General features: G+C 38.0%; 1 protein-coding gene across 1 annotated transcript; it reads right to left on the bottom strand.

Moving 5' to 3' along the window:
* Positions 1-59,866: 59,866 nt before the first annotated feature.
* FGF10 (fibroblast growth factor 10) lies at positions 59,867-126,910 on the bottom strand. The gene is made up of 3 exons (XM_005241960.3): positions 126,292-126,910; positions 66,097-66,200; positions 59,867-62,122 (listed from the first exon to the last, which is right to left on the bottom strand). Exons 1-3 carry the CDS (start codon positions 126,623-126,625, stop codon positions 61,925-61,927), a joined length of 636 nt encoding a protein of 211 aa, XP_005242017.1. The 5' UTR covers positions 126,626-126,910; the 3' UTR covers positions 59,867-61,924.
* Between the last annotated feature and the right edge of the window lie 17,269 nt (positions 126,911-144,179).

Genomic DNA, 144,179 nt, shown 5'->3' with positions numbered 1-144,179 from the left:
AAAATAAGTGACTCCAAGAGAAAATTTGGGAAAAAAACCCCTTATGGATGGCTCAGGATGCTTAAAACTGCAGATTCATTGTACTAGAAAACTGGTAATTTATGCAAAAATCAGTGTGAAACAATGAAATATCGTATGAATTTCCTTTACCAAGTAGAGCCACACCTGGGCATTGCATTAAGGACCAAAGACTTTAGATGAAAGGTTTGGAAAATAATTTGTTTTTTATAATGCAGCATAGAAACTTCTGGCAAGCCATTTCTGGATAATGACAATAAGATCATTGTGAATGCTTTTTCCTGGAATATACTTCTAAAAATCTAATTAAAAGGTTTTGCTGTTTCCACCTTTAGATCTGTATTTAGATATGTATTAGATGTATGAAAGAGGTAACCAGTCATCACATCCCTTATTTCTAATGCCTTTTACATATGACCCTTCACTCCATAAATGCCTGTAAGTTGAGCTTCAGTGTACAAGGTGTGAAGCCTGCTTTCTTTGTTTAAAGTTTCACAGAATTGTTTATTTTCTTTTTCCATTCTTGCTGTCATTATTAGCACACTTTTTGAGGTCAGTGGACTCCAGGATACAGAAAGGAGAAATCTCTGGGTGATTCCTAAAGATGCTGACCACCTGTTTTATCACAAATATAAAAAAGAAATGCAGGGATTCTTCATGTTTCAGATAATAAGAAGTCATTGATTTTATGCCATTTGCTAAAGCACTGAATAGTTTCCATAATTTCCCACACAGTTATGGTCAGCCAGTCAATGTGAGAGAAGAGTAATATATTAAAGGGAAAAAAAAAGAATAATCACTAAAGGAACCATGAAGAAAAGTGCAAATCAAAGTGCAGAACAGGGAACAAACACCCCAAAACAACAGGAGAAAAATAATAAAAAAAACAATCCAAAGAAGAAGAAGGAAATAATAAGAAGGGGGGTGGTGGGGGGTGGTGTGTGGGGTGGTGTTACAGAAGTAGTATGTGGAGAGAGAGGAACATTATTTACAGAATATGGAAATACACGCTAGGCAGACATACAACTTTGGCTTAACAGCAAGAGAGCCTGAGGCCTGACTCGGTGTTGGATTCATATACCTCCCATATTGCTCAAAACTCAGAGCCTGAATTTACTAGCTCAATCTGCATTTAATATTTAGGTTATCGAGACTGCAACAATGAATCCTCTTATTCTCAAACCAGACGCAGGGCTGTGGCACAGCTCTGTTCCCACTTAGCAAGGCGGTGCAGTCATGGACCTAGTTTCAGTCCACACTGGGATGAGATCAAGTCGCTAAGTTTGGAATGATATCTTAGCTCATCTGTTCCTCAGTTCTGCATCATTTATATCCAGGGTTTTAGTTTGTGTTCTGTCATCTTTTTTTCTGTCCATTGCCCCTTTGATTATTGCTATTAAGTCTGGGGACTGGGCTGGGTTGGGTTGTATCCATACTCACTTCCATTACTGGCAAATCTTTAATCATTTCTCTCCAAAAACAGATGGAAATATTTGTTTATTACAGTCTTATGACAGGAATCTTACAGAAAATAAATTAATTTTACTTTAGAGTGCCAGTAGGAAGGAGAGTAGACATCAATAAATGAAAAACCTTCATGCTACTCCCAAATAATGGTGTATTAAAACTCCAGAGGGGAGTGGACTGCTTGTTATAGTGGTTTTTTTCCACCTTGAAAAAAAAATACATCTTTTTCCGTGGTTTCCAGTCATAACTGCACTTTCCCCAACTCTTATGGTTGATTTTCTCATTGATGCACACCAAAAAGAGGATCTTGGATTGAAAGAGGCTTCAAAACTTACTTTAAAGCCTATTTGCAAATTATTGGACTGATCATCAGCCACAGAAAAAATGCATCTCCAGCTAATCCTTATTGGTTATTCTATAGTGTAGAAGGGGCTGAGATTAAAGCTGTTGGTTATAAAACAGTGCACTTACTGAAGAAAACAATTTTGTTCAAATTTAGTAGAAGTACTAACTTAGTTCTTCTCTGTAATGTACAATTTTTTCTTTAGGATGCTGGAGCAGTTCTGAGTAGCAGACCTAAGGTAGTATCCCTGTAGATACAACTGAGCTGGAGAGAAATATGTAGTAGAAAGATTCCTCTGAGATTTATATGTGGGTTGTTGTTAAACTGGATTTGTTATTTACAGGGTAAGCTACCAGTTACTCTGTTTTCTGTTAACACACAGGGCTGTTTTCCGAGCAAAGAAATCTTTATTTGCATTTGTCATTAGTCTCTGAAATAAAACAATTCCAGTTAGTTACTACTGTTGCTGCTGGCAAGAAAACTACTTTTACAAGCCATACAAGTAAGTATAATAGTAATGTCTTCCTGAGGTTTGCTGCTCAATACACCTTTACCTTATTTAACACTGGGGCAATGCCAATTGGGACCACCCATTCTTGGAAATATAAAGGACCAGCACAGATTGGAAAAATGTTGACTGTTGAATCATCATGTGGAATATGCTGTTCCAGTTCCTCAGGGCAACACTTACAGCAACCCACACGGGATGTTGGGTTGCAGAGAGAAGCCTTGAGCCTGTCTGTGGCCCTGATTCAGGACAACATTTTTATTCAGAAATGGTCCTTAAGTGTATTCTAATAGTTAGCATGTGTTTTAAAGCCTTTTGACTTCAGTGGCTTTTAGACACACTCATAAGGTCTTGTGGGCTAAGCCAGTAGACACCATCATTCCCTGAAGAATTTTATGAAGTTTATGCAACCCTCTGCCAGCCTTTCCCAGCTGCTTATTTTCAGTTACTTTGTCTTACTGCACTTCTGCAGTGACATAAAAGCTACTACTGTGTGTTCAATTACACAGATATAAAAGTGTTACAATTGATTTATACCCTGTAGGAGGGCAAATAAGCTTACTGAAATGAAAGGATCCCTATTAGTGGGATATCAATACAGCTTTTGCTTAAAATAATCCCATTCATCTGAAAAGCTATCTCAGGACAAAATGTGTATGTAGACCAACAAGGCCTTGGTTTCAAGCAGAAATTATGAGGTCACTTAATTGGATTCATAGACTTTTCACTCCTGCTGGGAACTTAATAGAAAGCACCCTTCTTTGGTTTAGCTTTCTGGTATTTTTAATAGGTTCCAGCTCTAGAATAATTAGCAACTCTCATATTACTTAATATGTTATCAGGATATGAAGCTACTGACAATTCTGACAATCTATATCAGTGAATCTAGCATTTGGGTATTTAAATTTGGTCTGTTAGATATAAATATGGGTAAAACAAAATATTGGTCAGTAAGAAATCAGTGGATTAATGTGCCAGTGCCCCATTTAATAACTAAGGCTATTTGGAGGGAAAGAATTGTTTACATAAAGTAATCCAAAGAAGATAAGAATGATGCTCATTCCTGTGCAGAAAAGCAATCACTGTCTCACAAAGTCACATAGGATCTGTCTAAAAAAAGTTGCATTAACTTTTGGAAGATGTTTCATAGTATGCAGGCTCTTTTCATAGCACTGTTTATAAACAGACTTTAGTGGGGTTCTGATTTTGCTTGTGGATATAAATTTCTTCTATGAGATGACTATGTCGGTGCTGGCTTTAAGATTTGTAAAATTTTAAATCTGGGACTTCTGTAAATATTTCTTGGTCTAGCTAAATGAGGGTTATATACAAAATCACCAGCACATTAATCCATTCTAATAAACCCTCTCAGACTTTAGCAATAAATGGGAAGTCTACTGAAACACCAATGCAGCACTTTTCCAGAGAAAGTCAATGAGATGAAGGACTCATCATGTCTGGAAAAGCCCTGGACATTTACATGAGTTTTAAGAACTTCAGAATTGCACCTGCTTAAGCTAAAACATTTTGAAATAACTCAGTGTCATGTTTTGATGCATAAACCATTGTCAAAGTTCAGGATTCAAGATGAAATCTAGTATTACATATGATTATCCGACACCTGCCTATACTGACATTCTTATACCTTTCTTTGGTATTTACATCTGGTATTTACAACCATTACAGATAAAGTATTGACCTCTAAGTCTTGACTAGCAGAACAACTGAATGGCAGATGTTGGGATTGCTTTGAAAGCGTTTATAATGGTTATATTTTCAAAAGTATTTCCCATGCTAAGAAGTATGAATATATGTGAATGTACAGGTAGAGTGTGTTACTGGGCTATTCTGTTGTGTTGAGTTTTGAGATTGTTTTAACACCCTTTATTAGGGGTGTTTATTATGGATGTTGGTTCTTTGTATTTGACTAAGTGACATAATGCCATAAAGATTAACATTTGGCATGAAATCATGCCATAAAGCTTGGTTTTGATTATGAGGGAAAAATATATATTCTACAAGTTAGTAGGGTTACCTTTTTCTTTTTCTTCTTGGAGTAACTGTACAATTTTATGTATCTGTGACTGAAATAATGTATCCTCGACTTCTTTATGAAAAAACATTAAAGTAGTGAAAATACAGTAAAAAAAATACAGAAAAAAACCCAGTGACCCAAGCCACTAAATCATATTGAATTCCACACTGTAACTTTTAAAAATGGAGTCACTTAAACACACAATCTTTTCCTGAAGGGGAGATATTTCCCCACATGTGCTAACACTGCTAGGAACACTCCAAGACAAAAGGAACCCTATGTTCTTGCTAATATTTTTAATGTTTCTCTGACTACAGAGACTGTAGCATGGGACAGAAATATCATGTAGCTAGAGAGCTCCAGGTAGCGGTGAAGAGGTACTAATGCTGTGGCTGGATTGAAAACTTGGGGAACAGACTGCAGTTCACATGATTTTCTAAGTCAGTTTATGTTGGTGACAAAGACTCAAGAACAGATACTCTTTGTGTATTACATCTAAAGGGCACATTGCAGATTTTGCTTAACTCTCTTTGTATTAGTTCTGCAAATCTTATTTTGTCCATGCATAAAAGGGTCCTTTGCCCAAGACTTAAACCCAGCAGGAGACAATGAGGTATTTTATTATTCTCTCAGCACCTTAATTCTCTCCCTATATTTCCAAGGGAACAAATCATGGAACAAACATGTGCAAATAACACAAGATCCACATAAAAGGGCACCAAGCATCCTGTTTGTGAATAGTTGTCATGTAGTTGCAGCCAGCTGCCAGCATGTAATGATGATGTATGCTTTGGCTACCATTTGCTTGGCTTACTTGACTTTGGCTCTTAATCCTGCCTAGATGGAATGATTGGGCTGCTTTCAAAAAACATGGCACTCAAAATGGAGGAGTTCTTAATGCTTTTCCTAATCTGTCCATCAGCTGAAGAGCTCTGATCAATTTGGTTCTAACACTGGTCAACAAAACTCACAGACAGCATAGATGGGCAGTCAGAGGCAGCTCCAAGATATGTGTTTGGGATGAAGGAGCAGCAGCCACACCAGGTAGTCATGCTGAATTCTCTGTTGTGGATACAGCAACTTTGATTAAGGGGGAATTTGACAAAGATTCTTTATTTTGCCTAAAAGTGTAATAGAAAGTACAGAGAAGAAAAAATTCTGATGAAGAGGATGTGCCATTGGTAATCATCTAGGCTGAGAACCAGTGAAATTCTGTTTGCATGAGGCCTCTGCTTAAATGGCCAAAAATAGTTACATGCAATTACCAAGTTTTCAGCTGAATAATTTGGCAGGGTTATGAAACATGTGCAGAGGCTTTCCATCACCTCATGTGGTCTTTGTGCTTGTGAAGGGTGAGAAATGCTTAAACGGAAACAATCCTGATGTATGGGTTCTCTGCTGGACCAGCATTTTTAACTTAGTTTCCAATGGTCAATTACTTTTGTGTTGGGAAGTTTTGCTAATTAATTCCTAGCCAACATGGCTTCTCAGTATACAAAAGCAAGCAAACAAAACAAAAAAACCAAAAACCTTCCTAAAGGGAGTGTTACAAATTAAAAAAAAAACACCCAACAACCAAACACAACACAAACCAACAACCCTTTACAAAGTCTTATAAAGTCCAAGTGTTGTTTCTGTAATTAAAAGGCCTTGGGAAACACACGTTCCATCTATGCAGCAGAGCAACATGGTATGTCTGTTACTGAACTCTCTGTGACCCATACATAAAGTACCTAGAGTACTGTACCAGGCAATCTGACCTAAAAATAACATCTACAGCATGTATAATACATTTTAACTGTGATCTGAATATGTATGGAGTAAAAGGACCTGTGGTCCTTATTATTTTATTTTATTTTTTGTAGCATGGAGAATATAAGAATTCCTCAGAGTTAAAAATTACGATTTTAAAGGCTTCAAGATGTCTCACTAGATTTTTTTTTCTTGGACATAAGCCAAACAACATAAGTGGTTCTGGTTTTTAAATGTATGTAATTTCCACTTCCTTAGGCTTTTTTAAGTCCCCTCTTTCCCATCATTTTAAAATAAAAAGTGCAAAATCTTCCTCTCCCTTCTGTTGCAAAAGTAATTATAAAAACCCCAGTTCCAAATTCCCCAGCTCAGCTTCCTATTAAATTTAAATGGACAGTTATAAAAAAATCAATATAACATCATTATTTTCAGACAGAATACTGGGCTGAATGTAGCAGATTTGTAGAATTTCATCTGCACATGTGTGTCTTTGGTGTATAATTTTAATGAGTAGAAGTCTCCACTGTATAGCTAATTAAGATGTTCTTTCAATTCTCTTTCCATAAACCATTGACTGACCACCTAATGGGGAGCCTCTAAGTCACCATTTCTTAGGCTAGGACTCCAAGTCTCATTCTGTTAAGCAAAATATGTGAAGAGCCAGTTCAGTTTCCTGTTTAGGAAGAAATTCCATTTTAAAATTCATTCACATAAAATTTTATGAATAGGAGTTACTGAGAGACTGAGGTATTACTGAAAAACTACTGTAAGATTCCTTTTTTCCATATTGGAAGACCCCAAGTAGGATATCTAATTAAGCCCCCAATGAAAAAACATTTAAGATTTTCTCATCTTAGAATACGCAAGAACTGTTATGATTTCGGGAGGATTTTTTCCCACTTGCAAGAAAAATTATTTCTTCAAGGAGCTGAGGAAACGTGTCATTTGCAGTGATTTTTAAGTCAGCTACCTTCATTAGCATCTACTTAACTACAGGGTGTTTTTAAGAAAAAACTAGAACAAAATACTCAAGCGCTGCTGTACTTTGGAAATGGCTTATATGAAGCCGCTTAGATTTGTCACTCAAGATTCTCTTCTGGGTGCCGCCTTGCAATGTGCAAGAAAGTGATACACTGTGAGAAGTCAAGGCAGATACCACATGTAATATTTACTTATTAGACTAATACAGTATAGTCATAATTCTTTATATTGCAACAACTAACTGGGGAAAGAATAAGATAAGCTTATAGTTAAATACCTGAAAATATACAACCCATAAGAAGGGTTAAATAAAACCAGCAAGCAATAAGAGAGTGAAAACCAAACATCTAAAGTTAATCAAAATTAGAGGAGTGGCATTATAGAATCATAGATACGTCTGATTTACTATTTTTTAATAATAATTCATAAAAATTTGACTGAAAATAGGTTTTGGTACTGTTCTTGGTTGTTGTAATTCCAAAGACTACTATGAAAAACTTAAAATGCTGAGTTACAGCTCTCATACCCTTTTCCAGCTGAAAACCGGAACAATCATTATTTCACTTTTTCTTTTTAAAGAATTCTTTCTCTTCCCCTAAGAATTCTTTAAAAATGTAAGAGAAAATATTTGGTCTCAGTTTTGTATAAGTTCAATTGGAAAGTTATAGAATTATTTTAATATAATATCACTGTTTTCTGATCAATTTCTAGACTAACTGTATCAGATAACATAATTTGAAAATTTAAAACACAGACTCTTTTCTTGGAAATAACATTAAAAAAATCAGATAAATCAAGTATTTTACTTGTTCTTTAAAAATGGTGAAACTGTTGAGCAATACTCTGTATAACCTCTTTATAATATTCAACTTTTTTAAGATTTGGAAGTAAAGACAGGAGGAATAGAAGGTAATACAGAAGAAAATGTTTGGTTGAAATTAGAGGCATAACCTGTGATGACTTCAGTAGTGCTGAAGCTAATATATAAATCACTGTTTGGTTTCTAGACAAATGAAGAGAAAAATATCTTTCCAGATAATACAATATAAATTACTCTTTTTAGCAAGCCAAAAATTTACAGGTGTATTTTCAATTAAAAAAATAATCAAATGCCCATGCATCATTAATTCATGTAATAAAAAATGCATAAACTGAAATGTCACCTACTTTAAACTAATTTTTTTTTTTTTTTTCATGGATGATGGAGATCAACCGAACTACCCAAGAAAATCACTATATAATCCATGGTTACATTTCTTCTTTTTTGTTTGATAACACATATTTCAAGACTTTTCTTTCCTAGAACTCTACATTCCAGAACTTTTTTATTTTTATTTCTCCTTGCATTTTTAGTTGTTTCTTTGATTTCTGAACAAAGAGCTATTTAAATTTCCTGATGGTTTGGTGGTAGGATGTTCCAGGGTTTTGTAAAGCTAGTTTGTTTTTTTTGGGACATAACAAGCCCTTTCAGGCTTGCAAGCATGAACAGCTTGAATGGCCAAAAGGCAATTAATTACCTCAAGATGAGAAGGCCTTTTTCACTAGCATTTGAAAATTTAGCAAATAAAGTAATTAACTTTCATCTTGCTGTCAATCCACTTGAACCTAGGAACTAATTTAGGGTCTTAAACTAAATAATTGTTCTTGTTGATTGCTTCTGACTAGACATACACGAGCACTAAATATGTCCTGGGAGTAATTACCCTTATGATGACTAGTTTCAGACTTTGCATTCAGTAGGTTCTTACTCTTGTTGCAGTATTGGGGAAATTAGGGTCTACTAAACACTGGCACTGATCAAAGTAAGCAAGTGTGATAGAGTGTGGCAGGATGATCTCAAGGTATTGGAGCTCATGTGACTTTCTGTAAGTTCCCCAAGTGCCTCTCCCTTGTTTTGGGTGAAACACCAAATGCACCTCTGTGCATACTGGCACAGAGGATTAGTAGTAAACACCTGTATGGGAGATACTTGACAGCAGATCTAAAAATAAGTGAACGTATATAAAGAACTGGCTTTTACAAAAAGGCATTTTAAGGTTGCCCTACCAATCCTTATTCACCTGAATTACAGGGTGAAGTTAATAGAAGATAACTATATTTTAATGTGAAAAAAATTGTTCCAAAATTGCCTAAGTTGAGAAATGAGACTGCTCAAAGCTGATAATTTTTTAGACTAAAATAAAAATTCATTATTACATTGCTGAGGTCAGTGAGGTTCTTCTTCACCTCATTTCCATGTGCTACACTTGCTGTAATATGCCTTAAATAGGGGCCTGGTTCTGCAAGCTGGAGGAAATTCTGCTGTAAAGTATGGATTGCCAACTAGTATGTGGTGGTGTGTGGGGAATAAAGGGCCCTTGTTTTCCTACTGAGCTTTGCCTCTGATCTGTTAAACATCCTTGGGTAATGTCCTTTAGGCCTGCAAACCAGTATTTCTCTTCCCACACTTGGCTAATATGCTTAGCTCCTTCTTAGGTGTTTAAACTGCTAATAAGGCAACGGAGTGTATGAGGCATGGGGATTCACCATGCCTGACATAGTTTAAGTGCAAATGTATCGAGCCTTGCAACAGCAGGAACAATATTAGAGAACATAATGAGCACTGTTTATTACATTTGATAGAATATGTAACAAAATGAACAATAGTTCTCTTCAGTCAAGCAGGAGTACTTACACATATGAGTTTGAAGGATTATCATTCAAGTCTGATTACAAAATACAAAACAAACATGCTGACAGAATCCCCTGTCCACTTTGCCTATGCAGTAAGTTACTTGAAAGGTTTTCAACAATTATTTGTGTTAGAGATGGCTTTTGAAACGCATTGTTCTCCTTTTAGTGTTTAAATGCTTCAGATATCCCTTGGACAAGTGCAGATAATTAAAGCAAAGATTTCCCAGAGTCTCATGAAAGCACACTTGTCAGGCAATCTTTACTATTATTTTAATCTCCATTGTTTCACAGATTGTTTATGTTAATCTTCTCCTGTCCTTTTTACTGTTCCAGGCAATTTTGTGGCAGAATTGAAAGTGGAGGAGACTGAGACAGACAGCATGAGGCATGACAGCCGCTTGAGCTCTCCTAGCCTGTGCATGGTTTTATGTGCTTCTAATTATCAATGTGTGGGAGTTTTGTCAAAAAAGCTGGGCGTGTGGTTCCTTTTGTTCTACTGTGTCTGTTGTGGTTTATATTCTAAATGGGACACAAATGTGATTTATAGTGCGTGGCATGATGCAGTTAGGGAAAATTGGTCTTTTCCAGGCAACACAAACATGAGCAGGAGAAAGAGTGCACGTGAACAGCATGTTCCTCTCAGTGGAGAAGAAAAACTCCACTAAAGCTCGCAGAGATGGAGGAGAGTAAACAACATGTGAGAAGTCCTCCTCAAAAGAACAAGAAAAATGCCAATGGCTTACTTCCACTGCATCTAAAAATACATACCCTTGAAAAGCAGAGCTGTGAGACATTAAAGATAACAGTCTTTCAGCAGAATCTTGTTGAACTGTGAAAAACACCATGACAGCATGGAAACGTGCTGTACACTCTCCAGCAAAACATACACCACAGGTTACCTTCCAGTGAGCCCAACACTGGGCAGCACAGCTCAAAGCAGTGCTGCAGGAAGATTCACATGGGGTTCTGTCCTGCACCCTAGTAATGTGGAAAAATTGTTTCCAGGCTTGCAGTCACCCCATAAGACAGGAGGATGCAGTACTGTGACAGGTATGAAAATGTCATGGATAAGTTCTGTGATCTGAGAAAGGTAAAGCACCAGAGAAATATGCCCAGTCCTTTTCAAAAAACCCCACAGAAATTCTTATGATTTATTCCTTCTCATGACAGGTTACTAACGAAGTACACTTCACACTTAGTTTTATGAAAATAAAGTATGCAGAGAAATATCTGAGCACTTGTTCTTTATACAACTGCAGTTTCCTAATATATACTCTCAGAACAACTGAAGAAACATGAAAGGAAAACTAATGGAACACACTGGTTTTCCTTCCTCTAATTAAATGGTAGATTGCTTTGCACTAGGGCACAGTGCCTAAAGCGCAAGCTTTTAGTGCAGAGGTGATCATCCCAATGAATGTTTTGGAAAGGGCCAGCCTGCTTCTACTTCTAAGGATGCTGTAATGCATAGTGACTTTAAACTCCCGCAAAAAGACATAACTTAATCTGATTATTTTACTACTGGTACAAAGAGTAATAGACAACGTATGAACCTGAAATGAAACGCAGAGATGATTTGTGAAAAGAATGAATACATGGATATGTAATCAAAGACAAAAGTAGGAAGTAAAGTTTTAATTAAAAGCAGTTCTTCTGAAGGTAGCACTTTGTAGCAAATGCTTGAACTCTACAAAGCTCAGCCAGTGGGTGGCAAGTTGTTTACCGAGACATTTTTTTCTCTCTTTAATGAAGTCTGATCTTGCATTGGATTAAAAAAATCTTCAGGGTGTTTGGATTCTCACTGGACTGCCTGTTTGGGAATGACAGGACTGAATCTATGGATAACTCCCAGCCCTGGTAACACTACAGATCCCGGTTCCTAAATTCTTTAGCTCAGAGCAAAGGAAAAAGAGAATAAAGAGAAATGTGGTTCCCAATGAAAATGGATTTTTGAGTTTGGCAGTAAAAAAATAAACAAGCAATGCTAGAAGTATAAATTTTCTGCAATCTGCATCATATTTGCATATGGGAAAAGGCAGGAGAATAGTTTGGTGGTTAGAACAGAGAGGGAAGTGAAAACCTATGTGAGGGAATGTAGAAATTTTTCAAGGCACTTCAGTGTATGTTTGTGACCCTAAACACAGACCTGCTCTTTAGCACCAGAAGTATCTGCAAAGACCTCCTAGAATTTTGCTCAGATCTTTGTTTCAGCTGTCCTCTACTTCATTCCACAAACACACAACAAAATGCTGTGCTATGACAAGAAAACTAAAACCACTTCTGCCTCAGGGGATGCATGCTTTATTTTACTGGATTATATTGTTTCGTTCCTGACTTTTCATCCACTAAAACTGTTCACAAAACACTTGATTTCTGTACATTAATGCAAAACACACTCTACTGGAAGTTTCATGTGTTCTTACATTCCCCATTTCAGGTATTTACCATTTACAGCTGTGGAAATTCTGTATTTTGGCACCTTTCAGTTCTGAGGTCTAATGATATTTAGATTTTAAACTGACGGATTTGAATGAACAGGCCCGTTATACATATGAATTTTTAGGGCAACTTGGTCTTAAAAACTTACAGTCTCCTTTTTTTAAGGTGGTAGCCAATGTACATAGAACATAGAGCTTCTAAGTTGAAAACTTAAAAACCTATAATGGCAGAAGGAATACTGTACTAATTTAGCTTTCCTTTTAAAATCCACTAACTTTACTAAATTTTTTAAATCTGAAAGGAAGTAGGAAGATCCTCTGAAATATGCAATGGCTTGTGGCATCTGTGGCCTTGTCTTAATCTTCTAGTCATTGCAGAATTTGATTTTCAAATCAGCACAGGTATCTGCAGTTGTCCAGTATTTAAGTCAGTCATTTTGTGGCATAATAAATTCACCTAAATCTGCAGATGCTCTGTTTACTTTCTTGAACATTTAAAGTAGGAATGAACATAATTTGCTTTTCAGAGGTGCTATAGAATCCAGTAAATCTACTTGTAGTTGCACTGAGAGTGAGCTTAGCCCATGTATTTTTATGCTTTTTCTGGATTATATAGGTGGAGTATTTTAGAGTGAATCTAAGGGTAATATTCCTAGCAATCTGGTTTATTGTAGTAGTAGTATTGCCTTGTCTCCATTAATTCCTTCCTTCTCTCTTCCTTGATGAAATTGCATTCAAGCAGAACTCTAAGGTAGCTCATGTCACATTTCCTTGAAAGTGAGCAAACACCAATGGAGCCTTATAAACTCCAAAGCTGTGTTTTAAACTAAAACCATGCAAGCAAACTTTTAAAAAACACAGCTGTGCTGGGGGAGATGGGATCATGCTTCCTCACAGGTGCTACAGCTGTATGGTGTGTTGAAGAGGGAAGGGTGGCTTGTGTCCCCTGTTCAGAAGTCTGCAGCAGCTTCCCAGACAGCAGCTGCCACCCAGCTTTCCCCACGCCCCTGGGAAAGATCCTTCTCTCCTAAATGCACCAGCTCCTGGTTCCCCCCCGGCCTCCCCAGAGCACAGCCCTCCCTGCTCTTCCCGGGCACCTGCAGGTGTTGCCTGGCCAGGTTGCCTGGTGGCTCTGACAGGCCTCCTGTTTCTGGAAGGTTCCAAAGGGCCTGGAGCCTCTGCTGTCAGGGCATGGCCACCAGGACATTTTCTGCTTCTCTTGTCAGCTGTGCACTGGGCTACACACTGCTGCTGAAATGTGACCCTGTCCCCACAGCCTGGCTCCAGAGCTCCTGCACCTTGTTGTCCTTCACCTAATATTTCTGGCTTGTTCCATCTGCCAGGCAGCACCCTCGCCTTGCATTTCACTGCATTCCTGTTGGAAACCATGGCTGTCCAGTGCCTCTGTCTTTGGCTAAGCCTCTATCCATCCTTGAACCTTTTGGAGACTCAGACAAGGGAGAGCCTCATGGAGCCAATGGCTGAGCCCAGGCTGCTGCTGCAGACTGTGCCATATTTTGCTGCCCCAACAACACTGAATTCAGGTTTGCAGTGGCAGCCCCATGGCTCCTCAGGAAAGATGGTTTCAGGGAGATCTGAGAAAGTGCCACCAAGAGAATTTTGGTCTCTCCCATTGATACCAGAAGAATTTTACCAGTGTGCTTAACTGTAAATGTTGCAGCTAATATATCCATGACATTGCCAAGCTGTACAGTGCTGTGTTATATAGTTTAACTACTAGTAGAATGCTGCATTGTATAGTTTAGCTACTAAGTAGATAAGAACTGGTCCGAAACCAAGACATGAGCCAAGTGTTGAAACAGGGCCAGAGGAAGAGAAGGTCATGAAAAGGACAATAATAAGAAGAGGAAGATGATGAAGAAGAGCATGAAGAAAGGATTAAGATGTCCCAAACAACTGCCAGAGGACCCCTGACCCATTAGATCATATGTGTAATAAGCATGTAGATATAAGTAGTTCTTGGAATTGCAATGAATATGCTAATAGTTTCTCAGAAATGTCATTAACATGTATAGATCAGCTATATAAAGATAAACAGAGAACAAAATTGGTATGCATGTTGGGCGGAACTTATCCCCCATGCATCCAGCACCAAAACCAAAGAATACCTGCTTTCTAACAAGCGTTCTTTCTTACTCTCCAAACTGGGTATTAGAGAGGTTTGTCTCCATTTTTTTGGTATCACCTTCACCCTCACTGCTTCTCTGACCTCTCACATGCTTTGATTCCCCTGGGGTCCATGGCATGTTCTGGAAGGCAAGCCAGCTCCTTGGCACAGCATGGAAGACAATCAGGAGCTGTGTCCTGCTACTGTGAGGAGCGCTCACCCTGTTGTAACATGGTGTAGGACTCCCATCCACAGAGTGGCTGGTGCAGGAAGGTTAATGCTGTATACCTCAGAGGGAAAAGAGACTTTCTGCCTTTATGGGTGCCTGTGCAGCCTGGAAACAGAGCCTCGCTGCCTCCATCGTTCTTGGAGCTGTTCATTTTGATGTTCAAGGTGCCTTGCCAACAAAAGAGTGGAAGGTCCTTAGAGTCTTCAAAGGTAATGAAAGTTTATTTTATTGAGTCATGATGACATTGTATGAAACTTTGATTGTTAACTCCCTATTACAGGGCTGAAATATCTTTCTCAAGCAGATGAAATGGATGGCTGATCCAGATCAGGGTCTGCAGGAAAGTGCTTATTAGAGCTGAATCTGAGGGATGGGCTAGGACTTGCAGGCTCTGAGGTTTCAGGCTGGGAAGGAAAAGCCCATCTGCCTGATCTCTTGCACTTCACAAGCCTTTCAAATTCACCTACTTATGCCTGTATGGTGCCCAACAATTTGTGGCTGAGCTAAAACAGAACCTGTGTTTCATTTGCTTTGCTGATATGTATTAATAAGCACGGCACAAAAGTTTAAACTGAATTCAGTGTGTGAAACTGCTGTCTAATGTGTTGTGGTAATTCAGATTGGAGACACACTAGCTACTGCTGGTTGTACTATTTTCCTTTGATATCAATCTTTTTCTCTTCTTGTTTTTTTGCAAACCCCCCCCCCCCCCCTTTTTTTTTTTTTTTTTTTTTTGGCACACAGGGAGCATTTGTTCTGTCCTTGGTCAGCCATCTGCTGCCTATCTATTATCACCTTTTGGGAAAGTGCCTGATTAGTGCCTGATTTCCATCAGGCCAGAGTCTGTTTAGTTTGAGGTCTCTGCAGGCTGAATTCCTGGAGCTTGAACTAGCTCAGGAGTTTTGATTGCGGCAGACCGAGGAGTGATTTTGAGAACAGTACCGCAACATGGAAGTCAACATAATTACATAGAAATAGGAGATATCACACACCTAAATCTGTCTCTGAGACATGTAGCCTCTTCTTGAGTAAATATATGGTGTTTTTTAATGGATAGATAAAATACAGATGAAAACTGAAAACTGATACACAAGGGAAAGAAAATCAGCAACACAACAAGCTCAGAATGATTGTGCAACAAATACGAAGCTAACATGACCCTTCTTGGAAACACTCATCATGCTTTGATCCACTGTTATGTTTATCTTTAAAATATATTGTTTATGTAGCAGATTATGCAGTTGGCTTCTGTGGTCACTGTCATATGGTGAAAAGTCCAGTTTGCTGTGAACAGAAACACTAGGAAAAACCTTGTAAGTCAGCCAGTATAAAGCAGAGTCAAACTATTGCACACTTTCCCTGGAATAAATGACTAGTTACAGGTCAACACGTGCTTGAGGATTCCTGGCAGTTAGAGAAGGTCAACATCTGTTAAAGAAAAAAAAAGGTTCAAAATCAAATTAATTAGGTTAATCACCTTTTCCCTCAGAGCACTGATGCTTACATTTAAGATTGCAAAAGACTGCACGGTGGGGAGAAACTTGCACTTGCACAAAGTGAAAAAGTAGCATGAAACCCAGGTTTTTAGAGCCCTAGTTTAAATAAAATCAAGCGTAAACCACATAAATATCTAATAGGCTTTTAAGTATTAGTGGGATTTAGGCAGTTGTGGGGTGAATTAATTTGTCCAGTTTGGGTATCTAACAGATAGACATTCCAAGGCTTCTGTCAGATTCAGAGTCAATGAGGCACCACGGCTTTTTCCAGGGAAGGTGATTTTTGGACACCACCTCTCAGGAAGATATGAATTGCACTTGAGTGCAACTCAAGCTTACATCTCTGTTAATACACATCATTATGGATATTTTATTACTCTTCAATGGCTGGAGAAAGAGCCTAAATGTTGACCCCCTATGACTTTAGAAGTTAATAATTAGACATCTAAATAGAGATGACTCTGACACCTGGTAAAAACGCAGAGATGTACTTCTCTACATACTATGTGTCTAGAGACCCTAGATAAAAGAGGAGCAATTTTCAATGAGTATTGTTCTTTGTAGGACTATAAAATCTTTTAGAGAGATGAATTTTTCTTTTCTAAATGTTTATTGATTTCACCTGGCTTTCAGTTGCAGCGGCTGGTTTCAGATAAAGTGAACCTCATTGGTCCCTTTCCTCAGAAATTAGAATCAATATATGTTTTACAGAGACATTTTTGTTTTTGATAGGTACAGTAAGTAACCACAATCATAACAGCACTGTACCCTCCTGGCTGCTGCACTTTTAAAGACTGATTTCTGCTTTGTGTGTAGGTAAACTTCTCATGGAAATTAATTCAATGGAGGTCCTCAAAACCTTTGAGGATATAGATAGTATTGACTGTCCAACCACATTCATGATTTGAAGGTTGCTTTTACAAATATAGATAAGCTAAGTAATGTTTTTGGGAAAACTAAGCAACATTGAAAGAGACCTGATGAGGATTCCGCAATGCATCTGCCTTATACTGGTGTAACAACATCTCCAAATAAGAATTTCCTCTTGGGAAATTAAACACCTGTTTAGGACAGAAACCACACTATACAATTAATTAGTCTCCTCAGAATTCCCATATTGATTTGTGAATTCTGTTCAGAATTTCAGATTCTCAGTTCAGCACCTTCCTGACCAAGCTATTTTTCCTGGTTGCTAATGTTGATGTTTTTTTCCTAAGTGGTGGAGGATGGCTTAATTTGTGACCAGCCTCCAAAGCACCCCTCTGACTGTTTGAAAGACACTCTGTCCATTAGTATATTGCCTGAGGAAGGGCAGAAAAGGGTGAGAAGAGTAAGAATCACCAACAAGCTAGCATATGGCAGAGAAGAATATGTTACTACTAAGAAAGCTGTCTATGAAAGTCAGTGATTCCTGACCAGTGACCTGGCTGTCTATGGGTAATATCCATGCTCTCTGAAAATGAATGAAGTTTTGAGCGGAAACTCCCAGTGTTCCTACTCAGTTCATTGCTCAAATATTATTAATGAGATGTTCATCACTTAGTATGAGTGAAGGGGTATTTTATAGCTCTTCTAGCTTTTGGTTTGAATCTCCCCTTGAACACATGATGTCATTTCCACTATTCTGTTAAAAATTTTGGGATAGAGTTGTTGTGTCATCTGGTGAAAGGTACTGACTGTATTGTTTGAACTGTATTAGATTTCTGTTTTCGAAAGGGCTGAAAGATTTGTTTGAGGGATAATTAGTGTCCCCTTTTGGTGATTCATAATCACAAACTGCATTTTCACTATCATTTGTAGATCCATTAATATGGTCTTTAGGTGAATTCCTGTCCATGCTGACTGTGTGTTCTTTGTGCCAGCTCTTATGTGTGCTAGAGTGGCATAACCCATTTAACTACTTGGGTATCATGATGTTGTCCAGGAGCTTCTTGTGAATGTTGCATTTTTTTCCTAGTAGTATTTTTGTGTTCTTCTCTCCACCAGTGCCTCTGTCATGTCCACTTTAATTTGACTTGCTTACTTATGATTTTTTCAGCTAGCCTACTGGACAACAAACAACAAGGACTTTAGTTACGGGTATGAAGCAGCAAGCATTTACAAACCTACAAAATCCCTCAGAGGCCAGTTGTGCTCTATTGTCTCAAATTAGTTCTTTCCAACTAACAGGCTCTGTGAAAAGAAACCCTGAAGCTGTAGAAGTTCCAACAGCTATTTTCCTGCCCTGGGTTTAACGATGAATATTATATGTAACCCTGTGACTCACTGTCCAGCCCTCCACAAACTCTGGTCCATGCAGTCGTAATTTCTGTGTCCTGACATCTGTATCCTGGTGCCCACAACCCCCTGCTCTCATGAAATAAACTTACATCGATTCCAGTGCTATCAGGGAGATTTCACAGTATCAAAAGCAAGATTTTTTCCAATAAAAGTATTACGAGTTTGTTGAAACTTTTTTTTCTTCTATGTATGAATATAGACAAAGACCTATTTTGAGGCATTGTAACTGACAATACCACTAGGAACATAATCAATATCCAAAGTAATAAAAACAACTTGAGAATGGAGCTCTTTTGTGGTGTCTTTGGTATTTGAGTCACAACGTCTGAACTCATGCAGGGTAATAGATATGTGTTTTCAGCTGTGTGTGGAGAGAAGCCTAAAAATGACTAGAAGATGATACATCCTCATATATCATATTAATTACAAGTTCTTATTTGTGATGTGTGTTGCTGGAATATTTTTTTTAAGAGTCAGTTGCTATAATCCCAAGAAGCGGCGCTGTGGAAATAGCACCCCCCACCCCTGAGTACCTTTTTCATATTAATGAAGTCCATTGTTTAGTGACTACAAAAACCACTCGATGGTTTTGAGGCACACCCTGTTCTTTAAGAACCAAGAGATCCTTGGCAAGCCCTGGCAGGATTTCAGGTAATTTTTTGTCTCCCCATCACTTCCTGCACCACAAGATTGAAATGTGGTCAAATGTTTGTGTTTTTTTTTTAATTGCCAGCACCCAGTTTTTTCTCATAGTATTGGAGTCACTTTTATTAGAGTGAAGTTATACTCCACTCCAGGAAATGATAGCTATTTTTCCCACAAGAAGCTTTCAGATGACATGCTTATTTAAAACAGTTTTGTCTATATTCCAGAATGCTTGATTCTCTTCAACATCTGAACTTGGTAAATGAGAACATAATTCTTTCCTCTTATGCCTTATTTGAATTCTTGAATGTTGTAGGAGATAACTTCTTGTCACAGGTACTCAGTAAGCCAACCAGGAAAGAAGCCCTTCTAGATTTGCTGCTTACGAATGGAGAAAGAATCAAGGGGTGTGTGGCAGTAGGTGGTTGTCTCAGTCGCAGTGATCATGAAATGGTTGTGTTTAAAATTTTCAGTGTAATGAGAAAAAAGGAAAACAGAGTTAGTACCCTGGACTTCAGGAGAGCAAACTTTAAGATATTTAGGGCACTACTTCACAGACTACCCTGGGAATCTGCTTTTGAGGCCTTAGGAGTCCACAAGTGCTAGTCAGTCTTTAAGAACCAGCTTTCAGAAGCACAGGAGGAGGCAATTCCACTGTGTTGTAAGTCAAGCAAGCAGGGCAGAAGACCAACATGTCTGGACAGGGAACTCCTTGTGGAGCTCAAGAGGAAAAGGAAATGGTATGATGTCTGGAAGTGAGGTCAGACTTTGCAGGAAGGTTACAGAGCTGTGGTTTGTATATGCAGGGGGAAGACATGAAAGGCTGAAGCTCAACTGGAGTTGAAACTGGCCACTGTTGTCTCAGATAACAAGAAGGGCTTTCTTAAGTATGTTAATAGCAAGAGGAGGTGTACAGAAAACATTGGATTGGTACTTGTTGCAGATGGTCACCTGACTAATAGAAATGGGAAAAAATGGAGATGGTTTTTTCTGTCTTTAGTAACACTGATAGACCTTGGGCTGTCCAGTAACATGAGTCAGAGGACCACAACTGTGGGAACAGTGACTTTCCATTTGTGGACACTGAAGTTGTAAGGGACCAGCTGTACCAGCTGAATGTTCACAAGTCCATGGGACCTGATGGGGTAATTCTGGACTACTGAAGGAGCTAACAGATGTTGTGGCAGGACCCCTCTCAACCATCTGCTGAAGGTCTTGGGGGTCTGGGGAGGTCCTTGCTAACTGAAAGCTAGCCAATGTTATTCCATATATAAAAAGGGCATGAGGGAAGACCCAGGGAACTACAGACCTGTTACTCTAACATCAGTTCCTGGAAAAAGTTATCAAAAAGATTATATTGCATTTCATACTATTGAATGACTTCTAAAGAACAATGCAACCATCAGGCACAGCCCACATGGGTTCACAAAGGCAAAGACCCGCTTAACTAATTTGATGTCTTTCTATGGATGTCAGCCACCTAGTGGATGAAGGCAATGAGGTGGGTGTAGTTTTTATGAATTTTAGTAAGGCTTTTGATACTGTTCCTCACAGCATCCTTCTGGAAAAGTTGTCCAGCTGTGGGATAAGGGTGTTCATGGTGTGCTGACTGAAGAACTGGCTGAAGGGAAGAGCTCAGAGGTTTGTAGTGAATGGGGTTACACCTGATTAGTGACCAGTCACCAGTGGTGTTCCTCAGGGTTCAATTCCTGGGCCAGTTCTGGTATTATATTTATGAATGATTTGGGTGCAGTTGAATTCACCATTAGCAAGTTTGCTGATGATACCAAACTGAAAGGTGCTATCGACTCTCTTAAGGGGTGGGAGACCTTGCAGAAGGATCTAGATAAACTGTGGACAGTCATTAATAGGATGAAATTTAACAAGTCCAAATGCTGGATTCTGCACCTAGGACAGAGTAATGCTGGCACAAGTATAAACTGGGAAAGGAGTAGCTGGAGAGCAGCCCCAGAGAAAGGGATCTGGGGTTGCTAGCTGACAGCAGGTTCAACGTGAGTCAGCGGTGTGCCTGGGAATCCAAAAGAAAAACTGCAACTTGGAGGGCATTGAACATGGCATAAACTAACCAGTCAAAAGTGGTGACTATCCTGTTATATTCAGCATTGGTGCGGCTTCAGCTTGAGTGCTGTGTCCAGTTCTGGGTCCCATAATTTAAAAAGGATATGAAGGTCCTTGAATGCACCCAGAGGAGGGCAACAAAGCTGGTGAAAGTGTTGAAAGGGATGTCCTGTAAAGAGTCACTGAGGACTCTGGGTTTGTCTAGTTTCAAGAAAAGGAGGCTGAGGGGTGGCCTCATTGCTCTCTTGCAGCTTCCTGGGGAGGGGAAGTGAAGAACAAGGTGCTGATCCCTTCTCCTGGGTATCCACTGGTAGGACATGTGGGAATGGTTCAAAACTATGCCAGAGGATGTTCATACTGGACTTCAGGAAACATTTCTTTACTGAGAGGGTGGTGAAACACTGAAACAGCCTTCCTAGAGAGGTGATTGATGGACACCCCAAGCCTGTCAGTGTTTAAAGGGACATTTGGACAGTATGCAGCATGCTTTAACCTTTGGTCAGTAGTTGGACTAGATGATTGTTGTAGGTCCCTCCCAACTGAAACAGCCTATTCTATTCTAGTCTATTCCAAAATACTTGGAGATATTTTTCATAAGAATATGGAAGTTGCAGTATTTCAGACCCTTTTCCAAGAATCATTAGAAATTTTCATGAGGAAGCTGTGCTAAAGAGCAATTCAGCTTTGTGAATCAGGAGTAACTCCAATCAAGCCAATGATTTTACATTGATTCTATTCATTTCTAGAGAAGGAGAAATAAATCAGTGTTAAATATTGGCTAGGGAAGGCTGTAAACAAAGAAAATGGCAATGCAGAATCTAGGTACAGTTTCTGCCATAACTACTGGTTCTGCAATACTAATAGTCTGATCTTGTTTTATATCCCTCTAGTAAGGAACAAATTGGCCAGGACAAGTCATAGGGAACCTCAGAAAAGAAAACAGGAATTAGAGATGGACCCCTGGTACAGGTGGCATGCTACTATCTGTTCCCAAATTAAAAACTATCCTATGTCTTCTGTAATTCCATCATCATAAGAGAAATTGTCTGTTATTCAGAGTATACCAAACCTTTTTCCACAGAGGGATCTATGTTCTCTGTTGCCAGAGGCTGGTTTGTGGCAGCCTGATGGATTCACACATAATTACAGATTAAGTACAACGTACAGCAGTCACTAATTTATTTATAACACTATTATGATTATTTGTCAACTGGAAATTTTGTACACTAGTCGAGAAAGTCTAATTGTTACAAAACAGGCTAGAGCTGCAGATCAAGGTGATTTTCTTTCCTTAGCCACAGGTGTTGTCAATGTCATAAACTCAAGCCACAGAAAAGAATTTAGCAGATCCAGTCCCTGGTTCTGATTCAGCTTGTATTTGCAGTCAGAGTTATATATGGATGTGATGATGCAGTGCTTTGCAGAAATCTGAGACTGCTTGATCAGAGTGCCTTCTTAACATTAGGAATTAATATAAGCAGTAAACTTTGCAAGTATTCCTGACAGGCTATGTAAATGTATCTAGGATTATACGGGCATCAGTTTGCTGACTTAAATAAATCTTGTATCATTTTGTATCAACAGATCTAATCTCTACTGGATACATCTGCAGATGAATTAAATTTGGGTCTTCAGACCTTTAATGTAGAATTCACCTTACAGGTTGAGACACCTATGTTTAGGTGGTTACATATAAGTGTCTGCATGTAAACTGTGTATTGACACAGTATAGCTGGCACTTTTCAAATATCTTAAACAGATTCCTCAGTTCCTTTGCAATTTCAGTTCACACTCCAAACATTTTCCTAAGGTTTTTCTCAGGCCATGAACCTGGATACAGTGTACATGCTATGGAAACAAAAGAACATATATAGAGGTTCTGATTTATTAGCCATTAGTTGTTCTCTCTCAGGTTTTTCTCATTTGTTGCTTGTTCAAACACTTTTTCGACATAAAGCTAGTTCAAATCACGTAAATTTTAAACAATTACATAAATAACTAAAACCACAACCATTTTGGAGTACATCTTATTTTTCACATATATTATATATATATATGAAGGATTATTTCAGTATATATGAAATACATATATTCACATACATATATTATCCATAATATTTTATCTTGAATTTACTCTTATATAAAAAAGCTTTGCATTACCATTGGGAGTGATTAGGAGCAGCAGGTTAGTAAGCAGCTATGGTTTTCACAGAAACTGTTACAGTATCCCTTCTTACTTGATAAAATATGAAGTGAAATGTGCTTGACTGGACCATGTATGTGTTGACTATAGTGCTTGAACTACATTGCAAAGGCAGAATTGAAACCATATGTTAATGGAATGCGGATATTGATGACAGGAAGGATGTTCTCATAAACAAAGCATTGGAAGTTATATCCCCCTCCTCCTTCTGCTTTTTTCCATCTGCTGGCCAAGTACATCCCATGACTCAGTTTGTATTAGTTACTGAAAATAAGCCTAAGAGTACAGTGAATTACAAGAAAAGTAACTGCTTAAGCACAGCAGCAGCAGCAGCATGGGTTGGGAGATAATTACACAAATGTTAATTGAACAAAATGGGTCTCCTGAGTGTGAGTGTAACCCTCTGGTGTCAAGGCAGAAAACCTAGTGCCAGCAGGCTTATTTTTCTGCTGTGACATTTAATTGCTGGCAACAAGCACACAAGAAAACAGTGTCAAGCAGTTAATCTGTCTTCATATAGGTGGAGAAATATCTGTATAAGGTACAAGGACATAGACCTGTTGGAGCAAGTCCAGAGTAGGGCCATGAAGATGATCAGAGGGCTGGAGCACCTCTCCTATGAAGACAGGCTGAGAGAGTTGGGGTTGTTCAGCCTGGAAAAGAGAAGGTTCTGGGGACAACTTATAGCAGCCTTCCAGTACCTAACAGGGACCTACAATAAAGCTGGAGAGGGACTTTTTACAAGGGCTTTTAGTGATAGGACAAGGGAGAATGGCTTTAAACTGAAAGAGGGTAGATTTAGATTCAATATGAGGAAGAAATTCTTCACTGTGGGAGTGGTGAGACACTGGAAGAGGTTGCCCAGAGAACCCATCCCTGGCAGTGTTCAAGGCCAGGCTGGATAGGTCTTTGAGCAACCTGGACTAGTGGAAGGTGTCCCTGCCCATGGCAAAGGGGCTGGAACTAGGTGATCTTTAAGGTCCCTTCCAACCCAAACCATTCTATGATTCTATGATTCTATATTAGATTGATTCAAGACAAGTCTTACCTGGAACTAAGAAAATGGTTGCTGTGAGATGAACTCTGAGAAAAAGGCTGTAGTACTGACAGCACAAACAGATGCTTTTGCAAAACAATATACACAATACATGCCTCATAATATACACAAATGAAACTGTCATCTATTTTGCTGCAACTCTGTCATCACAAGCAATGGAATTATTTTGCACCAAGCCTCTTACTCATTAGAAAAGACTAAAAAGGCCTGGTAGTAAATACATTAAAAATTATCTAAGACTATTCACCATTTTAGAGAGCTTCCATGAAAGATTTTCCATCTCTGGGGCCCATAGCTGTCATTTTGCTCTCCTGTAAAACCGACAGTGCTTTAGACTCTTGTGGAAGAAGCCTTGTGAGGAGCTTTAGCATAAAGGAGTAATATGAAATAACACTTTCCAAGTTAAAGCAGAGGCAGTCAATGAAATTTCCCCATGACAGTTAGAGAAGCCTTATCTTCAATTTGTTTGTGGGTGGGTCCTGATCTTGGAGATACATAGCGGTTGGGTAGTGATGTGAGCTGTGAGATTGCTTATAGAACCTGTTAGCAGTAAGTCTGTTATCACTGAATGATGGGACTGGGGGGACTGTAGGGAGAAAGATTGTTATACAGTTTAAGCACTGGGGTGCTGCCCTGGAAAACTGTCCCTGCTTCTGCCACAGTTTGTTTGTATAAGCAAGTGCTGTAAAATCTGAGTGTTAGCCAGACTTTCCACTCCTGGATGTTATGCTTGGATTCCCCAGCCTCTGGGTATCCAACTTAGCACCAGTCAGTCCTGGCATTTCCATATGCATCTAAAGTCAAACAGTGATATATACCTAACCATTCTAAAAAATAGATGTGAGTCTTAGGTTGAGTTGTTCCAACTCAGTAGATGTGTTTGACCTTCACAGGTGGTATATTCTATTTATCAACCTCTTAAGAATAGCATCTCATAAAAAAAAAAAAAAAAGTAGAATACAAACACTTCTCCAAAAAGATCATGATTATATATTAGTTATTTCTAAAGAATGACTTTAAATATTTAAAGAATATATTTATGAAAAAGTTCTGACTACTGCATAAACAATGTGCCTTTCAAAAAAGTTAAATAGAATTTACCTATGGAACCTTTTTATTTGATTCTGCTTTTGTTTTAATACAAGTGTATTCTGCTTTGCTCCAGACAATTCTACATTCTCTCCAGGCAGTTCTTAACAGAATTAATTTATTATTTTTTTTTATTTCCAGTGAGAGTAGTTGAGGAAAAAAAAATGATACATGAAGTCATCTGTATTTAATGAGAAAAGATCTTAGTGGAGAAGACTGATATCCTGGTTGGATATGGCAGGATGGGGACATGTTTCAGGTAACTCTTTAGAGGGAAGAGAAAGAGTAATTTTGCCAAGAAATGCAGTACATCAACAGATATAACACTGACAATGAGCTGGGTTTGGCTAGAACTTTTCCAGATTCCTCCCTTGTATCATGTCCAGTTTGCTCACTTTCATACGCTGCGTGTTTTGCATTCAGCAAACTGAAAAAATTCCTAAAGGCAGAATTTTTGTTCTCTCCTGTGAAAATAAGCAAAAGTAAGCAGTTATGTTGACTCAGTCTCAACTGTTGCCTCGATAGCTGGAAATATTGCCTAGAAATAGCTGTTGCATTGAGACAAAACAAGTTATTATATGCACATCTTTCTTTCTATGAACAAACATAGCTGGTCGGTGCTACTATGTCACGTGAAAACTACATGAAATAACTCAAGCATTTCCTTCACTGAAAATAGTGGAGATTCCTGTCTGAGTACTTTACATAGAAGAGATCAGAGGATGTGTCATCCCTGGTCACCCCGCCCCCACCCCCTCACCAAAAAAGAAATAATCAGATCCTGAAAACCCCATGCAACTCAGCAGTATCAAGAGCAAGCAGCAAATTGGTGGAGTTTGCTTGCACGGGAGATCTTAAATCTACTTAGTTTGCAGAGTTAAACAGTAGATACCCCTCCAATGTCTTCAGTTCATCCTCAAAGCACAAACAAGATTTCAGCTGATTTGTAAACTTGAATGCAGAAGATCCAGCTGTGGGAGGAAATGACTAATAAGGAATGCATGACAACTTGACTTACTGTTGACTTCTTGAGTGACCAGTTCAAATAGCCAGAGGATGTGTTAACCAAACCAACAACCAGATTCCAGTGGGTGGAGGTTATGACAACATTTGTCTTTCCAATCCCATGCCTGCCAATGCAGACACAGGGCAGATTTCTGCTGTTTCTGAAGACTCTCCAACATATGGAGCCACCTTGAAGTTTGCATAGTTCATACTCAGATTGTAGGGAGATACAGAGTAAGAGCAAGGAAGAAGTGACCTAAACAAGTGAATAGTAAATAACCCTGAACCCATGTTGCTTTTACCTATTTCATTTTGATTTAGAATAGGTTGTACAATTTGGCACTTGCCTAGCAGGTTAGAAAGACAAGGCTTTATTAGTACTAAGTCGTTAAGTCAAGATATTACAAAAAAGTTTTGCAAAGCATTAAGAAGAAGTATTATGACCTTTCTCTGACCTTTCCAACAAGACCAGCTCTTTCTTACTGGACTACTTTGAGGGACCTAATATGCAGGCTCGGGGAGGATTCTGGCTCTAAAAGACTGGTGCTGTGCTCTAAGAAGATCATACTGATTATGGATTTTTCTTACGGCAGAAGGCCTAGGAATCAGTTTAGAGACTTTTTAGTCATTTCTCTCTTGTTTTAGAAGACTAATAAAAAAAATGGCCTGTCATCATGACGTGCCAGCATGGTATTAATACATAGCCACTGTTTCAGTCCCTTGCAAAAAAATGACCTATGCATCCTTTCACTTGAATGCAAACAATATATACAGCCCTCAGTCCTGTAGTATCAGAACATTTCATGTGAATGAATTTTTTCCTCAGAAAGCTTATGTGGAATCTGGAGGCATTGCCTCATATTTTTTGTGAAAATTGAGGCAGAATATTGTGAGGTAATTGCCTTTGGTTATGTAGAAAGTCTAGATTAGAAATTGTGTTCAGGTCACCCAAGTGACAGAAAACAAGGAAATCATCCCTCCTATTGCTTCCTATCGTGTTATTCTTCGCCAGTTTTGTCATTTACTGAATGCACAGATTACGTGTGATGATGAAAATTAAGGACAAGTGCTTTTAAATTCCTTCTGAAGCAGTTTAATTCAATTCTGTCTTCAATCACATAACTTTGAAACCCAGCATTTCACTTTTAAAATTATGAGGAAATTGATTTCGGCTGGCACATTTTCTTTCTTATTCTGGTTATTGCTTTTTCTTTAGAAAGAAAGCATTTGGAATACAGAGCAGTTTTACAGATGCATGGAATTCTAGCAGATCCCTCACTCTGAAGATTCACTTCAACATGGCACCTTCAGCTGTGTTAGCAAGAGCCTGAGTCTGTTCAGAGAGGGGGGGTGATGACTGCACAGCTGTGTGGTACTTAATTGCTGGCTGGGGTTTAACCACAACAAAGCTGTATTTGCACTATAACTAAAACCAACACAGAACAGGTAGTGATGATCAAATCCTTGTTTGTTCTTTATTCTATAGTTAATAATATGGACTAAGAAGTGCTAGTGAATTTAATGCCAAGATATTGGTACTTCTAAAAATTAGTGTTATCTTAGTGTTTTCCAGCACAAAAATCACAGCAGCATTGGCTGTTCCTGTTGCCCTTTGGTGCAAGTTAAAGGTCTTTCTTTCTATAGTTTTCAAATAAACTTACACATTGCTCATATAGTTTGTGTCTTTTCCCTATACACTGTTTGTGTATAAAAGCTGCCCGTCTGAAAAGTTCATTGTTGTTGGTTGATTGGTGAGATAATGACAGTCCGTAATTTTTAGAACTAGAAATTAGACCATGTACACTTAAGTTTAATCTCCCCCTTTTTAATGCTGTTTCCCTTCAGTGTCATATCTTGCATCTGAACTAAAGGAGACAGACAGGCCCTGGAAATGCATTCAACAATTATTTCTTTCTACAATTTCATGGTGTAGTGTAAAATTGTCATAAAAAAAAAAACAACCCACAAACATGTAAAGTTACATGTGTTTCTCTTAGCTTGCTACATGCCCAGCAGTGGATACCCAGGCTAAAGAGTTTCTGTCTCAGCAAAAAGGACCTATCCATACAATTTGAATATAGTATAATTTCCTTGACAAAATGTCAAAAATTTACATAGTTATGGTCCATAATAATTTCAGTGGTTTTCTGCTACTGGAAGTCTAGATAATGGATGTATACCTTACCTGTTCTGGGCCAGTCCAAAGGGAATCAGCTTCTTCTACCACTGTCTTTATGCACAGCCACAGGGAAAAAAGTATAAGTAATACTCTGATGTGGCTATTCATTGTCTCACTTCTGAAGGGGAATAAGACAAAGACTTGAGCCTGTCCCATAAATTGTCACTGTCTGCTACAAATCCTTACATCGTCTCATTCTGTTATGTTGGCTTTTCTTAAGTGGATGAATACTGGTTTGTACTTGGGCCTCACAGGAAAACTCCCCTTTCAACTTCCCAGCTAGGTAAAAAAACTGTCAATAAAAAGAACAGAGGAAAGAAGAAATTAAAGCTAGAATCTGACCTCGTACAGAAGTTACACAAGGCATGAATCTCTTAGAAAATATAAGGAGCAGTTTGCAAATAGAGCAAAGCGTCTCACTGTAGGACTCTGCTGTATTAATTAAGAAATCTTATAAGTCATTGTGGTTTTATTAATGACTGTAATTGTGCTTAGGAGAATAGCAATTACTGTAAAGTTCATTGATGGAATATAGCACTGATCTAAAACAGGCTGGTTTGCATATAGAATGCCTTTTACAAGCATTTAGAGTTGACTTCAGTTGAATTCAGATGTAAATCACATAAATTCTGACTTAGAGAGAAGCTGATTTACCCTAGTTGAGGGCTATGGTCATTAAAATGTAAAGCCCATAGCTTTTTTCTGAAATATTACTTTTTTAGTATCTGGTAAGTGAGCTACAAATGACCTATCTATGTCTTTGAGACAGATGTATATGTTATAGATGAAGAAACTTCACATGTATACATATATGCACCTACTCTCTGAGAGTGAGTTGTTGCAAGCTTGATTATAGCACAGGGCTGGGAGTGAGCACATCTCAGAGTATTGGCCACACTCATGACAAAGTGATACCAAAGGCTAGAATATTGCAGGTAGTTATTGCAGGACTCATAACAGAGAACAAAAACACTGTGTTCACTTGCATTTTACTTTACTCTTATGAACTGTATCCACCTGTCCGCTCTTTTTCCTTGTAAAGTGCAAAAGACATGTATTCATGTTTGGAATTCCTGAGGGAAAAAAATAGTGTTAAAAGAATACCCAAGCAATATATTTAGTATTAAAAGTACCTGGGATACCACAGTGATTAGTAAAGAATGATTACCTAAAATAACAAAAGAGCCTGTGCATTCTGAAATCGCTTTATTTTCTGATTCAAGTGAAAACCAAACTAGAAAATATTGAAATCAAATGTGTTAATAGATCACAAGGAAATAAGTTATTTTTGTCTGTCTGTCCAGAATCAAAGACATGCAAGGCCTTGGAGAATGCCTGTCTTCATGTGATTTTTAAATTGAGACCTAAAAAGGAAATGAAATTTAAAAATATACAACAATAAAAAACAGGTTATCAAGTCTGTCACCCAAATGTCTTAAGGGTTGAAGAAATTCACATTTTAAGTGGCAGTTTGGATTTAATGCTGTTTTATCTGATCTGAGCTGCTATTTCCAGAAGGGTGAGTGTATCTATCTCTCTCTCTCTCTATGTATATATTTGTACTTTTCTTTCTGTAGTATTTTGTTGAACTATGCAATAAGAATTGGAAAGAAAAAGTTTTTATGTGTGCAAACAGGGCAAAACATACCCTGTGTTTGGTTTTTTGGATGGAACTCCAAAGACACATATCTCCCACTGCAATGATTTTGTATGCCTTTTCTTTCTACTTTATTTCTGCTCTCTATTTTTCGTACTTACTGACTTCTGCTTTAGTTTGCTTTATGGCCATCAACTAAAAGTGAATAGTCATCATCAATTCATATCTAATCCTGATGATGTGCTTATACTTAACTTTATGTATAAGATGTGAGAAAGGCTGTAAAAATCAGTAAGGATTTTCTAATGCGTGCAATCAGTCATAGTGAAAAATGAATGTAGAACCTGATCTGGTTTTGGCAGAGGTATGGTGAAAAGGTGGAGCTCAAAATGTGGCATTCGACCTTTCCGTATTGTCAAAGTCAGCTGCTGAACGTGGCAAGTTAATCACATCTCTACTTTTCAGTAGTGGAACTTCCTTGCTTTGTTTAAAGTTAAACCCTTTTTAAGGGAAAAAATGATAATTTTTTTTTCAGATGATGAGTGCACTGATGAGTGCTGTATTTCTTAAGCTTGATATATTAAGTTATCTCAAATATATTTTTTCCCGTGACTGGTGAACTTCTAGCAAGGGTATTTTTCAGACTGGCATGACAGCCCTATTTCTGTGATAACACTTTATGATTACCTGGTTCCTGTACTTCTCCCCTTCTCTCTATCCCCTGCCATTTATTGGGATGTTTCCAGGCACTGAGACTATTCCCAAACAGTGTAATGTGACCCACGTCTGTACATGTAAACTGTCTTAACTCTAAAAACAGAGCAGTGACCTGCCATGTGCCTTTGGGGAGTATGCTTCTCCAGCTGTGAGATTATGCTTGTCTGGGTGAGGGTAGTTGATGACATCCAAAAGCTCCAGGATGAAGATCCTGGGTTGTCATATTTGAATGAAATTCCCTTGTGCCAGTTTTCTTTTCTGCAGGAAATATGTTTGTAACAGACTAAAACTGTGGTGTGATCTAACAGTCATCATAAAATTCACTGGGCCTAAATGCAATCTTTCTTTGACCCTGACTTTTCTAGTGATGACCAAGATGTAGATGTATGTGTGGTATAGGATAACACAAAATTCCAAACAATCCATTGCATCTACAGCTCAGATAGGGGAACACAGGAGAACAGACATGATGTCATCAATCATGTTTCTTAATGCGTGGCTAAAAGATGCTCACATACAGCATCGATAGATCATCTTCTGGTATTTATCAGGTGTATTATAGGTGAGGTTATGCCTGTTTTCTATTTGTGAGATATACAGTGTAGGTTTTCAGCAACACTTTTTCCTTTAAAACCAGTAAACCAGCTCATTAAAAATAGAACAATTTGCTTTGGAAATTTTGTGTATTATAATATCATCCATACCAGCAGAAGCAGTCTTGAATAACAATTTCTAATGTATTTTGGAACTTGATGTAGTTCCACACTGTGTCTCTGAAGTCACACTTTCCCTTTTTATAAAACTCCAAACAGTGGGAAGCAGGTGGTTCAGGCACAGCCTTACACCACACTCTGTAGCTTCAGCTTCTTGATCACATGCCAAAACCAAAAATGGTTTCCAAATAAAGCTGTAAAGTGACTTCAGTTGTATGAACCTACTGTTCAAATGTATAAAGCTTTGGCAAATGAGAGAAAGAGCTACACTTATATTTCTTCTATCTTAGAGCTGTTGAAATGGTAAACACTGAAAACTTACGCACTTTAGACAGTACATAACAAATGTATTGCTAAAAATATGGGAGGGTTTTTTTGTGAAAATAAAAATAATTCTGGGCTTGTTATAAAGTGTGAGGAACACCCCAGGGAGAGCACAACCAGATGCTTCCTCCTAGCTGTTTCTCTTCCACCTGTTTGTTTTCCATTTGAATTTTCTTTGTTCTATCCTTGCTCTGTGTCTTTTTATATTTGTTTTCTTGTTCTATTTTCTGTGAGTAATTTTTATTTCACTTTTATAGCAGAATTGTCTCCCTCTTTCATTCCCTTAGGAAGAAAACAAACGTGATAACCACAATGTTTGAGTGGGCTAACAATTAAATAAAGAGTCCTTCTGTCCTTTCCCAAAGCACAAAGCAGTAGACTTGCTCATCTTGGTTATGCTGTCTGTAGCATCAAGACCAGTAAGTATTGAACAATGCCTGACTGAAGATGCAATAATGGTTACCAGGTTAACTGTTTTGCATCTTAACCTTTTCCATTCTCATCCAGACTCCATTGTTTTGGAGTTTAAATCTTCCACAAGTTCTTTTTTCCCCCCAGTCTTGGCTGTGGTTTTCTCCTTTTACAGTGGAAGGTAGGATATACAGTGATAGAATCAAATAGTTAATCAGAGATTAAAGCTAACAATGTTTTCAGTGCCAGAAGAAGACTCAGGGAAATAATGTACTCATCCTCACATACATTATTAAGGCAGTAGTTTCTTATTAGCTAAAACCTTAAATGTTGCATGTTGATTCTTAGGACTGAAATAAATTTCTTGCTTAAATATTAAATTTCTATGCAGGTGGAAGACCCACTAAAGCCACTTCATGATATGTAGCTTTTAATTTAGCAAAACCTGAGTGATTAAATTTTTGCATATGATGTAAGCCCAGCAGTGAGTTATCCAGCAATTTAACCTAGGCAAAGATCTACCTTGTCATTCCAAAAGCAGTAATATCATCCTTCAGTCTCAGGCAGATATTTTGAAGACCATCTGCTGTGCTATTTTGGTGGATCTGCATCAAAGTGGCCTGCAAGGTTTTTCTCCTTGCAATTTAGTGTATAGTCCCCTTTGTTTTTTAAATAGTTTTGCAACAAAGGAAATAATGGTTATCAGTTTGTTTGAGATTTCATCAAATCATTTTCAGGAACTTGCATGGAGTACCTCTTTCGTACTCTAGCTAGAAAGTGTAAATTTGGCCAATATATTTTACTGTTTAACAATGATACAGCCAACTGAATTTGCCAAACAATTTTAAGAGACATAGGAATATATCAGAATGGAAATAAATAGTAGATTTTAATGTAATGAGTTACAGTCCATGTCTATATACATTCTCTTAAACACGTTGGCAGGTTCTGCTTTATGAACATCATCTTCTATGACAAGATGATCCTCCTAGTGGATGAGGGAATAGCTATGAGTTTTATTTACCTGGACCTTAGTAAATCCTTTGACACTGCCGCCCATCATAGTGCTGTGCTTTGTATTGGTAGCTAGAAAGGTGGTGATAACACACCAGTTTTGACCAGTTTTGGCTACTGCTGAGCAGTGCTTACACAGAACCAAGGCTGTCTCTCCAAGCTTCCCCCCACCAGTAGGCTGGGGGTGGGCAGGATCTTGGGAGGGGACATAGACAGAACAGCTGACCCAAAGTGACCAAAGGGATATTCCATACCATATGACATCTGCTCAGATATAAAAGCTAAAAGGGGGATGAATGGGGGGCATTCACTATGTACAACGCTTGTCTTCTGAAGCAAACTGCTATGTGTACTGAAGCTCTGCTTCCCAGGAAATGGCCGAACACTGCCTACTAATAGGAAGCAAAGAATAACATCTTTTTTTCCCTTCACTTCTGTGTGCGCAACTTTTGTTATTGTTTAATTAAGCTGCCTTTATCTTGACCGACAAGTTTGGGCTTTTTTCATCTTATTTTCCTCCCCTGTTCTGCTGAGGCGGTGAGTAATAATGTGGCTTGGTGGGCACCTGGTGTCCAGCCAAGGTCAGGCCACCACAGGAGCAGCTGAGGGAACTGGGATTGTTTAGCCTTGAGAAAAGGAGGCTCAGGGGAGACCTTCCCACTCTACAGCTATCTGAAAGGAGGCTGTAATGGGGTAGGTGTTGGTCTCTTCTCCCAAATAACAAGTGATAGTGCAAAAGGAAACAGCCTCAAGTTGTGCCACGGGAGGTTGGGATTGCACATTAGGAAAAATTAATTCCCTGAAAGGGTTGTCAAGCACTGGAACAGGCTGCTCAGGGAGGTGGTGGAATCACCATCCCTGGAGGTGTTTAAAAAATTGTAGATGTGGTGCTTACAGACATGGTTTACTGGTGGACTTGGCAGTCCTGAATTAAAGTTTGACTTGATCTCAAAGGTCTTTTCCAACATAAATGATTCTATGATTCGATGTTTTCACAGCCTCCTGCATTTTTAAAAAGAAAAGGTATAGTCATTTTATCATTTATTCAAAATAAAATACTTCAGTTTTTAATTATCCTGTGTAGAATACCTCAGGAATGTTGTAAAGTCCCATAGGACTCCATGGAAGCTGTTCTAAGAACTGCAGAACCCAGTATGAAATGCAATTCTACTTAACATCATTCACCTGTTCCTGTGGTATGACAGGTTAGCATCTGGTAACAGATCATAGCATTTCTGTATACCCAAGCCTGAGGATGCTCCATAAGGAAGGTCTGAGTAGTTGTGATTAATTAACTTGTCTGGAAGAGAAGGCAGAAATACATGATTATGTTCTCTATGAATGTGAAAGGTTGTTAAGAGTAAGAAAATAAAGTCTTTTCTTAAGTTGATATGTTTATGCAACAGTATGGGAAATCTGAAGTGAACAGGAAACAGAAACCCTACAGTTTCTAAAGACAGATAAATCATTAAGCAGATTTTTTGGAGATAATTTTGGGATCTCCATAATGGAATGCTTCAGAAATTGGATCTAAAAGGTGTCATTCAGGAATGATAAAGAGAGAAGTTGATTCTAATTTAGACAGGGCAGGGGCATAGGCTAGAAGTCCCCACAAGGCATTTTGGACTGTATGTATAGTTTTCTATAACAAGGGTGACAATTTTACCTCAAGATGTGTATCTCAAATCATAAATCCTATAGTAAATATATTTGCATGTACAGATGTAATCATTGTTCATGCCTTTCCATTCTCTAAATATATTTATTTTTGAAGTTGCTCAGTCTCAGGAAATTAATTGGGGTGTTCTGCAGTGTATGTGGAAATCTGACTTTGGGTTAAATTGTTGCTTGCTTGAATAATGTTCACAGAATAATACCTGCCTTTTAGTATTGACGCATTTTTAAGACAACAGTCATATTTTGTAGTTCTAATAATCTGAATAAAATGAAAGCATTACAGTGCTTTGTTTAAAACATTTAGCCATGATGAAGAGCTATTAATTCTAAAAGTAAAAGCCTTTTTGTATTCCTATACTTTTGTTTATATTTTCAAATAAAGTGCAACTTTATGTAATTTCTTTAGAAATTTAATGTTGCAATGCTTGTTTATTGAACAAGAATCAGTGATGTTGTGTTGAATTCCTTTTTCCATTCCTGTGTTGACTGGCCAAATCCTGCAGAAGTGCGAATCATGTAACATACACTGAACTGAGTGGTGTTCGAGTTTTATGGACTGAGGAATGACCATAAATATATGGATTCCAAACTTCTTTCATCTATGTCTCTTATGGGTCAGCTGACACTTCTACAGGGAGATGGTATGAAGACCAGGTAAGTAGAAGGAAAAAGGATATTCAATTTTTAAAGCAAAGAATATCCTGGTTATGGGTTGTCTTTTGGTGCATGATTTTTTTTAGTGGTAAACAATTTCTATGATCTGGTGCGGTCTTGATACAAAACAGTCCAGCAATGTTCCCCTCAGCTGATAATACTTCAGCTTTTCTGGAATGGCTGTGAGGCATTTGCATCTGACAGCATAACTACTGCTTTGTAAGCAACTCCATAAAGCAGAGTGGGTGAGGAAGTAAGCAGTCCAAATTTAATTTGGTTGCAGTAAGACCTAAAAGTAAGATCAAAAGGGAAGACATGGAGGTCTTTGCATGCAACTGAAAAGATGCTGAAAATAAGAATAAGAACTGGATGCAATTAAACTGCCTGAAGTGAAGTGGCAGTAAGAGAGAAGAAGGATAAGGATAGGCGTGAGAAACAGATGCAACATTTTATACAGATTATATTGGCTTTCAGTCAGTTCTGCTTGATTTCTAATAAAAATAGAGCCTTTGAATGAGAATGGCCTAAATAGATGAAAAAAATAAATGGAAAAGGTAAGAAAAGAGGAAGAAAGATATGAAAGCATATAGATTGAATATTCCATTCTCAAAAGTACTGAATAAAACTGCCTTAAAACATGATAGACGTATAAAAGAAAATTGCCCCAAAGTCAAAGACTTTTCCATTCAGATCACAAGAGTTCCATAAGCTATGGTGGGATCCTAATATATCTGCCCTTTTCTGCACTCAAAAAGTGTTGAAACTATAGGCATGGGTGCAACAATGCAAACCAAAATATGCAAAACAAGGCAAAACAGAAATAACTACTTTATAACCCAAGTTACTCCGCATTCAGTATAAGACATTTGATGTCTTTCAAGGAAATATAATGTCATCGTAAAAATGGTTTCCCAGTCTGACACTTGGGTATTGAGTCCAGCAGCACATTTGTTTTCATAATATTTGAGAAACCCATTTTCTTTTTCAAATTTCAGTAGTGCAAATGAATAAACACAAACAAAACAAAACAAAAAAAACCAAAACAAACCACCCAAACAATGACAGAAGTTACTGCTTTAAGGTTTTCTTCCACACCTCTCTAACTCAACATTGCATTGTTTTTTTGCAATTTTTCAAAGTCCTCCCAATCCACCCTGTAGTGGTTGTGGAGTCGTACTTCTGGCTACTCAAGGAAATAAACATTTTTAAATAACTAAATGCATTATTTTGGAAAAAATGTTCCTGCACATGTTTTGCCACAACACATTAAACCAAAAATGTCAGACAGTTTTAGAAGTGGAACATGTGGAAGTTGCACGGAGACATATAATAATAAGCCACAACAAGGGTGCACATTAGCAGATTGCTGGTATACTACTTGGATGTGATGTGAGCCTGGAGACCAGAGGCTGAGAGACTTCAGTATCCTCAGATGTGGGTTAATAGCACACTGCTGTACATCTTGACATGATTAATTAGTCTTAAATGTAGCTTGCTGCTAACATATTTGATTGAACTCTTTAGAGTTTCATGTACCATATCTTTTCACTATGAACAATAAAGACCAGTAGAAGAATAAGAGAAAAAATAGCTGTGATTTTCAACATACTCTCTCATTTTAAACAACTTTTCTTCTCAGCCTTCTTGGCTTATTCAGCCCTTTTTTGATGAATTCTTTTTGCTCCATTAAGCCAGCCTGTCCTCTCAGTAGTAGTTTCAGATGCAATAGCTATTATCTAAAAATATCAACAGCCAATTTGAAATATTGATGAGATCTGCTTCACCTTTTGTTTGTGTAAATTTAACTGTCTGTTAATGCTTATTGTTATTATGGACTCAATGTTATATTTCAGTGTAATTTCCATGTGATAGAGGTTCTGCAAATGCTTCTGGTAGGTTTAACTGAAAATGCAAGTCTATTCAAATGCCATGTTCTTTTTCACGGGCAGAACAGAACTCCTCTTGGGTCTTCGGTTCTTGGGATTGTACATAAGAAGTAGTAGGAGGAAGATTTTAGTTTTCTGAATAGGTATATGCTTAGAAGTGACTTCATCAGTGGTATCCGAAGTGCAGACATGTCAGAGGTGTATTGTAACTGCCCTTACTCATTCTGTTTATGCTCAGTTAAAGAACTATACATTTTGTGGAGAAGTTGTATGTATCATTTCCGCAAAATGCTTCCCACAGAAACTGTGAAGTGGTGAAATTACGCATCACTTGATTTTAATGGTCTTTTTTTCGTTCATGGCTACGGAAGTGGCCTGTGTCTGAAGAATGACTGTCAGTATATCTGAAAGTACACATTTAATATTGTTGGAAAACTAAGGGTGAGATTTTTCTCATCTGCTTTCTTAGTCTGATTGACTCCTTCTGATGGTCAATGGAAGGAGGTTGTCACCTCTGGAGAATAACTCATCCTAAAATGTAACTTTGTACACTGAATAAAGAGGGGTCCCAGTTGCCATTTAGATGCCTAAAGATAAATCTTTATCTTTATAGAACCTATATCTATAAATCTATTTATACCATCTGAACTAGCAGGTTTAGAAATGTACTTCAGGAAAGAGTTTCTTATATAGCACACTTTTTATTTAACTAAAATGTAGGAAAACCAAAGATATATCATATCTGAAAAAGAAGTGGAAATTGCAAATATATCTGTTTAATAAGACAGAACCATGTTAAAGGATCAAAATAACGTTTAACTATTTATAATTTTGCAGTCTGACAGACTGTCCATTGTAATTAATGTAGAGGTAAAACCACAGCATTACAGTATCGCTTCTACAAAGGAGGATAGCATTCTTCCAGATTTCATAAACAAATGCTAGATTGGCTACTATCAGTTTATATGGTAAGGATCAATATTTTCATCACATTTTTCCAGTAGTGTGAAATTACACTAACTGATTATGTTGCAATGGTTCTACTAAATGGTTGAAGAAAAGTATGTATGTGTTCTTAAACTGTAATTAGTTTTTAGCAGAGTATAAACAAAATAAAGAATCTTTTCTAATGTGCCATAATCTACTAAATTAAAGTCTGGAAAACAAGGATTCATCTTCTGGGCTGCCAGCCTAACCACAAATTCTTTGTAAAATACCTGGCTCAGCATATACTATTTACTTTATGAGGACAGGGAATGCCCAGTGGCATAATTTCCTTTTTCTTTTAATATAAAGGAGACTGAGAATGTAAGAGGGTGAGTTTTCCTTGAGCCATATTCTTCTGTGAGTACAGGTACATACTAAGAAGTTTCTAGCAGGCTGATAGAGGGCTGAATTCCTTTCTTTTCCCTCAAGTTTTTAGTGCAAGCTTGTCACAAACAATTTTTCATTACTTTCGCTGGATGAAGAATCTAAATCTTTTAAAAGTTGTTTGGTTTATGTAACTTTAAATCTGTGCTGTTTTCATTTTCTGTGAATTGCATTTTGACCTTTGGAAGCAACTTCTTACGTTCAAAGACAACAGCCATTCTTCTCTGAGTGAGGCTAGAAGACAAAACATATAGCTTCGCACATAGGTATGTCTTTTTCATTATGCTCATTTTGCAGATTTCATTGTGCAGGAGTGCTCATCCCAGATTCAAATTCTGCCTTGGAGTTAACACAGACACACTGAAACAGATCCTAAGAAGATATAAATCAGCATAGATGTCATTAAGGCAAGTGGCACAGTACCTCATGTCAGAGAAGGGTGTGGTCAAAGGTTTCTCTGTTTTTTCTTTTCAAACTGAAACCAAACGTAAATTTACTACAAACCATCCAAATACCCATCCAAACTATCCAACACTTTTTATTCTGCTAGTCAGGATCGATTCAGCAGTAGGGGCCAACAGACCTGTATACCTGTGACCATGGCTTTGTGTCATGCACACTCCAAATCTTCAGTTGGTGGGAGAAACTGCGTTTCTGAATTGACAACAGCAATTCTGTGGTGATGTGCAGTCCTGGTAGTAATGAGAAAATTAAAAAATAATGGAAGGAATGGCTGTTTTTCAGAAGTTTTTGCAATGAGACAAATGTCAGTATTTTTTAAATCAAGTCAGCAAAACTAAAATGTTGTCAATAAAGTCAAACTGTGGGGCTGGTAAGAAAAAAATAGCCTCTTTCTCCATGTGTGACTCAAAAGTTAGCAGTATTGAGTCTAATAGTAACTCAATAGCACACTTCTCCCAGAGCAGCAACAAAAACGGTTGTTTATTACACACAGTATTAGAGCTGTAATGCTGTCTAGCACTCAGTGAAAGTAAAGGCAGTCAGTATTTGTTAAGATACATTCATATTATTGAAAATCCAGGATTTCTGAATTTCAAAGAACCCATGTGGGACTATCATATTACAGATTTACTTCCCTAGTAAGATTCAGTCATAAAACTAAGACAATTGTCAGCCTACAATCTGCAAAAAAGTGAATTCCTCTAGAAGACTTTTTGTAGGCGATGAACATTTTGAATAAAAGAATAAGGTATTTTATAGTTATCTCTTTTTATGATTTTCACCTTTAGCTGAAAATTTTAGATCAAATATTTTCCAAATTTCCTTTAGTACCTCCAGGGAACTTTGAATTAGTCCCTGAACCAGTCTTTTTCAGACAGTGAGGGAGTACAGTGTATGCTGGCATGCTACAATGTAGGTATTAGAATTTTTAGGTGTTTACTGTCCCAAATATTTTTCTTTATGTTGATATATTAACTTATTCTTGTAAAAGCTACTAAAGCAGCATATTACAGTCCGCAGGTAAGTTTTTGCTGTCATTGCATTTAATTAGAGGTATGACTGTGCTAAGCTAGTTTCATTTCTTGTTAAAACATTTTATCAGGACATGAAATAAGTGGGATATGGTTTCTGTGTACAAGCTTTGTCAACATTAGCTAGATGGGGATAAATCATTGGAATCTGAGTGCATCCTTAAGTAGAAAATAGGAAGATTTGACCATCAGATCATTTCTTCATTTCTTTTTCTGAATAACTTCCAGCCCAGCATTTCCAAAAGTTTCCTGTTAGGATGTAGTCTCAATGGGCCACAAACTTAAATGTCCTGTGTGGGTTTCTATGTACCCTGCCTTTCATTTTACAGGGTTCTTTCCATCACTGATCCTATTTCCAGAACTAGGTATTGTGCAGCAGGGCAGAAAATCTTCTACCTTTGATGTTGTTTGAAATTTACAGAGCCAGAACCAATATGGTAAAATCCTTGGACTTAGATCTGTCTGGAGTTATTTCTCAGATATGTCAAATGAAACCACTCTCAATACAAATATTAATTGGAAATTATTTAAAAGTAAACAAAGAATACAAATAAGAAATAATGATTGTATTAGTATAATTAGAACATGAAATTGTATTCTAAGATGCAAAGTCTGTACTTAGTTCCTAAAAGTCACTACAGTAAATAAGAGCTTTGTGTCTTTGTGTTCTTTGTGATACATTGTAAGAATCCAGGGGTACCATAATTAAGTGCCACTTGCCAATATTTTCCAGCACTGTGTAAAGTTAACTGCACATATAAAACATATTGTCTCCTGCTGCTGACTTTTTATGGTCCTGTGTCTGTATTAAATGCTGGACTGGTATGCTTAAGGATATAATTTTGTGCAGGAAACCACAATAAGGTCTGAGAATATTTGCAACACAAGACCAAGATTAAAAGATAGAATTTTGCAAAAATCATTTGACATTTTTGTCAAAATGTTTTCTCTAAATACACTAATTGTAATGATCAGTTCATGTATAAAGATAAATGTTAGCAAGAGTAACTGACATTTAATGTTGCCACACACCAAAACAGTTACATAAGGCTTGATCAAGCCATGACATTCCCTTGTCATCTGATTCAACTCTCGGCTTGAAAACCATTTTGTTATACTATTTTACAATCCTTCTAGCCATGAACAGTTTGGCTTTAAAGAGTATGTGTTAGATACAGAGTTTGGCTCAGTCTTACATGAAGCTGTTCTTGAGGAGAATTGCCAGACCCAGAGATCTAAACAAGACACGGTTTAATATAGTCTGCCTTCCATTATAGTTTATTCCAATGGAGATTTTCTTTCTGATGCATGAGGTCAGGAGAAAAAAGCTGTTTTATTCATCGGCTTCCTCTTTGTTTTATTCAGGAGGCCTTCTCTCCTTGATACAAAGTGGAAGGTTACCCTTGCCTCCCTGACCCTTGCCATTTTGCACAAAATTCCCTTTGAAATATTTTTTCTTTCCTTTGAGAGGGAAAAGATTTGATTTATGGTTCCAATGTTTCGCAGACAATTCAAAGCAAGTCCACAGCAACAGAACAAGCAACACTGTAATCCATACAGCATGTGCCATCTGTAGAGGATGTAATTGCAACAGTGTTATAAACTCTTCTCTGTGGGCCAAACATGTGGAACATTCTCTAGACGTTATGTTTGGCTGAAAATGTTTAATGTCGTGGTATTTTGAATTGGGATGAACATCCACTAACAATGTACTGTTCCTAAGCATTGAACAACTGTATCAAACACGGCATTTGAAGAAGGGCTTGTAAAACACAAGAGCTTATAAACCCCATACAGACCTCCTTGGGGTCAGAATGGAGAAGCTGCACTTCAGAGCTTTGGTATAAGATTCATGAATTACACTTAACTGTGTTTAGTTAAACTAATCTCATCTTGATCTGAGGACTTAATTCATACCAGTAGGTCCAGTTGGACCAAAGAAATAAAAAATGAGCGGCTACTTTCTTTCTGTAGTGGGCAAAGAGTAGAAAACGTCCATTAGTGCTTTTTGCTATTAAAATGCATTGCTTAAAATAATGGATAAATTCAGAAAGTTCTAATTTTTAATAACAACACCTTAATTGCTATTTGTTGCCACAGAAGCTCCTATCAAGATTATGGACATTCTGTGGAAGGAAGTGGCACATAATAAATACAGTAGTTTTCCTGAAGAGATTAAAGTCTTAGTTGGTCCAGTCTGCCTTTAGCCTTATGGAAGTTAGTATCTAGTCCAATCTGGATACCTAGGCTTCTCTTGTGACTAATGGGGAGACAGCTTACTTCTCAGGCAACACATTTCAGGCTGAGAGAATTTTCTGAAGAGCATAGTTAACCTATATTGAGGTAACTTCCTGGAAGTTTATTCTTAGGACCCTTGGAAGCATCGCTGCTGCACATGATCCTGCCCATGACAGGAGGAAAAGGCTGCAAAATGGGAAGAACAAGTTAATGAAAGACAAACTTAGAGCTCTGCCTAAGTCTGCAGTTTCAAGAGAAATCTTCACGATTCACCATTTATTTCTATAAGAAATGACAATTATTATTTTTTTTAAGTGCAGGACAATAAAACAGAACAGACTTGAACATAGATTTTCTACTTCCTTGGCAGATAATCTAACCTGTAATTTAGTCTAAGCAGTAAATTAATCACTAAATGGGCCATAGGTGAGTCAAGAACATTGTAGAATTCTTATGCTAGCCAGGGGGAGTTGACTACTGTGAAGTACCAGAAGAAAAATTTTACAAGCAGTTGTTAGTCTGTCAATTTAACCAGTTAAATTAAATGTATTTAGTTGTTTCCTTGGTAATTGCAACTGCAATGTGATGGACAGAGAGAGGGGATTTGTCCCACAAGGGTGGATGAATGCCTGAAAAGGTCATACTTACCAAAGTTCTGAGAACACTGTTCTGAGTGATAGATGAGGATAACAGCTCTGCCAGCCACTGCGTTGTGGAAGACAGCAGCCATTTTTTTGCTTGATTTGGTTTTGCTGATGTAAGATCAGCTGCCCAAATCCTCAGCTCCCATGAGTACCTAACACAGAAGAAAAACATGTTTAGAAGGGAACTTGCAACTGAGATGATTAATCACAATGAGAGGTACAACACATACAATGTAGGGACTCTTGACCAAAAAGACAAAAGTGCCTATGGAATTTAAGCAGCAACCAAATGAAGGCTGTCATATTACAAATTCTGATCTGGGCACCTATCGTCTGCTGCGGACATACTTTTTAATCTTTATTTTAGGCATTTTTATTTATATCTGACTCTGCATAGTTTTTCAAGTTCATATATAGCCATTCTGGTGGCTGAGATTTGAGGTCAGAATTCCAGTCCAGTGTGCCTTACCCACAAAATTATCTTTATGCTTAGATACTAGAGACATCTTTTGAAAAGTTTGGTTTGTGGTTAAGATTGCAAACAGATTTCCTGTCTTCTACAGTAAACATTTCAAAGAGGGATAGCTTTTGGTTTGAGGTGACATGAGGATCTAGCACTCAACAGTTGCCCTTCAGAAGTGGAGCATAAAGATGTAATAATACATTTAATATGGGTGTTCTTCTGTTCTCCCCAGCTTAGGCTGGAAAGAATTTCATTCTGTCAAAGACAAAAAAAAAGACAAAGAAGTTTCATATTATTTCACCTGCTTTCCTCATCTGTGATTCCTTAATGCTTCAGTATTCACATGAGTCTGAGAACATGCTGAAAACCATTTGAAAAGCTTCTTATTCAAGGCCCTAATTTCAGCAGTAAATAATTGCAAAACTAACTAGTCATTTTGTAATTAAAGATAGACATTTAAATCACATCACAGCACCAGTCTTGGCACATTAGTTTCAAAATCAAGCAGGCTTCAGTAAGGCACTCTATTCAGCAACCTGCTCTTAGGATGCACCATAATATCAGAGCCTCTGTAGATTTCTAGTTTCAAAGATAAGCTAATCTTCATACTGCTCATTTATCACCCAAACACAATCCACTGTATTTTAAAGATCTGTCTCACTTCCAATCCCTCCTGACCCCCTGTATCATGGATTCTTAACCTCTTGCTTTACTGGAACAGTGGCAGAGAAAACATCCCAGACAGTGGTAGCTGAAATCTTAGCAGATATATTTACAATGTTTTCCAAGTCACATCCTGCAAAATTGTAGGCTGCCTTCTATCTATACATTTTATAAGTTTTTGCAGCTGATGACTTGCTGCTTTTATTTGATAGGTTAACTAAATCTCCCAAGTGTCTGTTTAGAATAAAAAAGAATAGCTTATCATTAAACAACAGAAAATGAAGAAAAATAATTGTCAGAAATAGTATTTCCTTTGTCTGTTTCCATGAATAATGTGAACAGATAATGATGCTTTGACTCTGTATATGGAGGATTGACACTGTAGGGTGCAGGCATAGAAGTATATGGAGTCTGAGCTTAAAGAAAAGAAAGATGAGTAATATATTACTTATAAAACTTACCTAGTAACTACATAGTGACCAGTTCTGGAGAATGGGTTATCAAGGCAGTTTCTTGATACTTGGCCTTGAAAATAAAGGTCAAAACCTGAATGAAGGATATGATTTTTCTAAAAATTAAGAGGAAGAATTGGAGGTGTACTGGGTTTCTTGGCCTGCACAGCAGAGTGATGGTGCCCAAGCTGACTCACAGAAGTCCATTGGTCTCCTTGCCATACATACATCTCTGCTTTCATTGTGTGTGTGACAGTAGGGTTCACAGTGCAGAACCAGTCCCTTATAGATAAAGAGTCTGGCTAAAGGCTTTATACTTCAAACACCATTGACTTTGTGGCTACTTTTTATTAATTGCAACTAGAAAAGAAAACAGCTCCACCAGTCACCTTTCATATAATAATCTGAGGGCACTTACCATTCCCTGGCTCTTAAGAAAGTGACATAACCATTCATTTAGAAGGTGTGCAGGAGGTGGCCATTGTCCAACATTTCCTCATGAGGATACTGCTGTAGGGCCAAGGGACCAAATTAGTGTGGCCAGAGAGGAAGGAAGGAAGGGGAAAGTTCTATCCATTTCAAGGACGAAGATACTTTCAGAGACAGAGAGTGTCCTAGGTTCTATTCCTTGGTTCCAGGACATTCTTTACATTAAGAAGCAGCTTGATGTAGGCATGATAGCTGCTATAAATTGCTTCAAGTTGGACATAACATCATAGGGAGAATGACAGAATAAAATTCAAATTTTCTGCCAACCTTCACATCCCTTCTTCAAAGAACAGTGTTGCTAGATTTGCTCAGTGTAAGCTGCTCTAATGTGTTTTAAAGACAGCATGTTTTTAATAAGGAATGTTGCTTGAACAATGTTCTTTTTCACTTCTGACATTTGGCTTCTTGTTTACTAAGTCTAATGAAAGGTAATTTGCATTTTGACAAAAAAAAAAATCAGCAGAGTAAGATTGCTCCAATAAACTTGTAGGTGGCATGCAATGATGAAAACTCTTTGTATTTGTCTACTCTGTTGAGCTGAAGTGTTTTGCATTATGACACTAATTTTCTGGAAAAAAAATTATTCCAGAATCATATAATCCTTTAGGTTGGAAAAGACACTTAAGATCACCAAGTCCAAACATAAATCTAACATTGCGAAGTCCACCACTAAACCATGTCACTAATTGCCACATCTACACTACCTCCGGGGATGGTGACTCCACCATTTCCCTGGGCAGCCTGTCGCAGTGCTTGACAACCCTTTTGGGAAAGAAATTTTTCCTACCATCCAATCTAAACCTTCCTTGGCACAAACAGGACATTTCCTCTCATCCTGTCAGTTCTTACTTGGGAGAAGAGACACTCGCCTCACTAATGTCTCCTTTCAGTTAGTTTTAGAGAATGATAAGGTCTTTCTCCCATAAGCCTCCTTTTCTCCACACCAAACAACCCCAATTCCCTCAGCTACTCCTCATAATACTTGCACTCCAGACCCTTCACCAGCCCCCTGCCCGTCTCTGGACACGCTGCAGCCCCTCTGCGTCCCCCTGGCAGTGAGGGGCCCAACCTGAACACAGGAGTCGAGGGGCGGCCTCGCCAGTGCCCAGTGCAGGGGGACAGCACTGCCCTGGCCCTGCTGGCCACGCTGTTCCCAGCACCAGCCAGGATGCTGTTTGCCTCCTTGGCCACCTGGGCACACGGGGGGCTCATGCCCAGCCGGCTGCCGACCAGCCCCCCCAGGCCCTTTCCCCCCAGGCAGTTCCCAGCCCCCTGCCCCCAGCCCGCAGCGCTGCGGGGGCTGGTGTGACCCACGGGCAGGGCCCGGCACTGAGCCTGGTTGACCCTCACACAACTGGCCTGGGCCCATCGCTCCAGCCTGCCCAGACCCCCTGCAGAGCCTCCTGCCCTCCCGCAGATCAACGCTCCCCCCAGCTGGGGGTCACCTGTGAACTCACTGAGGGGGCACTCCATCCCCTCGTACAGGCTGTCGATAAAGCTATTAAACAGAACCGGCCCCAGCACGGAGCCCTGCGGAACACCACTGGTGACCCCTCGCCAGCTGGATGTAACTCCATCCCCCACCACGCTCGGGGCTCGGCCAGCCAGCCAGCTTTATACACGGCGCAGAGTGCACCTGTCCAGGCCACGAGCAGCCAGTGTCTCCAGGAGAATGCTGTGGGAGATGGCGTCAGAGGCTCTGCTAAGGCCCAGGTAGGCAACATCCACAGCCTTTCCCTCATCCACTAGGCGGGTCATCTTGTGATAGAAAGAGATGGGGTTAGTCAAGCAGGACCTGTCTTTCATAAACCCGTGCTAGCTGAACCTGATCACCTTGTCCTCTGTGCAATGTGTGAAAGAAGAACCATGCAAGGCAAATTGTTACAACTATACCGGCAAGTAGGACTAGAAGATACAAAGAAAATACAGCAAGAGTGGAGGAGAACAACATGGACAGTGTAGAGGGAAAGCTGTGCCTTTATGAAAAAATTATGAATAATGTGGTTTAATCGATGCACAGTACCTTTGTGGTATTGTGTACCTGTGTTTGCAAAAAGGACTTTTTTGGTCCTTGTACACATACAGCTGTTTCTTTGCTCTAGTGTTATTTTATCTTGAGATTTGTCTTTCATGAGATCAGTATGGAATTATTGTTGGAGTTCTGAGTCCTGTGTTTTGTATTTTCTTATTACACATAAAAACAATCATAGGTATGCTCACAAGCTAAACAGCGTGCATTTCATGGATGTGCTATGTCCTAATCACTCCTGTTCTAAGGCAGAGAAGCAAAAATGGAAAAGGCTTTCTAGTCCTGATCTCAATTAATCAGCTTCTTATAACCATGACAGATGTTCCTGGTTTTCTGTATTATATAATACTGGAAGTAATGTTCAGAAAATGGCCTTTCAGAACATACAAACGAAATACTTATTCCAGATATTTAAAACATGATACTTGGGATGTGTAGGATTGCTTTAGATTAGTATAGATGCAGTTAGCTGTCAGACACTTAGGCTTGGCAAGTGTTAGAGTAAAGTAAGCATGTTACACGTGTTACATGTTAGAGTAAGCTAACTAAAGTAAATACTTGCCTATATAAGGTTTATGTGAAAAAACAACCAGTTTATCTTGACTCTTACTTTCTGGATCTCAAGAAGCAAACCTGTTAATTGAATTGTTAGAGCAGGAGTAGATAGAAGGTAGATAAGCATCTGTAGTAAGTAAGGTTGGAAGGTGGAGAGAGGAGATTCTTCACTTATTTGTATTTTGGCTGTGGATGGTAATAATCACAGTCTGGATTAATACTTATCTGCACTGGTTGGATGCTTTCTCTGCAGTCCTCTGTTCTGTGCTAAAGCAAGCTAGGGACATAGGGTCTCAGTGAAACTAGTATAAAGTGAAATGATTGAAAACCACCTTACCTATCATTTACTGACGACATGAATAGCAAATGGCCAAGAACTGGCTTAGCAAATGCAGGAAACATGTTGGGGACACAGATGAAAGTGAATATGCATTTATAAAAGAGGCAAATGTAATTCCAGCAAGTTAATAAAAACATGTCTCTTGTTAGATTTAGGATGTGTTTATTTCATGCTACCTGGTATTGGTAAGCACTTTTGAGGGAGGGGGGACAATTTTTCTGAAAGGCACAGAAATTGGAGATAACTTATCATAAATAATATGGATGATAAGCAGTTTAGAAAACGTGACCTCCAAAGAAAGTATGAAAGAATTTCATTTGTTTAGTCTGGGAAAGAGAAGAATGAAGAAGAGGTATGATAACAGGCTTGACATGTATAAAAGGTTATTGCAAAGAAGATGGTGATCAAGCGTTTTCATCCTTACAAAAGATAGAACATGAATTAGTTAGATTATTAATGAATTGTAATCAACAAAACCAACATGGATTTTCTTATTTGTTATGTTCCTACAGCAACCCGTTGTCTTAGTGATTAGATGAATAAAAATTTTCAGCCCATTTATGGATTCAGTGGAAATGGAGATTTGAACCTATGTTGGCAAATTAGGCATATTGGTGATAGATTTTTTCTTAATCCTTTGGATTCTTTATGAACTATCTACACAGAGTACATTCTAAATTAGTGAATTAAAACAGATTCCTTATATGTAGCACGTAAAACTGTAATTATCATCAGAAAGGCATGTGGGATAACTCAGGGGTATATAAGCCAGTCAGCTTTATATAATTCCTGCTACAGTATTTGTGACCCAGAGAATGAAAACACAGTAATAGCTAATGGGCCTCAAAGGAAATTTAGACCTTATGAATTAAATTAGATTTTCTTTGGTAAGATAATAAGTTTGATAGATAAATTAAATGTGTAGATATACTACACTTTATAAATTTTAGCATCATATCATATTGTAGCTACAAAAATCAACATTATGAAATAACAGTAAAACACATGTTAAATGATACACCAATTGGCAAAAAATAGCAGTCAGAGAAGAACAGTTGAATAGAGAGTTTAGACTGGAGTTCCAGAAGTGAGCATATTAAGCCTGATGCTATTCAGGTTTTTGATCAGTGACCTGAACATAAACTTTTGACATATCTGTATGAACTAAGTTATTAGAAAAGTATTCTGTGGCAAAATGTGAACTAGTCTCATCCTCAGACTACAAGTAGGGGTGTTAAAGTTTTGTTAGAAAGTTTTGTTTCACTTCTGCATGGTAGGATACTGTAGACACTATATATGCTGCCACACAAAAAAGTCCTAAAACATTATCAGCGAAGGAGCAAGGTACCGTATGCTGATCAACTGAAAGAATTCTGTCTATTCAGAAACATTGAGAGTGTTGTTATTCTGGTCCTTAATAGAGAGTAAAACACTGGGTATTACTGCCTTTTACCTCCAGTGGAAAAAGGTAGAATTGAAATAAAGATTTGCATAAAGCCAGACAAACACAAATTTTAAACACAGTATGTAACTGGAACAAAACTGGACTCAGTCTCTCTTCAGATACTTCTGTCAAGGTAAGATCATTTTCAAGAGGATATACTTTAGTCAAACACAAATTAGACTATAGTCAGTCACAAATGTATTGAGCTAAATATAGCTACAATAGAGAAATTTGTGAAGATGAAGTGACATTGCCTGCCAGCTTCATGCTTTTTGGGTACATGAGAGAAAGATGAATAAGTGTCTTGTTGGCAAGAGTAATTACTGGAAAATTCTATATCTGAGTATGTGTATGAAACTATTGGTGAAATAATTATTCATGACTGAAGGCACAACAGTCATGGGAGTGTGGAAGCAGTGGTTCATTAAACAGTGTCAAGTGTTTTCAGTGAATGATCAGATTGTTTCTTGCACTGATGGAGTTCTCTTGGTTACTACAGGTAATCACACCAGTCCAGGTCTTCCAGCCCACTCTGTAGCCAGCTTCCTGCATTTTCTACTTCAGCCTTTCTCCTCTTGTGTCTTGACTTCATTAATTTTTCCTGAAGTTTTCTCTCCTCTTGCTTATGGAACCAATATTTAGTATGGAGTGGAGTCTTTACCCGAACGTGTCATATAAAACCCTGACTACATCAGCCTTATCTGCCCTTTTTCCACTGTGTAAACTACTTCCATTCTTGCTTTACAATGCTGCTCTTCCAAAGAGTGAAGTTTGATGTTGTGTGGCAACTGAGGACTGCTGCTAAATTGAAGAAGTTATTTCCCAATGGATTTTCTCAAGCATGTTCAATGATAGAGATCTGGTTTATCACTCATGTTAAACTGTTTCAGTGTCCCCTGTAGAAGTCCCTGGGTTGGCATGGATTTCATATCATCTACCTGGGTAAACACAGGCTGCTGCATAGTCCCACAGTCAATGTTGTGGTTCCGTACAGTACTAGCTATATGAATTTGCGGGGAAGAATAGAGTGAGAGTGTGTCTTGTTCAGTTCTACCTAGGTGACAAGAAATCTGTTGTGGATTTCACGCTCAATAAAAAAAGACAGGAAACAGCACAAGATTTCTATGTATTGCAATAGTACTGCCAGCTGTCCTCTGTTTAATTAGGGCTGTCCTTGTTGCATGGTGTTTGTTTTAAATGTGATCTGGCTCAAGTTAAGAAAATTCTCCATTTTTATATAAAACACAATAATGTTACCAGTAAAATGTTTAAAACAGACAATCCAGAAGAGTCTGAAAGAAACAAAAATCACATTTAATTTATTAATTAGAACCAAATAGCAGCTTGCTTCTAGGACTGGATTTGAAGAAAATTTGAACTTCTCCCTAAGGCTCAGGCGCTGGCCAAAACTTACATTGGACTTTTTCTGTGAGGTTCTGCAAAGTTAATTTAAATCATTCTTCCCTATACTCCTTATTACCACTTCTGTTCTTCCTGGCCACATTTAAATTCTCCTGTTGCTTTTGTGATGTGACGCCTGTCCTTGCCCAGCAGTTCCTTGCAGTGATCCCCTATGCATAAATCTCCTTATACCACCTTACTGTACTTAGGCCATGCCTTCTAAGTAATGATTAAGGCTCTGATTTTGCTCTACAATGCTGATACGATCCCTTTTATTCTCATGTAATATAGCCCTGAGCTAACTATTTGTTTAAACAAGCAAATAGAGGCAAAATTTTTCAATAAGTTTCATGTGTGGCTCTAGATCTATCCACTCTTCCCTCTCTGCAGCTTTTGGTCCACACAGTTGATCCTGCCACTTGTGAACAACATTGACAATTAGGTTGGTCATTACAGTGCATTGGCAAGTTTCATGTTATGCTCCTCTGAAATAAATGTAATATTTTCTTCCAAAGCACAACTGTATTTGCATGATTAATATCTTTTTCTCAGTAACAGTTTTCTAAAATAAAATAATGAAGTCCCATTTAGAGACCATTTTCCAACAGGTAAATACCAATTTACTTTCAATTCCTGCCTGAACCTACTGAGAAGATGTGCCTTATTCTGAGAAGACCATAATGATCACATACTTAAAGGATTTTGTCCTGTTACTGTTTGGCTGGGCTGCCAGCTGTACTGTGTCCCCACATTATGAGTATTAAGGAGACAGCTCCTAAAATAATTCTTCCATCACAGGGCTTGGCAACCCTTCATTGTCTTTCTGTCTTTGACCACGCTTACAGAAGAGGGCTCTGTAAGATTTTTTCTGATCTGCCTTATATGATTTACTGATCTTATGATACTAGCTGTGACTGGTATCTCTGACTTCAGTATGTCTGCTAGGGTTTAGTACGTGCTCCTTCTTTTGGTCTGAGGAAAAAGAAAAATCCTTCAAATGAAAATCTGTATAGATTTTACTTTACTTGTCATAAATCTCTCCCTGAATTCCACCTTTCAGTAAGGACTATGTATATAATGCCATCCTCCATGATACGGATTAAAGGTATGCATAACAATACCTTAATGATAACACTCTCATCTATTTATTGTTCTCTGTCATATGCCACCATATCAGATAAGAAAGTTGTAATCATACTGGAGCAGTAACATGTATTCTCTTACCTTTTATTGTTTGGAACCTAAACCAATGGAGTTTTGATAACAGTGGTAGCAGTAGCTAGCAATTGTACTTTTGCTATGACTAGTGAACTGATAGCTGCTAAATACATAAAGAAATGAGAACACCTACCTTAATGACTTTGAGGTACAAGGTTTTGTCACATGCATTTGTAAGAGCTGTGAATCGTAGAGATGGGTACTATCTTCAAAGGATGCTGATTAAGCTAATTTCCTACCGAATTTACAGAAGCAACAGGAGGGGATAACACCGGTGCTCCTATGGGGTGAAAAAATGAAAACAATATAATTAATATGGCAGGTAACTGCCAGTGGTGTAAATGTGTGCGTTTGTGTGGTACTCATGACTACTGGGTATAAATATTGTTGTATGCATTAACATAGACCTAATTTAAGAAAATGAAGATCAGGATGTGTAGTATACTATATGTTTCACGATATATCTGTATCTGGTTAGTGCTAGCATTAACTGAAAAATAGTTTTACCTTCTTCCTCCTGTAACTTAGTTATGCTGAATCCTTGACACACTTGCAGAGTCTAAGCAGTAACAGAATAGTCATAATCGTTGTATATTTTCCCTCTTCCGCAAAACAGTACTTCTTTTCAGGGCTTATATAAAATGGTGATACAAAATCTAAGAAGAAGAAACGATGAGTGGCTAAGCTGTCCCCAGTATATACAGAGGACTCTATATTCTAGGGTCAGACTGTCATTTGATCAACTGCCACACTTACTTTAAAACCGAACAAAAGAAAATAAACATAAAATAAGCAGAACAAATTATTGAGCTGCCATCAGATCAAATATTAAATAGAACAAATTGATTTACTGGTTAATTTATAGTGCCGTTCGTGATAGATGAAATAAGTAAAGATTCTTGGACAGTATCCATAAATCAACCGATATTAGGGCACAGTATATTTTGAGGAGTGGATTAATGGAGAGGTTTATTCATTGTGGCATTATTCTTGCAAGAACCACTTAAAAATGTAGCAATTATCTACAAAAATTATCAGTTCATTTTTGTGCAAGTTACTAAATGTCAAAAGGAGGTGGATACTGACCTTTGCATATTGTAACTGCCTGGGTCAGTCTTGTTTCCTGCAATCAGCGTGCAACGGAAGCTTGAGTCAGACCCAGATTGCATCTCTCTATAATGGTTAGTAAAAAGGGACCAAATACCATTTTGCTGACGTTTTCTGGAAAGGTTTGTGCTGTGCTTAAAAAACAAACTTGGCCTGCTTTTAGCCACTCTGGTTTCTTTTAGTTAGAAATATTTTAGCTAATTATGGTTTTGTCCTGTTCAGCACTGCAACACACTCGTGTAAAGTAATTGGGGTGGATGGGCAGGGGCAACTGGATTGCTCTTGGTATTGTTTTATAGGATCTCTGCATGTTACTGGCTTAGGTTCGAGCCTGTCGGTAATAATTGACAGTTATGACTGCAGCTGACTGCCTAATGTTTTATATAGATGCAGCTGGTGATTCATAGAATCATAGAAAATACTGCAGTAAGGGTTGCTGGAAGAGAACTATTCCATCCTCTTGTCTGTGGCAGAATCAACAAAGTAAACCATTCCTCATAGTTCTTACATGTTTAAAACTTGGAAAGAAAGTTGTACAATTATCTAATGAATTTATTTCAGAGCTCTTAGTGTTAAGAAAGTTTTTCCAAATATTTAAACTTAAATTGCCCTTACTTCTTGATAATTGCACGCACTTACTTGATATTTGTTCTTAAACTAAAATATCCCTAAAAAATAGGGATATTTGATTTATCAATGTAACATAATAGCCTAACTGGACATGTATCAAAAATCAACATAGCCAGTTTTGACTGGTCTCAACATATTTGAAGGATTAATGTGTTCTAATGGTTCTGGAAACAGAACAGCTTCCTCAGTAGTAGTGGTTCTATCTCAAGTCAGATGAGGCGAGAGGTACAGGGTGATATGGAAATGCTGCCATATGACGGTGACAAGCATTGCAGCTTTTGAGAAGAGCTGACTCTCTAGAATTATCAATCCAGGATTATTTTGCAGAATTTGTTACTGGATAACTCTTTCAATGCAGTTTGATTTAGTAACCTAATATAAACATTTTAGGCAGAAATGTTCAAGTATTTCTTATGTAGTGATATACGGTTTTTTATTTTCTTGGACACAGATATTACACGTAAAGCAGAAGCTGAGGGTCTGGCTTTCTGGAGTATGTTGTATGTACCATGTCTGTGTTTCACAAATTACTTGGGTACATGGGGTCAGTCTGAATGGAGCTGGGCATGCCCAGCTACTGCAGTACTGCTTGTGTGTTGATCTGCGTAAGAGCAGTGGCTAGGTGGGCATTTTTTGGAAGTCTAGAAGCCAAAATGGAATTATTGGTGTGCAAATTAAATACAAGAACAGATCTATTGTGCCAGACTGAAAATTATCCTCTAAAATGTTCTGCCTCCAATAGTAAGCATAAATGAGTGGCAAAAGGGATAAGCAGAATGAAGCAATTTTATATCATTTCATTAAAGTACACTACCAAAGTCCAGCACCAAGAAGCTCAAGTACTTCCTGTGCCAAAAGATGGTGTCTTGTATTAATATCCCTCAGTGGACAAGCTGAAACAACTGACTGAAGTCCTTTATGGCAAAATAATTCACAGGTTTGGGAAAATCTAATATATGTAAGGCTTAATACCAAACAGAATACCTGTCACATAAGTGCTGAGGAGTAGCCTGCTCTTACATACAGTCCTGTGTCTCACAGGCAGTTTTCAGCAATGCTTGTGTTTGCAAGGTGCCACCTTGATTTTTTGTCACAAGTGAATTTTCATCCTTACTGCTTGGTGTACATAAGATGCCGTGTTAGAAACCTCACGCTGTACTGCATTTCAAGTGCAATGAGGAAACACTGTATTTCTGTCAGGACTCAGACAAGAAGTCCAGGGAAAATGTTACAAGAGTGAAGGGGAAGAAACACAATTGCTGCAGGTGACTTAAACTCAGTCACTGTCACTTTCTGACTGAAAATAGAATTTGCTTCACATTCTACATCTGTACACATAATCAATCAAGTTTTTTGTAAATTTAATGTGGAGAATGGTTAAGACACTAGAGACGTCAAGGGAACAAAGGGCCTACCATTGCTTCTAGATAACTGACTTCCTGCATCTGGAGGCCCAGGCATTAATTTACAACTTGATGGTGGCTTCCAGTATGAATATAGGCTGAACCTCACTGCAGGATTTGGTATTGAAGTATTTTAACTGGCCTGACACTGTACCTTCCCACTGCACCTCCCAATTACCATGCAAATGTAATCATTGTGGCTATCAGCAAGACTTTTCTTTCATACTGTATCATTCACCTCAGAACATTTAAGAAGCAATCAGTTAAATAAATTAATGTATTAAATCTTATCAGTCGCTGTCAGGCAAAGGATACAGTACACATTTAATAGGATAAGCAGAGCTATATCTCTTCTTCCTAAGCTGGAATCTTTTAGCTTAATCTATATTTAAGTGAGCATAAACTGTATGCTGTATCAGTAGCACTCAGTAAGTCAAACTGGCTGGCCATGAGGAAGAGAAAAAGGCTGACCTTTCTTTTACAACATTGCTGGTATCTCTATTCTGTTTCATCACTGAAATAAGATCCAGTCAAAGACCAGCATAGGTCATGTATTGGCTACCAATTAAGAAAAGCAATGAAGACTGTAAATAACTATAATATATTCTTTTCTTTTGTTTCTCTTTTCTTTAGTGAACCATGGAAAGTGAAAGAAGGTGGTAAATATGTTTTCCTGTGCAGTGTATCTTGTGCACAGTAGTTGTTATATTAGCCAAGCTATCCTCACAATGCATATTTAACTTGTGAACGTAATTTGCATGTTTATATTACGTATATGGATAGTTTCAGGGGAGCCAAGATTTATTAAAACACTGCAGTATCACTGGGTCTCTGTCATGTTCTACATCGAACCAGAAATGAGAGTTGCATTTGTGGCGTTAATGAGTGTGTACTGCAGACACCAGTTGTGCAAGCTCGCTGAGCCAACCATTTATAATTTTTGTTGTTTGGGGGCATCACTACATGTAAAAGAAGGAAAACATCATAGAAAATTACCATAATTGGACAAGAAATATACTGCACACACGAGTACAAAAGTAAACCAAAAACTTTATATTTTGAAAATATTAAATGAAGATTGTAGGGTTTTTCATGCTCCCATTTAGTGCAAATTTTAAAATATCTCACATGAATACTTAAGTTCTGATTTTTATTTACACCCAATACCATAATTTTTCAAATTGAGATTTGTTAGAAATATTGCCTGAAGGGTTCTGGCCTATTGACCCTAACATCTAAAAGGTTTTTATTGATTTTTCTGGAAGATTCTGCTCTTCCTGAACTAGTCTTTCTACAACTGAGTATAAATAAAACAGTTTTTTTTGAGTAGTTAATTGTATCTGAAGCTTACTGATATGGATACTAGAAGATCATGCTCAAAACATTTTGATTGACCTGAATGGATTATTTCAGTACAATTTGGAAAGAATGTTGAATTGTCTGTACAGTGTCCTGCTAAGGCAGTTCCTTTTCTGAATGCTGTCTCAACTTGTTAAAAAAAAAAAAAAAAAAAAAAAAAAGGAAAGAAAAAAAAAAAAGAAAGAGAGATAAAAGGAAAAGCCAAAGTGCTCATATGGTTTTGTGATGTACATTTGGGAAACATGGGGAAGTCAGACTTCTAGAGTATTTCTAATACAAACAAGTATACAGATTTGGACATCATGAAAATAACAGAGCAGAGAGATTCACTTTTCATCCCACTCAGATACACCTCACTGAGTAAGGCAAGTTCCTGTGTGTACAACATTGAATGTAATCTGTTTTTCCAGCTATTTATAGGTAGAAAAAAGTGCAGATTCAGGTGTAGACCAGTGTTTGGCCTTTTCCCAGGCTTCTGTGAAGACTTAGCAAATAAAAAAGTTAAAAGTTCATTAAGCAATTAATTAATTAGAAAATTAAGCATTTTCATAATAAAAAAAATAAATTAAACCAAGCCACAGAATAGTTTGGATGGTGAAATAGTACATCTGGAGCTTGAATGAATAGCTACAACAAAGGTAGGCACACTTTACATTTCAGTAGTAATAAAGAACCTGTAATATCTTGATTCTTCATTTACTATGTTATCAGAAGATAAATATAGAGTCTGAGCTTTGATGTAAATATAGACTCTCTTTCCACTGTGGTGCATTTTCTACATACTATCAGTGCCCTAAATATCTTGCACAGAACCATACAGTGGGGAATTATCTGTGGCTTTTTTCAGATATTGTGATTTTCATAACCTCATAGTTGAACAGTGGTCTGATAGGACATGTATTTCTGATGTCACTACCACCATATGCATTTATTCAATTGCATGAGTTAATATTTTGCAGTAATGAATATATTTTATGCTGGCATCACTAAAGGTCCTGGTGAGGAATTTCAGAAGTGTGAATTCCTCTCATTTGTACCGCAGTAACTTAAGAGATCAGTGTTCCCATAGCAGTTACTTGAGGCTTAGTAAAGGTTCCTTTATTTTGCCTTTCACTGGAGCATATTTTCTTTATGTTGTTGGGGTGGGCAAAGGAAAACTGCATTTTTTTGTCTGGAATTAATGAGTGAGAAGACATCAGTCAGGTATCTGATATCTACCATGTTTCATTAAAAAATCTCAAATTTTATTCCAAGAAATCTTCCATATATTTAAACTTGAAATCCAAATATTTGAGGAGGTAAGCATAATTATAAATCATAATCTGATAAGACTCAAACCCAATTGATTTTTCATATTCTATTTGTTGCTTATAGTATGAAGGGAAACACCTTTTTTTTGCATGTGTTACTTGCAGTTGCACTGAAATTTTTCTAATCAATGAGCTTTTTCTGAAAAAATAACACCAGTCATCACACATTGACTAGCTGTAGCAGAAAATGTGTTTGTGTTATGCATTGTACTTTTATTTCTCCAATTTAATAGGAAATTAGCAGGATGAATTCTGTCCCAAAATCTTAACAGAGTAAATAATGATACTTGATACTTCAAAAGAGGAGCTGTCTTCATGCATTAGTTTCGAGATCACTCCTTGAAGCAGTTACAACTGACGTGTGAATAGGGAGAATCAGTTTCAGCAGGGGCATGAATTACAAAGTTATGCTCATATACTGGTATTCTTGTATTACTAAAGCTTACTAACAGTTAAGGAACTTTATAACCTGAAATGTCTTGGATGACATCTTATATAAAATGTAACTATTTTTCCATATCTGAAGTTTACTTTAAAAATATGAGTACATGTTCTTCCTAAATCCTTCATTCCTTCATAAAATGTGCTTGCTTTAAATTAGTTGCTTTTTACACTGTATAAACTAGATGGATTTGAGTATTTTCAAGAAGAATCTGAAGCATTTGGTTGTTATTAGTGTGGAGATATCTGACTCACACATGCAAAACATTAAAGAAACTTGCAAATGTTCAAGAAATTTTTGTTTTGTTTTGGGGCTACACAGCACCAAACCACATCCTGTAGTACAACAGATATTTTCCCTTTTCATTTTTATTGTATAGTATTATTTCAGGTTCATAGAACAAACAAAGACAATACTCTTATTCTCTGTTCCCCATGTTTTATTATTTTTATTTAAATACAACATACTATACATTGTTCCTCAGTGATTTTTATTTCCCCTTTTTTTTTTCTTAAATCCCTCCCTCTGTTTTCCTGTTACTCAGGAGTCTGTTATGCTGAGGGTGATTTAAAACAGAGCTTATGGTTGAAGATCTGTGATATTTTAGATAGTGTCTGCAGTTTGCTCCCACTACAGTGGGTATTACAGTATACCAAACACACAGGAATCATTGATTCCTTCAAGTGTTTTATTTTTATTTTGGTTAATTTTCAGAAACCACAAATAGCTCCTGACGCACTTTGGAAAAGTGATATTTCCCCATATTGGTCTTTTAGCAGCATGGTGTTTTAAGTACTACGATAATATTTATGTACAATTCATCCCCTGACCACATCATATAGGTAATTCTGTCAAAAGAGAATTTCATTTGTACCCTAAATGTTCTTTAAGTGGTCATCCAATATTGCATTCACCCAGGCCCACATTGAATGTTCACTGCGGGTGGTCCATTATGTCTTGTCAGTTTTAATTATGATTACAAATTTAAAGAGAAACTTGCCTTTATCACGGCAGTTAAGTTTTTCTGTGACCTGCAATTACATTTAAAATCTGAAATCCTTATTTCTTTTCAAAAAAAATCTCATTTGTGAAGAGAAAGCTGGAGATAAAGTACCATCAAATACAATGTCAGCTATCAGCTAAAATGTTGTCTCTCAATGAATTCCTAGTTTTAAAATAGTTGACTTTATTTAAGGACAGAAAATACAATCTGCCCATTTTGTATTTTTTTTGCTTTTTTCTTTTTTTAAATGGCTAATATTTAAATAACAGATTAAGATTGATGTGCTGGTTAAACATTGACTTAAATAAGTTATAGAAGATTCCAACAACACCAGCCTTTATACAGGTTAAACATTCTCAAAAAGACACATTAAGCAAGGCTCTCCTTTGTACCAAAATACAGTTTCCAAACAATAAAAATAAAACCAACTTTTTCACAACAAGAAATATTGAAGATAAAACTGCAGCATCAATATAATCTCATAGTTATCACTTAAAGTATTTAGAACAAAATAATATTATACTACTTTTGTTTCTTACTAAAGACACTGCAAAGACTTATTTATTTACTTAGTGGAATACAATGTGAAGACAGTGGTACAAATTGTTTGATGTACTGTTTTCTACTTATCTGCTCTAACAAAATGAATCTCAATATGGTTACATTGATGAGCTATCCAGAGCTCTCTAAAATTACAGAGTAAAGCAAAACATAAAACAAACCTTATGTACCTTTAACTGAACAAAATTCATATTATGCTTAACTTTATTATACTGCAGTTGCTCAAGTTAAGCCATGGGACTAGTAACACGTCCTAAAAATGTGCTGGATATTATGTATTTTGAGCCACCAATTGCTATGATGGATATGAAAGGCATGCTAAAGCTGGATACCAGCACAGCTTTTTAGTTGGCTCTCATATATAATATATGTGTGAGTAATAATTTCTGATAAATGCATGAGCATGATTTTGGATCCCCGTCCCTCAGTCTTTACTTAGGTATCACTCCCACTATATGCCCATGATTCTGCAAGCTGGTAACAAGGACAAACGTGCTGAATGGGTGTATTAATTAAAGAAGGAGTGCAGGACTGTGTTGCCTTATTACCTACCTTTCAGAGGCCAAATTTTACACTTGGGAATTACACAGTTAAACATTTGCAATCTTAGTGACTTTAACAGGGCTGTCCACACCTAGGTTCCAGCCCAACGCTTCCTGCAGAATACTGCACTGATTGCAATGCGTTAGAACTTAGCTCCACATTGAAATCAGAATCAGATGAATATATACACAGATGCATTGACACCAAAGTACAGATGTATCCCCTTCTCTCAATTTCAGAAAAGCAGAAAGACCCTTTGAACAAAGTATTTCTTGAAGTTTGTTCTTGAGTGCTGGTAGAGTAAAAGAAATGCTCTGCCATAGAGACACCCAATACGATAAATCCAAGCGCTGCTCATTTGGTCTTTTTGCTTAAGTGCAAGACAGTTTAGGGAAAAAATGGATTATACACATTAAAATCTGCCTTTAAAGCCTTGTCTAATACCTATTCTCAGAGTACTTCTGAGGTTTTGACATTTTAACCTATCAACCTCCAAGTGAAGTACTGAGAAAATGGGAAAGTAACAAAGAAGCAAATGAGGAAACATTTCAAATCAAAAAGATATTTAACATCCTATTAAATAAATAACTTAGAGAGAAATAAAAAGAAATGAATTTAGAACATACAAGCAAACCATACTATTCGTTTTGTTAGAACAGTTTCACACTACTTTGCTTATATTCTTTAATCCTATTCATTTTTCCACAAGGCTTCTCCAGAAATTTCATTATTTGTGCATATGACCCAAGTGCTTCCAGTAAATGCTTGTGTATCTAATTGTTCATTGGATCATTAGGCTTGACTGAGCAATTAAGGTCTTTGATATGAGTTAGTATTCCATAAATAGCATTCCCCATGAAGATCATTCAACAGATTGTCTTATGTCCCATAAGTTCTGTTGAAGAGGTAAAAAAACAATTGTTCACACTGGCAATAACTTCCATCCCATTTGATCCAGCTTTTATCTTGACTATAAGATATGACACTGAACTAAAAAAAAGTATTTCACGTGCCAGGAATGAGTACAAAACCTTCAAAGGCTTCCCCTGCTCTCTTTTCAAACAAGCAGATGTCTGCACTATTTCTTTGCACTTACTCTTCAGGATTACCAAATATTCTTGAAATAAGAGCCTTTGGTTCAACTGCATCAATAAAATAGTTCCTTTATCTAGGACATTACTACCATTGGAAGAAAGTGAGCTGAAGTATTTTTCCTTCTTGTTTTCTGCCCTCTCTTTGTGGCTCCCCTTCCATTCAAGGCCACAAACATTTGCCTTCCATTGTGCTTCCAATTTAAGGACGCGTATGTGTTATAACCATTTTCTTCTATTCTTTCCTTCAATTTGCAATCACTGTTAAACTCCTTCTGTTAAAAGAAGAAAACAAATTCAGAATAAACATAATATTTCAGAGTTGCAGCATACTGCAGGTAAATAGTTTCTAAAATTCTAAAACCATTTTGGAAGATTTCAATGTTCTGTATGTGACACCTTTTTAGGATTCCACAGTGTATTTAAAAAAAAGTTTCAGTGTGCCCAGAGCATTTAAAGCAACATCAGTTAGACTGAAAAAATGAAACAAAAAAAAAGACATAGTCAATTATTCAGTACATAATTATAGCAGAGATATGATATAATTCACTCACAGATGAAATTAAACTTCTCTGTATTAGAATATGGCAACAATATTAAATCAAATTCCCAGTCATAAACTCAAAGTATGAGGTGGCAATCTCAGAATCATTCATCATATTCCAGTTCTAACAAATATAACCATTAAATATCCTGAGTGAGATTATTGATACTGTATGTTAAACAAATACGCATGACATAGGCCTACTTCTTATTTGAAGTAAGATCCTTATCCTTTACACCACACTGGACATGAAAAAGGGCTTTTTTGGTTGGGTGTAAGTCACTGTTATGCTGCTGTTACAATGGAAGTGAGGCCTGTTTACTCTGCTGACCTCAAAAGGGGCTTAGTCAAAAAAGAATAATGTACCATCCTGTATCTTATTGACTAAAGAAAGCAACTCTGCATATAGTACTATGGTTTAAGATTTTCTGTTTTTAAAGGAGAACCAGTTACCAGTTGGGTAGAAAGAATAAAAAATAGAAGCATGTAGGAGGAAATGTTGTTTGTTTTTTTTTTTTTTTTCTGTTAAAAGCACTCTTACAAAGATCTTCTTCTCTATAATGAAGCCAAGAATGCTTTGTTTTCATAAAAAAATAATCCCTACATATAAAAACCTCCACTTTTATCAAGTTACTTATATTCCATTTAGAAGGCCTTCAAAAGTGCAACATTTACAACATCCTTCAATTACAACCAAAAATTAGCATTTTGTTATTTCTGTATTTCAGAAAATGTCATTTCACACCTCAGGTAGAAGCCAGTCAGAATCTGAGAGTATGATATACTAACTACATGTGGCATTTTTAATGTGTCTATTAACAAGGTAAGAAATATGTCTGAATAATAAAACAATTTTCATGGCACAGATAAGAACTTCTGGCATGTTTTATCTTTAATTATGATCAAATCCCTCAGATATTCAGCTATTAAAGACACAGAAAGTATCCACATTAATAAAAAAGGACATATGAATATTAAGATATATTTTCTATTCCTATTAATTTAAATTGGAATTTTTAAAGTAGTTAATGTTCAGTACTTTGATACAGTAACAATTTTTGGGTCTATAATTAATGTTTTACTTAGCTGCTAGGAGCACAGAACAAGTTTATGTTTTCCTAACAAAACTGTGCATAATTAAACTCAATTTGACTTCCAACATGCTCTTTGACATTGGGAATAGTAGTTATTTGAACCACTGGTGGGGAAGACACTATCAAGAGAAGAGTCTACAAATCCACGCTTGATATTTCTGGTATTCACAAAGCTACATATAGGTCATTTAATATTTATTTACTGCAATACATCACCTCTGGCATCAAGGTATTAAGAATGCAGCTGGACATCAGTCACAGATCCAAACTGCAATAAGTTCTCTGACCTACCAGCGGCTTATTTTGTTAAAGAAACCAAATAGTGAGTCTTCTTTTGCTCCCTCAAAGTCAGTCAAATTGAACAGTATTTGATAAACATCGAGTCTTACTTGTTTTCCCAGATGCAGAATGTTACTCAGATCCAAAGTTTTATCTCTATTCTTAGATAATAAAGAGAGAACAGATGATGTTGTGATGTGGTTAAGAAGTCTTATTGGCAGGGGTCTGAATGTTAGGCCAGGACTGCTTTGCTCATGTCAAACAAATGTCAGCATAACCCTGCACCAATGTCTATTGTGCACATGCTTAAGAGTGTTTTTAAATTTTTTATTGGTTCTGTTTTTCATATCCATCTGCAGGCTGCCACAATGTAGTAATATAGGTCTAACTGCAAGTCTATATGAGAAAAATAATAACAGAAGCATTCTTGAAATCTCTGAAGCGTTATGGAATAGGTTTTGATAAGTCATTATGCTGTGATTTTATGATGTGAATATTGAAAAATTATCTCAGCTGGAATTAAAAAAAAGGCTTTCCGCATTCGTATCCTCCTGTCAACACTATTTCAAATACACTATGAATTACTGAACCTTATGGCAGCAGTTTCCACCTATGGTACATGAAAGATACTTTGACTTCTTTTGTGTGTATGTGGGGTTGGGATGGACTCTCACCACACAAGCCACAGCTAACAACTTGGGTAGGAAAACTGAACTCAGGCTTTGGGACAGGCCATCAAAAATGACTAAACACTGTAAACTGAGATGTGTGAATTGAAGATGGTGATTTATGCTGACACCTTCGTATGTGTACAGAAGCATACCCATGATCAATGAGTGTAGCTTAACTGACAGATAGTAACTTTGTCAGCAACTCAGTACATGCTTATACCTCTCAATGGTGCAGGACTGAGCATTGATTGTCCTGTATGTCTGATCACTGTGGTTCTAGAAGTTAAAAACCACATTTACAGGAGTTTCAGTAACATTTCTCTATTCTGGCCTTTCCTTAATGTGGTTCTCTGACACTGTCCAGGAGTTTAGAAAGTCAGAAGTCACCTTTTGAACCAGGAGTGACTAGCTACAGTGCAGATGAGGGAGGATAGTTTATACAGCTGTATGAACTAAACCCACCTATAAAAATGTTTCCTTAAAAAAGAGGGTCAAATGACTTCAAGCTCCTTGAGTCTTAGTTGAGACTGGCATTACTTCAGTATTTTCAGCAGAGGCTTAGCTACATTGCCTAAGGATAAACCCAGTGCCAGTATCCATCCGTGACCTGCTGTCTTTAGAGCATCTATGGGTGCTCTGAACACTGAGCAATGTGATCAGCTCATAATCTTTGCAGATGACTTGAATAAGTTTACATTTCTGCGGGCTCAAACTCACTGGAACTGGAAAAAGTTGCAAAATTTTAAACCAAATCAGATATAATACCAGAACATCTGGTGTTTGTGTAATCATGTGGATGTGTGAGGGTACACTTGAGTTTAGCAGTCAGATTTATAGACCATATTGCTTCCTATTAAAAATATTTGGATAGTTACTGGGCTTTGTAGGGTTGGGGTTTTTTGTTTGCTTCCCTCCCACCCCCCCACCCCCACCCCCCCTCCCCCCAGAAAGTATCAGTAAGCCCAAACTTACATAAATGCAAATACAGTTTTCAAATGATACCCAAATTCTGCTCAGACACGAAGCTTATTCTGATAGAAAGTGCCCCTGCTTATGGCAGGGGGCCTGGAATTAGATGATCTTTAAGGTCCTTTCCAATCCAAACCATTCTATGATTCTATAATTCTATGATGTATCTGCTGATATATAAGTCCGTGCCTGTCTGTGTTGCCCACAATCCTGTTTATTAATTAATACACTCAATTTAAAGCTGGCTACTCTAGATATCTTCCCCTTCAAAGTCATAGTTTGATAATTTGGTGTGTCTGCTCCACCAGCTGAAGTTTCAAAGATTTCAGGTGCACTTTATCCCTCCAAGATTTGCTGCTAAATGTGAATGTACTGCAGAAAACCAAGGAAAACCAGCCCTAAAGATTACATTTTGTAGGATACTCTCCATTGGCCACTACTTAATAAGAAACCTGAGTGAAGCAGTAAGCATGATAAATCCCTGCAGCTGCTTTGGTATGATATGAGCTTACCAAACAACAGGGAGCTTGTGCAGACTGGGGCTGATGGTTTAGCAGAGAATGAAATTTTGATGAACAGCTCATTTCAGCTCTAATTAGTAGTATATACACAGACAAGTGGGGTTTTCAGTGGGTAAGAGATGGAACTGTGCTGTCTGCTTCAGTCCGTTTGCAAGGTAGAAAAATACTTACAGAGCCGTAGACTTTTCCTTTCTTGTTCATGGCTAAATAATAGTTGCTCTTAATGGACTTAACTGCCACAACTCCGATTTCTACAGATGTTATCTCCAATATGCCTAAAAAATAAAATTTGAGCTATTTAATCTCTTCATTAGAGGATCTTCTTGCTATAGAAATCACAGTAAACCTAAAAAATACTAAACTTATATTTGGAACCAACTGACCAACAAACTTCAGCAAAATTCTTCTCTAAACCATTGCAAGAATATATACAAACATTGTTTCAATTAACATGTTTCCATTGCTAACCCTGCATTTTAAACCCCATAAATACTGAAACAGCTCCATTCTTCTTAGCGTAGATTTTACTAAAATTTATCAGAAGAGACATCTGAACCACAGCATTAAATTAAATCTATAGCATATGTCAATAGAATGTGATATTTCTCCCAGTCTTCAAAACCAGTGGTAAACTATTTATTCCTTGTAGGACATTTAGATAAACTAAATCTCTTGGCTGCACTGAGCTGGTAAATTCTTTTTTGGCAAGTGTGTTGACATTTTGGGATACAGTAAGACTAACCCTAACGGCCGTGTTATCTTTGTCTTTCAGATATCAGAAACATTTTGTTCTGTTTGTAATAAATATGATTAATTTTTTTTCTTTAAAACAAACTCTTTCTGGGATAGTGGATGGCTCAAGGGGCCAGTAATGGGAGACAGAGTTTTTCACCCCTACGTTTTCTGCCCAAAAGCATAGTGATCTGGGAGTGGTAGAAGTTACTACAACTTAGGTAGTGACTTCAGAGATCCCTTTTCAACTACTAATAGAGTACCTAGATGGCTATGTTGTTTCAGCATTGAGTCTTAACAGAGGATAAATATGGCTCCAACCAAACAACTTCTAAATGTTTTATCCCGGTTGTACGCCTGGCTGTAACATTTCTCCTGATACTAAAGTAGTAGTCAGAACAATAGCCCGTCTAACCCAGTGGTCACTAAGGGCCCAATGAGGAAATTACAGGAGGGGCAGAAAAGGACATCCTAGGCTGAGCCAACAAATATAGTGAATAGATCAGCTGGAATAACGCTGATGACTTGTTACCTGTTTAAAAAATAAAAGAATTTGGAGTAATTTCCTCCTAAACATATTCTATACTTTTTGTCTGAGCAGAGTAGTACTGAAAAATCCATATGTTTTTTCATTTACTTAAAAATTCCTTATGGTAACTACACATCAAGTGAAGCCAACAGTGTCACTTGGGATTCAGTGCTTTTTCTGTAAATGCTGATATTGTGTCCCTGAAAAATGAACGCATTCTGTTCAGCCTGCAGAACCATGTGGACTTCAGTGTGCAGAGACATGAGGAGGAAGTTTTTTCACTGTATTTTTTTTTTAAAATGGCTGCTTTGTATGTGGTACAAAAGCCATTCTGTATGGCCATTGAACTGGTCTATGCAATTCAGGAGTGTGGCTGTTATTTATTCTGTGACTGGAAGTAGAGGCTTTGATGTTACCTGGGCAGCAACTGTGAATCAAGCATGAAAAAGTAATAGCTGTTTTTTATTCAGAAGTAAACATTATGTAGTTTATGGATGTGAAGAAGAGGGAGAACATCAAACTAGGCAGTTTAACATGAATGACCTCCTTCTATTGTCAAGAAAGGAGAGGTGGCCTTTCCTGGATGCATTTTTCAATATATTTAAAATTCTATATTTGTATATGAAGTACTTGATATGAAGATATATAAATTCCAATGCAAGAACCAGAGGCTCTGGGTTTACTTAGCAAGAAACATTAGCTTGGCCACAGTCACCAGGTCTATAGTACTTGCATATGAGAAAGACTTCAGTGAGAACGTCAAGATAAACAACAGTAGGTCTAGGATGTAGTAAGCCCTTCAGAAAATGGACCATATTAAACCAGACATAATATTTAAAAAAATTTCCTTGTCCAAACCTATGAAAAGATGCAAGTGGAGGATTATTTTGTTTAAATACTCATATGAAAATGCAAATATAAATGTTGAAAGACAAAAATGATGATGTAGTATTAAAAAAAAATCAACTGATAAAGCCTTCTGCTGTAAGATTTTTATGGTAAGAGTCTTAATTGCAGCATGAAAAATCATTATTGCTAAGGATGCAGTTGCATATATAAACTAAAAACTTCACCTACACTGTCAAAGATCTGAATTGCCCCTGAGCTTCTTAGAGCCGTTTGAAAACAGTTCTGCATGAATTGCCCCTCAGGCCTGAAACCCAGACTTGAACAAACAGAGTGAATGCACAGTTCTGTACAGCACTGCAAGTCTGCTACCTGTGAGGGAGTAAAAACAGCAGTTCCCAAATCAGCTCACTCTGCCATCAGTAGTATCCAACTCCGTAGCAGCAAAGGCCCCTCTAATAGCTGGAGCTGTCTAACTACTGCAAAGCAGAAAAGTTATGGCTATTTATTTAAATGAAAACTCTAAGCACAATTTCCATTATTTAATTATATGTAACGTTAGCTTGAGAATTAACACAAGGTGCTTAGGTGTAAACAAGAGGATACAACTTAGGGGAACTGTCATCTAGGAAGACCCAGAAAGAGTCAGTTAAGGCCAATGATCTACTTCTAGGGCTAACTTGTCTACTGTTGCAATGCAGACATATATCACTTTCCGTATGTGAAATTAAGAGAATTATACTCTCTAATCTCAATAGAAGTTGTGAGGGCTCCCTAATTAAGTCTTGATGGTCATCTTATATATACCACTGTCATGCCATTGATACAAGCAGATCAATGAGTCCAATCCAGCCAAGGCCTATTATACTTGGATTACTCTTGCACAGCTGCTCATTTTCACAGCAAAGAAAAGCCAGTTTCTTTCTTGCTTTTCTGTGAAAGCATTAATACAGAGCAGTGGACTTTAATACTCCTTTCCCATGGGACATCTCTTCAAGTATTTGTGCTCAAAACCAAACAGAATTAAGCGGAGAACCTTAGGCTATGTGGATGACGAGCTACTAAAAGGTAAGAATGTGGTGCAAACACTGCTACAATGCCCATTTCCTTTTACAGAGTGATGTGTATTTTGTATTTTCCATGCCAAAAAGTGATGAGAAGAATTTAGTTAATTCTTTCTACAGAAATTAATTGCTGTAATCCAAATGTGGCACCACTAAAACTAGGCTGGGTCCCTTTCTAACAGCAGCAGGAACAAAAAAACCACCACCACCACTAAAAGAAAAAAGATACTGGCATAACATGTGCCATCATTACTTTTTATGTTGAAATGGATTAAACTGAATTACATTTTGTCACATTTTCCTTGTAACAAAACACTGTATTAGACCATTTCAGCTATGGTTCAACATTTCAAAACCATGACTATTACACTTGCAGCTGAAAGAGAACAGTGCTTAAATAAGAAACTTGTTCTGAATTAACCCGTTTTAAGTGTCTTGCACTTGAATGATAGAGATACACTGCTCTTCAGTTCAGTACTTAAGTTAAAGCCATGGAAGTATATGAATGTATACTAATTAATGAAAATACAGTATTTTTTTCTGGTAAAATTTGTTTGCAATCATACTCCATTATATCCCAAATACATACTTACTCCATTATATCCCCAGTGGGAGAGCTGAAAGGAGGTCATGAGGAGAAATGTTACTACATTTACATTATATCCACAGTAACTGGCTTGATTATACCTAGTTACACTATTTAACTGGAGCCAAATGTAGCTGAATTCTTGAGAACTATTATCAGGTTGATCTCATCACCAACGATCCTGGATTTATTCTTACTGAGTGTGCTTTGTGTATTTGGAAGTTGAAAAATTATAGTCTTCAGTGACAATTTTGCATATTCTAACTTTTGCAGTATTTTGGGAGGAGAAGGGGAAATTTTAATGGACGTTTTTCCTTACAAATTAATTTAATACATGATCTATTACCCCTTGGGTAACAGGGACCTGATTTGGTATTTATCTACCCTGCTACTCCCTGTATACCCTTTATCTACCCTGCTACTCCCTGTATACCCCAGAGACTTCACTGGAGTTACACGCTAGTTAAAGCACAGAACTAGCTTTTGTCTAGATTGCAAATTATTTAGTATTATTTACAGATTTTCTCAGAAGAAGATTGTTACAGGAGTTTTATAGAAATCTTCTGAAGGCAATAGGTATCTTTTCATAGGTCTCAGTGATGTAGACACAAATTTCAAATGTCAGCATGAAAGCACCAACTCATCTGAGTTGGACCTACAAGCAGAAGTCATAAGGATTTTTCAGAACTTTGAAATAGACTGGATGTAAATCAAATGCCTTGGATGTAAGGGTGAAAATATGTATTTGATTATTAAGTCATTATTAAATTAAGAAGAAACATATAAAAATATAACTGACATTTACATTATGAAGGTTAAAACTGTAGCGTTTTTCTCACCTAATGAAATTGACTTCTTTGAGGGCACAAAAATTTTTGCATTTTCCTCAAGGTTTATGTAGTAGAGTCACAGGCTCTGATTGGACTTATATACTACTGCAATAAAAAAATATAATTTCCATGGGCTCTCAAGATCAATTTGACACAATTTCATATTCTTCAAGAGCTGCAGGATTGGAGGTATGAGCCTATGTGTAGTCACAGCCTATACGGCTGAAAGGATGCCACATCACTGTGGATACTCCACTGGACTTAATTAGGAAAGATATTCTTGATGGATGGTTGTTCTCAGACACCTTCAAAACCTGAGATTCTATAACCCCCTGGTAGCCTATTCTACCATTTACGTTAGAAAATGTTTTTATTGTCCAATTTAAATGGCCTTGTAATTTGAGCCCATTAATTCTTGTTTAAACTGTAAACTAACATGAAAGAGATGGTTTTTAATTTGCAGTAACCTTTTACATATTCAGAAATTATTATTAAACCTACATATCTACCTACCAGCTTTCACTGTCTAAACAAGCCCAGCTTTAAAATGCTTTCCTTAAAGCTTTCAGGTTTTCTAGACCTTTGAACATGCCTGTTGCTTGTGCCCACAGCATGGCCATAGTACTTTAATGAAGCCTTACCAGTGTTGATACCTGAAGGAACATTTCATATTTCCTGCAAAGGATATATGCATACTCATACATTTATGCATAATTCCTCATTTTTTACAGTAATATGCTAACAGTGATTCTTGTTTGATTTGTCATCCACCACACTCGGATACACAGAAGAAATGTAAGCAACTATTTCTCATTCTATAGTTGTGAATTTGATTACTCCTAATTAAATGTTGTACTTTGCATGTGTCTCAGTTGTGGCCTTTTTGTTTGATAATTTCTCTAATTTGTCAGTGTTTTGAGTTCTTATTCAGTCCTCCAAAATACTTTCAACTATTCCAAGTTTCATATTGCCTGCAACTTCTATAATCCTAGTTTCAATTCCTTCATTCAAGTTCTTAATTACTTTTTACTAGGAGATATGTTGAAGAGACTCTTGTGTAAATTGATGCCTCTGTTCAGATTGGCAGTGAACAACTGCTCATTCCGGAGTACAGCTTTCCACACTGTAAGGCTTTCACTTAGATTTTGCTTGCTGATCTTGGTTAAAAGAATATCATTAGGGACATTAAGTTTCAAAAATCTTTCCCAAATTTATGGTATCTGCTGCTTCTTTCCTATGCATGAAGATTTTTATCTCACCACAGATGAAATTTAGGTTGGTTTGGTATTGTTTTTATTTCATTAATTCTTTAATTAATTGGGTTTGGCTGTTAATTTACTAGGTGCTTATAAACATTTATTTAAAAATTACTTTTGCTGTATTTTTTCTTAGGATATGCTGACTTGTCTCTAGGTCTTTTTCCCTCCTTTTTTAAAGACAGGTATTACATTTACTACATCCTCAGTTATCTGGGGAGTTGTTTTTTTCCTTGATTTCAGAATTATTCTCTAGAGGCTTGGCCAACCTACTGAGTATAGCAAGTAAATTTTATCAAGTAAAAAACAGATAAATCATCCAACTCATTTTCATTTTGTTCTTTTTCTATTCCAACTGATGAAGATTGAAACAAACAAGGCATTTCAACTTACTTCCTTGTATGTATCTTTTATCTGATTTTATACTATTGCTTGGGCTCAGCCATTTCCAAGCATTAAACTTTTCACTCCAAGAGAATGTGTAAAGTAAGTAACTTCCATGTTATAATGTGACTTGTAATTAGGTTTGATAATAAGCACTACAAATCATTAATATTATTGGGGGGAAAATTCTTGTTAGTAGTTACTCATTTCTGGCTTTGTGCTTTTTAGGAACTTGGAAAGGAAACTAAAATAATTAAAAGAAAAAAATATGCTGTGGCCTCCATTATGGTTTTAAAGCAGATAGCACACTATTATTTTACAGCCATAACTCTGTAAACTTCAACAATTATAACTAATCCCCTTTGACCACATCCACTGTAAAAGCATAGCTTTCAATACCCAAACCATTTCCAACTCATTATAATTAGAAACATTTCAAATATCGACTTGAAACGTGCCCTGTAGCTATGCATGTGCTCCCTTTACAGGTCCCGAAGGCTAGAAACATATTCCCAATAGAAACCAAATATATTTAACTTAAATAAACTATTTTTATAGATTATAAAAGTCATCATTATATAAATGACAAGGCAACAGAAAGCTGACTGGCTGTCTTGCTCTGCACAGGGTGGCTATAAAAAACAAAAGTGAAAAGTGGCACTTTCATAATTCTGTATGGTAATTCCAAATGTCCTGTGTTTTTATAAAAATGCTGGTAATATGAAGCAAAACATTTACAAAACATCCTAGAATGTGAGTGATTTGTTAGGAAAGCAATTTGTTAGGAAAGACAGCTAGACAGAGTACCAAATGTATTATCAAGGCAGTACTGCAATGGATCCAAATATACCCTGCAATGAGGATCACTTGATTCTGGAACCAAATTCAACTACTTTGCAGTGTGAGACAGTGGCCATTTTTCTGTAGCTGATCCTGTTTGTGTAATAAATTCTTAAAATGCACTTTAAATGTCTGTAACCCTAGTTGCAGTCCTCTTAATGTAGAGGAACAGGACCACCTTGTATCTTCCTCCCCCTTTCAAAGATTATCCCATATATGTGGCGATCCACAGACAGCCCCCCCCTTGCTTGCATTTTCTTCTGTCTACAGAAATACCACAGATGAAGAGTGAGTTCATCTGGATGGAATGTGAAGATGACTGATGGCTTCCAAAACTTCCCAGTTTCCCAAATGGTGACAAGAAGCTGCTGCTCTTGGTGGGTAACTGGATAGGACGAAACTTGGTAACATTCCTCTTTTCAGAACTTTGGTTTTTGCACCCTGCAGGGAGCTTCTCTGAAGGGGTACCTTTGACTAACGTTGGCTTGAGTCAGATAAAGTTGGTGATAAGGCATAATGTTAAAGATTTCATAGTTCAAAAGTTTGCTTTTAGAAAGTGGTTTAAAAAAGGGTGGTTTAAAGAAATGAGGAGACTGGTTGGATGTGGTCATGAAAGAGTGAAGTACTAAGCAATATGAGGCCACTGACCCTGTTTCTACTCTGTTGCACCATTTACATCTGCACAAACTAAGCTGAAAACATTCCCAAATGAGAAGTTATACAGTTATTCCTATCTCTTATTTGTCTTGCATAAGAATTATTGACAACAGAAAGAGGAAGATGGTGGAGTAGAAGATAAAATAAACCTAGGAAACTGAAGATGGGCTAAGCAAGATGTGCCTTTAGAAGCTTTATAATGAAGCAAAGTAGTTCCATTAAAATGTAATCTTACAGGCTTTGCAGTTGCCTTTGGAAGGCATTTTAAGATAGAAATCTCACAACCCATGATACCACAGTTATGGGCAGAAACCTCAAATAATGACCAAGGTGAACCATAACCGCAGCTGTCACTCAGAACTAAAACTTTATTTGAAGTTAAAATCCATTTTGTGCTTGTTATTATTATTTTCTGAGACCTCTACCCTTCCTGCTCTAAATCAGAAGTGAAAGTACTGAAAGACCACAGAACAAGCTGCTAATGTGTCATATTTAAACTATAGCCAAAATGTGAATGTCCCACGAGCTTTCCAGTCCAAATTCCCTCATCTGATGCATTTGGATAAGATGTACCTTATACATGTATCCAAACTTCTTGAAGACTGTGGGAACAGTATCTCTAAGCCCTCCTGCATTAGCACAATATTAGCGTAAGGTGTGAAGTCTCTATGGTGCATAAAGACCATGTAAAAGATTAGTTATTCAATAATTTTCTCAGAACCACAAGGGGATTTAAGGAAACTAAACCACTTCTCCTTCCCTTTTCTACTGCTTTTATGTCTTTAATTCCAGAGCAGAGCGAGGACCACTCAACCAGTGATTCTCTGTAGACCAAGTAAATGGGAGGGTGGCATAGCATGGCAAGAAAGGACCTCTTTAGTGATGCAGTAGTGAGAGCTGTTGGTTAGCAAAGGAGATGTTTAAGTTTACTTACAAGAATGGCAGGAATCAATTTAGCTAGTATATGTCCTGACATGTAACAGAAACAAATAATTCATAAGTACAGTTAGCCTATGTTTTCCCCTCTTGTCAGTGAAAAGAGGCGACTCCAAAAAACAATTCCAAACACCAGCACTCCTGTTAAATGTCCACAGTTAGACAGGTTAAACTTCAGTAAAGGAAATGCAGGAAGTGACTTCGAGGACACATCTATGCTGCCAGTTAATATGAGTTCAGAGCTGTCCTCAAGGGCACCTGGTCCATCACTTTCATCACCAGCATGCAAGTATGCCACCAGATTTAGCCAAAGTCCTTGCAGGAGGGAAGATATCACATTTGCTTCCTTCACATGGATTTAATTCACGTTGTGGAGGTGGAATGGCTACAGACAGAGCCAGCTGTACTGAGCTCTATTAATCAAAACCCAGATTTTTTGAGCTCCATGCTTGGGCCAAGATGGGAAGATGTATAGACAGCAACATGAATGTTGATGGAAAATATGAGGGTCTGAACACCTCTGCATGCTTGACCCCAACATTGCAAGATTTGATAACTTGTAAACCGGACAGAGACAGTGTCAGAATTCATTATCAGATCTGTTTCTGGGATGAAGAGAAAAAAAGAAAAGCACTACTCCCCGTCCCTACCTCAGTATATATGGTTAGATGTATGGTTGTAGTTATCTGATTTGCTAGATCTCTTGACAAAGGCGGCAGCTTAAGGAGTCTCCTTAAATTCCATTCCCCCAGGTATTTTTTTCTGCCTCTGTGCTGAAGTTCACCAACCCTTCAAATATAACTGTTTGTGGAGCAGCCCTATAAACAAAATCATTGGAAGGATCTGGCTTAAAAATAACTCTCAATAGAAAATAAATCAACCTATACCCCTAAGGATTAAACAATCCAAGTTTTTTAAGTCATTGTGAGTAGTATATGTTTTCTAGACCTCCTATTGCTCTCCTTCTGGTCTCTTTCCAATTGGCTAATTTTTTTTTGAAGTGAGATGCCCAAGACTGGACTGACGTTCTAACTAAGGCCTGATGGGTACTGAATTGAGCAAAAAGATTACTTCACATGTTTATAAGGAATCTTGGATCACAAGCCAAATCCTAATTGAAACTTGGCAGTCCATACATGTTTCCATTTAGCAGACAGGACCAGGCACTCAGGATTTCTGTCAAATCTTAAATTTCTAGGTCTCCACAGAAATACACAGGAGAATAGAAAGCTTATAACAGACTAGTACAACTCAGTAAATTTTCTAAGAGTTGTGTGGAGCTGCCTATTTCAATCTGGGTGGAATGCCAAGTTATCTTCCACACTCATGATCATTATGTTTTCCTCCTGCATTTTACCATTTGTACAAATTTCAATATGAATAATTGCAAATTGTAAGAAACTGAATGGAGTTAAAGCTGTTCACTTATTGCCCATCCTAACACACAAGGAAGGGACAATGCAAAAGAAACAGTCAAAGTGCATGGTGACTGCCAGGAGAAGTAGCTGTCCATCACCTGCAATATCAGGAAAGGCAGGTCTTCATTGCTCAGGCAGTCAGCTGCCGTTCAGTCAGGAGCTTCTAGCAGATACAGTAAATATATTTACAAATAGGGCACAAATTATAATTAAATCAAGCCAGTCCTACTCAAGTGCTGACAGCTATGAGCAGATAGAAGTGAGCCTGGGTGCTAAGGCAGTGTATAAACAGATGAAAAAAGGTATCCCTATGAAATGTATGGAAGTTGTGAGACTTACAAAACTCAGTGTGCTGCAGATGGCCTCTGCTACTTGTCTGTCAACAATCTTTATCCAAATGACAGGTTTGTTGCCTCCTACTGAGACTGATACATACTGTAGCTGTTCATGTGAAGGCTGCTCAGCTGCACATCAAAATGAGACAATTTATTTCAACAGTTATGTTTAATTTTGGGCCTCATTTGTTCTTATTATGGATCTCAACCTGACTCCCCATTGTGTAAGACAACAAGACTGGAAAAATATAGTTTCTCATTTGCTAGTTTCAAGTACTTATCTTCTTGTGGAAGGTGGGAGACAGAAGGAAACTCACTGTGTAACTGTACCACAAAGATTAGCAATGTGCATTGCACTGTCTGTGGCAAGTAGGATCTTTTCCTAAACCTGTACGGGCATAATGACCTAGTAATGGGGTAGAACAGAAAAATCACAAAGTTCTACAGGCTTTTTTTTAAGAGACCATGACCAGATACAGATAACAGCATCCCACTACTGCTGTGTTTCTCTGAAAAAAAAAAAAAAAGTTTTAGTGTTTTCCCTGCAAATCAGAAAGTTGCCAAACACACTAATTCACCACATCAATTAGCTGTTGGTTCTAATGGTTTATGTCTGTCTGCCTAACACAGGAAAAAGGAATCCGTGGTATTTTAAAATATGTGATCCATATGTTTATAATGCAAGACTACCACTGGACAGCTATAATATTCACTGTTTCACATAATTATCCTTGGTGGCAGTTACTCATCAACACTTTCAGCAGTTTTATGCTACAATGCAACAAATATTCCCAGTATTGCTTGGTCACAATAATAATTCTTTTAAAGGAAACTTTATCATGACTGTGGGAACAGAATGAACATCTGAGAAGTGTAGATTAAGGCAGCTGCATAGTATGGGTGATCAGCATTAAGAAATGACTACAAAAAATACTACAGTATATTTTAAAATAGCTAACTGTTGGTTTTCCCTCGTAGCTTTTTTCTGTCCACAAATTATTTTCTTAACTGACCTGGATGTGTTCAAATGAAAGACAGGTCTCTGACCTTAATACTCTTACCAACATAGTCTGGGTCAATGTTGCATATGATTTAAGATGACCAGTCACAGATTGTGGGTAGCTCATAACCCCCTGGGTACTTTGCAAACAAACTACTGTCCAAACTTTTTCAGCCAAAATATTTATTGAAAGGCACAATTACTATAACTATTGTTATTGGACAGTCTTGGAGTAAATAAAAAGAAATTAATTACCAGTTGTTACTATATGAAAAGAAGTTAAGGTTAATAGTTTAGCAGCTGAAAAGAACTGTGACCTCTGATCACCAGTTCATTGCTTTGTTCATTCATTTTTTGTTTTCTCTGACATAAATATTTATGTGTACTTAATTCATCCTAAATTACAGCTAATCCAAACTAAACAAAAAGACAACATTCAATAACTGTATTATTCTTGTTATAATGCTACTTGATCAGCTTCTCATTTTTTAATGCTAGATTTGTACTTCATCTTACATATTCTGTACATTTCTTTCATCATCAAAGGTATGTTGAAACACTAAAGCAAGTATCAAGATCTATATTCTTGCACACAGATGTAAACTATTGCCTGCTATAGTGCAAGCACCTGATATATGTCTTTCACAGTGTTTTCATCTTTAATACTTGACTGTCTCCTAACCTGGCTGGAGCTGGTATTTTCAGTCTTCTAGTACAAACAGTTTTTTTAAAACTTTGATGAGCAGCGATAAGTGCTGTCTTCTTAAACATTCATTCAACACCTCATGAAAAAGCAAGATGACAAAATCGTCAATCTTGCACAGAAACTTAAAAGGCTGATCTGCAGAGCACAATCACTTCACACCCTTCTGCTTTCATTATCTTCAAGTCTCTTTCTATATTGTTTCTCATCTTCCCTGCTGACATTCTCACATAACAGTTAACAAGCATGTTTTGCACACAGGATTATGTGATCTAATTGCACGTGCTTCTGCCTCATGTCTTGTCCTTTTATACAAACTCTGATTCCCTAGCCTAGGCTGCTGAAATATTTTTGGTTTTTCCTTTCCTTGAACTATGTAAGTCTCTTGCACAAACACTCAAAAACCTATGCTTGGGACAGTTAATGAATGGTACGATTCAGAAGGTTTGATACATTCTTTCCAGCTTTTCTACTCAACTTTCTCTATTTAAATTGATTTTTCTGCTTGCTGGAGTCCAACAGCACAAAATCCCGTGCAGCCAACAAACCCCAATCAACCACTCAACTGACACTGCATTTTCTGCTGTGATTCCAGCAGAATCCTTGCCAGGGGACATGTAGAGGGCAGGCGAAGAACCTCCTATCTTCTCTATGTACTTTTATGTCAGGCTCAGAGATACCTTTGCTTACAGTACTGTCCAACATTGCAAAGAGCACCTGGCCCCTAGGCCATTTGGTGAAAACTGGCTGACAATCATATTTGCACCTTCTAGGGTGGTCTAGTGCATCCCTGAGAGTGCTTGGTTCAATTCTCCTCAACTATTACCTCTAGAGACTTTACCCATAGCCCTCAGACATGTCTGTGGTTTTTCTGTTCTGTGTCTGACATACTGTGGAGGCGTGTGGCAGCCCACTAGTCTGCTGTTTGTATAGTCTGGTGTCAAGGTCAGGTAGACATCCTCTTGCAGGGCTGGCATGAAAGTGTATAAAACCAAAGGAACCAAAGCCGGCTTGGTCTTGTCCATACTCCCTCTTAGGAGTGATCCCTGCAGTGAACTGTCCTGGTCCCGAGAATTTTGTGGAGGTTCATTCCAGGAGGAAATAGTTCATGTCAAAAAAAGGCTAAGTGTGAACTAACATGTGCAATGCAAAAGGTCAGGAGTGCTGGATCCGAAAGCTACCCGGGGAGCTAAATTATTTGACAGTGTAAAACTAGCCTTAGACAGCTATGGAGATGAGCAGCTGAAGAACAGAGCTGCCACGTTTCTGTCTGGGATTTTGCATGTGAAGACAGACATTTCTAAGCAATGTCAGAGCTCAGACACGAGCTGTGCATGCTGCCTGTGCAGCTTGGCCACAGGCAACAAATACAAAACCATGTAAAAATGTCTTATTGCTTGTGCATGAAACAACTCCACAATTGTTTCAACAACCATACGCATGTTGTGTAGCTAATGTACAGACAACAATAAATAAATAAGTACTGGATTAAAAATAGGGAACAAAATTAATCAGTTTTCTCAGTAAAGTAATCAGCAAAATCCTGGTGTTGTCTGTGCTTAATGTTTTCATTAATGATCCACAGTAATGCCATGACAAAAAGTGTTATTTACACTAAACTATTCAGGATAGTAAAACTGAAGGTACTGAGAGTAACTGCAGAAGAATCTCAGGATTCAAGCTGACAAGGCAATAAAATACCAGATAAAATTCAATGCAGGTGAATGTTGTAAAAAGTGGTGCACATAGGGAAAGTAATGTTCGGTTTATAAACACGGAATGTGTTACAGAATGGCTTATGGCCCAGCTATCACTTCTTGGTCTTCTAATAGATAACAAAACAAAAATTAGGAATGTACAGGACAGGAGTAGGGAATGTTTCGGAAATGGGTAATAGAGCAACAAAGTTTAAATTCATCTGTGCTTGCATTTTGAACACACATGCTACCCTAGTCTCTCATCTCGTAAAAAATGAAGCAGAACTGGAAAAGCTACAGGAAAGATCAACATGCAGCTCAGAAATAAGGATTAACTATTGTTTGAAGAATAACTAAAACCTAGGGCTTCACAGGGTGGAACAGGAATTAGTTGAGGGGGAATCTATAAAATTGTAGGCAACCTTGAGAAAGTGAAGAAGGGGCAACTATACACTGAATCTTAAATGAAATTGTTGGGCAGATATTTAAAACAAAAGAAGGTACTTTTTCACACTTGTTAGATTACAGCCATCATTGGTAGGATGTCCATTTACATGAACTAAAAAGCAATCAGAACAACTGATTAAAAAAATGTGTTCCTAGGACAATTAAAGAGATGTCATCATTAGTCTTTGAATTGCATACTGATGGACACTAGGAAAGTGTAACAGGCAGTTATCACTTTTTCTTCTCTTCAAGCTTCTGCTACTGCTACTGTCAAGAGACAGGAAACAGACTGACCTTTAGTCTGAAGTAGGGGAGTTGCCCTTTAGTTCTTACTTATACATTCCCTCATATAGAGAAATGAAAGAAAGTAGAGAAACAGTCAACAAAGATTTTTCAACAGCAAATTCTCTTAGATCTTATTCATTTTATGACAATATGACAGGTCATTTCAGGGAAAGAGATACATAGTTAGGCTTTTGACACTATCACATTACATTATCATAAATACAGTAGTTTCATATAAAACTGTATTTTAAGAAGGATGAAAAGCAGGTTAGAAAACTGTATTTAGAGAATAATTCTCAATTATTCACTGCCAAAATGGAATGAAGTATTAAGTAAATACATACACAGGTTGAAGAAAAATGAGATACCAATTTTACAGAAAAGTGTCTGGGTGGTTAGTGGGCCACAATCTGGACTTGAGTGAACAATACGAAAATCAAATATCTTTCTAAGATGTATAAACATGAAAATAGTGTGTGAAACGTAGAAGAATATCTTTCCACATCATCCAGCATTTGGAAGGCTTCACCTGGGCTCCATGCTCATTTCAAGATGAGGAGGGTAACCAGCATGGCCATAGAAAATATGATTTGAAATGGAAAATTTAATAAATCCAATCCTGTTTGTCTTAAGACAAACTGTGGGAAGAGAAAGCATATCAGTAACTTTCAAATACTTAAAAAAATATCTGGAGAGAAGAGAGGAATGTTCCATTCAAAAGGCAACAGAAATCATGGACTCAACAGCACAGAAGAGTAACAGAGGATATTAAGAATAATAAGATTTTAATAAGGGTGGTAAAAACTCTCTGTATTCATTAAAGGTGCTTTGGAGCGTGTGCAGTCTTTAAGAGCAGGTAATAAAAGTGTCCAGCAGAGCTGATGATAGATATCATCTGTATGTACATTGTGGGACAAGGGAATGCACCACATGATCTTCTGAGATTTCTTGCAAGCCTATAAAGCTGTGTTTCCACACACAAGAAGTTAATCAAATGTTTCTGAAAATGTTGGACTTAATATGCTATAGAGCAGTATTCTGTACAGTATTTGCATAGGAAGTCAAAACACTTCTGGAAATGTATGGACTTACTGAGTGCATGATGTGCAGCTGATATAATGAAATTTTCACAATTTATGGTTACACAGAAACCAGTCAGAACTACTGTATGATACTTCTGATCAGTGCCTTGTAATTCCAGAAGAAATGCAAAGAATCGTTGAAAGGCCCAGGCAGCAGAAGAGGTCAATTCAGATATGTGGCAGTTCTAGGTGACAGTAGGAGTGTGATAATTTAGATTTTGCTCACAAAAACTTCAAAACTATAATCTGTGACAAGTGCATTGTCTTTACAAATTATGTATAAACTTTGGAGATCTTGCTTCTAAATTGTGGAATTTTCATCCCTTATCCTCGTGTTCTTCATTTGCAGGTTTGTGCCTGTTGATTCTAACTGATATCTTCTGAACACATGCAACACTAATCGTAATTCCTTTTTGTTTTATTAGAAACTATTCAAACACTGTAGTCAGTGTTCTTTAGAAATAAGACACCCATTTATTTCTGTATTATGAAAAGCATAATTATGACAACAGTACGAGCACTGCCACACTGAAATTTGAAGGGACTTCTACTTTAAAAAAAAAAATGAGTTTGCATACTGGTACATCCTACAGAACAGTATCTGAAAGCTGGACTCCCAACTGAAGTTCCTACAAGACTTACAGATTCATGGGACTCCTTTCACAAATCAGGCTCATAGACAGCTGGTCTTCTGCAACACAAAGCATGAAGATAACAGAACCACTTCTAACAATTTTGATTTTTACAGTCCATGTTCCTCTGCCCACCTCTAATGAATTATTTTCTTTCTATTCATCATTTTCCTGGTGCTTCCTTTTCCCCTCAAGCCCACACTGTAATCTCCTCTGTCCTTGTGGTAGACACTAACAAAAGAACTTGATAGAAAAAGATTAAGTTGAAATGTATGGCTAAGAATCGCAGTGGCTTCCTTTAAGCTGTCAGTCCATTTATTTACTTTATTTACTTTGCTGTTTTGAAATCCGTGTGTGCCAAGACCACGCTCTGGGAGCTCCTTGCTGTGTATAAACTAACACAGTAATCAACAATTACAAGACGCTGCTAAATCTATTGTCATGCATCTGCACAATCATAATTCACTTCAATGCAACTACAAAGCAATTGGACTGCCTGACTCTGCTCAGTCCCACCAGCTGCACTGTCAGCTGCCTATGAAAAAAAGAAAGCCCTCAGAGAAAGCAGAAGATAATATACCAGTATTTGGTATGAAAGAGAGAACGGATTTTTGTATCAGGATAGAAATTATATTGCAAATATTTCCTTTGTTATGTCAATAGGGTAACATCAATACATTACTGACACTATTTGCAGGTGATTTTTTTATTTCCATGTCCTGTATGTTTCACGTACATGCTGAGCAACAGCTAGTGCTCTGTAAAATCTTTAACAAGACAGAGATGACAAAATCCTAGCTGGCAAACTGCCTTCTCAGTTCTCTAGTGTTAAAGTGGAACAGTTCTGGTGCAAGGAGTCTAGCACACAGCCCGAAGGATCTCAGAGCTATCAGTGCCACTGCTGCAAATCTCAGTTGACAAGACTCAGCGCCCACTGACCTTAGGAATCCCTTCTAATTGATCTTAACTCTTTGAATATCAGCCTCTGATTTCCATTGTAACAATTCCAGTGCTGTCAGGCACATAAAAGGGACATCTGTGGCCACATTCCCAAATCAAGGAAGACTACCCACAGTCAGGAAAACCAGAAGTTTCCAAAGGCTGACCTAAGTTTTTGCCAGATCTATCCTTCCTCCTGAAATCCCATTTCAACAAAAGATGTTAGACGAATTGGGAAGTGCCTAGTTTGGCACAGTTCTCAGCTGGTTCACCATTATTTGATCAAAAATATCTTAAGTCCAGTGCTCAGAAACAGAAAGATTTTAATAAGAAGTAAGCTCTGATTTATGAAGCTTCATCTCTTCTCCTTAGTTGATGTATAACTTGTAGAGCCAGTGATCAGTACTGTACCAAAACATGCTGTAATAATCAGCCTATATTCAGCAATTCCTTATTTCTGTGTTCCTTCTGACAAAATTACATAGCCCTGAAACAAGAAATGTTCTTGCAGATCTGTGGCCTACAGTTGATTAAATCTACAATTTTTCTTAGCTTAAAACTAATAATTTGTCACTTCTTTGGTTGCTCGCCTATTGTCTCGTAAGAGCTGTATCTCTGAGCTATTCATTAACAAACCTGAAAGAAAATTTCCAGCAGATGCAAAAGTTATTAGAGACAACCTGCACGATTACTTAGATCCTGCTTCTTCAAGAAACTTGGCTTACCTCTTAGTAACAAGTGAGCTAAAGGAAATCACTGATGGATTTGTTATAGGACCATTCTACAATGTCTTTCCACTCTGCCTTCATAAAATATTTTTATCATGCACATCAAAAACAGGCTATTACCCATTTACTCTTAATAGACATGCCCCTGAATGCCATTTCCCCTTTATGTATGTGTTAGTATATATACATATTACAATACCTGGAAAAAGTGTGACCCTCATTCCAGGATCATTAGGTATCAGAACAGGAAGCTTATACCATTGACTCAGGAGACCAACAGCTTTGCAGCAGTGACCCAGCAGAATAATAACAAAGTTTCAAATAGGACTCTGCTATCTGAGTTCTATTTCAGTATTTTATCCAGCGAGGCTACAATATCTAATAACAGCAATCTTCCCTGTTTATCTTAAATGAGCTGAACATCAATCTCTGATTCCCAACTTTAAAATTCCAGTGTTGTGGGACACAGATAAAGATTTCTAGATGCCTTTCCAATTCAGACAATAATTTAGGTTGGAAAAGGCCTTTGGAGGTCATCTGGCCCAAACCCCAAGAGCCAAATTCAAAGTGTTGTTACATTGTTCTAGTTCTTCCTTTTGGTATCTATGTTATCTTTAACATGGCTGTCCTGGAAAAGAGTTAAGTGTCTTCCATGACTGAGGATCCTTTAGAATCCTTCTCTGTCGACAATCTCTTGCAAAACTGCATCTGCCATATGCAAACTGAAACCTCAGTGGAAGTCGCTGTGGTAGAACTGGCATTAGATAGTCCTGATTCCACTGGAAATGAATCAGAAGCATTAAGCTTGGAGAAGATCACTGACTTTTGACAAGAAGGTGGCTAATGGGGCACTGTAAAACATACGCAAAAGACAGTGACAGCTGATTCTGATTTCTTTTCCAACATGTGGATTATGTTACATCCACCCAAGCACTAAGCTTTCATCTCAAACAGCTGTGAAGGTGAAGGCTTCTGGGGGTCTCATTCTCTAATTATGCCTGACTTACAATTCACTTCACTTAGAGTAACACGGATAGGAAGTCAAGTTCTGTTAGCTGCTCCACCTTTCACCTTACCACACATCTGGGAAATATTCAGATCAAGATCATAACCTTGCATTTTGGCATTAGCTACCTAAAAAAACATTAAGATATCACCAACAATTTGCCTTTGACTTGGAAAATTAGAAGCATATTTGAGATGTAAACACTGCCGTGGCACTAATATTGCTGGTAATGATTAAAGGCTGCTACTTTAAGTATAATGGAATAAACCAAAACTGACAGTCTTAGTCCATGCCCATTTTCAGTTTAAACAAGATAAGGAAATCCCAGTGGTATATCATATTTTGAGTGAAGGGGAAAGCTGGAAATATTTAGAGATGAGTATTTGCAATGAAGTCTACAAAGGGAAAGCAGTATGTGTAAAGTACTGTAACAAATTTGTGGTTACAAAGCAGAAGTGGGGATAAGACCCAGTTCATTCTGCTGTAACAGGCCTCTCTGCCACTTGAACTTAGGAAAAATTGTCTTTAATTGTTACCAGGCTAGACCTATGCATACCCTAGGGCTGATGCAGTAGAGGGCAGCATTCATTAGCCAATTTATTTCATATTCATTAGCCAATTTATTAGATTATCATCCGCATTATTATTGTTATACTTCACAAAAAAGTTATCAAAAATGAGAAGCTGGTAACATGGGAGTTTGAGGGAAACAGCAGCTGGGGCTATCCACAAGCAGGAATGGGGGGAGCCAAACTCCTTTTTCCCTGCTGTTTCCAACTCAAACTTCAGAACTCAAGTCTAAAGTTGGGCCTATGTTAGGAAGGTTTGCTATCACAATCATACTGGCAAATTTGCTCACTTCTAGGATTATTTCTGTGTTGAGGTTTCTGCTCGTTTAAAAAAAAAAACAAACAAAACCCAAAACACTGGCTGCCTAATGTAAAATACTCAAAGACTGAGCAAAGTCAAATTGTAGAAGCTGAAGGCAGTAAAATTAATGATGAATGAAAGCACTTTAATGGAAAATTTTGATGAGGCTTTGGTACCAGCTATCAAAATAAAAACGAAGATGCTTTATATATCGATGTGTTTAAACCAAGCCTGTTTGGGATGTATGATTAGCTAAATATTAGTTATGCTCAGACTGGAAGTTACGCTCAGACTGGAAGTTACTATTGTCTTTGCAGTATTAACTGTAGGGAATGCAATAGTTTGTGATATGTAAGCAGTCAGACTAGATGTTATTGATCTATCCATACAAATAAGAACTCTAAGGATTGCTGTACATAAGCAATTTATTATGTTTATTTACTTTTTTGTTCTTCAAAGTTGTATTTTTAGGTTAGAATTGTTGTGAAAGATGAGATTTCCCTGCAGAAACAAGTGTTTCCTACTGTATCAAATTTTCACCTCAGTAAGCAGCCAAAATAGTAACTCTGACAAATCATGAAGCTGTATATGCCTCTAAAGATGGTGAAATGAGATACAGCACATGTTACAAAAGCATCTGCCTCGCATGTTTAGTTTCTTAAGCCTTTGATGTGTTTCATATATTGGTAGGGCCTTTTCCTCATCTTCCCATTGCAGTGCAAGTTCAAAGAAAACATAAAAAAGCTAAATTGTAACAAAAGCTTCCTAGCAGCTTTGCACTGCTGCATACAGCTTTAGCATTTACAAGAAATGCTATAATATCTAACCTAAGATAACTAAACATTTTTTGTTGGTTGGTGACCATTTATCTAAAACAGGAAAAAATAAATGAGGGTGGTGGAAATAGACTATAGAAGCCTGGAGGCATCAGGAGTATACAGGTAGTATACTGGCTATAGGATTTATTGTGACAAATTCAGTTCTGTAAATCAAATGTATCAACCAAGTTTAGCCAGAAGAAAGCAGAACATTCTAAGCATGCAAAAACTTGGTTCAAGATAAAAATAATTATTTTATCTTTAACTGGATTTGAATATCATTTCTTCTCACAAAAGTGATACACATAGCTCATAAATGAAGGAACCACTAAATGTAGGTAAGCTCTAGGAAAGGCAGAAATAGATGCAAAAAATTGAAGCCACAGCTGAACATCACCCGACAAAGGGAGGAAGAGGGACACAGAGAAAACATAACTTGCAAAATCCAAGAGGTAAGGCATTTTCATAGTTCCCTTCCAAATAAGTTAATCAATAACTTATTAGATTTATCTAGTCAGTATATGCTTCAATTTTAATATCAAAATTTAGTATGTTTTCTCCTTTGAGATAAAAAGAAAGCTTGCCTAATTCTGCCATGTTTATTCCTTAAGATTCTCCTCCATTCTCCCTCTGTCGCTTTGCCTGGAAACACAGGACAAATCAATATTGTGCACAACGCTGCATACTTACCATTACTTCTAGGTATGCAAGGCTAAAATAGTGAATGCTAACACTTAAACTAGAGTAACTTTAGCAATCGTTTCCTTCAAACAAGCATTGGTTTCAAATAGAGTTTTTTGAACATAAGTGACAATAAAATTCTAATAGGTATGTATGATGTGCAGAAGCAACACGTATAATCAGATGTGTAGGTGCTGGAGGTAGGAGTTTGCCTGCCAGACAGAAATGAAAATACCACTGTGTGAACTGAAAACCACTCTTCTGAAATCCTTGGAATTCATTAGTGTTTATGACTAGAGAAACTTGAGTAACATCACTTAACAGAACAATTAAAACAAAACTACAGAGGTTTTACAACAGTTGAACCAGTACAGAGAATTTTTTAAAAGGAAATGTGATTTGTCTGCTTGTTAAGATATCTCAACATCTTGAAGAGCAGCCCATCTGTGTGACAAACTCCCATGCAGGCTAGGAGCTTGTTTAATTTGAATGTAATGCCTTTAGAGGTGTTACATTGTGTCTAATAAAAAATATAAAATAAAAACCGAGCAAATAATATGTTTAATGTGATCACATTTTTCAGAGGAACCATCTCCTATTTTGTACTTGTACTGTGTTTAGTGTAACAGGATTAGCACCACGGATTTCGAGTGCTCAGCACGCAATGCGTTAGCTCTGCAGAGTGATTCAGCCCAGTGGCTTGATTGCTGCTGATACTCAGGCTAGATAGTTTACAGTGAGTTTGTACAGATTTGAAATATTTTTTGGAAAAAAAAAAAAGTGAAGAAATCCTTGGTCTATTTTCCAGAATATCTCTCACCCTTTCTGTGTGACTGATTCTGATTCTCTGTGCTTAGCCGTTCTCCTGCATTAGATGCTATCTCTTTGTAGGCCATTGGTCCAGTTGGCTGGTGGTGTTTTCACTTTTGTTCCTATCTTACCACGTCTTCAGATAATATTTATAAACTGGCATCACCTACTAAAGGCTAAGTTTCCATGAACAGTTTTGCATGTCCCTTTACCCAAAAGACACCAGAATAACAAATGTTTCTTTATAACCTTTTTATAAGTTATTTCTAAGTTTTATTTATTTTATATTTCATTATTAATATTATAATTTATTTTATAATATATTATTAATATTAGAAATATTTTTATATTTATAAGTTATAAAGTTATAAGTTCTGCTATAAAACTTAACTGATGGAGTTCCTATCTTTATCTATGCACCTGCAAGTATCTACATTCATCTTGCTCGCTACATTAAACTGCACGTAGGAAAAGGTTTTTTTCACATATATATTTTTGCATATGCACTAAACATATATATAATTGTATGTATGTACCTCACTCTGCCTCTCTGTAAAAATACAGATCCAACCATATGAATGTTAGCTACTGAAATACTGTTTATGAAGACTTCTTATATAGAGACAGCATTTCACATATAATTTAGAAATGTACTCCTGAAGTCTGAAGTACATCTATTTGTATGAGAAATCCCTGGTATATTTCCTATCAGACGCTAAATCACTGCATAGCTAGCAAATTGTTCACACTCAAATTATATTCAATGTGTATAAAGTGCACTATCTAGACAGAAAATTATGCAGAAAAAAAAATTACAGGATTCTATGTGCAGACAAAATGATAGTGACCTCTTGTAAATACCTCATGTGATCCAAGGACACAGGGTGAATTTGCTTCTCTTAAAAGCTGGTGTATTTCAACATAAGCATGAGACACCATTCGTCTTCCCTTCTCATATTTCTATCCCCAAGACAGATGCCAATGTTGTCTAATAGACAGATCCCATCTAAGCTATTTCCCATCTGGAGGCAGGCCAAACAAAAGAAATAACAGCTAGAACCAGAGGAGGATAAGTTTCAGAACATATTTTAAGCTTTTAAGTAATTATGGGCATCTTTTCAGCTCAGCTGTGTTTAGCCAAAATTTAGCAAACATCTATGAAAAACATGATCTGGTTTTGGTGACATCAGATAACACGTATGTTTACATTGATATATCCCTAAAGATAATAATATCTAATAATAATAATCTAGTTGATTAATATTAAGCTTATTAATGCAGGTGGTTGCATCTCTCTCCACACCACAAAAATTTTCTGCCAGATGTCCCAATGCATGATTTTTCAGTATAAGTAAGCAAAAACATTCTCAAGTGACACAAAAGAAAATAAATAATGAAAACTGAAACTGATGCACTGTATTGCAGTGTGCACTTTGGCACAGGGCTGAAGTGTATTCACACAGTATGCTCACAGATTAACCACAAATACATCACAAATGCATCATCAAAAATTTTGTCTGTATAGGGACACTTCATTAATAAAGAAGAAATCACAATGAAACATTTGGCTGGTTTTGCTGAAAAGGAATTGTGGAATCTAATCATGAAATGCAGTGTCTGAAAATGGGTGCACAAAATGGCTGGAGTTTATAGTTTTTCTTCCTGTGAGCCATGAGCAGGGCTGGAAAATACAGTGGTGACAGCACTTTTAGGAGAGATGTGTCAGCTATAGTTAAATCTTAAGTTTGCTCTCTGACTTCTCCACATAAAATACTTTCACTTTACCACCTGGATGTCTTGCCAGCACTGGAAACAATCTACTGCTTCAGAAAAGGCTCAGGTCCCTGAAAACATCATGAAAAATCAGTGTTTAGTGAACACTGCAGAATTAGTAGATATTATGGTACACAAGAGCATTCACAATTCATCACACAGCTTCCTAGGCAACTTTATTTTGCCTTGTTTATTGCAGTAATATATTATGCGTGCCAGTAGAGTCAGCAAATAAGGTAAATGCACAGTGACATTTAAAACTGGCCTAAATGTAAACAGTTCATTCTTGTGCTAAATCTGCTTCCACTAAAATCAATGTTTAATTTCTTTCAACCCTGCATTACCCCTACCCATTTATAATATTACGCCTCCTCAGTTTCTACTGATCGCGCATTTGGCTCTTAGATATATAAACAGATAGTTCTTTGTAGTGGGGTGTACAAAAATCTGAATACAATATTGGGTTTTGTACTGGTTTTGGCTAGCATAGAGTTAAATTTCTTCATAGTAGGTTGTATGGCGCTGTGTTTTGGATATGTGATGAAAAGACTACTGGTAATTCAGGGATGTTCTAGCTATTGCTGAGCAGTTCTTACACAGAGCCAAGGTCTTTTCTGCTCCTCAACCCACCAGGGAGGGGCTGGGGGTGCACAGTCGGGACAGCTGCCCCCAGCTGGCCAAGGGGACATTCCATACGTCATGCTCAGCATATAGAGCTGGGTGGGAGAGGGTTTTTGGCCAGGGCTGCCATTGCCTGGGGGCACTAACTTAGCTTCAGTTATTGGGTGGTGAGCAATTCTTAGGGTTTTGTTTTTCTTTTTGGGTTTTTTTTTTTGGGGGGGGTGTGGTGGAGGTGGGTGTTCATCACTTCTTTTTCTTGATTTTGTTTCTTTTCCTTTTTATACTTTTTTCTTTTTTTCTTTTTTCTTTTTTTAAATTATTAAACAGTCTTTCTCTTGACCCAAGAGTTTTGTCACTTTTACCTTTCTGATTCTTACACCTGTCCCACCGGGTGGGAGAGTGGGCAAGTAGTTGTATGGAGCTTACCTGCTTCCCAGGGTAAAACCATGGCAGTTTTTAATGATGGAAGTTGCTTAAATATTTATTATAGGCAATGCTACAGCACTCCCCATTATTAAAATGTCCACCATTTGTCTCTCTTGCAAAATTGGAAAAACAGAAGTCTGTAGCACTAGATTTTTTAAAAATAAAAAACAATCAGTGTTTTTATTTACTTTTAATCTGATATTTACTTAGCTGGTTTATTTTTCATTTAATAAATACTATCTAATGAGAACTGCTGCATGACAACATATTAAGACTGACACTAAGATCATGATCTTAAATTAAGTAGTATAAATGCTAATCAAGTTAGGTGTCGAACACCTGAGTAGTAAAGGACATGGATGAAACACTTTGTCTCAGAGTTTCAGCAGAGAAAATAACATCTTTGTTATGACTTATTCATGCCCATAAGTCATCCATTCAAAGTTAAGAAGTGATTAGGATTTTGAAAGATAGTGAGATTTGTAACAGGAAAGAAACTAATGATTAAAAATAAGGTGTCAGAAGGTGAGTTCCTACTACTTTTGAAACTTCAGAGAAAACAGTAACCAGAAACAGTTTAGCTCACTAACTGCATACAATCCTTTTGCTTAATATATTAGTCCATACTGAATGCAAAGACTGTTTTGACAAATTACCCTTTATGTTTCCAACATAATGTCATTTAATGTAATTTAGTTAACAAAACAATGGTAAATTGATGGGTTTTAATTTTTTGTAGTTATATGATAATTTCTTGACAAAAGCCATATGTAAATAAATAACTTGCCATCCACCATTTTCTAGAAAAAACAAAAAGGAAAAATTGCAAATGTGAATAACTGTTCATTAATCCATGTAACTATGGATATACAAATCTGCAGATACTTTGTGGTTAGTAAAGAGGAGCCTTAAACTATCGAACAGTGAGAACCAACAAAATTACTAAAATAAACAACTGCAAAATCATTGTTTTTAAATTAAATACTCCTGTTGGATGCTTTAAATCATGGGAGTATATAGTGGGGTAGTAAATCTGAGCTCAATTACTATATGAAGCAACCACATCATATAATCATTTCATAAACAGATAAACCTTAATATCTGCTTAGTTTTTTGTTGAAAGTGCATTTCAAGAATCTCCTGTACTGTACAATTAAAAAACATAAATTCCAGCAAAAATTTGAAAGGGTCAGTTTTTACCCATTTTCTTCTGTATCATTATCTCTTTTAGTGTAACCAGTCATCTTGTCTCTTTCCATATCTGTAAGGTTACTCCCTTCTATCTTTCTGCTTAGATATATTCACAGAGAAGTCTTACATCCTCTTTCAGCCTTTCTTTTGCTTGTTTAAACAAGTAAGTTTTTTTCAGAATCTCTGGTAAAACTGTGCCTCCCCATTGCAGGGCTATCCACAGCGTCATATCTGCCTCAATTCACATTTCCATTTTTTTTCTTGACTAGAATAATGCATTTTATTTCAGATCAGGTCTTAACAGTGCCAGAGTGGAACCACAATTGCTCCACCTCTACAGGAACTCTCTAATGCAGAACACTAGAAGCTTGTGTTTATATTTTTCATAGCTGCATCACATTAGAAATTCTCACTCATTCTGTGATGAAGCTGTATGCCAAAATCCTGCTTTCAGATTAATCTATAGTTGCCTATACTATATATTCTTGTTAGTAGCCTGTAATGTTATGTCTTGCCCTTTAAACTACCAAATTTCCTCTCACCTCTCCACTCAGGAGTCTCATGAAGTACTTCCTATATACTTCTACTGGTTTATATTTTAGAGATTTCTTAATGTCACACCACAAACTTTAATTTGCTTTGTTGCCCAAGTTACTATGGAAAGCAATGAAAACAGATCAACTCTCCTGAAGTCCAGTCAAATAGATGAGATCTCATTTATTTTCCTTGTCTAGAAAAAACAATCATCAAAGAAAGATTACCCTGACATTACGCTCTTTTGGAAAATCCATGTTAAATTTTATCCAATTTTCTATTAATTTCCCTGCATTTAAATTGAAGAAAGTTGAAGAAAATAATTATGTGTTATGATTTTTAGATTATCTGATTTTTAGTTGTGTGGATGAGTCAAAAGGGAAAATTGGAATGGAATGAGCAGAAGAATCTAAGAGCAGTCAGAAACAACAGTCTTTCTTCTCCTAAACCAGCACTAGATCCCAACATGGCTGAACGTTTTTGCCTGATGACAGCCAGTGGCAAAGCATCCCATTTCATTTTTGACACCACTCAGTAAAGAATATATAATGGACAGGTGTGGCCAGCTACCACAGGACAGAGGGCTCAGGATAAAATTTTTTGCTAAAACCTGCCTTTAGGGTTCTACGTCCTTTGAAAAACAGCTCACCAAGTGGTGTTTTTCTGAAAAAATGCCTGAATTCATCTTGTGGGGAAAAAAAAGTTTGTCTCCTACACAAGCAGGATGGCACTGCAAAGAACCACAGTCTGTCCTTCTTTATCAACAGAAGGAAGTGAAATTACAGGTTTGTTGTCTTCACGCAACTGAAAGGGTGACTTGCACATGGAAGTAGGGAATGAATATACTAATGGTGAACAAGACAAAATGATTCCTCTTATAAATATGCTTAAGCTGACCTAATATGCACAACGCTTTGTGTGTAGGAGTGAATTACACCAGACCTTTGTCCATAACCATATCTTTACATGGTCTTCCATAAACCATCTAAAGCACGTTTCTTGCTTCTTTACAATGACAAGAAGCATTTTCCTAACATGGAAAATTTGGGCTATGTAGGCAAGTGCACACATCAAAAGTATTTCTGTTTAGCTGCAATGGTGCTTGGACATCTCATGTAGGATGTACCTCTCTATTTTACCAAGTTCTGTATTCATGCTCATTCTTGCAATGACCCTGGTCCCAACAGTTTCCACCCCAAAAAAATATTGACAAGATGCAACAAAGAGTATGTGAACACAAGTTAACATTGTAACAGTGTGGTGAGGCCAATTAGCAGGTTTTCTGAGTGTGCTATGCTATATGAATTGGAAACAGAGAATGGAAAGGCTGGTATAATGGCTTTTACAGACTTTTTGAAAGAGTGAGAAAGATGAGAAGGAACAGAAAAGAAATAGCAATGACATTCGCAGAAGCCAGAGTAAATGGTAAGTAAAGACTAACACGGTTATCAGAAGCCAAACAAAGCTTTATGAAGGTAACAGTTTTCAGAATTCGTACTGACAGACTTTGTTCAATGAGTCATAGCTTTGTGCTTTTACCATTTCTTTGTGCAGATAAAAATATTCCAATGATTAATTCTGGGAATAATAATGCCTTCGTGAGAAAAATGAGTTGGAAATTGTTTGAGGGAAGATTGGTGGGATATGAGAGAGAGCGATGACAGTGAGATCATCTCCAGATGTCAGAGACCTGAATCTTTGAGGTCAGCCATGTGTCCAGTAGGGCCCTTTGAGACAAAATTGTGTTCAGAATAAGATAATGTCAAGAATGAGTTCAAAGTCATGTTGAAATTGCTATCCAGGATCATTTTTCAGGAGGACACATGCTTATCTCTAAGGCAAAGCAAGATATTTTATACTTTGCAATCCATCCCAAGCATACAATAATTTTTAAGAATCATTAAAGCTTGGAAACATAGAATGGGAATCTTCTGGGGTACTCTGAGAAAGAGGGATATAACGGTTGCTGGGCTTTTCAACCTTTTTATCTAAAACACACTTTAATTCTTAGCTCTATTTAAAACAAATATTCTGCCAAGACAGCCATGTTAGAAGTTGATTTATCTGGAAAGGCATTTAAACCTGATTTAAAAACTCTCATTTAAGAGTTAAGGTAAAGAATAGTTCTTGAAGACAAGAGGCTTAAAAAAAACCCAACAAAATAAAAGTCAACTGTTTGTTTGAAAGATTTTTTCTCCTGACCTCGCAAAGAAGTACCTGCCTTTTAACGCCACATTTTAACAATGTAGGGAGCAACCTCTCTCACATAAAATAATGATTTACACAGAACTGAATTTTTTGTGTTGAAACTAATTGTTGTTATCTTCCAGTTGTGAACCAAAAGTGCAGAACAGTATGTTCAAGTAGGCATCCTAAATTTGACATTCATTAGGGACCAGATTTAAAGTTCACTGGAGTCAGCAGAAACATTTCCATGAACTTCAGTCTGGACCCTTTAATGGCACATATCTCAGTGAAGTCCATTTCCTCACAACTGAAACTCAACCCTCAATCAGAATAAATATTACTTCATCACAATCTGAAAATGTACACACAACACAGAAAATGTCTGTAAAATAAAACATACCAAAATTATGTATTAATGGATGTTGATGATCAGCTGTGTCTGTGCCAGATACAGTCAACAGTTGTTTTTTATCAATCTACAATGAAAAACATACTTTTCCTCAAAAAATAATAATCACTCTACCAGCAACACTCAGCAAACATATGCAATGGGGCACTTCCTATTTGACCTTTTAAGAGTGGAATATTTGAATACCAAAAGCAAAATAACAGAAATGCTATCAAGCCTTCCCACTCACAAACAAAAACTTGTGTAACTCAGTAAAAGGGTCAAACTCTCATCTAGCTGATATCAAAGCTCCTCCTCTGTAATCAATAGAATATCTTCTTTTGTCCCTCAATGAGGTCTCACTGTGTTTATTAATGTTTTTGGGTAGTATAAAAAACCCCCTTTTAATTAGTTTCTTGGATATGAGGTTGTTTGGATTTTGTGGGTGGGATGATATGTAAAGGCCCTGGTGATACATAACAGTCTAACAAAGTTTTTGGTTTCTGGCATTTCAGTGATTTAGTAACTTTCAAATAGGGATGGCCCAGAGCTTTTGTCATCTCCGGAACATTGCTAGTAGCCCACAAAGAACTAATGCCCAGAAAATGTTTTTCTGCTTTATTTCTATCCCTGACACCAAATTAAGAGGCTACTTAAAAACACAAAACGACCTCAGCAATTTCAACAGAGATAAATAAGCTTGAAGCTAAGGCACCCAAGAATCTGTCTCAAATTGTCAGTTTGCACACTGCTATGCTATTGCTTAACTGCATAAAATAAAATGCCACTCTAAGACAAAAAAGTAAGGCTTTCCCTTGCTGCTAATGAAGTGGTCTCTCTACTAAGATTTGCTATGCACCAAGACCACTTTGGGAATGTGTCTGTCAGTGACTTCTATCTAGGGCAATATTTTTTCTACGGATTATTTCATATGAGACAAAATCTGTGTGACAGTTGTGACACTTCTACACTTGCAGGTTGTGAAAGGTAGTTCAAGGGTTGCTTTAAAAGTACCATTCTTCTTCAGAAATCAGTGGTTTACACTCTGGTGAAATGTAAGCTGTCCCTACTCCCAATGAAGTCAATGGCAGAACTGCTGCTTTGAACATCAGGTCCTGCAATTCCAGCTGCTACTTACTTACTATAGTGTAATACAACAAAACAGATGCACTAAATCCACTGAGGACATGATACTGACTTTGTTGGAAAACTAACTTTTGCCAGCCTAGGAAAGAAGTTTAAAGTGGTGTATTTTGTTACTTGATACCTATCACTGATAGGAGATTGCACCACAGTGTAGCAGGAAGACAACTTTGATTTACATTATAAAGAAAACATTTGCGTTTGATTTAAGTAAGAGTTTAGTGCTTTCCACCAAAGAAACAACAGGGTAAATCAGAACTGTGCAAATTACTTGAAGTAAAAAAATAAAAAAAATTTTAAAAAATGTTCCCTTTTAAGGTTTATTCTGCAGTTTTCTGTCTAAAAAAACCACACTAACATGCATTAACTGTTGAACTTTGCTTCCCTTGTAGTGAAAGTTGCGGTTTCTAGCATACTGCCACTGTTACTCAAGCAAACAGAAGGGCAAGGGCCCCTTCTAGTGCCTTTCAGTGCTCAGTTCCCTTAGTTTAATTCTCTGAGTTTGCACCAAAAACTAATCTCTTCTTTCCCTTTCATCCAACTCAGTAAATGTGCCTGGGGCACGGCTTAGTCCAGAGCATGTTGCAGTTGTTCTACTCAATCTTCTTACCCTAAGCTTACACTTCGAGAAGAAAACCTTTTGCTGTTCCTAAAACTGGGAGCAAATGACTCATTTTGTATGCTTAAGGTCCTCCAATTACTACAACAAATCCTGAAATCCCCAGTTTGATGAAAATTCCTGACATGTCCTCTTCCTGTTCCTCCTTTCCTTGCTGCTTCCAAAGACACTTGTGCTGAGACTGTGCTTTCTAAAGTGCTTGTACAGCACCTTACAATGAGGCCCATGTGGTCTCAGAATCCAACTTCATACAAATTTTCCCCGAACCACCAAACAACTAGAGACAATGAAAAGGCAGCCTGACATCTTTTAAGTCTACTTTCAAAAATATTCAGTACTTCTTTTTGTGAGACAGGGTAACATTATTATAGAGGAGAATGTATCTCATGTCTTTAGCTTGCAAACACACACAATTTAGGGAAATCTTTCTTTCAACTGCAGCACCAGGAAATCAGATTATTTTACTGGCTGTTTTATTAGGAAAAAGGAGGTTGCATTCACTAGGTGCTTACTTACATACAAACTTGCACTTGGTTTTAATTCACAGCTTTGGTTTTCCTAAGGTTTGGAAATAGAGGGATAAGTTACTGAATGTGAACCAAAACAAAATGAATTATCAATTGCAACTGTCTGATTTACTTTGATATTTTTTTAATTAACTTATCATATATATACTTCCTTTTTTTTTGCTTAAACAGTATCTATTACAAACAGCCGAATGGCAACGTCTGAATGGCGGTGTTTAGCACTTCCATACAGAGTTTAGACTCCTCAATCTCTCCTCCTGTTTTGTTTGTACTTTTATTATGCTAGGCAGTAGTACTTATGAAGTAACGAAATATGGTGACATGATGATCATGTAATTTTAAGCAGTTAAGTGACAAGAATACTTTGAAAGCAATCTTAAAATGAAAACCAAAAATTCAGATTTGAACTAGAGGATACACATTGAGGTGCCGTTGTGAGGTTTTCTGCATGGACAAGCACACCTCCATGCTCAATTACCTCTCTGAATTGCTTGTACATCTATGCACATAGCATAGGGAATAAACAGGAAGACTCAGAGACCTGTGTGCTGTTGCAGGGCCACGATCTCATTGCAGTTACAGAGACACGGTGGGATAGCTCACATGGCTGGAATGCTGTTATGGATGGCTCTGTACTTTTTAAGAAAGACAGGCCAGCAAGGAGAGGTGGTGGAGCAGCTCTTCATGTGAGGGAGCAACTGGAATGCATTGTGTTCTCCCCAGGGGGGAAAGCAGAACAAGTTGAGAGTAAAAGTAAAGATTAAGGGGTAGGCCTACACGGGGGACACTGCTGTGGGTGTTTGCTACAGGCCACCTCATCAGGAAGAGGAGGTCAGTGAGGGCTTCTGTAGACAATAGGTGGTAGCCTCATGATCACAGGCCCCAGTTCTTATGGGCAACTTCAGCCACCCCGGTATCTGCCGGAAAGACAACACAGCTAGGCTCACACAGTCCAGGAGGCTTCTGCAAAGACTGATAATAACTTTTTGACACAGGTGGTGAAGGAGCTAATAAGGCAAGGCGTGCTCTCAGACCCTGCCTTCACAAACAAAGAAGGGCTGCTTGGGGATGTGAAGGCTGGGCTGAGACTGTGCTTTCTAAAGTGCTTGTACAGCACCTTACAATGGGGCCCTTGTGGTCTCAGAATCCAACTTCTTCATATAAAGAAAACTGTTCCCAAACCACCACAAAACTAGAAACAGTGAAAGGACAGCCTGACACCCTTTAAGTGTACTTTCAAAAATATTCAGTACTTCTTGGCTGCAGTGATGATGAGATGGTGGAGTTCAGGGTCCTGCATGGAGGAAGCAGGGCAATAAGTAGGATTGTAGACCCAGACTTCAGGAGAGGTAACTTTGGCCTCTTCAAGGATGTTCTTTGAGGAATCCCATAGGTTAGGGCTCTAAAAGGTAGGGGTATCCAAGAGAGCTGGCTAATATTCAAGCATCACTTCCTCCAAGCTCAGGATCAGTGCATCCTGATGAGTAAGAAATAAAGCAAAGGGGGCAGGAGGCCTGCACAGATGAGCAAGGCGCTTCTGGCTAAACTCAAACAGAAGAAGAAAGTTTATGGGATGTGGAAAAAGGATCAGGCCACTTGGGAGGAATATAGGAACATTGTCAGAATGTGCAAGGAAGCAACAAGGAAGGCTAGGGTCCATTTGGAATTAAATCTGGCAAGGGATATCAAGGACAACAAGAAGGGCTTCTTCAAGTACAGCAACAGGAAAAGGATGACAAGGGAAAATGTGTGCCCCCTGCTGAATGAGGCAGGTGCCCTGGTGATGAAGGATACAGAAAAGTCAGGGTTACTGAATGCCTTCTTTGCTTCAGTCTTCACTGCCAAGGCCAACCCTCAGGAATCCCAGACCCTGGAGGCAAGAGAGAAAGTCTGGAGAAAGGAAGACATTCCTTCGTTGAGGAGGATCATGTTAGAAATCACTTAAGAAAATCTGACACTCACAAATCCATGGGAACTGACGGGATGCACTCCCAAGTGCTGAGGGAGCTGGCAGATGTTATCACCAAACCACTCTTCATCATCTTAGAAAAGTCATGGAGCACAACAGGAGAGGTGTCTGAGGACTGGAAGAAAGCCAACACCATACCAGTCTTCAAAAGGGGCAAGAAGGAGGAGGCAGGAAACTACAGGGCAGTCAGCCTCATCTCCATCCCTGGAAAGGTGATGGAATAGCCCATCCTGCATGTCATCTCTAAGCATGTGGAGCAAAAGAAGGTTATCAGGAGCAGTCAACATGGATTCATCAAGGGGAAATCATGCCTGACCAACCTGATAGCCTTCTGTGATGAAATGACTAGTGGAGTAGCTGAAGGGAAAGTGGTGGATGTTGCCTATCTTGACCTCGACAAGGCTTTTGACACTGTCTCCCTTAACATCCTCATAGGTAAGCTCAGGCAGCGTGGGTTGGATGAGTGGATGGTGATGGGCACTGAGAACTGGCTGAAAGGCAGAGCTCAGAGGGCTGTGATCAGCAGCACAGTCCAGCTGGAGGCTCACGGTGTTCCCCAGGGGTCAGCGCTGGGTCCAGTCCTGTTCATTTTATTCATCAGTCACCTGGATGAAGGGACAGAGTGTAGCCTCAGCAAGTTTAATGACTATACAAAACTGGGAGAAGCCACTGATACACCAGAGGTTGCGCTGCCATTCAGCGAGATCTGGACAGACTGGAGAGTTGGATGGAGAGGAACCTGATGGAGTTCAGTAAAGGCAGGTGTAAGTTCCTATTAGGAACAACCCCACGCACCAGCACAAACTGTGGCTGACCTGCTGTAAGGCAGCTCTGCGGGGAAGGACCTGGGAGTGCTGGTGGACAGCAAGGTGCCCATGAGACAGCAGTGTGCCCTGGTGGCCAAGAAGGCCAGTGGGATCCTGGGGGGCATTAGGAGAAGCGGGGCCAGCGGGTCAAGGGGCTTTATCCTCCCCCTCTGCTCTGCCCTGGCAAGGCTCCATGTGGGGTGCTGTGCCCAGTTCTGGGCTCCCCAGTTCAAGAGGGGCAGGGAACTACTGGAGAGGGTCCAGCAAAGGGCTGTGAAGATGATGAGGGGACAGAAGCATGTCCCTTCTGAGGAAATGTGGAGAAAGCTGGGCCTGTTTAGCCTGCAGAAGCGAAGACTGAGAGGGGACCTGATCAATGCATGCAAGTATCTTGAGGGTGAGTGTCAAGAGGAGGGGACCAGGCCCCTTTCAGCAGAGCCCAGTGACAGGACAAGGGGCAATGGGCACAAACTGCAACCCAGGAAGTTCCACCTGAATCTGAGGAGGAACTTCTTTACTTTGAGGGTGACAGAGCACTGGAACAGGCTGCCCAGAGAGGCTATGGAGTCTCCTCTGAAGATACTCAGAACCCACCTGGATGTGATCCTGCGCAACGTGCTGTAGGTGAACCTGCTTTACCGGAGGATTGGACTAGATAATCTCCAGAGATCCCTTCCAACCCTGACATTTCTATGATTCTGTGACCTCTATCAGCTTTTATATTTTATATGAGATCATGATATAGCATCATTAAAAACTGCTGTTTCAAAAAGAGTTAAGATCTGTGAGTATTAAACCTTCAATGTGCCCCATGAAATGAGGAAAAACTCTTAACACAGTGAAGCCTAGAGTCTACTTAGACCCCACAGGTATAATGGGAGTGGGATAGTAGTATTCCATGCACCTTACAAAAGGAGAGGTGGTCGTCTGCTGTCTCCAGCCACATTTGCCTTTGGGCCAGGCACATAATGGAAGGCCACAGTGTGCAATACATGACTCTTGGACCTGAGGTCTCCAGTGAGGACCGGCTATATGAACCACGACTTATTCTTTCCCTTTTCCCTCACAATACAAGAACAATATTTTCTCAAAGGAAAAGAATAAGTGATATTTGCCAGAAAGTCATCTTCTAACTGAGCTAAGATCTGTATCTACTGGAGTGGAACCAAAAGACTTCTCAGCTCCTTGGAGCATATTAGTTACAAAAGACAGGTACACAGCTCAGATTCCTGGTTTCAGCTCACAAGTTAACATGGCAAGATATGTGACACTCGGTCGGCTTCCAGCCAGTCTTTATACAATGGAAGACATCTTCAAACTGCTATTTATCAATTTCAGGGTGACCCTGTTGCTCTCATACCTTTGTGCCATGAATTTCTGAGAAGTGCCAACTTCAGAGCTGACAGCTGCCAAAAGTTGTCTACTGTCTGTTCCCTGCCGTGTACACAGAGCACTGCAGTGCTCTCCTCTGCAGGAGTCAGCCAGAGGACTCCGCTTTTGTCGGTCCTTTGCTTTCTGCATGGCTGAGGTTTTCAGCCCTCAGAGACACCAATTTGCCTGCAGGCCTGAGTTTGTAATGAAGGTCTTGGTGCCAGGATTTTGTACATTCTATTCTGCCTTTAGTCAGGATGAGGAAACTTTCAAAACAATTATCCAATTTTAAAGACAAAAGTAACAAATGTGTACCCAAGGAGCTGTAAGGTTCAATATAGGGCATTTCCTCATACGGTTAATATTGGCCTACAAACACCAGGCCTAAGTTTAGCAGTGATTAAGATTTAAAACTCTGCAGAGCACAAGAGAAATAAATCTGTATTGAAGAAAACTGCTGTGGTGGGAAAGCTGCCCTCTACACATTACCACCCACAAAGCCATATGGGGATTCCATGGATAAATATGACTGCTAGCAAAAGCTGGGTGGGAAACCATCTCTCTAGCCAAGGAAACATTTCAAGATTTCAAAAGTGTTCTCATTCTGCATCAAGGAGGCTGACCAAGCCACTGCTACCACTGGAATCAGATAGGTGGCTATTTGTGTCAGAAGTAAAATATGTTACAGAGAAAAAGATATAACGACAAATTAGGTTTCAAAATCTACAAATTTGGGAAAAAAAATTAAATTATACTTTCTCACCTCTACAGCCTGAGAGCAAAATTAAAATAAGAGAAGTGTAATTGGAGTCTTGGTAGCCTGGCAAAAATAATATATAGTAGAATAGACAAAGCCCATAACAGTTACAGCACAGTTCCCCTTTCTCTTTTCAAATGTAAATTCTCTAGTGTGATAGCATCTGGTCATTGGATAGGCTAAGACAGTTTAGGAGTAAGAAAACCCTGAATGTCATAGGGCAGATTCAGAGCACCATAATCAAGCTGGTGGCGAAAGACCTGCTACCCTCTTTCTTGATGGCCCTGTGACAGAAGCCACAACAAAATGTGACTGTTCCTGATGTATGGTCTTGATCAAATAATAAATGACAATCCATTCTCAGATCAAAGTGATGGTGATGTGAGGTCCTTCAGTGCCGCTCTACTTTTCACTAACTCTAACCAAAAGTTTTCATCATAGATTGACAACTAAATTAGCAGGCTGTCCATGAAGTATTCAATACCACATCCCACAAATGCTCTTGATAGGCAATGCTATTTTGTATTACTTATAAACAAAATAGTCCCCTAACATGAAGGCAATAGTCAGACTAATTTGAGAAATCAAAATTTTTCACAAGAGCCTCACAAGGCTACTAGGTGTGAAAGGTAAATTCCCTTGACATCTGTCATAATCCTCATAATCATAATTTTTCACTGGTATCAGATAGCTCAAGCGAGTCTGGGAACAGAACAGGACATAAACTGAGAATGATGCAAACAGCAGTAAAGCTAACAGGAGAATTTTCTGCATTTTAAACAGATATTGATGGAAAAGCCTGAAATTTGAAAGTCTTCATAGAGAAAAATGATGGCTTTGCTTACTGTAGTATTACTCCAGCTAATATTCAAGACAATTTCTCATGCAGACATGTAAGCTGATTATGTTATCCTGCTACATCACATTCAAATCACTACAAGATTTTTATTGCTTCCTGTGCTTTAAGAAAATTAATTAGCTTATGTTGCTATAGCTTTGAAAAATTGAAATACTAATGCTAAATACCATTCTGTTCAACAGGTTGATTAGTATTACATTTAATTGTACAGCTTTGATATTTAAGAATAAACATGTAAAGTTCAGGACAAAGAGATTTTTTTGGCTGGTGAAGTGTGCTTGCTCTGCATTTCTTTGGCACACCTTGTACAGAAAAGAAAACAATACTTTTGCCAAAGCCTCCTGATCTATAGGAAGAACAGACTGAAGAACAGTCTAAGTATGAGACACCTTGGAATGCTGTGTTTGACAGCAATGCTGCAACAACATCTCAACTAAATGTTCCTCCTGTATATATAAGAAAGAAGCCCTCAAAGCACGTCGATGAACTTGAGTGTCTGATGTATACAATGCAAATATTTTAGTAGCAGTGAAACATTGTCCAGCTGCCTCTTTTAAGCTTTCAATCCAGTTTAGTAGGAAGCCAAATGGACCTAGGCTGCTACATAAATTTGGTGACATCTGAAAGAAGTGGTGTGCTCAGCTGGACAGACAGGTTTTGCACAGGAATATGTTGTATTAGGAAAGTTATAAAGCAGCTGGAGATTTAATACAGAATCTGTGATGGATAAAATCCAGGGCTACTGGCTGTGCTACTGCCTGCCCTTAGTCACACCATCTCTACTCAACCAACACATGCAACATATTAACAATGCAATAATTAGTACACATTCCTGTCTGCGACTTAAAACTTCACTCCCAGATGCTGCTTTGGTCTGATCTCAATTTTATTACCTTTGATGATTCCCTGCACTTCGTAATACCAGGCCCCATTGCTATTCATTAGACTCAACCGTGGTTAGGCAGACACTAGCTGAAGCCAGGTTTCTAAGAGGAATGCCCTTGCTTTTATTTCATGTGGCTAACTTCTGTAAATTACTGTAAATCCTTCCTCCAGATCCCCTGCAATATATGCTCATGCATGTGTGTATCTAGGCCAAATAACTGCAGCCATGAGAACAAAACGAGAAAGCCAGTTTACAAGCCAAGTGATTAAAACAAACAAACAAACAAACAAACAAGCTATTTTGCAGTAAGCCACCTAGAGTAAGGTGACTTTGGTTACTTAATTCTATTCTTTGTGTACACACACACACACTCACACATATACACATCTACTCCTTTCAACTCTCGCAGTTTCTCTACACCCATAACACTACAAGACACCTAATACTCTCCCACAGCTGGGCAGTCACACCTGGTCATCTTATGTAAATATTTCTGCTAAGAAAATGCTTATGAGATTTACATCAATGATTAAATTTTTGTTTATAATTTTAAATAACCAGATGTCTCATTTTTTATCTTATTGTTCTGGGCCTTGTCTCACCTTTCTTATTTTCTCCTAACTATTTTGTTGCAATGTATGTGAGCAGAGTGAAATTATTTGGCACATCTTTCTGGAGAGCAGCTATAAATATTTGAATGTACAAACAAGTATGCACATTTGGACACTGTCAGTGGATACTCAAAGGCTTAGCTTCCAGCATCAAAGATTTTTAAGTTCTTTTAATTTAAAATAAATATGAAGGGAAAGATTTCATACAAATACAAGCTGCCAAGGTTTGGCTTGAATTCATCCAAAAACCCCCACCCCACTAAAACATCTTTACCTGCCTCTTTGCTTACTGCTACAGCAAAATATGCTAAGTGAAAGGGAAATAGAAACCCAATTACCTAGTTTGCAACAACTGGAAGTATTCACAGTAAAGCCAGAAATTGTGAAGCTTAGCAGATGTTGACTTTAATGAACACTTTGGGATTGAGTTGCTGAAAATGTTTATACAAATCATTCAAAAAGAAACCTCGCTGGTGTTTTTGTCTATGTGAAAATCTTTCTAGAACCTGAATTTTCTTTTAACATTTTTATTCAGTGAAACCCCAACTAGAAAGCTAATTCTTGGATGAAAGAGTAGTATACATCTAGATTGACAGCACAGGCTCTTTAAAACTGCTGTCGTTGATTTTCAGACATCTTTATTTCAAACTGGCCTAAATACATTGTATTTTCAAATTTGGATTTATTTTCTTTTTCGTAGAAAAGCATTTAATTTCATCTTCACACTTCAGAGATATTTGTAGCTACAATTTCAATCTGTCCTTCTCTTTTTCTGATATGTAATTTAGTAGACTGTCACCTCTCATTGCACAAACACGAATTTAAAAATAGTGCAATGGTTTGACTTCTATTACCCACAATGAGCAATTTTTTAACATAGACATTTCACATCATGTTCTGTTTCAAGATACACCTTATACTACTCTACTTACTGATGAGATGGAATAAATAAACAAAACCAATAAGCTGCTCAAATTCCTTAGATTGGACAATGACTAATTAAGTGTTAGTGTCCAGGAAGGGTGTCAAACCAAACAAGGGACGAATGGAGCTTGTTTCCCACACTCTCAATCAAAAAAACCTACTTATGAAACATATAACTGGTCATCTTGATAATGGAAAAATAAACAACAAACATAACTCATAAAAGCTAGGGTGTGCAGATTTTGTTCAACAGAAATGCCTTGGCAACTTGCAAGGAAAGCAAAACCAATCCCGCAAACTCCTCCATTCAAGTGATATTTAACCTCAAGAAAATTATCCAAGTGACTACAATAGGGTTTTGATGTAAAGAATGAGATCCTTTAAACTGCACTTGTACTCTAATTTAAAAAATATGGAAAAGGACACACTCATTTTGAGAACCAAGATCTCATTTGACATAAAATAATAAGGTGAGCTAATTCCCATGGGCAAGTTTCCACTACTAAATATTTAACCCTCATTTTTTGACTTGCACTATGAGATAAAAGACCTTTTCCACAGCACATAGATCTCCTGGGACCAGCAACATCTTACCTGTCCAAAAGGGAAGTTGACTACACAGACTCTTGCTTATAGGGAATAAAAGCTCCACTTTAAACTATTCTGTTTTAAAGTAAACTCTCAAAATTGTATTCTTAGAAAAACCTACTATTACGTAGCAGTTAATTGCTATTTACAGGCATTACTGTATCAACAGCTTAGTCTGTTTCAGTTAAGACGAAGTAGAATTCAACTCTCCTTCTACGCACTCTCCCCAAAAATGATACTAAATATGAACTCAATTAAACACCAATCTGCCAAAATTTAATAACTTCATTAACTGGACTACCTAACACTTTTATTACACAACACACTAAATTATATAAACATAATTTTTGGCATATGTGTATTGTAATTCAATGCAACAATTGGCAAATCACAATCTTATCTTGGCTTTTGTAGTAATAATGTCTAAACAAAAGTAGACATTTACTGGCAACAGCAAACAGCAGAACTTGTGTCTTTTCCTTTTCACAATTCACAGTATCATCTTGGCATTTGTTATACGTTTCTAAGCACATTTTGACAAGCTAAAATGTCCCACATCATATCTCAATGTAATGGCTGTTTTATATTATATTTTTGTATCTAATCCACTTAAAAAAATGATGATTCAATTATTTTTGGTACAAATGAATTCCTTCAAAATTCTGGTAATTAAATCTAGCAACCTGGAGAATTCTTTGAGTGTCCTACGATTTTTTCCCCCCTGTGATCTCATATAGGCAAATTCAAGACAGTTCCTATGCAAGCTGTGTCCAAGTTGCTTCAAGCATACAAACCATATCAAACAGATTTAAAAGATTATTGTGCTGCTGCTCTGAAGAAGCAGGAATGAGGTGAGACAGAAGTGAATTGCCACACTTGGAGCTCACTGACTGACCTTCCAACCCTTCCACAACTTGTTCCTGCACACTCCAAAGCATAAAGTGCTGCCTCTTCTCTTCAAAAAGAGTAAAGAAAATGGTGTTGGAATGTAAGAAAACATCATAACAGGAGACAGAGGGAAGCAGGTACTTGCACTTCCATTTCTCTGTTTTGCACAGAAGATAACCGATTTCACTAGAGTTTGGCTTGAAATAAAAAAAAAAATCTTAAATGAGACGTGATTGTCCTAAAGACTGCTTTTGTTTGAAAACCTTATGTTTTCTGTTTTTAACCTAACACCTACAAGGATCCCTGTAAAACAAAAGCAATGATTTATTAGTATGCCTACAATGTACTCTTGACAACACTTGTTTAATAAATTTCACTATTTTCCCAATGGAAGATATCTTCTGGGTCAATATGGAATTTTCACAGGACAAAAGAGTAAAAACATTTTTAAACCAGCAAAATGTGATCACAGAACCTCAAGAATTCTCGACAAGTACAATATATGCAGGTGTTCTAGTAAAATTGCTCTAAGCTTTTTATTAAAAAAGAAAGATTACATACTTTAAATAAAAAGAAAGCTCTTAGAAAGGACTGTTCAGGTGTTACATTTCTGGAGGATAGGTAGGAATCCTTTTCCTTGTGTACATGAAAGAAATAGCACACACAGGGTGTGCAGCTGACCAACAAATTTATGTGAATACATAAATGACTCATGCAAAACGTTCAGCCATGTGTGAAGGCTTCAAAATGCAAGCAGATTGTGCATGAGCTGGGCAGGCGCTGCCTGCTTTGCTAATGACAGCTTCTTTCAGATTGTTTATGTAGTGTGCTAAGAGTGTCAACTGATGTGGACAGTACTGGAAACTTTCAGGCGTAATTAACCTCTGTAGCCTCTTAATGCAGTTTCACCTATAATCCACAGGTCCATATCAGAGAAGAGCAAAGACTTTGTTCAGGCCCAATTGCAACATTTCACAGAGAAGTCACTGATTAAAGCCAGATGTACAGATAGTAAAAGAAAAGGAAAACAAGAAAAAAAAAATGTCATGTGCTGCCTGTTATCTCCATAGATCAGCTGCAACAGTCCACGCTTCTTCTATGACATCTTGATGCATCAGGGGAGTACTAAATAGCCTTGGCTGATAGATCAATCTTAGAATGGCAGGAACATGAGAAAATATACCTAAAGGCTTCAGGAAATACTATATTGAAAAGATCTGTCATAATACGAAAAAACCCATAATTGTCAACACTTCTTTTCACCCTTTCTTAACACAGAAGCAAGAGACCTGTATGGATTATATCAAATGCAAATACACAGCCACATAAAAGCCACTGATTCCTAAAGTGTTTTTCTAAATAGAAATGCGTGTTTAGCATAAAAATGATACAACCTCATGAAAAAAAAGGTTTTGGTTCCTCAGCTTGCACTGTATAGGGCAAACAATGCTTTTGCTTGGGAGCAGAAAACAAGCATGTTTCCTAATACTTATCCTAAACCCATTGATAACACTGATGAATGAAGCCAAGAAAGTAAAGGTAGAGCTATGCCTGTTCCCTTCTACATGTGGGACAGACAGATAACAACTCATGGGCAGGTTTCTGCATGGAAAGCAACAGTTCTGTATGCAATGTTAAGCCTTTATGGGTATGTGCCCCAACTCTCTAGTGTTTCTAATTCAATAACTCTTAGGGACTGAAGCTAAGACTAGCTGGAACTGTCTGTTCCTTTATCATACAAATGTCTGTGCCTTAGAGCCTCAAGTATTAACTTAGATGTTTTACAGTCAAACTGCTTGCCTGGACCAAGAACTTGGACACAGGCCTGTGCAAAACACAACATAGTAATTCTCTGTGTTTAGCATCGTGTCAGTGAAGAGCCTGATTATTTTGGCAAAGAATACTGCAACCCTCTTCTGAGCATTTATTTGCTCACTCTCCAATTCTTTTCCTATTTTGAAGTTAGCAAGCTATAGATGGTACTTTTATGACCAAAAATTATTTCATTTGAAAATATCACTAAATAAATTTCATTTCCCCATAGAGATAATGAGCTTCAACCAAATTTTCAACTCCAGTTTCTAAAAATTATGATAAAATTCATTTATTATACTTCTAAAAGAAAAAGATAAACATCTTGTTAAGCTTACTATAGTAAAAATAGTATTTCAATTTGGACAGTTTTCATTACATGTTTCTAACTAATTCCCCCAAAATGTCATGCTTCATCTAAGCAGACATTATTTTGGACTTTGATTTTGTAGGAAAGTCTGTTTCAATATTTCATATTCAACCCAGTTGGAAAATGCTTTGGCATTTCAACGTCTTTAAGAAAGGGGGGAAAACAAGTTTCCTCCCCAAAACACCCATAAAACAATATTCTCCTTTCAAATTTCAGAAGTCTTATATGCAAATCAATGACAGTAGAAGACCACATGATAAATTGTTTCAATTCACCTTTGTCTACATCAGCTGTATTCTGACCATCAATCAACAGAGTACTTAAACCTTTTCAACACTCTGCATTGACAAACACACCGTAAACCAGGCCCATTTCTGTAGTCCACATTTCTTTTACTAGTTGGGCAGAAGGCATCCTTTGCCAAGTGAGATGTGAGGTCTGTTTTGGGGGTTTGCTAATTTTGGTAATCTTGGAATTACTCTTTTAGGCCTGGGACATGGCGTGTAGTTTTGGTTTACGACCAGGCACCTAGAAGCAGTTTTAGAAAGACAGGAGAATGAAAGCATTCTCTCACAAGAAAAGGGCATGTCTACACGGAACCAACCAGAAAACCCACAAGAAATACTTCAAATTAAACTGCCCCAGAAAAGCTATATAACTTAGGTTTGGAAAGCAAGACAGCTACATTTCCAGGGTGCCACACAGGAATTAATATCCTCCACCAAGATGCATAGTTTATTAGCGTATGTGGATGTAGCTACATTCCTTTCCATCCAGAATGAGCAGGAAGATGGTAAGTGATGTCTCAGCACCCTGTTCTCTGTTTAGCAACGAACCTGGCATACCACGTTTAAAAAAGAGAAAAAACAAGGAGAGAATATAACTGCTTTCTATGTGAAAATGGTGGTGGCGAACTCTAAAGAAGAAAAGCTATGAGGCAGTGAAGGGTGATACTAGGGAAAGTAGTGCAGATTATGAAGGTATTTTGACTGAAAATAAGAATTATTTGTAGCCCTTAGAGGAGCAAGACTGTGGAATAGCCTTCTGTAAAATACAGCTGAGGAGTATGATGAGCAAACCTAGCTGGTGTTAATTGAACTTGATATACTTCTGAAAAAATGTATATGACAATCACCGGTGATAAGGGGGCTATGTTAAGGCTCCCAGGAGGTTCTCCTTGGTCCTACTTTCCTGTGACTTGACACATTTTTGAATAACAGACACACACTGACCAAATGCCCATGGTGAGGCTGTGCACAAAGCTGAGCTCCTGAGTCATCGTAAACTACACAGTGATGCTGGCTGTGTCCTGATCCTGGGACACAAGGGCTGCCTGACCATTTTAAAGTGGTCTACCAAAAGTTGATGTTAAAAGAAGAAGCCACAGGAAGATGAGTAGAGATTGGTTTTGGTGCCATAAGTTCACTGGTTATACATTACATGGCTTTGCAGAACTTCCCTGTTTTAGGCCAAGAGCCAAAAATCACTCTCCACCTACCTACAGCTCTCAGACTGCCAACAGATAGGATGTTTGTAGGTGGGAGAGGCCACGTGGAAGTGCCCACAAGAGTGGATGAGAGTGTTCCAGAGATGTTGTAAAGATGCCATTGGTACCATGCATAGGCTGCTGTTCCACAGAAACTGTCAGCTGAAGCCATTCAGTAGGAATGGTTCCAATACTGGCATTTCACCTTTGAAATTCATGCTGATAAGGAGAAGACAGAGCTTCTAAGGTAGCTGCAGGGCACAAAAGATGAGGAGCTTATTGTGTGAATTCAGAGTGCTCCTGCCTCCCCACTGCAGCCTGCAGCACAAAGAATTCTTCTTTCATTTCCTTTTCCTCTTTAGCCCACAACTGACCTTTTCCTTCGGCTATTTCAGTTTACTGTAAAGCTGACATCTGCAACTTTTTCCAGGATTGGCACAACCCATAAAATCAACTGGTATTTTCTCCTGGACTGGGTTCTAAGGTGGTATTATTACTTTTATAAGGTGCTGAAATGGTACTATTGGTAGAAGCTGAAATCACAGTGCGAATAAATTGGCTACTTTACATTGCCAATTTCAAAGAAATGTGAGGAATGCATAACTAAGATCCTAGACTGCTACACTTAGGTACAGGGTCAAAACTCCATCCTCTCTATTCAAAGTCTAAATGATTTTGGTAATTTTATGTCAAATGTCACTCCTTTTAACACTTCCTTTACTTTTTTTCCTTCTGAAACATCCTGCATCCCTGCTATGAATCATGACTAAAGGGGGAAAAAAAAAAGTGTCTATGCCAGCCAGTCTTTAGATGGAGCTTAGCTGCCTTCCAAACACTCCAGTGTACACTTGCTTTAGATAATACCAGCCAGCCAGGATGGCTGAAATCTTGAATTTAAGCTAGTAAAGCTAAGATGTGTAATTTTGCATGGGGAAAATTATAGAATGCTAACATGAGCTAGTGAGATTTAGTAACCTCCAGCAGAGGAGTTCGAACAAGTTCCTGGAGGGCTTCCGTTCTAGTCACTCACTTCTGGTAGTGATTCTCTGATTGCAACAGTATCTTGATTTTTTCAGTGTCAGACCTCTTTCCCCTGCCTTTCTGTAGGCAATTTTCTTTTGTGCCTGGTTGAATACCTTTTCTTCAGTTAAATATCTCCTAAACATTAACTCATCCATAAAAGCTCAACAATATGAGAAGGAAGCAATTAAAATGATTAATTTAAAATCCATATGCAAAATCCGCTGGTTTTCAGACTCTGTACTTCCAAAAGGACAGACTCTCTACAGCTGGTATCTGTAGTGAATACATTAACAGCACTTAAAACATTCATCTTTCATGATAAAACAAACTCAGTTCCCAAACTCTTCCAAAGGATAGCTTATGGGTTACCAGTAGCTCCTAGCTTTGCTTGTTAAGAACAACTCATTTTCAAACATTGCTAATTTTCTTGAATCCATGGCTGACAGGCATTTTTACCAAGAGAAGACACTTTCCAATACCTCTGTCTTTAGACTGAATTGCTTAATGTCTCTTTTGAATCACTTCTGTCAACTTTTCTTCTTTCTGTGTCTTTACTGTCTCTACCTTCTGTATCTTTAACCAGTGTTAAAGTTGTCATTTAATCTGTCATACATTTACATCTATGTTGCAGAAACACTCTGTTATACAAAATAAATTACACTTTACCCTTCAATTTCCATTTCTATTAAGAATGTTCATGTCATCCTTTGTATAGTGAACACAAACTAAGGAACAGAGTAGAATCATCAGGCCAGGGTTTATGGTGGAATAAGATTGAATAAAGATAAGAAAAATTCTTGGTCTTTAAACTCCCTGCCTCAGTCACTGTCTCTGAAGACAGGGAAAATAATACAGCCATACAGTTGACTGGTCTTTAACACATGAGAATTTTAACTACTTGTTACTTTCGGTTTTGCTGCAACTCACCAAACTTTCTGCCACTACTTATCAAAAGTAAACATGGAGTTACTGTTCTGAGTATAGATGTATCACTATAGTAAAACAGTCTGCTGTCCTAACACAGGGCTCTGTAATACTGCCTTTTCCTAAAGAGCTCTTATCCAGTTGAAAAGTTCACTTTACCATATCAGTTATTTTTGTTTAGAGATATTTTAACTTCTTGTTCCTAATGGAAACCAGTTAGAAAAATGGGGGCAAGAGGTTAAACATACATCTGGTCTCCCTATTTAACATAGAGGTTTATCTTTTGCATGTTGCTGATGATAATTTAGAAGGGGGGCACAAAGGAAAAGAAAAACTTCCCTGCCCTAACACTTGTATATTTTTGTGTTATGAAAGTGACAGCCTCCATTTCTCATTTGACATATGAAATAGCTTTGCCATAAAACCCTGTATTTTTCAGCTTTTTGTTTAATTATTTGAGCCAAGAAAACAAGGTGAAGAAATAAGACAGATCTTGCTTGGCTGATACTGTTTGAAAAGTAGGCTATGGCAAGCATGGCTCTCATTATATTTAAATGGATTAGTCTTTTTCCTTTAAAAAAGGAAGGGGGGGGAAGGAGAGATTAACAAGCCACCAAGGGCCTGCTGTAAGATTTTGACACTTTTAGTGGCTTGTGACATATTACTTGTGAGTATCAGCTCTCCTTCAAAATCAGAAAAAAAAATCTTACCATTTGGATAAGGAATGCAAAGAAAAAAAAAAAGAGAACAGCAAAAAACCTCTGCTACAAAGTCATGTGGTCATGTTAACTAGGATTCATTAGCAAGGTATTTATTGGACAAAGAGAAGAAGTTCTTTCACTAAGCTGAAATTATTATTAGATATCTAGCAGTCTCTACCATCCTTTGCTAGGTAAATTATATGCTATGGTCCTTGTGAAGACAGTAATCTAATCTGTCTGAATACTATAATAATGACACAGATGTCTACTTGTACTCAAGATGTTTCACCTCATGACAACTTTTACGCTGTAAACTCAATGGAGGGAGCTCTCAGGTGTGCTCAGAGCAACAGATGCACAAGGATTACACTTGTCAGAGCTGTTACAGACTCTTTGGAAACTCCATTTTATGTGGTACGTTAGTTGCATCACCATGCAATCTACTCTTGCACTATCAGTATGTCTGTGAGTGCGTAACAGGTGTTTTGCACATAGAACTTCTATAGTTTGGCCCACAAAACACATCTATAAATGAATATATATATATATATATACACACACATATGACTGGCTACTGTGAAAAGCAGAAAGCTTCTAAACTACCACTGAAAAGTATTTAGTTGAAAAAAAACCAATACCAATACTAGAAAATGCCAGGCTGAAATTTACTCAAACACCCAAATTATTTTTCCATCCCCGTTACGGACTTACTGAGAAGTGTTGTAATCTCAGCTGTAACTACCTATATTAAGTACAAGACGGTTTTACGTACTGGTTTTCCTGCTCTTTATTACTGATACTTCTTGATTCTGCATTGGGGTGTGAGCACAGCGCTCCTTATATCTGTGGCTTGCTTTTTAAGTATATTAAACTGTGATGAAGGTCTGGAGGTATAGGATAGGAGAGCTGACAAATCCTTCTTCCATCCACACAGTGGCTTCTTTTTTTTTTTTGTAGCATTTAATAGGCTTTCATAGTTAAACAACACTAAAGATCTTCCTGAATATAAGCACTGTGATTTGCTTTTTTTTTTTTTTTTTTAACTTCATCTTGGACACAGGAGTTACTATAATTCAGTCTGTACTGAAAAGCTACATCAGCCTTGGTTATGCCCTGAGTACAGTCGAAAACAAAAACGTTACATCTTGCTGACCTTTATGGTCTACTGTGTACATTTATAAAATCAGCAAAACCAAAAAGGGAAGAGTTCCACAGAAAAATTACTACAGATACTGTACAACAGTGTTTGTCTCCAAATCCTCATCTTTGCAAAATGTTTCCTGTTTCATAAGCAGAATCAGCTGCAAGCAGAGTCCACAAATGCATGTGTGGCAGAACTGAAGGAATAAAGCAAGCATGGTGAATTTTGAGCAAATCTGGATAATGCTTTGAGGAATTATTTGGTGTGTGGTCTGAGGCAAGAAGCCACAGAGAGGCGGAAGTTAATCTTATGTACTCCCCAGCTGCAGATATGTCTTTTTTGAGAGCAGACTGCAGCAGGAGACACAGAAGAAATGACCAAGAGACCAGATTAATACCACATGAGCCAAGTGTCAGCCTCATTAGATATGTTTTCACTAAAGTTGAAAAGACTTTAACTTGGATGGCTGTCATTTCAAAGAGAAGTTGTGACATGTAAAAGTAACTATAATAAATTAAAATGAAAGAATAGTGTCTGTAACACTAAAGGGGAAGTATCAATAATAAAAAAATGGTAGCAAAAGAAATAACACCCAAACAAATAATTCCTGTAGCTTAACTTCAGCACACAGACAGAATTTAATAGAAATTAAGGAAGTTTCAAACTTATACAATAGGTGTAAAGACAATAAATATTAGGTGGAGATCACGCTTGATTTTTTTTGACTGATAGACCTGACAGTCAAGTGAGTGAAATCGCAATTACATTTCAACTGTTTAATCATAGAAATTATATAGATCCTTGAGCTGAAACATCCCAATGCTCATACCTTTAAAGCAAAGTAAATTTTTACATCTCTCATGACTATAATGTTCATATAGCACAACCAGACCTAGAGCTCTGCTTGGCAGAAGGACAGATCCAGTTTGCACCTATGGTTATGCTGTTTGGTTAGGAGCTATTTTGCCATTACCTCTTGTATACATGCAATAAATTTGTTGAGTAATCTTGACACAGTGCTTGCAAGAGAGGCTATAGAATATTTTTTTTTCCATGGAATCTTGTTTTTTCTAGTCAAAAGACAAACACCTAAATCAGCAGAAGAGTTAAGAAGTAGCCTACTCTTTCTGTTCTGTAAGAGGACAAAACTGCCCTTCCTATTCCTTATATCCAACCCTTCCTGTAAAAAGAGAATGATTACCCTCTGGGTGGGCTTTTTTTTCCTGGCACTCATCACAGTGTTACTGGTGTGTTTCACAAATAATTTGTTTTCATAATACCCTTGCTCATGAAGGAAGCATTACTATTCTCATTTTATAAGCTGCAAAGAGCCAAAGAGAGATTAGAGTAAAATACATTTATAAATATTGGGCTACAATGGATAAAAAACATATATAAGGATCTGATATTTCATAATACCTAACACTTCATGGCACTTGTCATACTCAAAGTTTAATTCCCACAGACTATCCTTGTGCCAAATTGTCTTCTTCCCTTTCCCCTTAAGCAGATTCCTCCTGTGTTGCTTGACCATCAGTAGGAGGAGCACAAGGGACACAGAAGAGTCCTCCAGCTCCCTTTATGCCCAGGGTGTCTTCACAGCACGTGGTGAAGCACATAAACCTTTAGTTGCTCACAATCCTACATCATTATTCCAGTCCTTATGCATTTCAGTCTTGCTTTGATAAAAAAATAATCCATCATGGTCATTAAGAATCTTTCTAAAGTTAAAAAAAACCCACAAACTCTTCTGCAAAGAAAGCTGGTGTTGGAGCTTTTCTTTCCCAACCAATTTGTTGCAACCTTGATGCAGTAGCTATTCTGTAAAGTATACCAACAAGCTGAAACGCATTTCCTTATCCAAAGCTCTATAGCAAGGTATTTAACACACTGCATTTACTAATAGTAATCTTTCTGTCTTCCACACAGTGATCATAAAATGGTTTTAGTAATGTCAGTGGGTTCAGTCTCATAGCTCCTTAATAGTTATCATCAGCTTTGAAGCAACTGGCAGTCACTGTTCTTGCCATATGAGAAAAGGAAGTACCAAGGAATAAACTAATATATAGCTGTTACATATTACATAGTCTAAATGTCATGAGATGTACATACTGGGTTCCATTTACCATTCCTCGGGTTATTGAAGCACATGAAGCTGAGAGAGGAATGGTACATTTCTCTACATAGTACTTTGAGCAGAGATTTTTGTTAGTATTGTCCCCCTCCCCCTGTCCTGCAGTATCTCCCACCGTATGCTGGCAATAGGAAACATCATCATTGCCAGGATGTATAGAATTGCCAGTATGCATGATCTCAGCATCTCTGTCCATCCTCCTGGGCCTAGGACTAGGGCTGCCCACAAAGCAAAACCCACAGGAAACAGCAAAAATGTTTGAACTGAATCCACTTCTGGGCCTCAGAAAGGGCATTATTGGCACCTCCCGGTGCTAACCTTAGTAAATTACATTTTAGCTGCTTAAGTGGTTTAATCTATACATTGTCCTAAGAAATGAGTCATTATTTATGCGTGCTTACGGGTGTTTGGAAGCAGAGGTGATGCTGGTCCACAAAAAAAACTAACAGACATTATGGCAAATGTTATTGTTTGTAATAATCAGGGTACTTTGCACATGTGCCTTCACCCAGTATCTTCATCTCTAAGAAGGTGAATCATCATTTTCTTCTATTACATGCTACTCACTTTCAAAGCTACTTCTGTCAGAACCAGGTAAAGTGATAATTTAAAGAGCTTGCAATGCTTTAGATGTCTGGTTGTATCAGAACGCCTGGTAAAACACAGCTAGTACTAACTTTTAGCTCCAGTTTACACATGGTGTTGCCTTAGACCAGTTGGTCAAATTACCTACTGCTGACCCAGCTACTTGGGAGGGGAAGAACCAAAACAGCACATGTATCTTTCATGGGAGGAGGTTATCTTTTCAGCGTCTGAAGAGGCAGCTGAGCAACCCACCCCTGAAGCACACTAACAAAAAGCAGCCACAGCTTGGCTCATGTGGTTAGCTCTAGACTCTTTCTGCCGCTTCTCTTCATGTCACTGTTGGTTTTGCAGTGACAGATCCTCAGTGAGCACACAACTTCTGTATTGCAGTTATTAGCACTAGTGTTTTGACAAAGGAAAGGTGTCCCGTCATCACAACATGGGCTGTGCACCACACTCCTTCCCCTGAGACAGGGGAGAGAGGCACAGAGAAGTCTGCTAAGGTTACAGTTCAGGGGAAGGTTTTCATTAGCTTCCTTTCGTCCAAGGGACAGGTGCCACAGGTACTAAGATACTTCATGCAGATGAGAAAGGTACTTCCAGACTGACAATGTCTACCTCCAGGAAAACTATATGGAAAAAATGAGTAAGTGGGAAATACAGATAGAGCAAACTTAGTTCTGTTGAAGTCAAAAGGCTCTTTCAGTGAACATCAGAAGCTTTAACATCTCCTAAAAAGTCATAAGAATGTATAAAAAGGTAGCACTAAAACCATGGTCTTATAAAATCCACTTCCTATTAAACACAGTCATCCTGTACCCTGTTCTGTTCTAGGGCATATACTCTCTTGCTGACTGTAGTAACAGTTACTGAATATATGAACTTATAACTACATTACTACTTCAAATCTTAAAGATAAGCTTACAAAATACGACTTACTTGGTAATACTAAATGTATCAATCACAAAAATACCCTATTCCTCCCTCAAAAGATTACAACCCTTAGAAGTTTAGGATATCTTGATGTCCTTCAGGTGTATGTTTCTTATAATAAATACAGTGGATAGTACTAGTGTAATGAAAAATTGAAGAAAAACCTACTTAATAAAACCTTAACATTTTTCTTTTTTAATACAGGTTTGCTCGTAACTCCTTTAAAAAGCTTATTACTTCCAAGGGCAAGTTTACCCACCTTTCTGCTTGGAAGTAGTCCATACTGACTTTAACATTAGGAATAAAGCAAGTTGTTAATCCTCTGGAAGAGGATAATGTGAAGAAAAGAATCCCAGAGCATGCATCAAATAGTATCTATTATCTATAGAATAGTGTCAGAGAAGACACAATGAAACCACGAGTTGGAAGAGTTTATATCCCAACACTGATTATGCACTTTTGAACAAATTCAATAGGTACCTTAGTGACTTCATAGGTTGAGTCTGTGAGCAAACTGATGAGTCAGTGAGATGAGACAGGACAATTCAACATCACCAACACTTCTCCGCTGCCAAAATTGGTAAGCCACATTGCCCCTTCTCCCCACACCTCTCTCCCACGCATGACACATGCCACCCCTATTTCTTTCTTGTCATGCTTTCTAATGCTGCTCTGGCACTCGTCACACTTCCCATCGCCTTCCTCTAACGCAGGCATGCTTTCATTGATTTACACCCAGCCTCCACTTGGCAACCATGCATTAATTCCAATTAAACATGATCTTGAATGATTGCAAAATGCTTGTGTTCCCTCCTCAGCTCCCACACACACTGACTACACTTGACTACAGCTGCACAGATGTGCATCAGGAACCTGAAAGAAAACTTGAATTTCCTTTTTTTCTGTGCAATGTTTGAACCTCTAATATGTGGCAGAAGAAGGAAGAGCAATTAGACTCCTCGGGCCCCCCATTTTCACTTCTGGTCCCCATGTAGGAAGAGGAATCAGGAACTGCAAAACCCAACTAAGTTTATTGTCCTTCACATATGTATTGCACCATGAAAGGAGCAGGCATCATATTGCTTTACTAAATCAAGGTTTATGAAAGATATGATCTTTGTTTTTATATAAAATTCACGAGCATTCATGTTTCTAGTATCCATAGCCTTTTCCTGTCTTGCACTACACCAGAAATTATGGAAGGGGGAAGGGAGAAAAGTAATGAAACTTTTTGGTGCAGTTTCAACATCTCCTTTTTTTCCTGAAAGTCAGCTTCGATGTGTGTGAAAATTCCTCTTAAACTGTAGAAGATATACACTACTGACAGATTATTTAGAGGTATATGTGAAAGGGGACAGGCTAATAATTCTTTAGGCTAACTATAAAATAGGGGAATGCTTTACAGCTGACATTGTGAGTATATCAACCAAGTAATTGGATGCACGTGTTAGTAGCAGTAAAAAGGCACTGTCCAGTTGTCCACTTTACATGGGAGTCTACTTTGAGTGTATTCTTTGATTTACTGTTGCAATTAGAACTGAATGTTCAAAGAAAGAACACAAGTGACCTAATTTAAAAACAGAGTGCCTTTAAAGCCATTATTTAGCGTGTGACCTCACTCACTTGTAACATTTTTTCCCCCTGCAACTTCTATTTGTTGCATTGTACTCATGAAGTAGCATAATAATAGCTTTAATAATCCACTCAGCTAACAAATTCAGTTTTAATATCCATTCAGTGATTAAAGATTAAGCCACCTCCTCCTCACTCCTACCCTTGAAGATTTTAATTTTCTTCATAAACACAGAGTTTTCCCAGGCTGATTTTTCAAAACTTTATATAATAGTGTTTCCGGTCTCCTTTTTACTATGTTGTAACTAACACAGACATTTTACAACAAATTGGCAGTAGAAACACAAGCGATTCATACAGCTAGGAAAGGATCTTTCTAGTTAACAAAACTAATGGTTGCAAGTACCATTGACTTCTTTTCTGTGTTCAGAGCAGCTGAGCAATAAAGGGCTGCAAGATATTTAAACACTGCATCACAATAAGTTGTTCAAGCAAAAGAAGAATCTGTTTAATACATACATACAGTCAGACTAGTAGTACTAGTATTGATCAGACTAGTATTGATCAAGAAACATATGTGCTAACGTTAACTAAATGCATCCTCCATTTCTGATCTAGTAAGTTGGTTTCCATAGCCCAAAGCAAGCAAAGGTTACTTTTTCACAGTCTCATCAGGCTGAAGCTGGTTGTTAATGCTGCTAAACATTGAAACTATTTGTGCTATTCAAAGTGGCAAAAAGGCCATTAGATGATAAGCCTTGGAATATTAGAATAAAAGTAGTTCAGTGTCTTATGGTGACTGCGAGCAGTGGTAGCAGGTGTTCAAAATGTGCAAACTGAACTTTCAATTCAATGCAATTTTGGGGAAGAAGGGACTGTAAAAGCTTCAGAAAGCTCTTCAGAAAATGAAGAAAACCAAACAAAACTAGGCCAGAAAGACAGCATTATAGCAAATACCAAGTTGACTGAATAATTTCTCTGCTTTGCTGACACACTTTCTCTATCATCCCAAGTATTAAGCTTAAGAACCTAAATACAATATTGTTTATAAAGATTATTTTTCCTACGTGGAACCTTCCTTGTACAATTATATTACTTGCTCAGAAGAAAAGTCAGGAATCCACCATGAGAGGAGATGTTGCCCTATGTTCATACAGGTACCTGCTATTTCTAACTTAAGACATACAGGTTAACAAGATTTGCTCATAGAAGGGCTCCACCTTTTCCAAAATGAAAGGTTCAGTGGAATAAACTCCCCTATTGCAAGATCCAATCTGACTCCCTTTTGAAGTGAAAAGGCCCCTATTCACACACACAGCTCAAAGACATCTGAAAGTCATCTTAAAATGCTTTATTTCAAAACAGAGGATCTTATCCTATGAGTGAATGCATCCAAGATGTTGCAGAAGTATAAGCACATTCTGTAGTGCTCACTCAGCTAATGCCATCTTCAAGGGAAGCTTTGGCCAAGCCACTACTTGAGAACCCTCTCATTAGAGCAACAGCATGGCATCTATAAACCTGCATGCCCCTTGGTTTCTTTCTTCTGAGGTTTTGAGAAGAACAGACTTTTTCCCATCACCACCACTCCCCCAGTGTAAGTGGCTATAAATTAGATTTATGAAGAAAAAAAGACTTCTTACAACTCTGTATTTTGAACAGATTTATGACAGGGTTACAGTACCAGTATGAAGGGTCCACAAGGCAGGAATGCAGTAAGGGGAACAGGAGAGTGTCATGTAGACATTAAATAGTACAATTCTTTCCACATTCATAAATCTTAGTGCCTAAGGTTGTATACTGCTAGCTATAAATTATATAACTGAGCTCTGCAGAAGGAAAAAAAAAGAAGAAAATAAAGACTTAAAGTACGATATCATCTCCATAAGAACTTACACATTGCCTATTAAAGAACCAAAGTTTCAAATAACTTCGCTAAAACAGTATTATTTCCTATTTCAAGTCTTTTGATTTTATTAATAAATAATCCAGATCTCTATGGAGTGTAAAACAACAAAACACATATGCCTACTACTCAGTCTTTAGAAAAACAGAAAATTTCTCACACTAATTTGTAAACACCAGCTCACGAGGAGCCCATAACCCCAAACAGCTAGCTTAAAGACGTTCAGTAGCAAAAGAATGTATTTTACCAAGTATTCTTATCTGGTTTGAGCTTTACAGCTGAGGTTGAGGTACCCATCAAGCTTTATGACTTTATTACACTTAAGGTATAATCAAAAAGCTGAGTATCAAACCGAGTATACTTAACCAAAACACATTTAATGCTATTTTTATGTATATAACCCAATACATAGTAAAAATCTGTATTTATATGTAATATACATATGCACACACTTAAACCCCTCAGTAGTAATGTTCAGCACTTCTAGTAATTAAGAGTGGTTGTTTACAATCTTTTGGGCTACAGAATGAGACTCAAAACTTTCTTGCTATTAGTGACTATGTTGCTAATCTGAACCCACGCTAACTAAAATAAAGCCAAAGGTTATCAGGGACTTCAGCAGATCCTAAAGCTATATAAAAAACATAATTGCATACTCAGGGGAAAAACCTGGAATAGGTTAGCTCATGAGAAGTAGCTAATTGTTTCATGCTTGCTCCCCAGTAAACACTGTTATTCTGCAATCACAGCGCCTTTGCACTGTTTGGATCCATCCACTTTGGAAGCTCAGAAGGCCAATTAATGGACTCTCCGCTGGTGTAAAGCCCTTTTAGCTTTGCTTGATCTGCACTAGCTCATACAGCTGAGGATCCAGCCCCTTCTAGTCCCCCTACTTCGAGCGGAGGTGACACCACACAGTGACTGTGCCGCCATCTACCGTAGGTTTTGCATAGCACTGCTTGGTCCAAAGCCCGCAGGAACAGCTTCAGCATTCCCACTAACATCCAAGCTCTGTGACATAGACTCCAGTCCCTAAACTCCTATCTAAATAATGGCCTGATCCTGCAGTTCCTGCTCAGGCAGAACGGCGTCCACACACTGCAGGTTAGCAGCTGCTAATTAAGCACTGCATATTGTGTTACCGTTCTTTAGCTGCTAAGATCTGTCCTGTACATTTGAAGTCTGAGCACTTCATAGTGCTATTAGCAGCTGCCTTAAAAGTCAATTGAAAATACATTCAGATTTCCCTCAACCAGCTTATCATGTATCACGTAGTCCAATAAACGCCATCCATTAAACCCCAAAAATTTCAGTATCTTCAAGAGAGCTTTCTGGGTGCAATAAAGGCAGGATCTGCACACATATGGTTCACTCCCAATTTTAACATCTAGCTTAACCTTCTCTTGGTCATCCCAGATATCAAATTATAGTGAAAGCTTTTGTAATTCCTCTTTGGAAGCTTTTTGGTTTTGTTTTTCCCCCATGTACTTCAGTCACCAGAAAGCAGTACAGGTCTCCTTATTCATGCATGCAAATAGCTCTGTCAAGCACAGGGGCAAGGGAACTCACAGCTGTGGTGCTGTGGGAGGAGCTATCAGTTGCATTTTGAGGACAAACTTCCAGACGTAAGGATCAATAAAACAAAACTTAAAATGTGTTCTACTTCTATGTACTGACAGACACCCTCCAGATACACCAAATGCTGCAAGTTCCCCCAGCCTCCTGACAGAGCAGTCAGAAGCTACCTCTGTTCCCCTTACCCTGTAGGTAAAGAAAGGTTGATGGAACAGTTCCAAGCAATTAAGTTGGAAACCATCTGCCAGATCAAACTTCAATTTAGCACACTCTACACAATATTTACAGAGCAAATTATGAACGCTGCATGAGCCATTTAAAGGCTGAAGACTAAATTCTGTTTTCTGAATGTTTACTCTGACTTTCTCCAATTGTTCTTGCTTGATAGTGTTTAACTGGCAGCCAGACATGAAAGTTGTTACCTAATTACGTATCATGATCTTACAGCCCTACAGATAAGGCTTTACTGCAACATAAATGAATTTTAAACATTAGCATATAAGAAAAAGAAAATTAGCCCCCAAATTAGAATATTTCCAAGTCTTGTGTGTCAACATTCACTATTATTTGTTTAGGAAAGCATGGTTTCAAGAGAGGAACATGTATTAGAGATTAAATAGCCTCTAATGTTCAACAGGCTACAATTTTGTAGGCTGGCTGGCTGACTCTTCAAGCACGGCAGGAATCTATCCACATATAATTATGTATTTCAGACTATCTTAAAGATACCATATATTTGTATGGAATCAGTCCAGCTCAGGGTTACAGCAGTATTATGATAGCACAGCTACCTTTGAAATAAAGGTGCTGTAAATATATTCTTAAATTGTCTCAGACTATGTACTTTTACAGAAAACAATTTCACGTGGCATATTGTAATGACTACTAAAGAGGAACATACAACTGTTTGACTTATCTTCTAACAAAATCCTAATTGTTTCGTATTTAAAGATGCACACTAGGTCTGATTTTGTGATATAAGTGCAGTTAGCAAGCTGCAAGTTTTAGGATGATCTGAGTCCTTTCTTCACCGCACATAAATTTGAGGGACAGGATACAACTATGCATAATGAAGTCATTGTTTTGCTTTTATATGAAACAAATTACATTCTCCTCTGTTTCAGTAGATACTTGCAGATGTGACAGTAACCATGACACCACCAGAATGCAAAGTCTCTTTCTGATGCATTGACTGGAAAACCAGGGGAAAAGGATCACACTCTATAGTTGCAGTGGGTTGTTATTGTACGTTGACTGAAAGAGTAGAAAGATCAGTATGTGCATTTCAGTGTATTCTACCTTTTCTTGGCAAGGTCTCCCAGAAGCACATGCATGCATGCAACTTTACTGACTGAACAGTTTTGCTGGCTAGGTGGGACCGCTCAAATGAGTAGTTACTTAGCTCTGAGTACATTGTTGTCCGATTGGGCCCCTTACAGCCTACTTGACAGTAATGCTCTACACATAATGGCTTGTTACTCTCAGAGGTGCACACAAAGCTTTCAGAATCCCAATTTTGGGGGAATGATGCTGTCCTCTGCCAAACAAAATTAGATCTAAGAAATACAGTGCTAGGGCCTCATTCCACACAAATTTATCAAAGCGAAGCCTTCATCGTAGCTCTGTTTTCCAATAATTTGGCTTTCTGTGGAACACAGAACGGGAGGTATTAAGATTAAACTGCTTTGACATCTAAAGTTTTTATGAATATTAAGTGCATAATAAAGTATGAAGTTGCAAGGTGGAGCAAGTGAAGTAATGACACATGACACTGCAGCCCTCTCCTCCCTCTTTGTAAGCCTACATTATGGGTATTTAATAGAAAAACAGCTGAATTAACAGTCATGTCTGTCATTTAGCATGGCAACCTGCTGAAGTACTCCATACTTTACACATTAGCTAACAAGACCTACTTAAGTTACTTTAAGTTGTTTTAATTTAACAGAAGACTTATCCTCAGATTTATTTGGATTTATGTAAACCAGTCCAAGAACCAAAATGTGGCTGTCCACCACTGAAGCCCATCAGAGAGTTTCCTCCAGCATAACAGAGCTTACTTTCTCAGCATGCTACTATAGTGGGATGCAGTCACTTAAGAGTTACAGTGCAATATATTGTGATTTACTGCACTTACTTCAGCTTGAGATTGCCCAGGCAGGAAAACCGAATAAAGGTTACATTTTGAGCACTGACAGCCAGAAATACATTACCAGGAGCATGCTATTACTAACGGTCTAATTAGAACTACAGAAAAGCTCAAAACTTCAGCCATGGAAACAGTCATATGCCTTTTGCTTTGAAATAATTAAAAAAAAAAATGACAATGAAATGCGTGTGAGGTCTGCGCGAAGCCGGCCCCAGATGTTTACAATGGAGCGGTATAGCGGCGCTGCGGCCCGGCAGCGGGCGGCGGGCGCGCCAGGACGCGGCTGGCACCGCACCGGCACCGCCGCGCTGCGGGCGGCCGCGCACCGGCTCCCTGCGCCCGCCAGGCGCCCCCGCGGCATGGAGCGAACCCGGGCACGACCCCAGCCCAAAGGGACCCCCCCGTTCCGGGCTCGGGGAGGAGGGAGTGCGGAGCAGACAGCTCTTGTGCGGCTCCTGGAGAAGAGCGAGCGTGTGTGCATGGGGGGAACTGATGCATTGTTCCAATACAGCGTTCTCATCAAGGCACTTTAATGACAGGGGATAATAATTTTCAGATTCGGGAGACAATGACCCCCGCCACTCCGCGCCACATCCTTGCACATCTTTCTAATTTGCTTTGCTTTTCTGCCAGGCAAAGAAACAAACTGTGCTAGGCGAAGCCATTTGCAAAACAAATGTAACCGAGGAGACTTGCAGATACGGGCTAGCGGAGAGCTGCGTCCCGGAGGAGCCCACCCCACCCGCGCCCCCTTCCCGCCGAGGCGTCGCCGTCCCCGTCCCCTTCCCTCCCCAGCGAGGGGGCGAGGGCGCCGGGGCTGCCGCGGCCGGGGCGCTGGGCAGGCGCTGCCCGGCAGCGCGGCGGCGGAGCCGTACTTACTGAAGGGGCAGTTCTCCTTCTTGGTGCCGCTGACCTTGCCGTTCTTCTCGATCTTGAGAAAGTACTTGTTGTAGGAGTAGAGCTTCCTCTTGCGCACGTCTCCTTGGAGGTGATTGTAGCTCCGCACGTGTCTCCCCGCACTGGAAGGAGAGGAGAAGGACGAGGGGAAGGAGGAGGATGATGAAGAAGAGTTGGTGGCCTCCGGGGACAGCATGTCCTGGCCGAGGTCATGGCAGGTGACAGGCACAGAAGACACCAAGAACAGCAGCAGCAAACAGCAACAAGGCAGGTGGGAAAAGGCTGAGGCACCATTTGTCAGTATCCATTTGCACATTGTACTGAAACTCTGGGCGCTGGAAAATGTCTTATCAAATGAAACATACTGGAAGGGTAAAACCTGGTAAAAGGCAAGTGGAGAGCCGGTGGTTGCTGTTTCTGGTTAGATCCCTCTGAGCTCTGATCTGGCCTGAAGTTAGTGCACCAACATCCATAACTCAGGGGACAAATCGCCTCAGAAGTTGCTGCCTTTTAATCCTTCGAGTCCTCCCTCAGAAAAAAGAGCTGTTGGTTTTTTTGGGGGGGTTGCTGTGGTTAATCCTCTTTCCTTTTGCTCTTCCCCACCCCACCCCCCCCCCACATACACACACACTCCCCAACCTGGTTTGAGACTTCCCAGTAGTTATTTTGTTCTCTTCCTCACTCCTTTCTTCACCATCTTAGATGCAGAAAGGTCTGAAAAATAGATGACAGCATAGTGAACAACAACAAAGATAAATAATAACCAGTGGAGAGGGGTGCTGGAAGGAATTTTTCACACATACCCCTTTACACACGCACTCACACGTTGTGGCTTTGCACCTTCTTCTGATCCCCACCCCCTTGCCTTTTTGCAAATCCCAAACCAGTTGCGCAACCCGTCCTTTCTCACTGACGACCCCAGAGGAGGCAGTTTCTTTGTTTTGCTTTGAATTCTCTAGCACAGTATTAAAAAAAAAAAAAAATCCAGAAAGAGAGGGAGAAAAAAAAAATCCCACGTTGTGTCTCCCCCCTCCCGCCCCCCCTTCCTTTCCTTCTCCCCTTGGTTGTAAACAGGTTGGAAGCCGTAGCCTAAATGTTAGAGATTACAAATCAGAGGTGGGATGTGCCTCTGGTGGTCAACCCTCATTTGCGGCGGGTCAGGCAGCGGTGGGACATCTGAAACCCTTGGAGCGAGCGGTGCCTGCTGCGGAGGCAGCGCCGGGAGCTGCCCTCGCCTCCTCCGGGGCTGCAGCGGCGGCAGCCGCCGCCTTTGGCTGGCTGCTAATTGCTGCTGCGGCGTCCTGCTCCTCCGCCGGCCACCAGCATGGCTCGGAGACTCATGCTTTACTAATTTCCCTGTCTTCCAGGCTGAACCAATCCCCTCCAGGGAGGCTTCCCTCCCTCTTCACCCCACCCTCCCCCCCCCCCAAGAAAAAAAAAAAAAAAAAAGAACCCAAAAAACTTTTCTACCGGAGGATTTTATTTTATTTTTTTGGCAGTGGAGCGCTTGAGAAAGCCACCTGGAGCTTGTTGCCTGCTAGATCCCCCCCCCTCCCCCCCCCCCACCCCCCACCCCACTGGAGGAGGGGTTGGTTGGAGAGGTTGGAAAGAAGTATATACTACAGGCAGACCCTGGAAAAGCAGATTATATGCTGGTCAGAGAGAGTAAAAAGGGAAGAGACATAATTAGCTCCTTTTTCTTCTTCTTTGCCAGCTTCCATGGAGGTCTTTCTCCCTCCATTAATGAATCACTGATTTCTTGCTTCCGTTGCTGAAATAAAAAGTTCACACTTTAGCCTGCTCTTCCTTTTAAGCCTCTCAAGATTTATTGTGTTTCTTTCCCCACCCTCACCCTTCTTGTCTCAAAAGAAATCAGGGCCCTAAATGACCATTTACTAATTGCTAACATGAGTCATTTACCGAATCACACATCTGACTTCAAAGCAAAAGGGGTTTTATTGGAATTGCAAAGGTTTCCCCATAAAATCTGTCTGAATATTTCGCTGTCTTTATTTTTTTTTAAACTAATGCAGTTTTCTTTGCCAGAAAGAAATAAATTTTCCATTTTCAAGGCTATTTTAAAGCGATTTTTCAAGCTATTATTTTCATTGAGGGGTGTATGTTGTTGGTTTTCCCTTTGATTCCTTCTCTCCTAATGGACTTGTCGTTTCACATACTGAATGTTACGACAGATGAATATTTCTAGCCCCTCACTCAACTGTTAACTTTCCCAGTAATTGGCGGGCATCTTCCATATGATGTCTTTTAACACCAGAATAAGGGATCATTGGCTGGGAGGGTGCAAGCAGCATGCAAGACATTACATTTCTGTTCAGCATTTAGTATTGTTAAATAACTGTATTGGAATGCAAGTAGGTGGAATATTCACTAAGAGAATGAAATAGAGGAGAAGTGAAGCAGCACATAAACACAGTGAGTAGCTCAATACATAAACCCAGATATTTGTTGAAGGCAGTTTATTAATACAGATCAGTGGAATGCAATGGAAAACTGCCTATGCAATTACATTTGGCATTTGGAGTAAATCTTAATTTAAACAACAGAAAATGCAGAAAAGAACAAATAGTTCTAAAATTAGACTGATGCATTAGATTAGGATGTTAAATATATTGTGAACTTCACAACAGAAATTAGAAAAGATTTTCTCCAATTATGGTGTTTATTCTGGAAAGAGCTGGCTCCTAAATTTATGATTTCACATTCTGGGGGTGACATTTAAACAGCCTTAAAAATGAAACCATTTAATGTTAGAATCAATATGTTTTATGGTGTTGTTTATGATACTTCAGAGTATTTATTCTGCATGTATTTGCAATGAGTGCAAAGCATTTCAGAAATTTTTTTGTGAATCTGATTTAGGCTTTCCTTTTGTGGCAACTAATAAAAAAAAAATAACACCAAAATGAAAAGCAAAAGCCTACTTTTCAGTGAATGCCTCACAGCTTATATATATCCACAAAACTGATGTCAATATTTGGTTGCTGTCTAGGTTATGAAGGGCACAACACATTATTTCTAAAACTGAAGTTCTTTTGATTCCAACAGCTTAAATTGTAAATAATTGCTATGTCTTTAAACTATACATTTGAAGAAACCTTTCATTTTTTTCTGTCTTTTTTTCTTTTTTTCTGTAAAGTGCTGGAAAATACAGTGAATTGGCATTTTAGGATCTCTGGTGGCAGGAGAAAAATAGTAGTTTGGGGGTTGAGCAGAAGTATTTAACCCCTACTCATTAAAAAAATAGGTACTGTCTTGAATTTACTCAAGAAGACTTCTGCTTACATGTATTTCTGGCTTGTTATTGGCTGTATGTTGGTTGTAAGATCTTGTGGTTAAGAACTAAACCAACATATCAGGAATTTCATATTAAATCTGCTTCTGGCAGGTGCAATATTCAGTGCAGTACTTAAAACTACTACAACGCATAGAGTCCTTTTCAATCCTGTGTGATGACAGGGAGGGCATTTACAAAACAGAGTCCAAATGAAAAGCTGACATAGCTTTTTAGATTGTATCTCATTCTTTTTTCTACTTTCTGTATAGCCTTTCTTTTATAGCACAGTTGAATCCCTAAATACCCCACTACTTTGTATTGTCGGGTCACCTCTTAGGTTAGCCTGAGAAAGCCTGAGAAAAGTTCCACAGGAAAGATGCACTATTTAACGGAATTCAATCTGTCCCAATAGATTTGAATCACTAACATAAATGTATGAATGTAGATTATATCTCTGTAATGAGGCCTGAATCATTCTCAGTTACTTCAAAGGACTGAAATTCAACCTTCCTTTTTAGCAGCAACAATCAGACCTTAATGGGTTCCTTTATTAATTGTTCCATTGCTAAGCTTGAAAAGCAGCTACCTTCAGCACAGGTCCTAGACTAGAAATGGTACCTGCTGCTTCTAAAACAGTGTTTCTGTTTTGCCTTTTACCACTCTTAAGATTCTGTGAACAGTATCCTGCACTGCAGTTTTATGAATCCTGAACTACATTGACTCATCCAGAATGAAATAAAGAAAGCTCTTTTCAAAAAAATGTGTAAAAAGTAGAAAATGTATTTTAAGAATTTTCTTTTTGGTCGGTTTACTTTCCAAAGAATGTTGGAAATGAGTCGCAGAAGTGAATTGTAATGAAAAATAATCTAACCAAAATATTTGTTTGATACTTGTAGTGATAACTTATGTCATGTTTTTGTCTTTTGATCAGCAAGGAGCAATGCTTTGGGGTTTTCTTTATTTCTGGGCTGGGTTTTTTTTCCTTGCTAAGCAGGTGACTTGAATCAGAGAAAGAATATTTTAAGGTAGTTGGAATAGATTTTGCCTTGTATGATTTTCCCTAGGCAAGGCATTATCTTTTCTGGTGTTGTAAATAAATCTGTCTATGCCTTTGAGTGTTAATGTAATCAGCTCACTCTTGGATGTGTAATCAACTCACTCTTGGATGTGTAATCAACTCACTCTTGGATGTCACTGGCCCTGCAGTTTGGATTGCTACATAGCGATCAGAACATTTACTGCTTACAGTATGACGAGAGAGATGCACATACATCTCCTGGTCATGGGACCCAATTCTGTTCTTAATTCAAGGTGTTGGGGAATTTGGCAGTGGTTTCATTGAGAGAGATTTGGGCCAGGAATGTCACTGCCAGATAGGCAGCTCTGCCAGAAATGAGGTGAGGAATGCCAAATGCTAATGACAGCTCAGATGCCTCCATCTGTATGTCAGTTCCAAACTGATGAACTTGTTAGTGCTGTAAAACACTGCTCTTACTTCTGAAGAAAAGGCGGTGGCACATAGTATCCACAACTACCAGCCAGCAGTAAGGCAAGCTGTTTGTTTTGAGATGCAGTGTTATTTGCTGAAATCTTTACACTGTGGAGTTCATGCCCACCAACAATGGGGACTAACGGCCACTGTATTTTATCTGAGTAAAGTATGTCTTAAAGCGTGAGGGGAAAAAAAATCATCATTACAGTTGTTTTCTTATGAGAAATCTGAGAAATCTGAAAAATCACTGTCATTGAATTTATCTCTGTTTTCCACCATTTTATGCACCTCCATGTGATTTAAAAGGTGTTAAAATACTGATATCATTCTAATTTTATGTATAGAGTGAGGCATAAAATAAGTTGTCGAAGACCAAGACTGAAGGCAGTGTAACTCTTTTGTGTGTATGAAGCTGGAATAAGACACATAAAATCAGAATACTCTTTTAGCTGCCCATCATAGTGGGATTTGGTAGTGTGTGGAGCATACTCCTCGGCTCTCCGTGCACTTTCCTTTCCAACTATTTATCCAAAACTGGAGAATAACTCAAGCAGAGTTTAGCAGAGGTTAATAAAATGCTTCTTTCAGCATTTATTTCTTATTTCAAACCCACTTGCATTTCTAGGTCAGGCATAACAACAGACACGTGCAAAACAAGTCTGAGATAACCTAAATGTAGTTCAGCCAGAGCTGGTTCCACCCAGCCTACAGTCACTAGTGAGAATGGCCAAGTGCCCTGCCTGGGCTGAGGCTAGTCCTCAGGAGGAGTAGGACAGTTAAGATGCTACTCACTCCATGAGATCTGGTAGAAGAATGAAGAGTTGGCTAGGCTAGCGCTGCCACTGGTGATAAGTAGTTTGGTGATAAGATTTGCTGGAATATACTCTGTTTTATGTTTTTCTTTTAAGAAACAGAATCAAAATATGGCAGCTCTTAGAGCTGCACAGGTTGTCGTCTTGTGAACAAACATATAAATTGTGGGTCCAGACAGGATTTGCCCCAAGACTTAGATCAGTTTCTTTCTCATGAAGATATTGGCAAAACTGTCTGAATGCTGTGCTTCAAGCAGACAATTAAGAAAATTGTTTAAAATGCTAATTACGACTATCCTTTTAAAATAAGTTTATAGTCATGCTATGTCTGACAAAAAATACAAAGAGATGCGTGACATTTGAAAATATCTGTACGAATTTTGTTTGATAAATACAGCTGTTAAAAAAACAAGAAGAAATAAGTAAAAAAGTGCATTCTATGGAGTCATCTGGAAGAGACACTACAGACCGCCAGACATTGAGCTGCAGTACCGTAAATAGCTATGTGCGTGGGTTGGACACTGACCGTGTTTAGTAATGGTCTGCTGGCAGCCAGTTTTGCATACTCTGTGGCACAAATGTAATTAAAAAGGCAATATTTTCAAGTAATTACTTTAATCTTGAAGATTTGTTTTTCTTTCTCATTTCATACAGAACTACCATGAATGCAGGCCACTTAAACACTCTTACAAATATGAGTGATTGAGAACAAAACTGTCAGAAACTTCCAGGAAGAGGCAAATGTCTGTCAGGCTTTTGCAGATTCTTTCTTCCCCACTTCCCGTGCCCGGCCTGCCCCCGCCCCCCCCCCCCCCCCCCCCCCAATCTTACCTACGCCTACAGTTTCCATGGGCAAACCTAGGAGGACTCTGAGGAAATCCTTTGTACATTCTGATATACCCTACCTCCACATATACCTGTACATCTGTGAGTTTTCCTTGCAATGGATAATGCTGACGGTAATTAACACCCCCACCCCACCCCGGTTATTCTGTTTACAGAAGTTCTTCTGAAGATACACTATAAACATTTTCACTAATCATTCCCAGGATCCAAACCTTCAGCTGAAACAAGATGTTGGCTCATTTGTGACATTGAAGCTCTGGTTCTGTGGAGGAAACTCTCCACAAATAAAGACAATTTGGTACTTAAATTTAATCCTTGTATCTTCAAATTGTATTCTAGTCATTTATTGGAAAAAGTCTTTGTGTGAGGTATAACTGAGACAAACCCAAAAAAGTTATACAAGCTTTTTTTATGAACAGGGGTATGTACCCTGAAGGTGCCAACTATCAGGTACTCTGCCTAGATCCAACCAAGACCCCTTTTAGAAAGGCAACAAAAACACAACTCTGCAGTTCTGCTAGGCTCCATTCTTCTTGAGTGCTACTGGGAGTGAAGAAGTCAGTTCTAGGCATTGCTTGTGTAGCTATTTGAAACAGAGCTGACAGCTAGGAACATCAGCCCAACAGCTGAACATGCTTGCCTCACCACAGGCAACCAGGGTAGCCAGCTGGGCTCCCTCTGAGCTGGTTAATAGTTCACACATTGCAGGGGGAGCTCGCACATTCCCTCTTCTTTGTCAGTTAATTTGTAGCAGTCACTGGAATTCTGTGAGTAAGCACCTCTCAGCGTGAGGAAGGGTTGTGGAAGCGAGCCCTCTGCTAGCGGAGAAGCGTGGGGCAGCGCTGGGAAGCAGGGGACAGCTCCCCATGCCTCCCACGGCGGGGGCAGTGCCGGAGCTGCTCGCAAGCCAGGCCGGGCACCTGTCAGCCTTCCTAAGCATGGCATCATCCGGGAGGTAGGTCGCAACCGTATCACTTACAGGGTAGGTTCCACACGCATTTCCACAGCAGCGCTCTGTGGTGTTGGCTGCCACCTTTGCTAAGACCATAGCTTTTCATATCTACATGACAAGCATGTCTCATTGAAGCTGCCATGAAATAAAAACCAAATGTGGACTCAGGTCAAATATACGAGACTTTTTCTTAAGCACTTCATAGCTTAGGGCATACTAGTACCCTTAAGGTTATTCGTAAGAACACCATACATAGTGTACATAAAGAACACCAGATACAATTGCCCCACCAGATACACCCTTATTATCTGGTCCTGGATTTCAGAAACAGCCAGGCTCTACTGCTGTTCTAGGCTCTGTGTCAAAGAACAAGTCCTCAAAGTCAGCTCATTGCTGAGTTGTGATGTTTTTTGAGATTATTTTCTTCTGTTATAGGGCACTCTCCAGCTGCTGATTATAGTTTTGGAAATGCAGCTTAATTAGTTCTGTATTTATTAGCAGATTGTTTAGCTTTTTATTAAGATCAAAACACAAAGGATAACAATATGGTATCTTCTTTCTAGCATTATTTAAAATGTTTACAGCATGTTAAAGATTTAAGCAACTCTCTGAAAAGCAGACAACCATTCTGCAAGGCTTAAAGGGATTATTTTTCTTTACAGCATATGGGTAACAACTGGCCACACAGATCCAAATTATTACAGATTTTAACCATGTTGCCAGTTACTGATTGTAATGATTAGCACCTAAATGCCAGATTCAGTAAACGTGACATCACATTTTATGCATCCTATGTCTAGTTAAAAGCAAGGGACTTTGGAAATGACACACACTGGTTTTTGCATGCCAGTAATTGGTAAATTCCTTGGATATTTCTTAATTCTAAAAAAAACTGCTGCAATTTTTTCAAGTGCAGATTAGGGATAAGCATCCCCTAAACCAGGATGGAATTTGCCAGACCAAGAGACATTACTGATCACAACAAGCAGCAGAAGCCTGTGTATATGGTATAAGCTCATTCTGACTACTTCTCCAAAGAATACAAGAGTTTCTTGCACCCAAAGAATGGAGGGAAGAAGCCAAAGGAGAGACACCTCTGTTTCTTTCTCTTCTAAACTGTTTGTGATGCTGCCTTGTCTCTGGTGTTCCTTCCAGCCCTGAAACACCAAGTTATCATATTTATGTGATTACTGGGAAAAGAATATAACCTTGGAGCCCTCTTTGTATATCTGAAGGATAAAAATACAAACAGCAAGAAGGAAGTTACTTAGTCGTGGCAAATGTTGACTGTTGTCTGTGGAAAAGAGCTAGTTAATACAAAACACGGTCTAAGCAGAGGAGAGCATATGGAAGGGTTGAATAAATAGGCCAACCTACAATATCCACAGATGATGCAGGGGTAAAAATATTTGCATAATTTCTGAGGCATTCAACACTAGTGCTTTTAATATCTTGGGAACTTCTATGAGTCTGTTGTACAAATGATTTAACAGAACAGGTGACCCTTGCTTCAGCCTGCCTCAGGTCAGCTTCACTTGGTGCTTGTGCCAAGTACACACCAAAAGGCAGAAAACTCTTAAATTAATTAGCAGTTTCATTCTTTATTTATTTTTTTATCTATCTAATTAGCTAGTCAGTAAAGTGGCAGGTAAATATTCCCTACAAAAAACTAAGTGTGAGAGACAGCTAGTTAGATACATAGTTACTGAATGACCATTAGTAAGAAAAAATTTAAAAAACATTTACAAATAATATATTAACTCAGGCCATAACATTTAATTACCAGACAGTCTTTCTGGTCCTGGTTCCCTACAGACAGGCATTCAAGTTTGTCAACAAATCACATCATTAGATAAGACACCACAAATCAGCTCTCTAAGGAGAGGAGGTGAGGGAAATAAAGCTCTTTTTTTCTCTACAGCTTGCAGTAAAATTTGCTCCTCCAGATGTCTTAGGCTGGGAGCTTATGCACAGCTGCACTGGACAAGTTGGTCCCTGGTGGCCTTCAGAAGAAATATCCTTCCGTTCTCTTGCAATTGCTTAGTGTCCTCAAGTGAGAGCTAGGGAGCAGCCATACATCCTCCAGAACTGAAACTTGTCCTTGATGATCTGTTCAGAAATGCTCAGTATTGTGGACCCTAAAACCATATCCTATTCCCAACATGAAGCATCCACGAGGTCTGGGGTGTTGTCTCCCCAGGTTTTGATGATGGCTGATGTGTAGATCTCCTTTCTGAACAATGAATAGAATTGCAAGTAGGGAGCGGCCTGGAACCAAGAATGACTATGTCCAGCCTGGATTTCTGACAAAAGCAAATAGATTAACGTCAGCTAATGTGTAAAAAGTATTGTCCTCTACAACAGGAACCAATGTGGAAGTTCTGTCTATGAAGAGATAGTTACTGAGGTTAATCTCAGGGAAATAAATGCAAATCAGTTCCCAAAATCATGACATAGAAAACACTATCCATAAATAAGGCTCTCTAATCTATTGGCAATCTTCAAGCAAAGCTGTGGCTTGGCGTTATAGGACTTGGAGCCATTTGTGAGCTGCCTGGACAATTTCTTACACTTGTACTTAAGCACCTGTATATTCCAATAAATTTCAATATGACGGCACACATGTTCAAAGCTAAGTGTGTGTTTAAGTACTCTTAGGACAGCTTTATTCAGCTTTTTCCATTTAGACTTTCCGCTAGCTTATAAAAAGTTCCTTAGATGTGGAATTCTTCTTGCAGAAATCTGGGCATCAGGAGTGAGATTATCGAGCTTTTTAAGGGATTAAAAATTACCTGAACTGTGAGAATAACAACCTGGTTTTGCATGGCATTTTTTCAAGGCTGAAAGATACCAGTACTTTCATAACTGGAAAGAATGGTACCAAAGTAGCCATTATGTGTCCTCTCAGGAGAAGGTTATTATTATGGACACAATGTTTGATGTTTTTGATGAGTGTTAAAAGGAACCAGCAGGTTGTATGATCTTTTTCATGGGATGTTTCAAAGGTAAGTTAAAAAGAAATTTGTTGGGTTGTTCTAGGTGGACTGGTCTCATGCAGGGATCAGTTTAGGTGATTCTGGATTATTTTCTTATAGTTTTTCTGAATTTGAAGGAAAAAATAGATCTCAATTAAAAAGCTTAACAAAATGCTTGCATTACTAAGTGACATCTGCAAAACTACAACACAAGCAAGAACAGAGCAAGCTTTCTCATCCTTTCACAGTAATTTATTTTCCATTTCTTTTTATGAGGATCCTCTCTCTCTAAAACTCTAATTCTGTGAAACTTAGAGAATAAACAGGACTCAAATTTCAGTTGATTCTGGGCAGCTGACTTCAACAGATTCTATGTGGTTTTCCTGCACTGACCAACTGCAGAAAATACATCAGGGCGTGGCAATTCTAGAAATTCCCTGGAAATTCCCAGTGTGGACTAAGGAAGAGAGTAATTAATGCTCATTCAGTGTATGCTGGCTTTTTTCATTCTTCTTATATTTTTTCCACTGTATCATATTTGTGTCATGTGTGCACATCCACTAAGAGTTTGATTTAGCAGTTTGTTTTACACAGTACACAGAGTACCTGTCAGACATATGAATATTTGATCATGTCTAAGTGAAAAAAATCAATACCATAGCAGCAAAAAGTTTCTACTTTTATTTCTAATCCTTCGGATTTTTTTAAGCTATGTTATGCATTCACATAGAAGGTTTGCTCTGTGTTAAAAAAAAAAAAAAAGGGGGAAGGGAGAGGGAAGAAAAGAATGCTAACAATGCTAACAATCCATTAAATTCTGGGACACAAATTTCCTCTAGATTAAAAATGACATTTGCTTTAAATACTGGTTTCCCCCCCCCCCCATAATAATTGCTGGATGATTTTGATTTAGAAAGACAAGTGAACAACATTTCAAGTCTTCAAGACTTGCTATTGCATTACTGTAACATATGAATAACTTTGCTTGTTAAGTGAACATTTGCAACCAATTAGTCTGAAGAATGCATCCTTACAGCTGAGAAAAAGAGGACCTCTTCAGCTACCCTTGTTTCTCTGTCTTGGACATTGGTCTGCTATGGCAGCCGTAAGTAGGAGCTATGTGTGCATGTGCTTGGTGCAGCAAGTTATTTAGCTGGGGATGGTGGTAGCAAAGACTAGATAGATCGAGTTCCTTTTACTCCTCTGGTGCTGAGTTAGAGGAAGGAGTCTTTTGCTCATGGTATTGTCAGCCCTCATGGAAAGGAGCAAAAAAAGTCATGAGAGGCTCTCTGACTCAGAATGGCTTCTGTCATGGTGCTGTTTATTTGCTACTCTTACTTAAGGCTATGTTAACAATCCGGGTCCTGTAAATGGTTCTCGACCCATTCTGCAGCCTGTTCACTCATAGAGCTCCTGCTGGTTTTAAATTGTGTCAAAATTTTAACTGTGTTAATTGTCTCAAAAATTTAACTGTGTAAATACTCCAACAGTTTGAAGTAGTCTGGTCTTTGCCTTTTATTGATCCAGATGTAGTGGTATTTTCTGTATAGATAAAAGACGTGAAAAACAAGGAACTATACCACAAATCATATCCTCAGATAGTCGGCATTCAAACAAATAGTTCAATAATAAAAACTCAGGAAGCAGTAATTTATACTGCCAAAATCCTGACTGAATCAATCTCTTCAGAAATGTGTGTGTAAATACACCCCCTTACTCCCCAACCCTTCAACTGATGGCTTTTTGTGACATTCTTGAAAATACCTATAATAAATATGACAGTGGGTTAAGGTACTAAGGACGTGAACTAGACATGTACAGTGTTTGACTCATGTCAGATTACTTACCGATTATGCTTTTATGTGACTGTAAGGATGTAATTTCTTACTGGTAAATGCAAGAAAACTTAAAATAATACTCCCATATATATTTATGAGAAAATGTATGAGCCATGAAGTTGGAATCTGAACTGGAACACTGTAAGAACCTCCGAAAATTGCTGGGTGTCTGGAGACATCACGTGTCTACAGGTGAGCTCCTGTTTCCGTGCAATATAACTACCATAATCTATTAATAATAAAGGATTCTGGCAATGTGATATTCATCATCACAGTCCCTAAGCATCAGATGCTTGGCTTCTCCAGAAGAAGCTACAGCCTGGTGCATCTAGGTTGTTGTCTGTTTCTAAAAGGAAGCATTCTGACCTGTTACAGTTCTGTTGGAGACCTAGGTGCTGTTTCCATACTAGAGGAAGATGTCGTCTTCTCCTTTGAATTAAATCCTCTCTTTTCACAGGTATGATGGCTAACACTCACTGGATTGAGTCCCTCATGGAAATAAGCAGATCTAGCTTCACAATTGCAGTAGGAAGTACATGGGCTTACACCATAACACAAAGTAGGCACTAGTGTGTAGAGTTGCTTGGTCCTGTCCAGTTTTAGGTGTTTATGTGTTTGATCTGTGTTTGATTCACACTAGGAGGTGATCTGTAGGTGCCAATGCACCTTTGTTGAAGCCTGAGACCCCTATGAATTTTAAACAATCTCTGAGCAAAGGCTGTCAGAAGTTCAGTTGATTAGGTGCATGTCTGCCTTAAGTCCCATTTTGGGTACCGGGAAAAGTCCTGGGTCAAGATTATGTGTGCAAGGGTAGTATAGTGGAATAAATTATATCCCACATGCCCAACCTATATTTTGCTTTCAAAAAGGATAAGTTCACAGTAAAATATGAAAACAATACAATTTAACTATGAGAGATTACCAACAATGCTTTTCAGAGGAAATCCACATTACATAGTATGAAACTAAGGTACAAGCTGTGGAGGTGACTTGCTGAAGGCAACGTAGAAGGCTAGTAGCAGAATTAAGAGATAAATCTCCAGAAGCAAGTCTGCTACTCCATCTATTCAGCAAATTCTTTCTTCCCATGTAGTGTCCACTTACTTTGGATTGTAAAATAGCTGACAAAATAAGATTTTGCTCATCTGCTTATTTTTTCATTTGCTATTTTGCTCATCTGATGTAGTTTAACATTTTAAGAAATAAACCATTGAATTTGCTGTTCTATTTCCCAATTACATCTCGCCTTTCTTTTTAAATTGCTACCAGCTTTGTAGCTCTGTAGCTTTCTACATGGTAGGCTCTCTTTAAAATATGGAATAAAATTTAGAACTGTTACTGGTAAAGTTTCTATTTTTTTATAAGTGCTAGAGCCACAAATAACTATTATGGCTATTAGATCCACTTTGTGTTCTAATATATCAGTTCCATCAGTTAAAAAGAACAAAAACTCAGCTTAATTTGTGTCCATAACCAACAGATGCACTCTTTTTGTTTGTGCCATGACAAATCAGCTTTTTAGCTCTGATGAAAGAAGAATGGGTTTTGTGAATCTTATAGAATCTTATAGAATGCTGTAGCTTTTCTTCATTGAAGCTAAAGATAGCAGAACTGATTCAGTTGTAATTTTTGTTGTAGAATATCAAAGCTGTGGAAAATATTAATGTTATGTAAAACGAGGGCTGACATTTCTACATCACCGGTCTTCATGTTAGTCAGAATGAAATGGAAGAAGACATTGCAGTGAATCAGATCTTACAGTGCCAAATTTTTCATATGCCATTTCCTTTAGAAAAACATACTTGCCTCATTTTTGTGGAAAAAAATTGAAAAAAAAAAAAAAAAGAAAAATGAACGTGTGTGAGCTCATGGGTTGTTCTGTATGTTTGAGTTGTTAGACTTAGTTTTCATTTTCTTTCCACGAAAACCTTAGAGAGAAAATTTCTAAATAATGAAGACAAGACTAAACAGTCAGTTTGTCTTTATTTAAAGTTTCTTGTTGATGTAAGATTAAATGTCAGAAAGCATTAGAAATAAAAAGAATATTTCAATGAAAAGAACAATCTGTATTAATTCCTTTCTAGTGCTTTAGACTGTATTACCCCCAAATGTCCCAGGTAGGTGCTGCTGTCATAGTCTTAATGATTTAAGTTCACACACTGAAAGAAACCCTACTTACACAAACAAGACTGTTTATAATTCCTGAGCCAAAGGTCTGTCACATCAGCTGGAAAAAGGTCTCCATTGATATCAGTGTTTTCTGGATCAGGCTAACAGTATGTTAATTTGGGGGTGTGTACAAGTCTTTGCAAGAGTAACACCAGACTGTGGTATCCCAGCCTGTTAGTTGTTGCAGTAGTGTAGCTGTTGGTGAGTTTTGACATCTTTCTGTGCCAATCTCAAGATTTCAGAGGGTTTCCACTGTACAGCTGGCCTGTTATCCTGTTGGCCAAGGTCCCCTGTAGCTGCAAAAACAGTAGCCTCAGAAAAGGCATTGACAGTGAATCTGAGAGATTTGGAAAGGAATTTGCTGTGAAGAATGGTTATTTTTACCCTCCTTCTTTCTTCTGGGTAGTTGATGACAGATCAGCTACCAAGCACTTTAGTAGAGGGGAAGAATCTCTTTCTTGCTTTAATATTGTCCAAGACATTACAATATGCTAAAAGTTGCATATCCATATAATAAATGATAGGTCTTGTCCCACAGAGGGACCTGCATTTCCTAGGTAGATGACACAAGCAATCATCTTTTTAGTACTGTATCCCACTGTCACTAAAAAAAAAAAAAAAAAAAGTAGTTTAAGCTGTTGCAGTCAGATTTATCCTTGAACCAATATCAGGGCCATAGGGTCTCCTGTGCATAGATTTGATGTAGAACTGTTAAAGAAACCTGTAGACCATGCTAACAGGCAACACTTTTAGGACAACACCTATGAAACTCTGGAGACATTCAAGATACCAGAGGTTGGGAACACCACTGCATATTCTGTTTCTTTTGCTATTGGTTCTATGCTGTCAGCCTCAGAAACATTTTTTTATTGCTTGTTTGAAATACTGCCCAACTCTCTTTGCCATGCTGGCACAGTTTGGGTCAAAAGAGCCACGCAAGCCTGAGTCTTTCATTCTGGGAAAGCTGCAGAGGTAATTTGTACATCTGGCTGTGACACTGGAGTCACTGTTGCCCAGAAGTGTCCCTTAAAGCACCTGTTGTAATTGATGGTTGTTTTCTTTCTATACAGCTCTATAGTTTAACAAGTTGAATTGTTCTAGCCTCTGAAGCCTGTTACTCATTTAAAATATGCTAAATCAATCTCTTTACTAAGTTTGTTTATAACAATACACCTTTAAGCCACAAAGTATTTAATAAAAGCAGATTTATCTAGAAGCATTGACTGTATCAGTTTTAAGAATATGCCTTTAATTGAATGGCTGCTTCTCACTGTACAGGCACAAATTTCCTTTCAAGTTGCTTTTCCTTTAAAATCCAACTTTAATGTGAAAGGGCAATTTGCCTTGTTGTAGCCCAAGTGGGACTTCCTACTTAAAGAGAATGTTTATTCTTTGCAAACAAACAAATAACCAGACAGTACCAACACAAAAGCCAGTTGAAAAAACCTCACCTACACTGGGCTTACTGAGTGACTCCAAGTCTTTTTTGATCTTTCAGCATGGACCTCTGAACTCAACAAAATAAACAACCCAGATTATGTTCTAATTGCTCCTACTGAGCAGAGCTGCAACACCTGGGTGTGTGGTTTCCCTTTATAAATTAAAAGGTCAAACTGGCTCCTCCTCCCTTTAGGAAAACATCCTGTGCCTATGCTCTCAGTGGCCTTAGGCAGCTAATCAGTTTTACGCCAGTGGGTTAGTTGTGTGTGTGGGTTGTCCAGTTTGAATGTATTTCCACCCTGCATTTTATTCTCTGCTGCTGATTTCCTTTAGAAATATTCTATTTAAGCATTAAAGGTATGATGGTTAACAAATGGGAGCACTCCCATATCAAGCCCTGAGCTCTGCAGGGATAAGATGAACCTTCTGAATAAACTGCTGTGATCTGCATAAATAGCTATACTAGTGTATACAAGGTACGTTGCCTCCCTAGGTCTATAAGCAGAGACTCACCCAGTGGGAATGAATTCCCAATCACTATAACAATCCCAATTCCCTTCTGTAACAGAAATAAAATAATTAAAAAAAAGGAATATAAAAGTTTCTTAATTAGAACACAGCAAAAAGGTAAGATAGTAACTTGCATTTAAACAGAAAGTTGAAAACAGTGTAAAAAAATATATCGTTTGCTGGAAAGGAAATACTGAGTCGTTAAACCAAATTAGCGACTGAGGACAGAAGGGAGCTCGGCAAGGCATCTACCATGTCTCCATTCCCACATTTCCTTCAGACTCTCTTTCAAAAGTGCATGTTGCTCCTTTCTGTTAGTGGGTCTAAAGTTAGGGTGATTGTACTGGAAAACAATCAGCATGCTGCAGCCATCTGTATGTTTTTTTAGAAAGGTAAAAACATTTTATCAGACTACAGTGTTGAGAGTTTGCTTTTTCACTTCTCTACGTAAAACCTGCTAGTCTTTTTGAAAGAACTGCAGATATATTTAACTATTCTTACAAAGTAGCATTTCTCTCTATGAAAAAAAGTGTTTTGGAAAAATCAACAATTAAATAGTCAAAGTCTTGACATGAAAAATGAGAATATCATAGATAAGTATTTGGTGTTTGTATCTAACTCAGCTGAATGCTGTGCCATAGTCAAATCTCATAGAACCTTATGTAATAGCAGTTCAATAAGTAGATAATAAAGTGTGGCTTTTGACTGATAAAAGGCACTTGTTCCCTGAAAGAAAATAATGTAAATATACATCTAGATACAGCACTTTTTTACTGGGGCTGCTAACAAAGCAATGATTTTGAGATAGTTACAAGTGACTTTACAGTGGCTGCCAAAAACGTTACATTAACATAACTTAGGTTATTTTTAACATGTAAGCCAGATCCAGATTGTTATATTAAATTTTATCTTTATCAGTTTATTTTCTGTGTGTTTCTGTGGAAACAAAGCTTGCTGGTAGTATGTCATAGACTGGACACATTGGTTATCTGAGCTGGGTGATTTGACATCAAGACTTGGTGGGGTTAGTTTTGCTCCATGGGTATTTGGTTAAATCTTTGTACTCTATATTCATTTCTATACCAAGAAAACTTAGCTGGGATGGGGGAAGAATTTTGCTTCACAGACAGCATAATCTAGGGTATTTGCAAGCTTTATCTTAAATTTACATTTCTAGATCAATGACACTTTTTTTCAGGGAATGTCGACACAAAAATGCATAAGAACAGTGGAAAAAAGTGGCAGGTTAGATTTATTTGAAAATCACCAGGGCATTAATAATTTTTCATAACATGTAAGTTCTTCAGGGACTTTCAAATGAAAGATTCATAATCTAATTTTCATGTCTGTGATATAATTAATTCCTCCGTTTTATGCAATATAGAAATGATTCTTAACTATGGGGCAAAGGTGTGTGTCTATACCTGCTGTGGCTGAACTTGTAATATTAACTCATCTCACCTCCTTTTCTCGGAACACCTTGTGCTACAGTGTCTTCCCACCTGTGTTTTCACTCACGTTCTTTCTAAAGGTTTGCTCCT

The sequence above is a fragment of the Falco peregrinus genome, chromosome Z (assembly GCF_023634155.1).
Source record: "Falco peregrinus isolate bFalPer1 chromosome Z, bFalPer1.pri, whole genome shotgun sequence".
Classification (NCBI taxonomy): Eukaryota; Metazoa; Chordata; class Aves; order Falconiformes; family Falconidae; genus Falco; species Falco peregrinus.
Note: the sequence above shows the minus strand (reverse complement) of the source record. Positions and strands in the feature narration are given on the sequence as shown.

Excerpts from the sequence above, each read along its gene's own strand:
- FGF10 (XM_005241960.3), bottom strand. The coding sequence starts at position 126,625 with ATGTGCAAATGGATACTGACAAATGGTGCCTCAGCCTTTTCCCACCTG. Across the intron at positions 66,201-126,291 it reads GAAGGAGAACTGCCCCTTCA|GCATATTGGAGATAACATCT; the intron begins GTAAGTACGGCT and ends TTTATTTTTTAG. Across the intron at positions 62,123-66,096 it reads AAGGAAAAGTCTACGGCTCT|AAGGAGTTTAACAGTGATTG; the intron begins GTAAGTATTTTT and ends TTCTTTTAACAG.